This window comes from Lissotriton helveticus, chromosome 6, assembly GCF_964261635.1.
Source record: "Lissotriton helveticus chromosome 6, aLisHel1.1, whole genome shotgun sequence".
NCBI lineage: Eukaryota > Metazoa > Chordata > Amphibia > Caudata > Salamandridae > Lissotriton > Lissotriton helveticus.
The window spans coordinates 1651923329-1652067507 of NC_136067.1; the positions used below are offsets into that span (position 1 = coordinate 1651923329).

General features: G+C 45.0%; 1 protein-coding gene across 2 annotated transcripts; it reads left to right on the forward strand.

The window, feature by feature from the left end:
- The first annotated feature begins 1310 nt into the window (after positions 1–1310).
- Positions 1311–72032, forward strand: GZF1 (GDNF inducible zinc finger protein 1). Of its 2 annotated transcripts, none has more exons than XM_078649502.1 (6): positions 1311–1426; positions 6291–7656; positions 11602–11696; positions 27472–27639; positions 51544–51701; positions 71589–72032. In XM_078649502.1, the coding sequence occupies exons 2-6, from the start codon at positions 6314–6316 to the stop codon at positions 71934–71936; spliced, it is 2112 nt and encodes a 703-aa protein (XP_078505628.1). In that variant the 5' UTR covers positions 1311–1426; positions 6291–6313; the 3' UTR covers positions 71937–72032. The 2 variants fall into 2 exon arrangements, with proteins under 2 accessions (XP_078505628.1, XP_078505629.1); XM_078649503.1 differs by having other exon boundaries at positions 1332–1426; positions 6294–7656.
- Positions 72033–144179: the final 72147 nt, after the last annotated feature.

Genomic DNA, 144179 nt, shown 5'->3' on the forward strand with positions numbered 1-144179 from the left:
TCTAAAATTGTATCATTGGAGCCTTTAAATTAGAGGCGAACGCACTGACGATGTCGGGGCTTAATAGTATTTGGGGGTTAGACAAGATAGCAATATGTGCCACAGAATCCACCACAAGGTCATGTTAAATAGATCCAGTTACTTGAGGTACCAACTTCGTCAAATGAATCTTAAACTCTGTAATACATCTATAGATTTTATATTGGGACTATTTAAAAAAAGTTTTGCTAGCAATTCTATATTGGTCTTCTACCTATGGCAATAAACTGCATAAGGATCATTTTTGGCCTTCCCTAATGCACTCCAGTCTACCAGAAGGTTGAAATGTGGGCTCGCTAATTGTACTAAGATGGCCGATTTACTTTTTATAAAGTACTCTTATATGCTGAAAAATGTGGCACCGGGCACACTTACGAGTGTGCTCTGGAAAGAACTGTGCACTAACCAGGAAAGCCATCAATCCAATTGCATTAACAATCTTTCCAGAATATAGATGAGCTAAATGTAGATAAATGCGATAGGTAATAGCGTGCCAGAAGGCTAAAACTACCGGGGGCACTAGCGCTATGACCGAAAGCATTTTGTTTAATATCTGCTTTTAATCTGCTTGCGCTGTGACCGAAAGCGATTTGCAGCCCTGCCAAGTATTAAACATCAGGAGTGACACTAACGTATTTCAGTGTGGTGGTCCGCATCACCCCACTGAAATGCAAAGTCACGCATATTAGGCATAGCGCCTAGTTGGCTGTCAAGCGGTACTAGAGCTGCTAATCATTCATGAATGCTAAACTAAAGTTAGAGTGGCAGCCGTGGCAGCGCTTTGCTCATGCAGCCCTGAACGAACCTCTTGCCATCAGGCGAGGGTCTTCTACTCCTCGACCATCCGATTAGACAGCTGTTATAAGGGTTTAATATCAGTCACTCTCATAACGCGCCATCAGCCCTGCACTCAACTAGCACCCTGTCGCCCATCCCTTTTCGATCGTGCGTGGCATCAGTAGTGCTTGCCACTGTAAAACCAGCTGTCGCTTCCGGCTAGAGTTTCCCTTCTCGCCTAACTTTTACACTTATTTTCCAGCAAACTGGTGAACGACCGCCAACCAGCAGAGCAGCAAGCAAAACGGCTTGGTTTCAATTCTGATAATGTTTACATACCACAAAAGGCACGTGCTGACTCCACAGCCAATCGGCAGTTTTCGAATGCTTTTGAAGCGCACTAGAGGCTGCTGAGGTGCCGCCCGCTCTCCAATCCTAGGTCATTTTACATATTACGAGTCCTTCCCACTCTCAGACAGCTCCCAGGATATTCCCATTCTTGGGATTGGCTGACATGCGACCCGGAAGCACTGTCGTTATGGACAAATGTTGTCTGTTAAAATATCAATAACGGACAACGATCATAACACTGAATTCACCTTCGGTCCGTGTAAGTAGTTGACAAGTGCTCCGGACGCCTTGCGTGTTTGTTTAGTGAAACTTTAACAATATAGTTGTCGACATAACCCCTTTAATTAAACTTATCAGCATTGAACTATTGTCGGTTGTTCAACTCAGTAAAAGCAAATGCACTTCCCACTTCATTACATGGCATCTACAAGTGAAAGGTGGTGAATGTGATGGCAGGAAATATCATTGCAAATACTAGGGTCGGTGTCTACGGAAGGTTATGTGTGGTAACCTGGGCTGAGAGGAGCCCATTCAATCGTCCATTTTTGTTAGGTCTCGTCTCTTAGGATACACATTCATTTCATTTTATATGGCATTAGGGGTTTCATCGGTCGTCTTCTTTGCTGGTTTATTTATAAAGGGAAGCAAGTAAACGTGTATCTCAATCCTTGAGAATTTATTGCATATGGCTATTCTTTTTTTTTTTTGTGTGTGCGTCTCCTAGACACTACCAGCAGAGGTCATTAATTTACCTGCGAGGCTGCTTGTTTACACTAAGCCAAAGTTCACTGGCATGTCACAACTATTTTCTGTAAAGCTGTGACAAACTCAGTTGTATGCCTCTTCACTATAAATTGGTCTTAATTTCAAGATTGCCGCGCATCCTTCTGACTCCACTTGTGCAACTTAACTTGCGTCTCCTAATTTCCAGGTGCTTCTCAGGTTTGTTCTGGACTTCCCTGCCCTTTCGCTCTCAGTATCTAACTTCTCATCTAAATCAACTGCTCCTCAGTACATTCTTTGTCTGAATCTTCTGGGTCTTTTGAGTTGTGCATGCGCTCACACAGTGGCTTCTTTGCACCTTCATAGTCTTTGGGAGGATGTGTTGTTCGAGCTGTCACACAATCTTCGGGGATAAAGCGGAAGCGTTAAGTCTTTTGTTACGAGCATGCCAACGGTATGCAGGGGATTCAGAGGTGTCCTGCTTGGGTACGTTTCTGTCCCCTACAATAGCCTCTCAGATCAGTCAACCGCCTACGTCTCAATATATCAGAATTGTTACTGTTTCTGCCCATAGATCACACCCTGGCACAAGGCTCACGTTCATTGTATGGTATGACAGGTTTTTGCTAATGGATAGAATGGTACTTACATTGAAACACCAGACTCAATGACCAAGCCAGAACCTTACAGTGTCATACAGGAATAATGAATAACCTAGGATTTATTAACTCCTCCGACCTTGCCGAACATATTTGTTAGTTCCCTGTCTTGCACAAAGCGAAGGACTTATTGTTGGATTTAACCCATTTATTTGGCCATAAGAACCTTGCCAAATGTGCGGATGGGTAACTCCTTAATCTTACACAATAGAGAATTTTGCACTTCCTCCGCTCTCCTCAAACCATGGAGGATGATTGTTAATTTGTTATCCTCCCTGCCTTTCCACGAACAGGTATTTCAGAGGTGATATGTGCTCTTTAACAGAAAAAAGGTTGCTGGGTCAGCAGACCGCGACAGCGGTGCTGTATTTGCAATTTGGACCATGGCTGCCCTGCTGCTCCATTCTTCTCCCTCTTCATTTAGAGAGCGCAGAAGCCAGACAGGTTAACCAGCTGACTCTTGGAGTTCAGTTCTCAGTCCTTTGGTACAAGTGGGAGCAGGTCCAGCCCTTTAAGTGTCCACGCAGGTCAGAGACAGTAGGCCCAGTCCTCTCTGTTCATCTCAGGTTCAGATGTGTGCTGATGAGCTATGGGTGAAGTTGCACTGTTGTAGGTTTCTGTAGCGGTGGGTGAGGGTGTCTCCTAGAAAATACCTAACTATTGGGCAAAAAGTTCTCAAGGAAATCCTTCCTACTTTTGCAGCACACCCTGTGTGCCTCACTGTAAACTACCCCACAGTGTACCATTCCTAGGAAAACCCAACATCACATAACCTATCTGCCCCTAGAATAAGTTGTTGGCCCTTCCAGGGTTTTTTCAAGGGAAATTAACAGCCCCCCCTCATCAACCATACCCATCTGGTTCTGGAACCAGCTCCCCCTCCCACACTGTTCATGTTTCTTGCCCTGAATTGTGCCCTCACGGTATCTGTTGGTGTGGTAGACACTAGAAGATCAGAATTACTATTTTAACTCCAGTCCTAGAATATTTAGACAAAGAGCAACTTTCTCCAGAACATTCCAGGACGAACATTCCAAGACGCCTATTTAGTATTCCAACTTCAGCCCTGGAATATTTTGGGTACAGTTATTAATTTCCCAAGTATTTTTAGGAATAGTTGAAAAGCAGTAATTCTGAATGGCAGAAAGTGCTACCCTGAGGGTGCAGCTCAGGGCAAAAATCTAGGAATACCTCTCCCACTGGGATGGTGCAAGGATGCCTACCAACACTGCCCCGGGGCTTACAAGGCCTATTTTCCTCGGGTCTCTTTTTACACAAACTGTGTTAGGGCAGGCCTCATCTGGGACCATTTCGAGATCATGAACCTTCCTAACTGCTCTTCCTTAGTTGAGAAGAGCCATATATCTTCCATCTAGGTCTTCCTTAAAAAATGCCCAAGCCGTTCTCTCTGCTCCGAGAGCAGTTATCAAACCCCATTAAGAGAAAAGCACTGACTGGGCAGCTGCTGGCAGGCTAATGCTAATTAGCCCACTGAAGGTTTAGGCAGGCAGAGTCTAACTTTTGAAAAGTTACTTTTCCTATATGTTTATCAAAAATGCAGCTGCACTATTCAATTGGATGTTTAATGAATATTAAAAACAGTGCTTGAAACTTTTTGGTAGTTTATACCAAAGCAAAAATAGGAATTTATTTGTACTTTAGTCTTTCTTATTAGATAAGCTACAGCTTTTTACAGTTTAAATAGCCTTTGGGGGTTTGTCACGAAGGAACATGCCAACATGAAATTCTTGCATGTGCCACTTAAAATACTAGGCATGCTACCATGTGGACTACACACTTGTGATTTGCTTAATATTTAAAAGTAGGATTCCTTCCTATCAAAAAAGATTATTATGACCGGTTTGCTTGCATGTTCAAAAGCTGCAACAGGCTATATGTGTAAGTCTGAAGCCATTCTTTTCCTTGTCAGCATAGCAGATGGCACAATAGGTGCTGCAGGCCACAGGTGATATTTAACTTTCTGTTACATTGGTGTATTTCCGTGCACCATATCCTATGACCTTACTGGGAAGTTAACTATGCCAATTTCACCATGTTTTAAGGGTCAGAGCACACACACTGGGGACTAGGCAGCAGTACCCTAATGTGTGGAGTTCTAAAACCAGCAATACTGGTTAGCAAAAAATGGGGGATCCCAAAAAACAAGGGATTTTCTAACAGTGGGCTTTAGGTCAATCCCTTGCTCTTGATTGGACGGCTCCCCTTTCTATCTTATTTCCCTGCTTTTTATTCACAGCTCTCTTTTTTTCTTTGACTCCACCATTGGAGCATTATTTTGCCTATGCTGTACAACATTGACAAGCAAAAACATTTTCATTATCTTTTTGGCAGTGCTGAATAGTGTTGGCAAAAAGCAATAACAAAGCCAGTAGGTCTGAACTGGCAGTGAAAAGGCAAGACGTTTGGGCTCTGCCACTGATTGTTAATTTTTTCTTTACCTGCTGAAATTTCCTTTGTTCATTTCTAAATAGTTAAAAGCTCTACATTTAAACTCTTTCTTTTCCAAAGTTTGATTCAGTTTGTTCAAGGATAGGGTACAATTTATTAAGGATAAAAAAAACTGATTTGCTTATGTAGTGTTGTGTCAACCGTAAGTAAAGAGGCACACATGCCACCTTTTTAACATGTTACATAGGCACTCCCAGAGATAGCATTTAGTAAGCCAGCTGTTAGAAGAAGTAATCTTACTCCAAAACGTTTGAAAAGGGTCTCTCTCAGGTTGTCTTTTCAAAGCAATTGTGTTCTGTGTCGTCACATATAAAAGCACACTAGTGGTTTGCATTCACTCTTGATAGCGCCTGATCTGGACCCAGTAGTCTTTACCTTTATGTCAACTGGTCCTTACTGTTGGAGTGAGTTGTTTATGGTGTTTCCCTGTCTAGAATTTAAAAGCCTATGCAGAGCAAAATATATTGGATATTGAATGCCCACAATAACATCCATTCCATGTAATCTATGAGGGTAACATGTCTTTTAGTTTTAGTTTGGCAGTGTCTTGGGCCATGCTGCAAGTGAACCAGTTTTGTGAACTACAGGAGGGATGGGCATTGGTTTTCATAAAAAAAATAAACTATTGCAAAGTTATAATTTAATAGTTTGACTATTAAGAAATGTACAAACATGTAAACTTATTTGAACAGTTAAAGAGCAGACAGTCAGGTAGCTGCTTAATTCTTCTGATGCTTCTTCCTGGTCACACAGTATAAGCTCAAATACAGTTGCCTTGAACAATTATGTAACATCAGTATGTCTGATTATATTTCATAAACTAAAATACAGACAGTAATTCTTAAAACTACTATTGACTGCACATTTGAATTTCAGTCCAATTCTCTCAACCATCTGCAGAAATACAGAATTGTTAAGGTAGAATGTGCCTTTAAAATTGTTTTCTCTGTCCTATTTCCATCACTCTGAACACTGAGAACTTCACTCTTGGGTCCTCGCAGAGATGTATGGCATCTCCACAAGGCAGAAAATTGCACTCAGCACTGTGCACTACTTTTACAGCATGGCTCTAGTATTTTGAAGCTTGCCACTTTTGTACCTATAAGTGCATCAGCCCCACTGCAGGTCTTGCAATTTCCACGTAACAAACCCTGTGGTATTTTATTTTTACTGTGAAATTTAAATGTACTTTGTATTTACATGTATATGTTCTGTGTGGCGGGTGAGAAGAGCTTTTGTCCCATTTAATTAAGTATATTCTTATTTTTTCAGCAGATGACGTCTAAAAACTCAAAATGGAGTCTCGTGCTGTTTTATTGGAGTCAAAATCGTCCTCTTTTAACCTTCTGAAGGAAATGCATCAGTTGCGTCTTCTTGGCCACTTCTGCGATGTTACAGTGAGAGTGGAGCATCAGGGAGCCAGAGGAGAATTTCTTGCTCACAAGGTTGTTTTGGCTGCTACAAGCAAGTATTTTAAGGAAGTATTTCTAAGTGAGGACCCGATCATGCGTGGTTCCAAAGCTGATATACTCCTAAATGAAGTTCAAGTTGTTGACTTTGCTTCATTTCTTGAGTTTGTGTACACTGCCAAGGTTGAAGTGGAAGAACACAGAGTCCAGAGAATGTTTGAAACTGCAGAAAAGTTAAAATGCTTGGACTTAACTGAAACTTGCTTTCAGCTTAAAAAGCAGATGATTGAGACAGTGCTATTGGAATTGCAGCATTTTTCAGAGTCACAGGTGGAGTCCAGGGACGATGAAGGTGCGCATGATGGAAATGTGTTCTTGGATTTGGATGTACATATCGATGAGCCTGCAACTAGCGCAGAGATTCCATCAGAATCTGTAGTCTCCCCACCAGTAGGAAGTGGCAGTGGAGAGCGTTCCAACACATCCACTGAAAAATCACCAGTGGAAGAAGAGAAAAGAGAAGGCCTCAATCCCCCATTTGCAAAAATCAGAAGAGCTAGTGGGAGACTGGCAGGAAGGAAAGTGTTTGTGGAAATTCCTAAGAAGAAATATACTAGAAGATTGAGAGAACAGCAGAAGGACTCCGAAAATAATTCTATCAGGAACATGCTCATAAATAATCAAAATAGAACTTTGAGGCTGGAAGAACAATCAGAAAAAAATATGAAGTCCGAGGATGAAGAGACTGACAGCAACTGTGAATTCAGCGAAAGCTTAAAAAAAACGGATGACAAGAAGAGAAAGGGTGGCAATTTTAAGTGTACAACCTGCAGCAAGGAATTTCTATATGAAAAAAGTTTTTTGAAGCACAACAAACATACTCATGGTGTTTTTACCGAAGTTGTGTACCAGTGTGATACATGCAGTCAGACATTTGCCAACCGCTGTAACTTGAGGAGCCACCAGCGTCATGTTCATAGCAGTGAGCGGCGGTTTCCATGTGAGCTCTGTGGGAAAAAGTTCAAGCGGAAAAAAGACATAAAGAGGCATGTTCTTCAGGTGCACGAGGGTGGTGGTGAGCGCCACTTTTGCCAAATTTGTGCTAAAGGTTTGAGCTCCAAAACCGCATTGCGGCTTCATGAACGAACGCATACAGGAGACAAACCTTATGGGTGCACTCAATGTGAGGCAAGATTTTCTCAGCCTTCTGCACTTAAAACACACATGAGGTATGAAAAGACTCCATGACATTTTTGGATTCTTTTAGGAAAGGTAAAAGCCACTGACGGGAATCTAAATATAGAATTGAGTGCAAATCCCCTTTCGTGTCAGTTGCTCATGGGAATACTGCTGTAAACCCATTTAATTTCTTTGTTCTTACCGCTATTTAAACATATGGATATGATTTGTGCATTTCCAATGTATTTGCGGTGTACACATTGCTAATCTGTGAGCATAATTTTACAATTTGTTTTTTTGTTTTCTAGGATATTAGTATATTGTTTGAGTCCTACATCTTATATTAGTAGTATTTTAATATGATAATAAATTAACATAATTGGAGAGAATGTTATTATGCACCGTACGCAAGTTGCAGATGAATTAAGAATCAGGAAGTATATAGCAAATTAATATTCTTGTCAGTTGCATAAACCGTATATTTTTGTACTATCTTGCATGTTGTTTTCAGTAGATAAATTCAGGAACATCAGCGTATAAGACTGCTCTTTAGTGCGCAGTACATTATGGTTTGGCAGGTAAAACCAGAACATTCATACTGGAACTTCTCATTCACAAGTTTGCTAAAAAAAATAGATACTTTATGCCATCGTCTGCTTTATTGTCTGTTACAAAAATGTTTGCAATCCTTTATGATGAAGTGATAAAGCGTATTAACTAGGCCTGGGTGTAGTTTGTGGAGTTACTCTATGCGGAACTCTGCGAAGTGTCAAAAAAACTATACAGAGTTCCGCAAGGAGTGGAGTGCGGCATGAAGTGCCGTTCGCGCTGATCTTCCTGTCACTCGAGTAGAAATTCTCCCTGAGTAGCATCTGGCGCTCGCCAACGTACCGCTGGCAAACTCAAGCGAGGAAAAAACTCTGCTGCGCTATGCGGAGCAGTTTTCTGCACTCCGCGAGCTCCAAAGAGCGCAGAGTGCAGAAAACTCTGCAGATGTCACTGCCCTGGCCTAGTATTAACTGGGCACAGATCGCCTAGGCCGTGAATTGATGCTGTGACATGGGAGTGAAGCTTGTGAGCTTTCATTCCCTTATCCATAGTCTATTTGTGTTTTATGCAGTCATGGGTCCCTCCTCGAATTGGTGCCTGTGCCTTTCTAAATTGACTCTCGTTTTTCTACACTGTGGTTTTAACTGCGTAGAATATTTATGAAGAACCCTGCGCACTAACTTGCTGAGCCGAATACTGGAAAGCACCATGGGGTTGATTGTTGCAGATTGTGTTTTTGAGGCTTTAGAATAGAACTGGTTGAGAAATTAAAATATTTTTCTAAAACATCAAGTCTTGAATTGTAAGAGCTCAGTGCAATTTAACCAGTCTTCGAAATGTACTCACAAACAAGTCCGTGATTAGGATAAAATGTATATTTGTGGCTACAAGCAGTGTGATGATGTGAGGCCTTTTTTGTGATTGCATGGTGCAAATGTGATCATACATTCAGTAGTACTTTAATAGGAGGGACCACATTTTTCACTTGGTAAAAGCAAACTTTTATTCACTTTCCTTTGCAAATAATGTTTTGGTTTATGTGCCCTGTCTTTTTCACATCTCCAGTTCCATTAGAAGGCCTTTTTGTTAGATGATTTTTTTGAAAATTGCTTATGGGCTATTTGGTGATTTGTTCTTTTCTTATATGGGCATTTCTGAGGTTTTCACTTAATATAATGTGTCGTTTAGTGATGAGCTGCACAAATAGGCATTGCTGCATGATAAGTATCTTTTTTCCCTTTTCACATGGGTAGTGCTCTAATGTAATTTCTACATTTGGAGGGGCCATATATATATTTTATGCTCTCTGGTCATCTTGGTTGCTTAATGCTTTGCAATTGTAATTGTTGTTCAGACCCATCATAATGTCATCTTGGCTTGTTAGCCCAAGATATCTCACTAGCGCCCTTAAAGGCTAACCCACTTTCTTGGGAGAACCAGTCCAAACCTTGGTACTACCTTGGGAACAATATAACCTTGAAAACTTGAAAAACATCTTCCGTGCTTTGGGTAGGGGTGCATGATTGGCATTACTGCCAGGGAAGGAGAAACTGCTGTCATGTGAGAGCAGAACACTGCAGTTGGCATACCATACTTTGGAGGTTGGACTCCGAACGTACTTTTCGGACATAAAATGGTTCCCTAGTTGGCATCGATTTTTTGGGGGAATATATGCCTCTAGAATACATTGCTTCTTTGGAAGACTAGATTCACTTACTTGGCATTGCTTCCTTGGGAACATTTTAGTGTTTTGTTAGGAATATATAGACCCCATAGATGCCATTGATTTGTTGGACTGAAACAACTCCTAGTTCTTCGTGCTTTCTTGTGAGGCAGGATTGTTATTTGCCATTGCTTCTTTTGAATGCTACCCTGAAGGCTGTATTTCTGTCTTGATTGTATAGAACAGTAGTAATTTCTTTATTGCATGGTTCATTAAAACCATTACAGAATTAATCATATTTAAACTAAGAAGCTGTTCACGACTCTAGATCTTAAAAACTGTTAAAAGCAACACATTTGAAACAGCCGAATTTCTAAAACGCAAGCCATTAAATAATAAATCTTGAATACTAAATAAATTCTTTATATAAATTGCAGTACAATTGGCCAGAATGGCAATGGTACGCTCAGTCTTGTGCAGCTAACAGGCGTTGAAATGATCCATACATTTTTGCAAGTTTGCAATTTAGCTGCATATGGTGGCCATTTAGGCTATGTATCAAACTTGCCTGCAGATTCTTATTCTGAGAGTGTTTAAGCTTTAGCCTAAAAACGGCCTGTGAGCATTTATCAAGATTGGACACCCACACAGAATATGTAAAACTATGTCTTCTTCGTAACCATAGAGCCTGCAGTTTGGAGCGGACCACACCCTTTTCCATTGCAACCCTTTTTCCATTGGAAGATTAATTATGGGGAAATTGGCCCTTCTGTATGAGAGAAGTTTTAGTTTTAAATGTGTTGAGAAATTAGTCTTCAAGTATTGACGTTCAATTATTTGATCATATGAGTTTATCCTCATGCAGCATGTGTCTTGTTGGTGAATTGATTCTTGTCCTGCAAACGCAAAAGCATTTTTACAGGTTTATACTACATTCTAACTTTTTAAACACCATTGGGTTGGTTGGTGATTCCCACAAATCGTTAAGTTTCAAAGAGACCATTGTTGAGCACACAAATGTTTGTCATAGGTTCTAAGATCTAGGTCTCATAATTTCAGTCCAAATCTGGTTGCTTAATGTGTTTTTGGGGCATCCCACAATATTTTGCAAACTGTAAAGAAGCCTCCCTGTCTGGCTAAGTATTGACATGCAAGACCCAACTCCAAATGTACCTGAGCTTGTGACATATTTTGAATAGACCAATAGTTATCATAGCTGGGTTCATATGTTGATGTAATTTTGGCTGTGAAAAGTGCTGAGAAACATTTAGTTGGAAAATATATAGACTGGTTTCTTTTGGTAAATAAGGTTGATGTTATAGTAGTTTGGAATCTTGATAGCCAGGGGGTTCTTGAGCTGTGACTTTTTTTCTTTGGTTTGTCTAGTTGGCATGTTATGGGCCACTGATTCTTGTGCAATTAATATAAGTATTCTAGAGAAAATCAAATGGACCACCATGCTGCTGTTATTGAATTGAACAGGATTCCTGCACTTTGTAGTATTGGTTCTCTTAAAAGATTCTCAGAACGCTTTCAACACTTAAAGTCTTTTAGCTTGGTAGGTCTGTTTAAGAATGAATCCATAAAGTTTTCTGGTTTTGCTGTCTTTATCTATTCTACCCTTTGACTAATCCTCTGTTTTCGCAGGTACTTGCATGTTTATTTATCAGAAACCCAAAATGTATTCTTTTTTTCTAGGTATTGTTACTTCATTAGTTTAGAGAAGCACACAATGTACAGGGGATTCTCAAGTAACGATGCTACTAATATTTTGTAATTACAGAATTCACACTGGTGAAAAACCATTCTCTTGTGATGACTGTGGTGCAAGATTTACACAGAACCACATACTCATTTACCATAAAAGATGTCACACAGGTAAGATTACCATTGTGTTTCTTTTAATGTAAGGGAAATAGATTTTTTTTGTCCAATATGATTAGTGTACTTTCAGAAGTTGGTGTGAATAACCCTAGTTACATACTACTAAGTAGTTTTCTAAGGAATTGAAATTTTAAAACGCTGATGGCATGAATATTTAACCGGAGAAAAGAGGGTTGAAAAACTCAATGGTTCAGGACGTTGAGGTAATATCTTTAGCATCTAGTGGACTTTTTGAAAACACAGTAGGTACCGTGAAACATAACTTGTTCGCTTTAGGCCATGGGTACACACAAACATTTTCCCAGGGGCCAAAAAGTTTGGTTAGTGGTGTGACAGGGCCATACTGATGCCAGTAGCGGATGGTCGGGGTGGGGTATGGGGGAATAAGTTTAGTGTAGACAATGCAACACATGTGCATCTACTGTCTGAATTAAATTGCACAATGTATAACCAGAAAACCTCGGTCGATCCTGGCTTCCCCACTTGACCAAATTGTGTGATCTTGTGCAAATGTTTTATTTTACTTTCCGTTCATTGTCACATAAAGGAGGGCCTCGAAATATGACTTCATGATGTGTGCCTTACAAAACCTTCTCCTGTGTTTGAGTTAATAAACTATAATGTTGTTAATCTAAACTAGCAACTCTGGTCACCCTAAGAAAGGGTGCACATAACAACTGACTTCACTGTTGGCATTGTTGCCAGGATGAGGGGAAGCATGAATGTTTCTAAATTCATGTTTGAAAACCTATCACTTTAAAACAATACTTATGAATGGAATTGATGTAATCTGATATACTAAGGTGAGGCAGTTCTGCATGTTAACGAAATACGCTTTTGAATTTTGAAGAGCCTGCTGCAAGATGTCTTTATAAATTAAGGTGTTCCTAAAGTTAAGCAGTGCAAGACACCCTAGTTACTTCCTCACTTTAACAGCAATTAAAATGTAAATAAATGCTTCCACATTTATTTAACATATTTTTAATATTAGTGCTATGTCGAGTAAAAAAGCAGCCCAGTGCTGCTGCTGAGAGGGGCCCTCACATAAAGGTCAGGAGGGCCGCATGAGGTCCTAGGCCGTACTTTGAGTATCACTTGCTTTTGGCAGTATTTGCTCACCAAATACCGCTTCTCTGTCTTCATTGCCTTTGAAATCTGTCCATTGGCCAACTGTTTGAGACAATTTCTCTTGTTTCTTACACCCTTCTGGTTCTCAGATTAGTATTTCACATTAGGATCTCATTAGCTATAAGGGGACCAGAACCTGCGGAAGAATTCCTGCGTAGTTCTATGGGGCATGCAAGCTGTAGCAAACCATGATATTAAGCTATTGGAAGAGAGCCCCAGTTGTGTGAGATTGACTCATTTCTCACAAAGCCGAAACAGTCTAACTCCTCTTAGCTAAACTGGTTTGTGTGAGGACTACATGGTGTATTCTTATAAAGTTTGGCACAACAGGAAAATTCCATCTCCGAGGAAAAAATATTTGGTACATGTGCAACAATACCAAAATTCTATCTGAGTCGAGTGGCAGTTTTTGATTTTTGACAAAATTAGTTTGAGGAAAACCTGACGGTAAATTAAAATACCTTTTGTATTGAAACCATGGTGGCTGCACCTGGACTGCCAGACTGGTGGTGTGCCCACCGTATTGCGAATACAATAGTGGGACCCCCACAGAACCGCTGGAGATCAGGGATCCCATGGCAGTCAGAGGCCCTAATATGCTTGGCGGGGCCGCTGCGGCACCGGTTAACGTATTAGGAGTTTTCTGACCACCTCCCTTTCAGGGCCATGGGATGCATGTAGTGGGGCACATGGTGTGCCCACCTGTCTACATGCACCCCCTTTCCTGCATGGCATGGACTATCCAGTCCATGCCATGCAGGAACAGTCTTTGGCGTTCCCATTGCGGTGCCTTTTTAATAGACACTGCCTTGGAAACACCAAAGTACCACCCGCCAGACCAAAAGAAAACTCCTAATCTGGCGGGCGGTCTGACTATGGGTTTGTTGGTCCTGGAGCAGGGTGCTGGCAGGACCGCCAAACTTGTAATCATGCCCTAAGTGTTGGTCTTTGTGGTAGACCAGGATTTGCACACCCTTCATTGCTAACTGGTGATTGAGTGCATTCAGGTAAGAGCTGGTGGTTTACATACAGACTTTGTAAAATTCTAGAGGTTGAAAATCTTGAACGGAGCCAGTTATATAGGTCTCAACAAGGGTAAATACTCCTTTTTCTCTGCCTTTCAGTATAGCTGAACTCTGTAGAAAAACCATAGAACGGGACCCCTACTAAAATGTAGGCAGGGAGGTTGGAGGTTGTGTCTTTCAGAAATAGAAACATTTCTGTGTCCCAAACGTTACAAAAAGTTTTGTCATTTATTCCCTGGTTCTCTAAAAGTCTTGGACAGGTTGTGAAAAAGCTCCTCAGTTCTCCAGTACAGGTTCATGGCGAAGTGTCCAATTACATCCGGGTCCCAGAACTCCTTAGCAGTAGTTCAGAGTTACTTTCTCTACAGAGCCTTCTTTACACCGCAGACACGGGAGGAGATCTACGTGTGGAGGCTGAAGAAATGTCTAGTTGCAGCTGGTCTTCTTGTTCTCTTCCAGGTAGACACAAACTCCTTTGTCTGCACAGCTGCACTGGTTATCGAATTTCACTGATCGGGAACTGTACTTTATCCTTGCCACTGACCCTATAAAGTGCTCCGCTGCCTTTGGCAAGGTTTACACAATAAAAACGCGACATAAATAGATGCATGCATACATAGATTCAAATTCAAGCCTGGAGACTGTCTCTCCATTACTCTGGCACAATCCTTAACAGCAGCATGCAAAACGGTATTAGTTCATCTGAACATGGCAGTTCTTTTTCTGAAACTAGTTTTCTGGGTTTCCTTTAAGGGCTAAGAATGTACCTGAGAAGATCAAACTCTAGTTTTTGCACTTTACCTGCAGATAATTTTAACACTGTGTTTCAGTCCTACTCAAGTGGTTTGCGTTACTGCAAAAGTGACCTGGGAGTCCTTTTTACTACAGAAAAACATGACCGGAGTGTGACCCACTTGTGTTCATCTCTTCCTCTTCCCAGCTCCTCCCAAAACTGGTCAAGTTCCTGTTTTCATTAATAAAGTAAACGCTCCACCTCCCATCTGCTCTTTTCTTCCCTGCTGGGAATATCTCCAATGTTCTGAGGATAGACCATTTATACAATGTAAAATTCGTTTTGTGCCTTTCCTTTTAAAGATAAATGTGAGCAAGATCTCCCTCTCTTAAGGCATCAGTTTGTTTGAGTTGGTCTTGGAAGCCCAGCAGTTTGCCTCTGCTGATTTTGGCATGAAGGAAGACAATGAAGTTCGAATCAGTGTTTGTTCAGACACATACATTAGATTAGCCTTTTCCTAACACTATTGCTAAGTTTCAGCATGAAAGAATGTGGACAGAGTGCAGATAATCATAGTCTATTGTGTCAGTTGATCTTTGTCATTTGCCAGGAATGCTGCACCTTCGTTTTTAGATAAGCCCACCTATTCTGCTGTTCAGTTGTTTACCCTGCGTCCTTTGGTTACAGTTGCTTGTCCCCATTGGCTGATTTAGACCAGATGGTAGCAGTTAGAAAGTGCCCACATGGTTCATGACCTCTCCCCTGCACTCAAAACCTGTTCCCTCCCTAGGGAACCATTTGGATCACAGGAAGCCTGGCTTTGCTCAGAAATAACACGGTTTTAAGCTTTTCAGCTTAAATTGTCGCTCACCTGCAAAACATCACAGGGACATGTTTAACTTTCTTATAGACCATGACCCTGACTTAACAGAAACCTGGCATACTGAGGCCCCCGGGCCAGGGGTAATTTCAGTCTTGCCCCCTTCCTATAGGATACTGAGACAGAACGCAAACAAAAAAGGTGGAACTGCTAATATTTTTAAAGATTGGTTTTTATGTACAAAATAGATTCATTAGCTATTCGCGAATGCAAAGCTCTTCTTTTTTTCATTGTTTTTACTTTGTGTGGAGCCCTTATCTATTGCCGACCGGGCAATGTGGCCAATTGAAGCTCTAGTATCTCCGATGTTCTCACATTGCCCATTCCTAAAATTTCCAACTTTTGCATATTACGCGAGCTCAACATTAATTTTGATGAAGGAGACTGTAGCATGGCTTCGTCCGTTATAGAGGATCTTGCGGCTCTTAATGTTCATCTTATCTTGAACTTCTCAACTTACTTGGCCAGCCATATGTTGGATCCTATATTAACTAACTTTAGTGGTTTGCAAATCTATCAGCCTTTTCCTTTAACATGGACGGATCACTTTGCAGTTCCTTTCTCTTTGCTGGTTCAATCTGGACCACAGTTAAGAGAGGCCCCAGAAACATTCCATGGTAGGAGATGGTCTAAGCTTAATGTTTCAGCCTTCAATTCTTTACTTGAAGTTAATTGTCCCACTTTGAGTGAGTCAGTAATAGCGGACACTCCTACTCTAGATTCTTAGATGACATCCCCTCTTGATATACTAGTTCCCGCTTCTAGCAAAAAACTCCATTGAACTCTCCACCTTGCCTCATGGTTTAATGATTTATTGCACCAAACCAAAACAATTGTGCAATAGGTTAGAAATGGGATGGCAAAAAACCTAGAATCATGAGAACAGATTGAGATACAAAATAGCTCTAAAACAATATCAGAAAGAATGTTGCATTGCTAAAGCTAAATTGTACTCTGATAGGGCCATAGCGGCTAAAAACTGCCATAAATATTTATTTAGGGTAGTTAAAAATCTGTCAGATCAGGCTAGCACTGTCCTCGCTACTCCCCTCACGTAAGTACAATGTGATGATATTGCGGGCTTCTTTTAAAACAAAGTCGCAGGTATTCAGGCCTCTTTTGTGGCTAGCCCCTCTGAAGTGTCTTCTGATTCAACTTGCACGCCAAGTTTTTCCCAACCCCTAGATGTGATTTTATTTAGTTCTCTGCTTGCAGCTGTCAGATCAGTCTCTCCAGTTGACCACTGCGCGCACACACACGCACACACGCAACCACCACCACCACCACCACCACCACCTGTTATCAATTATGAAGCTTTTTATTAATTTTAAAATTCCTCCTTGTCATAAGGCATTGTTCCGCTAGCATGGAAGCTCGCTTTAGTTACACTTATACTAAATAAAAAAAACTTTGGACCCTCTGGTATGGTCAAACTATAGGCCTATATCACTCCTACCGACATTGGCTAAGCTGTTGGAGAAACAGCTCTCATCCTACATTGAACTAAATGGTCTATTACATTCTTTGCAGTCAGGCTTCAGGCCTGGTGACCGTATGGAATCAGCCCTCCTCGGCGTCACTGAATATCTTTGGTGCCAGCTAGATAAAGGGGGTGCAGCGGCACTGATCCTTTTTGATCTCAGTGCCGCATTTGACACTGTGAGCCATTTTACTTTAACCGCTACCGCGTTTTCCCGCTGTGCGCTGATTTTTTAAAATCGCGCTGTTTATGACAAAGCCAGCTCGTCATCCGCGTAGCGCAGGTAACGCCCATGACGAGCTGGCTTTGTTATCAGCGCGGAAGGGGTTAATGACCAGGCTAGGAGACATGGATGTGTGCGCCGCAACCCTGGTGTGGCTGAGCTCTTTCTTGCAAGGCCGCACCTTTCAGGTGCATTCAAATGATCATAGGTCTAACTCACACCACCTAGCTTCCGGAGTGTCCCTGAGTCCCCTACTTTTAAATTTGTATGTGAGACCTTCAGCGAAGATTGTAAAATTGCATGGGCTGACATTGTTTTCTGGTGCAGATGATACCCAATTTGTGTTGTCCTTATCATCTCAGGATATCCACAGGACAAAATCTCTTAGCGCTGTCTTGACCAAGGTTCATCTTGGATGAATGGAAAGTCATTAAAACTGAATGGGGACAAGACAGAGATTCTGCTGGTGGGGAACCAACACCATCTCTGGGGCACTCATCTGTGGCCATCTGCTATGGGTAATACTCCATCACCGGTCCAGTAAAAGAAATCTGAGAGTATGGCTCGATGACAAGCTGTCGATGAGCTGTCAGATCAACAAAACAGCAGTCTGCTGTGTTGGCATCCATAAATGCTTAAGGAAAACCTTGGTGTGCCTTCTGGCCCCTGCTAAAATAACAGTAGTCCAGTCCCTTGTAATGTCCAGACTGGACTACGGAAATGTTCTATACTTGGGTGCTGCTACTTCTCTGCTTAAACGGTTTCAGACTGTACGGAATGCAGCTGCATGGCTCCTTTTCCATCCACCCAGATTTACTTATTCAACCAGTATGTTATAAAGCCTTCACTGGTTGCCAGTTGAACGTCTGGCACAATTTAAAGCCTTATGCTGTATGGACAATTATATTTTCATAACAGGGCCTTTGTACTTGAGACCTTTGGTGTCCTGATACACACCTAAAACTCCTGCTCCGCTTTAGCCACCTGCTGCTGGCTGCAATTCCCAGAGTCAAGAAAATCCACCAAAGTGTCCGAGCATTTGCATATCTGGGAATAAAACTATGGAAAACCTTGCCACAATCATTGAAAACTTGTAAATCACTTATAGCTTTGTGTAAGCACCTCAAAACATGGTTGTTCCCATCTTTTCATTATTAACAGCCTCCCTTGGCTTCAGTAATTCTGGTGAGCTAGTGAGGATGTCCGTGCTGGGAAGCCATTTTTAGGTAGGCATGCGCTTTACAAATTACATAAATACATAAATGCATGATTGTCTTAACAGAAGGAAGCAAATTAAAAAAAATTAACATGTGACACTTTAAAAAGCAAACCAGCAGTATTAGCTCACAAGCCTGTTTTTAACCATGAGGCTTCGAAAATAAGATTCCTGGATAAAAAGTGTTGAACTGTCCACCATACTGGATAGGGCACTTGTCAGCATCTCCTAGATTGTACAATATGCTTGGATGTTGCTAGCATGCAATATGGCTTTAAACTATGAATTTATAATCTCTTGGAAATTTGTGATCATAGTTTTGTTACAATATCTTTCTTTGAAGGCAGTAGTCTGGTGGACAGCAGAGAACTCATGTGACTCTTCTTCATCAGAACTTCTTCTACAGCATAATTTGCATCCCTTGCTAGTTCTAGAGCGACAGTAGGTGGCAGGAAATGAGATTGCAAGCAAAAATCCTAAGCTGCATGAGACAGTTTAGGATTTATGTAGGATAAAAAGGTGACTAAATCGATTAAATCTAGAGTTTAATGAATGGCAATTTTCAGCTTTTTAATTGGTCAGAGCTCTGACCTATTCGTATCTGATTCTTAGTATCTTTTGTGGACCCAATGAAAATCCCACAATTCTTGCAGGTCTGTTAATTGGGCTATAGATTTCCAGAAAAACATGTGTTTGCTTTGATGCTATAATTTAACACTGTGTCCCATAGCCTACTTCTTGAACGGCTATACAACCATGAAATTGATGGAAAGGCTTTACAGTTGATAGCATCATTCCTACAAGATCGGTCTTTTCAGGTGACACAAAAACCATACCTCCCGAAGGTCTTTCCACTACAGCAGGGGATACCTCAGGGCTCTTCCATGAGTCCAACACTATTCAACCTGTATATGCGCTCTCTGACTGATGTCATCGAGCGCCACAACTTCTCCATTGTGTCGCACGCAGCTGATACTCACTCTGTCTCAAGAATCCTCTAATGCTGCGTGAAAGCTCCATTCTTGTCTATCAGAGTGGCCGAATGGATGAGCTGAGCTGCTTGAAGCTTAACGCGGGGAAGACCGATGTCCTTATCCCGGGAAAACATCCTACAATTTGGTCAATTGCTTGGTGGTGTGACTCTCTGGAAAAGCTACCTATGCCTAAATCGAAAGTGAAAAATCTGATTTGACTTGGAATTTTCCTCTGACACTCAAATCAGGAGTCTCGCAGGGCAATGCATTAGGATCTTAAAGACCTTCAAATAAATTCTTGTGTTTTTGCCTGAAGCTGCCAGAAAGACAGTGGTCCATGTCAAGACTGGATAACTGCAATGTTTCGTACCTCGGGGTGCCACAGGCCCGATTAGGAAGTCTACAGCTGATGCAGAATATGGCGGCTCGGCTGCTATTAAATCTGCCTAGACGTTCGCCATCGGCCCCAGCTCTAGCCATGTTGCACTTAACCTCTATTAAGGCACTGGGTGTCTTGTAGAGCCATGTGCTATTACTTTAAGATTCTTAACCTTAAATGCCCTAAATATATTCAATCTTTGATCACTCCCTGCCTTCCTAAAAGAAATCTGAGATCAGGTGACGCCTCTCTTGTATGGCTCCCCAGAATTAAGAGATCTCGTATTAGAGGGCGTTCCTTCAACTGCTTGACTGCCAAGATGTGGAACTCCTTACTCCTCGGGCTCAGGCAAGAAAAATCTGAAAGTCTTTCGTAAGAATTTAAAAACATGGCTTTTCAGATTAATTTAGATTAAGATTATCAAAGTCGCACTCTGGTTTATAGGAGTGGGACACATCAGCTGATGTAGCTAAGCGCTTTATAAACCTCATTATTATTATTATTAATCAGATACATTTTTCACGGCTATCGTGAAAAAACAGAACTACTCCAAATCAGCAAACATTTTGAGGCACTTTAGGCTGCACATCCATGCTATAAAAATTTATTCATTCCCCAAAAGCAATACTGCTGATGGAAGCTGTACATTTCGGGTTAACATTGCTGCAAATCTTATTGTGCTTGCATCCTAACCATAGTTTTACACAATGCTATCTCAACTCTAAGTTCGACTTATACAGAACACCTTCTCCTCTCTCTCAATTCAAGTTGTAAACAAAACGTGTTTTACCCACAAATACATTCCTTATCCACATGAAGACCCCTAAGCCTGCTTAAGTATAACGTTTAACCAGGTTTTTATAACCATATTACTCTTAAAGATCTGTCCCCGTCATTTATAGATTTTGGAAATTTGGTGTAGTGCACTAAATAAATTCAATCATGTTGTATTGGTAGCAGAATGGCAGCTGGGGAAACAAGCTGCGATTAAGTAATTTCAGAGAACAACACAGTGTGTCTGTCATGTTTGTGAATTCTTGCAACCGCGCTGCATTGCGTCACTTGGCTTAAATGCCCCGGATACTTACCGGTAATCTTCATTACTCCGAGTCCTAGTCTTCCTCGCCACAGTAATTACTAATGAGCATTCTGCTCCTACAGAAACTCCAAGCAAAAGTTAACATACTAGTCTCCCTATCCGTCCAATATGGCCCCCAGTGGCAACCACCAATCACATAAAAGGATACAAGATCCACACCACGACCTGTAAACCAAAGCCGTATACATGAAGCCACAACAAAGGGCCGGGAGGGAAGGGAAGCTTTACTGTGGCGAGGAAGACTAGGACTCGGAGTAATGAAGATTACCGGTAAGTAACCGGGGCATTACCTCCTCGTCCGTCTTTCTCGCCACAGTAATTACTAATGAGCAGATACCAAAGCAATATCAGCTTCATGTATAGGAAACACAGCCCACACGTAGAAGGCATCACAACAAATAACGTCAGTGACAACAACGGAGAGAGACACCCCCCCAAGAAATGACTGAGTACGGAACCAAAGAGGCAAAGGCAACAGAAGCACCAACCTCAAGCCGGCAATGAGAAAAGAAGGCAAGAGGTGAAGACCAAGAGGCCATCCCGCAAAACACCCATGGAAACAACCTGAAAGGCGGTCCAAGAAACAGCAACAAAACGAGTAGAACGCCCCCGAATCGGACGAGAGGGAACCACCTATTGAAACCGACACCAAAAAGAGAGCCGCCCAAATCCTCCAATTGAGAGCGGAAGAGATGGCAATAGTTCCCGACGGAGCAGCCAAAACGACAAACAATAGGAAACAGAAAAAGCAGCCGTGCGAGGCAAATAACACACCAAGGCACGCTCCCCAACCAAAAATGTTCAAAGGAGTCAACAGGAAGCACCACCTCCGCCAACCAACTAAGAAAGAGCACAAGCAGGCACAAAAGAAGGAAGAGCACGCAAGAGCACCCAAACCGTCATAACGCCAAACACAGCACGTCCCCCTGCATCAACTGACCAAAGGGAACCCTGTTCAACGCACTCAACACCACGGAAGGTCCCACAGGGAGGGGACAACACAGGACAAGGGCGTACAAGTGCCAGAGATGCGAAAAGATGAGTCTTCAAAGACCCCACAGACACAAAAGGGAGACCAAGAAGAAAAACTCCAAAGGCAGTCCCCCGAACATGGAGGGAAGAAACGGCCAAGCCCAACCAACACTGCCCCCCCCCCCTTTCCAAAAAAAACCAGGACCCGATCATGAGCCAAACCATAGCGCAGACACCAAATAGCAAAGGAGACCCAATGCATAGTGAAAGACAACAAAGCAGAGGGGCGCCCACACAGCAGGATAAGACCCGTAATCCCAAATGAACAACCATTCAGGAACAGGGAAGACCGCACAAGAGCCAACCCAGAAGGAACACAGACCGGAACACCGGAAGAGGAACCAGAGGGCCCCTGAAATGGATACAAAATGAACGGCAACTTCCAACCTGGACGCAATGCCGCCACCAACAACAGAGGAACCACAGCCCCATCACACCTAAACCCCAGCACAATTGCCGGAATCAGGGTAACCAGAGGAAGGCAGACAACAGGCTCCTCGGTCACTGGAAGGACATCGCATCCATCTCCAAGCCTATGGAAAAGGCATAAAAGAGTAGAAACAATGGAACGTGCCAAGGACCGAAGAAGCAAACAAGTCTACCACCGGACACTCAAAACACCACATCAATGGCTGGAATATCATCTGGAACAGATATAAAGACCCCAAGGAGGGAAAGATCCCACACAGACATTCCGCCAACACATTCCCCCGGTTCGGGAGAGAAACTGCAGACAGTGAGTCCAACCAAGACCCCGGCCTGGAACCATGGAGTCGACAGAGGAAACTGAGGGAACGAACATCGCAACCCTCCCAATAGAGAGAAGCAGAACATGACAACATGAGAGTCTGACCGGATACCAACACGGCAAACCACCAGCAAGGCCAGTAAACGCCAAGCGACCTAACTGAACAGCCTTCAGCTCCATGCAAACGGAGAACAAGAAAGCAGAGCCACCGACCCCCAGCTCGTATCAAAGATTCATCCAGATCAGCACCCCCAGGGTAACAGGCAGGCACTCGCAGTGACCATCTGAGAGGGAACAAACACAGAATTACCCTCACTAGGGCAGGCACAGAAACCCCCAATCAAAATCCAGACCATAGGGGTGTCAATGAGAAAAACAATATAGCTTACCGTAAGAGACAAAGGGAGAGGAGCCCAAGGCACCACCAACAAGCAGGCGGACAGTATACCCGGACCCCCAACCAAAGTCACACTGGAGGGCAAGTCCCCGACACCAGAGACCGAAAACAGATGTCAGAGGCAATGCCAGTGCATGATGTATGAACACCAAACCAACAGCGTCCCAAGTGAGCCCCAATGTACATCCGATCCAGAGAAGGAACCAGGAATCAAGAGAATCAGTGACCCACAAGGACTAGGCAACTCTCACGGACATGGAGCATTGCCCCAGAGAAAAAAGAAACAGACTCAACCAAACAACCGTGTTAGGAAGAGCACAAACCCTCTCCCATGGAAAAGCCCAACCAGAGGTGCCAGAACCACAGCAAAGACACGAGGGGAGGAACACTGGTCAAAAGGCAAATTCAAACGCGAGGTCAAAAGGACAGGGACATGGAGAGAAGCATCCTGCAAACCCAAGGACACCAACAGGAATTTGACGGGATCAAAACATCAATCCAACCAAGGCAGATCCTCCACCGGACACAGGCCCCGTGAGATACCCCACCCGGAAGAGAACAAAGAATACACCCAGCCCCTGCTGACCCACAGGCATCGGAACAAAGCGCCATATTCCACAAGGCAGCGTAAGCCCCCAACAGTGCCACCAAACATAGAGTGACCCGGGGGGCAAGGGGTGATCGGAAACCGTCTGGGGGAGACAGTAGGAAAAACAAGGGAAAAAACTGTCAACACCAACAGGAGAGCCCAGTGGACCGACACAGTCCGCATCAAGCCGACCACAAGAGAGACAGCCAACCACCCACAGGAACCACACCTGGAGCAACCGAGGCAGTAGAAGAGGAGGAAGAGGTGGCAGGGAACGGGGACCAGTCAGTGGAAGAAGTACCCCGGCCACGCCCAAGACCACGGAAAGGTCTTGGAGCCCGCCCACGACGAGCAGGAGCAAGTGCAGAATTACTCATCAGAACCACCAAGTGAGCACCAAAAGGCGAACACCAGAAAGAGAAATGCACAGAAGCAAAACTCCCAGCACAGCAACGGCCCCCAAGACCGGAACCACAACAGGCGTTAACCCACAGCACCTGGTACCACCAGGAGGCCGCCGGACCAGGCACTAACCCCGCGCGACCGGTAACTTCCGAGAGCAAACGAGATCAGGTGTGGAACAGGTCAGGACGGGCATAGGCCCAAGGAGTCAAAGGAAGTGAAAGAAAGAAAACGCCCCCATCATCTCATCAGGGCGAGAGTGGGAAAACTACCACGCCCAGGGAACATACCATCAACAACACCATTCCATTCAGCCTCCATCACACTTAAAACAGATGAGTAGAGAAGCAACAACACTGGCTCTGTACGTCGAAATTGCGCAAAGAAAGAGAGACCACCACAGCCACTACGGACTCGGGGAAACAACAGTGTGCAGAAGAATATCTCCAAAATCTGACCCCCCACAAAACGACCCATAAGAACCACATCCTCGCCCTTACAAGTCAAGGTAGGAACCAGGGTCACATCCGGCCGCAGTAGAGCGAGGAACCCAGGCCACATCATTCAAAGCGGGAGTCACCGCTGAAAGAAACAGTAGCCAGAGCAAGGCAAGTGAAGGGGCTTCATCCAGAGACCTAGAAGACCCTTGAGCGGCAGCAGAATACAACGCAGCACCAGCCACCATTAAAGCACACACAAAAATGACATGCAAAACACCCATGGTAAGCAAGAGCTCTGAAAAAGCGCTTACTAGCCAAGGAAACCCGGAAAAACAAATAAATAAATGCCGGAGGCCGACCATCGGCATGCCCATAGCAATGACGCCACATCCTTTAAAGAAGGTACAGACAGACTGGCATTCAAAGACTCAAACAAGATAACTCCGCAAAAATGTGTAACAGGACTACACATTCATCGGATCCTGAAATGAATACGCAAAAAGAGTACAATCCATAAACCTAGCTGCCTGAACAGGGACTCGAACCCTAGGACCTCAGATTAAAAGTCAGATGCTCTACCGACTGAGCAAACCAGGCTCCACCATGAACCCCCTCAATTGCGTAGCAACCTTGTGCCCATCTGTATCCAGACTTCACAAAGCAACGCCCCCTCCCAGTCGACCAACGCGACCCCAGAGAGAAACTGCTGGAGACGCGGAAGCCGACAACCACCGGGGAGGAGGGAGATCACGAGCGACCCAGCCCCACCAGGAGGCAGGAATCAAGTAAGACATGCCGAGTCCACGAACACAGGACTCAGCAATACATCGAACACACACGGAGGCAGGAAAATAACACATGCCGAGTCTGCTAAGCAGGACTAGGCAGCACAAACGAGGGAGAAACCACGAGTGAGGAAGAAGCCCACGTGCGTAGCCAGAACCCCCCCCCCCCGGATTAATGAGAACAAGGAAGATACGCCAAGTCCGTTAATCAGGACTCGTACCCAGACACGCATGTAAACTCCCAAACAAGAGGGGTGGGGGGAGGGACAATAACACACTCAGGTAGGAATACCAACCCCCCTCCCCCCCCCCACAATGAGCCCCCGCCCCCATGAGTCTGCAAAGCAAAACTGTTTAAAGTCGGAGAGGCACAGCAACACCCAAAAGTCCGCTAGAGCAGGACAAAAGAGAATGCACAAAAGTGCCCAATAAGGGGGTGGGGTGGGGGGACACTGTGAAACACACATGTAGATAACAACACCCCCCCCCCCCCCCCCCCCTCATGGAACGGGGCACAAGAGTCCGCTAAGGCAGGACCGCCGCCCCAACTTACCTGAACAAACAGGAACATGAACAGCACTTGGAGTAGTGCAGAAACAAAAAAACAGGTCGTGGTGTGGATCTTGTATCCTTTTATGTGATTGGTGGTTGCCACTGGGGGCATATTGGAGGGATAGGGAGACTAGTATGTTAACTTTTGCTTGGAGTTTCTGTAGGACCAGAATGCTAATTAGTAATTACTGTGGCGAGGAAGACGGACGAGGAGGTAATGTGCCTATATTAAGCATCAAGTTCAACTTGCTCTGGAAGTACTTTGACTTGCAACATGTATTTGTGCTTATTTTTGTAGTAGTGTATGCTATCCTAGGTCATGACAGATCCCCTAAATCAATTTCAACCACATGGATACATTAGACAATGCAACTTAACTATGCTGGAATGTGACAATTCAACACTTTAAAGAGTTGCAGTCAGGGTCCGTTAGAGAACAGTATAGCTGGAAGGAGGGTGTTGACTTGGTAGATTGCAGATCTGGTTGTACACTTAAAAAATGTATGTAGCACTATTACTACCCATAGTTGCCACCAGTGTATAGTTTGTAAAAGAAAGTGTGCCAGTAACTTTGCTCCGAAGTCCCCAGCTGGTCCAATTAAATGATGGCATGCTGAAGCCCCAGGCTGGTAGTCTTGAATCCACTCCAGGCCCATTTACCTCACTGCTGCAAGTTCCTTCTTTCTCCCTTAATGCCAATTTTATTTCTTCCTCTATCTTTTCGATGTGTGTGTTTTTCTCTTTCTTGCTGCTTTCAGTAAATATCTGATGCAGACAAATAAGTGCCAGTTCACAAAAGTAAGTGCTGGTCCCCACACTTATAGCTCACACAGAGTTGAATTGTCTCTAGGCACTTGAGCGTTAGCTCCAATGAAAGATTTCTGACTGAGGGTGCTGTAGGCTGTAGTCGATAGAGGCAGCACACGTACACTTATCCCCAATACCCCATGCATGCTGCAGTAGGATAAAAAATAGTGTCGCTGAACAACAAGAAAAGTCCATATTCTGCACATATGTTTGCTGAAAAGTACTTGGATGACTCTAAAACTGGGATGGACCTGCATCTCCAGCTATATTGCTCTTAATGTCTTTTGGGCTTTTGATCTTGACCTCATTGCTTTTTACTTTCTAATGGATTTTGAGTGATACTGAAAATACTAGGAAGATTGTTGCAGCATCCTATTTAGTACCTCTTGTGGGACAGAGTTGGGCTCCTCCTCTAATTTGCTATATAGCTCAGCTCCTTCACCCCCTTCCTATTTACCAGAGTCCATGGAGAGCTTGTGAAGTGCTCTAATCAAGGTTTGTTGACTGCTACATTGTGGGCAGTGAACAGAGGTATGATGCACTGTGAAATAACATGCCTGATAGCACCTCAGAAAAGCAGTTTTGGAGAATAAAAGGTGAAACATGACGTCCACTGTGAAGTTTAGCATTTTTTAGAGGGTTCGAAGAAAGGTGGTGAAACTAAGGAGGACGTGGTTGTAGTAGTAAACTTTGGTGTTGACTAAGGCATTACACTTAAATTTAGCAAAATAGAAGAAGTGCTTTGTGGAAACTGAGCAAGGATGAGTGGCTAGAGATCTGTTTATTTCTGCAGTACGAGATTTCAGCACTGATGACAGTTAGCATGGTATTCTACATGTTTTAAACATCTGAGTAAAAAAGGTAATACTTTATCATTCAGGTGAAAGGCCTTTCATGTGTGAGACCTGTGGCAAGAGTTTTGCTTCAAAAGAATACTTGAAACATCACGACCGAATACATACAGGATCAAAACCATTTAAATGTGGAATCTGCTTCCGAACATTTGCACAGAGAAATTCTCTTCACCAACATGTGAAAGTTCACACAGGTATGAATGCAAGAAATAATAATGGGTTACAAGCTATTTTGTTGATTAATGTCTATTGAATTGTTTTGGGTATGTTTGGCAGGACTGTTGCAACCATTTTGCTTTTGTTTCTTAGACATTGCTTTATAATGAGACCTTGGTCAGGTTCCTAACCTTTGTACTTTTACTCCACTCATACAGATCACAAACACTTGTTTATAGATAATTGCAATTGTTATAAGTATGTACAGAGTCCTCCCTGTGCACAAAGAAATTCCAGATTCAATTGTGGTTACACGGCATTAACTATAACGTGTTTTTCTTTCAGTCTTGGAATAATATGTCCAGACCAGTTCATTATTTATTCTTCGAGTTTTCAATCATTTGTAGACTAGATGAGGAATTGAAATGAATACATCACCCCGGCAATTGATAGAAACATAAGCAAGCCTGTAGCATGAGCCTACCCACCAGATAATTTGACTTTTCTCTTTGAACAAAAAGGTGCAGAATCAGAATTTATTATACAGTATAATAGTGCACTTTGTATGGCCTGTTAGGGTCTATTACAGTGGGCGAAGTGTCCCACCAAATTAGTAATGTGTCTTGCTAGGTCAAAATGCAATTCTAACGAGAAAACCTGGGCTTAACTCGGTAGCTGTGGCTTAAAGCAGAAATATTTTCCGCAGAGAAATTAGTATTACGTATTTTGACACCATCAAACAAAAGAGAATATAAATAATATGGCACAAAAGTGGTCACAATAAGTTAATGGTTGCTTTTGACCATAACTTAAATATAATTTTGGGCTAACTGCGATGGAGTTGTGGTCAGATAAACCTAGCAGGTGGCACCTGTCATAAGTTTTACCTTTGGACTTAGTAGTTTTCTTGTAAGTCCAACTTCTTTAGCAGGCAGGGTGCTGTAGCCAACAAGAGACCCCTAAAATCCAGTATGCAGAGTCTGGGTCCCACTGAAGCATTCAGTGTTTAAAGCTCCAAACAGAGCAAAAGTGGAAAGTGTAGCTGCTGAGGTTGCTTTGCTTCTGGGATGACGTTATTGCGTTGGCCTGTTTTACTTTTAAATTGTTACTTTCTAGCGCTCAAATCTTTTAGCAGGTCAACGCTGAAGACTGTAGATGGAAAAGGCTACATGAGGTCAGATGACCTCACTGCAAGATCCTGCTCTGAAGCCTTTTTTTTCTTGCCAGAAGTCTTGCGCACCATGTTTACCTCCTTTCTGTGAAGACACCTGAATGGAGGATGGAAGGGGAGCGTGGGGGAGGGGGTGCGAAGACAAACACAATGGCTGAGTCACAACTTTTAAAGATGCTGAGAAACTTCTTCCTGGTTTCTATAAAAACTCTCAAACCGCCTACTAGGTTGCTCCTAGGTTCCAGTCCACTGTTCAGCAGTGTAAGTCAGACTCAGTCCAATGCAGTTTCACCTGGTTCCCTTTTAAATCCCTGAAGCTCTAGGAGGCTGGCCAGCCAGACTGACCCTTGAGAGCACACTCAAAACCTAGAGTACAGGGAGAAGTAGGATTTTAGCAGACATTATCCAGGCAGTCCAGCAATCCTCTTCTGGTCTCTCCATGTTCTTTTCTGAGTTGCTTGTGATAGGAAACCATCTTTATAATGCACACTAGCTAGTGATTGTTGACAATTCCTATTTCAGTCCTAACCAAATTCCAACAGCTAAGCTGGCTCTCTTATGTAGTACTTCCTCTTTCCATACTCCAAATCAATCTCAGAAATCTCTGTTCAGGGTGCATCTACAATGCCAGAATCCCTCTGTCAATGTCCAGAGCTCCTAAACTCCTTACTCGGGCTGTCTTATTGAAATGAAGAAACCCTCCTTGTCCCACGAAAACCAGTCTTGGCTGGTTGTGCAGTCTCCTTGTACCAGAGAACTTGGAAATAGTGAGCCATCTTTATGTTGTCTTTAAGATTCACAATTCTTGCCCTCTCTCAAATTACAATCTCTTTATCCTAGAAAAGGTATGAGCCAATGGAGACTGTGCTCCATACTCAGTGCAATTGGACCCCATTTTCATTCCCCATTACTCGGCAGAGGCCAAAGAAAGGTAGCTGGCTTTTGACGTGAGAAGTTTGAACATTTCATACACAAAAAAGGTGATGGTAGGACTGCTTATCTTACCACTGGCATTCGCTCTGGTAGCATCCCAACCCATTCTTTTGCTCACCATGCCATTTCAGTTTAGACCCGGCTATATGCAAATAAGGCTTGACCATGTTACAGTTGGAACAGTTCAGCCTGAGCTGCCAGGCCAGGTCCTCATTGTACCTGTACACAAGCAACCCCAGACCGGTTTTGCACTGATTAGGGCTCATCAGTCAGGTATAGATTGGTTCCATGGCACACGGAGCACAGGACCCACGTCTGAGAATACCCTTGCCACTTAAGGCGTACCTTGTTGGAAATTGGGTTACTGGTTGAGGGGGGTAAAACCTTACTCAAGCGGCAGCCACAATTTCTGTCAGGGTGAAATCGCAATGAAATCCTAAACTAAACTGTGCTCAGCCCTCTGGTAGCTGCCACTAATGTTAGAAATTGGGGTCTCTAGTTGGCAAAGGTATACACTTTGTCCATGTAGGGACCGCCACTCTAGTCCGGATAAGCTAGATATACACTAAAATATAACCTGTGTTCACCTTCTGGTTGATTGGCACAGAGCAGTCAGGCTTATCTAAAGCTGCAATGTGTAAAGTATTTGTTCAACAAACACACAGTAACACTATGAAATCGCCACAAAAATACTCCATATAGTGTTAGAAAAAGAGATCATTTTATGAGTAAAGCAGGAACAAACCGAAACAAATCAAACAAGTAGAACCGGAGTTATGAATTTTTAAAGATTAAATCAAATTATAATGCTCAGAGTCATAAAGCACTGACCGGGGACATCTGGTCATGCTAGACTGGTGTAAATCCAAAATTCAAGCCGACTACAATGGAGCACAGGCCGGCTACAGGACTCATGCAGGTTCCTACTGAAAAAGTACCTTGAATGGAGGAAGCGTCAACATCGAAGACCTGAAGCGAGGATCAGCAGAGGAGATGCGTTGTTGTCGCTCCCGTTGATGGAGGCAATGTGTTGCTTCCGATCTGTGCAGTCCAAAAAATTTCGAAGTTGAACCCCTTTGCAATGAATGCGATAGGTCGTCATCGAGCCGTGCAGTCCCTCGTTGTCAAGTCGGGCAGTCCGTTGCAATTTCACTTCCAGTTTGGCCCATATAGAACGCCACAAAGTGTCATCCAAATGGTTTGGGCCAACTTCTCTATATTATGGGAGTTGATGCAGAAGGAGGGGTACACAGCAGACGTCTTAAGAAATTATTTTCCTTGACTTGCAGTGAGTTGCTAACCTTGTAACCCATACCCCTCCACTATAAGTTTCAGCGGATAAAGCCTTCGCTTTATAGATTATGACCATTTTTCGATGGTATAGCTGCCCAGGTTACTGGAGAATATGAAAATAGACTCTCTTCATCTGCAGCCTAGCACTGGATATATGGACTGCCCAGGAGGCCTTTGCAAAGAACAGCACAGCCAGTTAGCAAAAGGACTTAACCGTTGCGATCTGGGTCTCTTCAAGGTAAAAAGATCTTACAATCTTGGGGATTTTCCCACAGGGCATTATAAATGTTTTTCTAGAGGTCATAAAATCTGAAAAGTTGTCTATTAGTCTGTACAGTCCGAACGCGGTCCTTCATATTAGTACAGCGTCATCAGCATTGAGAAGCATAGGAATCGAGCGGCCAGCAGCAATCGCTGGATCAGACTGCAGGGACCGAAGTGTCATCTACCCCATTTATAAATAAACAGAATAAAAAGGTAGCCATTACACAACCCTGTTATACACTCCATCTTATTCTAAAAGAAGGAAGGCATCAATTCGCCATTCGGGCCAAACCGATCTTTTGCTGAAAGATTCTCGTATAACTGTGCAAGGAGACTAACAATCTACAAAGGGGCCCTATAGGAGAGCAATGTGTGCCATAATATTGTGTGGTCTACTGTAGTGTAGTTCCTATATTCCCAATAGGCTCTGCGCATTGGAATAATATATTCTATAGATTTGACTTAGGACTTGGTCGACTAGGTCTCTATCGAATATATTAGACTTAATTGTGAGTGCCAGCTAGCTCAGAGGTCACTAGAAACTTTCTCGAATAAACAAGAAGGGATTCGTTTCTGACAACCGCATAAACATGACAACTTTGTTTTCCCAAGAATAAACGTATCTTCAGAGTCGTGGAATCAATGGATAGATATTTTACTTAGTCAATTGTGCATGCTTCGTTTCATCAAAGGTGCAGAGAAAATAGAGAGACAGGCGTTTTCATTAAAAGGATTTATTGAACAGTCTTCTTTCTCATGCAAGTAAAGTGAACTGCTACAATCGTAATACAGGCTGCAAAGTATAATGCGTACAGCGTGAAGAGTATTATCAAATAATGCTGTAAAAGCATTGTATGGTTTCTAAACCATAGATACATACATAAATAACAACGGCTAAACATACTCAACTGGTGCTTCTAAAATACGCCTACCCCAATGTAAATAACTTAAGTCTAGTATGAGGGAAGAAGTAAGTGTGGTGTAGCATAGGTTTTAGTTTTCTTTGCCAAGAATCTATCCAAGATTTCTCTTAGGGTCTAATCAGCTCCTTACCTTGGTTTTAGAATGAAGGAGGTCTGGTATCTCTGTCTCGGGACTTGATTTCCCTACACCCCGCGAGGGGAGCTTGGAAACACTGGAGCTGGATTCTCGCTGAGAGAAATGCAGCCTCTCGATCAGTGCGTCAGCTGGAGGATCAGCTTCCTCCGGCACTTGCTGTAGCGAGCTGCATCGGGCAAGTAGATAGTCGAGCTGCTCCTAACCACCGTGCCTCTGCTATGGCAAGTGTAGGCATAATTTATACCTTGAAGGTGCCTAGTTTGACGTAAAGTTGGGCATAATAACGTCATCAAAGAACCCCAAGGGAATGGTAGTTCTTTGAAAACTCCATGAGTTCTTGGACAAATCAATATTCAAGCAAGGGGATGTCCCTGACTGCTGAAGCCGATTTTTCCAAGAAATTGTTGTGGCTTTTTGGAACGGGTGGAAGTAGCCATGCCTGTATTTAGACTGCATGGGCTATGTCTAAATAAGGTTATGATTTCTATGCCTATATAAGGGCAATGGGAATTGTACCTATATAAGGGCATAAATCTGTAAATTTCGCTCGGATCTTAAAACGCCATACAACACTACTAAGTCAAAAGCGCTAGTGAGTTCTGCAAAGCACAAGTGGAGCGATCCTGTCTTGACTGTTGTGTACTTCCCAATCAGGAGTTCTAGGTTTAAACATTGCTCCACGGTCCCAAGTCCCTTCCTGAATCTATACTGGGCCTTAGCCACAGGGTTGTTGAATTTAATAAAATATCTACTTGTCAGTGGGGCAAGTTGCTTCATAAATCTACTTGTCCTGTAGCAAAATCTTTTTGGTCCTTATGTGCCATTTAACGCGACAATCAATCAATCAATCACATAATTTGTAAAGCGCACTACTCAACCGCGAGGATCTCAAGGCGCTGGGGTGGGGAATGCAGCTACTGCTCGAAACGCCAGGTCTTGAGGAGTTTTCTGAAGGTCAGCAGGTCTTGGCTGACCTTGGCATCAATCTCATTATATAAGAGATCAGATATAGCCTCTCAGATTATGCCAGAGCTCATACCATAGTTGGGTTTGAATACTAGCAATTTCCTTATTTTGCCATGTGTCCGCAGGCCTACATACTAGGGCGGAAGGTAATGATGAGCAATAATTATAGGGTGGTTGAAATGGCCTTTTGAGTCTATGCAACCCTACTAGCTTGCATGTTTTAAGGGTTTTCACCAACTCTGCTCTAATCTTTTCCCATACTGAGAATTTCTGACAATGGCAAATTTAAAAAAATTTCCAGGGCTGGAATAAAAGTGGTTGGAGGGAAAGTAAGCTTGCAAACACTCAACAGATTATCTACACATGCATATTTGCTCATGCTTAAATGCAGTTGACAAATATTTTCTAGGAGTGCCATTTCTTGGCTTACTTCTGTTACTTCTTGTGAATTCATGAAAGCTGTAAATCTGGACTTTATGCAAGGGCATAAACCATGAGTGCACTTTTGAAACTTTCTTTAATAATTGGGCCCCTAATTAGTTCTAGCACTAACCATGACCTTTTCTGTTTATTAAAATAATATGGATTTTGGTAAGTACCAGGAACTACGGTGACAATGTGTGCTTTTAAAGACCAAACATTTTTTTTTGTTTTTGCTAATGTTTGTTATAAAAGTGAGGGCCCGGCAGCTCCCACACCAATAAGGTTTTACAAAAATTATGCCAAAACAAGGCACACATTGACAAAACCAAAAGACAGACCACCAATTACAGACCTTCTGGCTTTGCCAGTGCTTGTTTATTTTTATGTTTACCATAATCTTATTGAAACTGGTTACACTGATTTTCCATTATGAATATTTTTGTGAAATGCTATCAAAGAAACGGTACCTACAATTGTACAGTAGTTTAGCAAAATGTTATTTTTCTTATTTACATTTTATTTTGAAAGCATAGAATCGTTAATCTTGCTTTCAAGGTTTTGCAAATATTTGCATCTAATCAGAGAGAATTCTGGGAGCATTATACATAGCCTCATATTGCTAAACTTTGAAAACATGTGTACACATTTTTGTACTGGACACACTGTCAGTAGTGCAGTCCGAGGTTACAACATTTACTTACCCTAATAATAAAGGTTTTGCATTAATGGACCATACATACAAGTTTGAACAGAGTTAACACAGGGACACAAATATCTCCTTAACTGAAGATAATGCCCTTCCCTGATCCATAATGTGGTACTGTAAACTGGCAGCCAAAGGGTTTGTGCTGCAGGGGGCTGGGCCTACTTGTCCCAAGGACAAAATACATATGAAAACGTGTTGCCTTTGACCCCAAACAATATGTCCTGGAGTGTCGGGCTATAGGCTAAGTCAAAATGGAGTTGTCAATTGCCCAGTCCTCTATTCTCTTCAAAAAACCCTTCCCAGGAGTTTTGCTGAGGAGTCCATGAGGGGAATGGGACACAGTCAGTCAAGTATTCTTTATTCGGTTACTTAAACCTATAAAAGACACAAACCATATTCGAGATGCATAATTTCCCAAAAATGTTACGAAGTGCTTCCAGTGTATCAGTTTAAATTACACTAAAACATTGTTAAAAAGCAGATCCATGATTTAAAAGTCCCAATTTATATTCTCTACAGTTAGAAGTTAAAAAGCATGGCCAAGACCAGATAACATCAATTTTTCACTACTCCAGAAGCCAGTGGAAATTGTCTCTTTCTGGCTCTGCTAAAAAAACTAGCTACATTAAAACTTATTAAAGGGCTCAACAGCATTTGAAGGTATATGAGGGCATGTCTTGCCTGTAAAAATGATTTCCCTCTTAACAGAGGATGTGTATTGTGTTGCCTTAACAAAAAGTAATGATGACAAAACATAACAAAATGCATGGTATCTTGCGTTGAGAAATTGTCACAAATACAGTGGCCCAAATTTGCAACTTTATTCAGCCACTGCGGTTCCGCAAGCAGCCAGTGCAAAAGATTTAACTTAAATCTCGTTAAAAGGAAATGATGATAAGGAATTGTGACCACTGCTAAGTAAGGCTCTGTGGAGGGGCAAGACTTTAATAAAATATACACTCATACAGAGGGTTTACAGAGCTCACTTGCTTCTCTCTCAGACTGCACAGCGGAGAGCAAATGTTTCATGACCCAGCCTAAATCATTTCTTGTGATCCTTTCTGGGGACCTATATAACTCAGGACGTCCCAAATATCCAACTACAGATTTGATGTAATTGAGCCACAGGATACTGTTACCCTTCTGCAAGGATAAACAATCTTTTATGATTGTCTGGTTCAGCTCAAGATCAGGATTAAGCCAAATCCTAATCCAATTTAGTAATGGGCAAAGTTTCAAAAGATCTGAGATGTACCTAACATCTAGCTCTTTATTAACAAGAAAGGAGGCTGTGGATTGTGGGATTCATAACGGCCATCTAAAGAATTTATTTTCCACTATCTGTAAGTCTGTAGCCTCCTTGTATCTCCAGATATCACTCCCATAATTTCCTAAGGAAATACATTTGGCTTGGTAAACTCTACACGTATATGTTTGGCACCCAGTCTGATAGTGAAATCAAAAAACACCTATACAGCTCTGGTCATTGTAATCCTTTTTGCCCTCCATAGCGGGACCCATGTGCCCCTTTCTTTGAAGAGGATCACAGATAGGAAAATACTTTTACCCTAGTAATTCCATGCATTCTCCAAAATATTTTGTATAACATTTGTTTTTGAGGCCCACAACCATAACATTCGATTTAGTATAATTAGTGCTCAAATCTAGGGTGTTCATAAAGCCTATGAGTGAATTAAGAAGGTGCTGGAGCCACACTGCTGCTGTTGCTAGCAGCGTGGCATTCACCACGTATAAAATTGCTGGGATTAACTGAGTCTCACCCCAAAGAATGTCTCTAGAAGCAGTACATAATGTTGAACCCAAGTTATTGATATATAATGTAAACAAGAGTGGGGCTAAATGTCAGCCTTGTCTAACCCCCCTATGCACTCCTATAGGTGAGGAGAGCCTCCCAGGCTGATTGTACCTCACGGCTGCCATAAGATCTAAATGTAACTCATGTAAGAAATTGATGGTGTTTCAGTCCACCCTCATATCAAAAAGAAGAAGCAGAGTTTTGATCTATTGACTCTGTCGAAAGCTGATGTTAAATCCATAAAGGCTAGATGTAACATGCCCCCTTTGGCTACAATGTATTACTCGATGATCAATTGTACATTGAGGCATTGATCTAAAGTGCCTTTTACCTGCCTGAACCCTTACTGGATATTGGAAATTACATTATTTTAATTCAGTCAGGAAGTTAGCACTGGTCACCACTGGTAAAGTACTCAGAGTCTTAAGGCCAACAGAAAGATACAGTAAAAAGAGGAGGCGGAATGCAAAACTTTTGGGGTGACCCGTCAGAGAAGGCCATTTTCCAACAGCTTGGCACAGGGGAGTGTTGCGAGATCCTGTGTCGAGGATGTGTCATGCAGCCGAGGCAATACAAGGTGTGGAGATGCACTGGACAGCAACAGTTCTGGGAAGCTGTGATGCGAGGTCCTGCATTTGTCGATGAGGATGCCATCGACGAGTGGCTTGTGATGGGAGGTCCTACATTGCACACTGGCTGGTTCCGAAAAATTTGCGGGGCTTGCAATACGGAGTCCTGCCTCATCATCAAGGTTTCTGTTGACGGGTTTGAGATGCAAAGGTATCGATCAGCAGCAGTTCCAATGAGGCTGCAGGCTGGGATGTGGAGTCCTGCATCAGAGATGAGTCATGCAGTGGTTCCGATGCAGAGTTTTGTGTGGCTATCCATCCTGCTCCGTTGGGTTCTGCTGGGTCCACATCTGGTCTAGCAGAGCATCTTCAGGCTCACTTCCGAGGGTCCAAGACTGGGATAGCACCGCTTGGGAGGGTAGGATTCACAGCAGATAGTCCAGGTGCTGGGTCCAAGGAGCTTGGAGCGTTCTGTCCCTGTGCTCTTGTCAGGTGGCCAGCCAACTAACCCTTAGAGTCACTTTGGTGGGTCTGGATTCAAGATGTAGGTCCAGTCCTTCGCTCAGGCAGCAGGGCAACAAAGTGCAAGTCTCCTTCTGACAGAGAAGCGCAGCAGTCCTTCCCAGTCTTCCAAAGGTCCAGAGGTGTACTGAAGAGTTAGATCTGAGGGTCCGATAATTATACCTGGTGTCCACTTTGAAGCAGCAGACGGGTCTGGTCCTGAGAGCTATTTTGTCCCTAGCTCCAGCATTTTGGAGACTTTCATCTTGGTCATATAGCCTCTAGATCTTATTGTTCACAGGCACAATTTCCCTAGTGCCAGTATCCTAGGTACACCATGTAGTGAGCCATGGGATTAGGAAGAAGAAAGAGGCGAACTGTCCTGACACTTGTCTATAGTCCCTCTGTTGCTTAAGGGTATGAGTAAGGAAGAGGTTGACACCCTCCATTGATACCAGGAGAATGGTAACGTCAGACTTATCGAATTATTGTTTGAGGAAACTCTCATGCAGGACACGTAAAGGGTTCCTAGGGGTTTTGCTGTCCACTAAGTAGGTGACATCCTCCCTGCGCACCTCATAGGGCCCAAACCATCTATCTTGTAGGGCCTTGGTCTCCACAGGCTCCATCACCCACGCTTTCTGACCAGGCTGAAAGTAGGTCAGAGTGGACTTCTGGTCATACCACCATTTCATAACCTCCTGGCTGGCTTCTAGATTCTCCCTAGCCTTCTTCCAGAAACGCTTCATCTGGGTGTGAAGGGCCGCCATGTAGCTGACAACATCCAGAGGGGCTTTCTTGGAAGCTTGTTCCCATCCCTCCTTTATGATGCTAAGAGACCCTCTGACGGGGTGCCCATTCAGAAGTTCAATGGGGCTGAATCAAACACACTTCTGCAGTACCTCCCTCCATGTATGCAAACATGCATGGCAACAGGATGTCCCACTTCCGCCTTAAGGGCCCTGCCTTAAGGCGGACTTTGAAAGGATCTGCCTTTCAAAGTCTTGTTGATCCTCTGAGCAAGCACATTGGTTTGGGGATTTGGGGATGGGGTGTGAAAAACTTGTATGTTACCACACACTCATCCCACATGGACTAAATGTATGCTGATATGAAGTTGGCTTCATGGTCAGCTACTAGCTTCTTGATGAATCCCACATGGGTAAATATCCCCATCAGTGTTCTGGCCACTGCAGGCGGAGTCACCTTCCGTAGAGGTATAGCCTCTGGGTACCGGTTGGCATGTTCACCAAGACCAGGATGAGCCTGTTGTTCAGGACTGCCTTGGGGTCCAGAGGCCAACGATGTTGATTCCCACCCTTTCAAAGGAAGTGCCAATGATTAGAAGGGGAACTATAGGAGCCTTGCACTTCCTTACTTGACTTCTCACTAGCCTGGCATGTGGGACAACACCTGCAGAACATATCTGAGGCCATCTTCATCCAGGGCCAATAGTAGTGGGTGACAAGACTGCCAAAGGTCTTGTCCTGCCCCAGAGGACCTGCCAAGGAAACATCATGAGCCAGCTCTAGTAGGAGTCGGAAGGCCCTGTAGCATTGAGGAACCAGCAACACATGGGTTGCACCAGGCTCAGGAACCTAAGGCTCGCTATACAGGATTCCATTCTACCAGTAAATCAGGTTCTCACGAGGTGTTGCCAGCTGCTTTGGCCTAGACCTGCCGCCATAGGCCCCCCAAAGTAGGCCCCTCCTTCTGCACTCTGCAGAAATCCTCCCTGATGAGACCCTCTTCCCTCTGCCAATTGGTCTGTTCAGGTAGGTTTTCCAGGGCAGCAGTGTCTTCCCCTGTAGGTTCTGGGGCGTCGCCCTCAAGCTCAGCCTTCTCCTGGACCTTGGGAGTTTCTGGAGTGGGTTTTCTGTGCCCCTTGCCCTTTCTCGTTTTGGCAGGTACATCAGACATTCTTCAAGGATCTAGGGCTTCCTGACGTCCCTTTCCGAGGCCATGGACTGTGTGGTCTAGTACACACATTCAGGCAACCTAAACATCTCCAGGTCATTACGGAGCAGACAATCCGCAGTCATGGATGGACTCACAGCTACACTCAAAGAACCCAAGGTGCCCCTTCCCCTCCCCCAGACCCCCACCACCATTGAAAGGTAATCAGAGCAACTAGATAGTGGTTATCCAGTATTGGGGTATCTTTCATTGATTCACATGCCTGAATCATTCCCCGTCGCCGAGGCGGGAGTCCCACGGTAAACAAAAAAGCAGTACCAAAGGTAAATAACAGTAGTAGGCCCAAAAGAAAAGGCCTGAGGCCTAGATTCTAGTAGCCTATCTACATCATTATGCTAAAAGAACCAAGAATTTGGTCACAACCAATCAGCTATCAGCACCCTCTAGAACCTTCTCTACAGAGCCAGTTCTCCTCAGATTTTCACCACATGTCGTTTGTGAAGGGAGTCTCCCTGAGCTCTGCTCAGTTTTCTTCAGCTTTTGCTTCTTTTTGGACATCCAAGATCATACTTCATTTATCTGACCCTATTAAGGCAGTAATATGGCAGATTGGCAGAAAACAAGGTAATAGACTACGAAATATGTCTAACCTTTTCCTCAATAACTCTCACGTTCTGAGAGATGAGGCTATTATTGGGACTACAGACACTTTAATCTGCCACTTCTGATGAGGACAACGAGGATTCCTTCACCTCATAGGAGAGGTCAAAGGGAGAAGTCGCGCCAGGAGCCTCCAGAGGGCGCGCATAAAAGCCTTAAAGACTCACCTTCAGTCTTTATAAGGCACTTCTCACTGAGAGGCAATTGGGATAAACTTCCTCAGAGGCTGATCCTTCAACTCCCTTTTCATCCTTGACACTACATCAGGGAAATCCTCTTAACCTGACATTAGGAGTCTATAACAAAACTCCATGTCTACTATTACTGCCTCATCAATATGGACCTCATCTACGATGGTCTCCTCTACGAGGGTCTCATCTACGACGGTCGTCGACGACGGCCTCATCCACGACGGTCGTCGATGACGGCCTCATCTACGACGGTCGTCGACGACGGCCTCGTCTACGACGGTCGACGACGACGGCCTCATCTACTACGGTCGTCGACGACTGTCTCATCTACGACGGTCGACGACGACGGCCTCATCTACGACGGTCGTTGACGACTGTCTCATCTACGACGGTCGTCGACGACGGCCTCATCTACGACGATCGTCTATGACAGCCTTGTCTGTGATGGTCTCATCTACAATGACATTGCCTAGGACAGCCTCCGCTCGAAGACAACCTCATCTACGAAGGTCTTCTATGACAGCCTTATCAATGAAGCCTCATCTACGTATGGCCTCATCTATGAATGGCCTCATGCGCGGATGGCCATCATACGATTGCCTCATCTCTATGATTGCCTCATCTACGGATTACATCACCTATTTTAACCTCATCTATGATGGTATTGTCTATGACTGTCGTCTATGACAGTCTCATCCTCTATGTATGGCCTCATCTTTCAATGGCTTCATCTACCAATGGCCTCATCTACCAATGGCCTCATCTACCAATGGCCTCATCTACCAATGGCCTCATCTACCAATGGCCTCATCTACCAATGGCCTCATCTACCAATGGCCTCATCTACCAATGGCCTCACCCACGAATGGCCCCATCTACGAATGGCCCCATCTACGAATGGCCTCATCCGTGAATGGCCTGATAGCCTCATCTACGGATGCCATCACCTATGATTGCCTCATCTAAGAAGGCATTGTCTATGACTGTCATCTATGACAGCCTCATCTATGATGGTTGGTCATGACGGTTATCTATGAAGACGTTCTCGTCTGCAATACCCTCGCCTACATAACCATGTCTAAGTCAGTAAAGTCTATGATGAAATTGGCTATGATGGCCTCATCTATGACAGCATCCTGTACATTTTTTAATGCAGTGGGCAGCAGCTAGATTTCAACTGCCAGTTAGTCGAACAGACAGAATATTTCCTTCATGATTTCAAGGAAGAATCCAGGAAGATTACGAGAGTGGTACCTATAATAGACTAAGTCTATTCCACCAGTGTTTCCACGCATAGAAAAGAAATAATTTGCACCTGCTAAAGCCCATCCTGTCTGATAGGCCACCGTTCGGCCAGATTCAGTAATTTCACAGGCCGCCCAACAACAATCAAAAATCCCGCAACACCTATCACCACACCGCCGGACAAGGAAGGACGTCGTCTGGACCTTATAGACAAAAAATTCTCTACTTTGGCAGCGGCCTCTATTAGAGCTGGCAATCCTCTAGCCATAATTGGCTGTTATGACCGTCAAATGTGGTCAGACATGGCGAGTCTCATTGACCTCATTCCTGAGGACCGAAGGCAGGAAGCACGAAAGATTCTGTTGGAAGGAGAACTTGCCGCATCAGAAACTTTAGATGGCGCCTTGGACATCGTGAACACCAACCTCTGTCAGCTAGCGGGGGATGCAGTGCTTAGACGCCAGGAATGGCTTAAAGCCACTACTTTCAGACCTGAGGGGCAAATAAAGATTCTAGGCATGGCCTATGATGGAGAGTTTTTTGGGTTTGGTAAACATTTTGATGAAGCCCTCTTAGCTATAAAAACTGACACGGATACTGCATGATCATTGAGCACCCTTCAATACGGGCGCGAATCTTTCAGAGGAGCGAGATGACGTGGTTTTTCATCAAGTGGAGGATACCAAAACCAACCGAATAAGCAGTATCAATTCCAGTACAGCCTTACAGCCAGACATCATACCGTCGATAGTCTACGACTAATTTCTCCCATCACGGCGGTCGAAAGAGATCACAGTATCAAGGCCGAGACACTAACAGGGTGCCAACCATTTTACCCTCCTTACCCGTGGGCCCGAAGATTTCAGCTTTTGTTCACAAGTGACAGGGAATTACGTTAGACCAATGGGTTTTAGACCTAGTAACCGATGGCCACTCCCTGGAATTCATCAAACAGCCACCTACTACTCCGCCCAGGGGTCCCCCTCCCCCTCGTCTTCACAAGATTTGAGTTGTATAAACGAAGGATATTTTATGGCTTCTCTGGATAGAGAAGATGCGTATATCCACTTACCTATCCTCCCCAAACAGCACAAATATCTTCGCTTGCAAGTGGCTGGCGCCCAATATAAGTTCAAAGTGCTCCCGTTTGGGCTGAAATCGGCACCAAGAACCTTCACGAAGCTTTTGGTACCAGTGGCAGCAGCATTGAGATCTTGAGGAATACAAATATTCCCTTGTCTAGACGATTGGCTGCTGAAAAGGTCCTTCAGAGCACGAAACCAAGATTGCCACAGTAGAATGTACCCATCTCTTCTCTTCTCTGGGGCTGATTTTCAACGACAGCAAATCACAGTTATGTCCTCTACACGTAATGTCTTTTCTCGGAGCAAGGTTAGACACGGTCCAGAGCAACGCATTCTTGTCACACGACCGCCAGCTGCATCTTCAAAAATTGGCAAGGCTAATTTCTAAAAGGTCAGTTTCAGTTCGAATGTTTGCTCTGCTCCGGAGGATGTGCTCTTCAGCGATACATCTCATACCCTTGGTATGGCTCAAAATGAAACCTCTTCAGGAGGAACTGCAACTTCAATGGCAGCAAACAATGGGTTTGTACAACGATACCATCAAGGTTACGCGGTGCATGATAAATTCTATACATTGGTGGTCGCAGACAGAGAATCTAACCCAGGGTCTCATGTTCCTACAGACTATTCCAGATTTAGTTTTAACGACTGATGCCTCCATGGTAGGATGGGGAGGTCATCTGCAGGAATTGCAGAATTCAAGGAAGATGGTCTCAAAGACAACATCAGATCAACAGGCTTGAGCTCCACAACGTTTTTCTGTCTCTCCAAGCATTCCTCCCGAGGATTGCGGGTTCCTCTGTGCTAGTCCAGACCGACAATACCATCAGCATGTATTATATCAATATACAATCTCAAGAGGATCAGGAATTGTGGGAAGGCGTCACATTCAACTAGATGCCCTGAGAGCCGCACACGTCCGGGCTCTCCACAATACCCTGAGCATGTCTCAGTCGGACTGTCTCGAGTGGAAGCTGGAAAAGGAACAGGTGAACCCAGTGTTGCAAGTTTGGGTCAAACCGGCACTGGATCTATTTGCAATGAGAGAGAACAAGGAATGCCGATATTATGCCTTGTCCATGCATGTCCATGGATTTGTGCGTACGCTTTTTCCCCAATACCATTGGTTCCAAAGGTGCTCCCCAAGATGAAGCTGGAAGGTTGCCATCTTATTCTGATTGCACCCCGTTGGCCAAGACAATATTGGTTCCCGGAACTTCTACTATTTTCTCCAGACAAGCCCATTCGCCTATTGCCGACGCATACGATGTTGTCAAGGGACGGAGGCCAAGTGGTTCGTCCGGACCCACAGTCACTGCACTTGCACGCACAGCATGTCATTTCTTGGAGTTCAAGGACCTCAACATTTCAAAATACTGTTGTGAAATATTGGCCAAATCTCGTGCCCAAAGCACAGTCAAGACTTGTCGCCTCAAATGGAAGCGATTTTGCTGTTGGTGTGAGGTGAATAATATTCACTCAATTACAGCTCCTGCAGAACAAGTTCTCCATTATATGCTTTCTCTAGCCAAGTCTGGGCTTACTTTTTCATTGGTCAAAGTACATCTTGCTGCTCTTTCCAGATTCAGGAAATGTTCAAAATTTCCTTTTTTCTGCTCTTCTTCACTTGCCAAACAATTTATGAAAGGACTTTTCCAAGCTTTCCCTCCAGTGCGAGCACCCCTCCAGAGTGGGAACTCAACACTGCTAGCGCAGTTAATGAAGCGTCCATTTGAGCCGAGCCATAAACCTGATCTCAAATTCCTCACTTGGAAGGTTGCCCATTTACTGGCTCTTACCTCGGCAAAAAAGGGTTCGTGAAATCCAAGCTTTCACTATGTAACCCTTTGAACAAATCCCCAGGTTCATTCCTAGGGTACCAGCACAATTTCACTTGAACGAACCGGTAAGATTAAAAACATTCTTTCCCGATCCATCCACTCCAGCTGAAAGAGCAATGCACTCGCTGGATGTTGAACGCTGTTTAAAATTCTACCTACAGAAAACTAAGGATATCAGACGATCCAACCAGCTGTTCGTGGCTTATGGTCAAGCAACTCTTGGAAATGCTGTAACAAAGGCAAGAATAGCCAGATGACTGGCATCTGCTATTCATTTCTGCCATGACAAGGCTAACAAACCTTTGCAGAGGAAAGTCAAAGCTCATTCGACAAGAACAGAATCAACTTCGACAGCTTTGTTTGCTGGAGTAACTCCAGAAAATATGTTGTGCTGCGACATGGAAACATGTCCACACTTTCACGAGATATTACTGCCTTCAGTCTGCATGTTAAGAGGATTCGGCAGTTGGACAGGCTGTCCTACGCCACCTTTTTGTTTGACACCAGTTTTAGGTACCCTTTGGCTTTTTAAATATTATCTGATTGTCATTATTCATAAGGTTATGCGATTATAACACGTTCTTTATATTTATATGTACTTTTGTATATATAATATGTCTATAAGGCTTACATATCCATGTATGGACATTACTATGCATGTCTCTTTAGTTCTTATAACTCATGTTTTAACTTTGAAGGTTTGCATTTTCAAGCCTCTGTTAACAAATAATGGATGCAATTGGGAGTTTATCAGCACAAGTCTCCCACCATCCGCAACCGACTGTATACTTGGTATACTGCTTGCTACTCTGATTCAGGCATGTGAATCTATGAAAGATACCCCAATACTGGATAAGAAAACAAGTTACTTACCTGTAACTACGGTTATCCAGTATTGGTATCTTTCATAGATTCACATGCACCCACCCTCCTCCCCGGAGAGTCAGTTCTCTGTATTGGGATACTTATTTCCCACTTGTGCTAACGAAAATCTGAGGAGAACTGGCTCTGCAGAGCGAGTTCTAGAGGGTGCTGATAGCTGATTAGTTGTGACCAAATTCTTGGTTCTTTTAGCATAATGATGTAGATAGGCTACTAAAATCTAGGCCTCAGGCCTTTTCTTTTGGGCCTACTACTGTTATTTACCTTTGGTACTGCTTTTTTGTTTACCGTGGGACTCCCGCCTCGGCCATGGGGAATGATTCAGGCATGTGAATCTATGAAAGATACCAATACTGGATAACCGTAGTTACAGGTAAGTAACTTGTTTTTTTCTCATGGTTTTCAGCTAGTATGACCTGGTGGACTACATTAGGGACTACCTGCTATGAGAACACCAGAAGACACCTGATGGTTGTCATGCTGGCTCCTGGGTCTCTGAGAGTCTCCACTCTCTGCTCATTGATCATGACTCACTGCCTGTACTTAGTATTCCTAGACATATGGGCCTTTGGCCCCATCTCCCCTGGACACTAGGGTAACCTCTGCACAACCTTCCATACTACATGGGGCAATCTCCTCCCCAAGTGCCACACTTGTCAGCCCTGGTGTCTTCCCATCAGTGGGGGTTGTGCCTGCTTGGGACATTTGACATCCCTCTTGTGTAGTGCCTTACTCCTAGCACTTTGGGAGTGCCTTCCCTGAGGACTTGTTGTCAATGGTAACTATTTTAGGGATCTGAAGAGAACTCCTTGCTTTTATGTTTGTCTCGCCTCCTCCTCCTTCTGGTGGGTCCTTGCCCACCCTTGTAACTCCTGAGATACCTTCATGTGGACCATGTTAAGAGGTCCACCTCCTTGGCAAGCTCTCTGAATCAGTGAGATTGCTGTCGGTCAGATGATGATACAGATCTGCAAAACCAACACTGATCATGTGCCCTCTGACCACCAAATTGTGCCGCCTTCACTGTCCTTCATCCAACCATCCTGTGCCTTACAAAAGGAATCTACATAATGCACCCAGTACTGACGGGGAGGCTTCTGACTGTCCCTACACATATGCCTGAACGTCTCTGAGGTGAGGCCATACTTCCTGACAAAGGTGTCCTTTATGGGGGATACCTCATACTGCCCACTTCTCTAGGGCCAGTAGGGTGCCCCTCCCTTCACTAGGTATGTGCGTCCGTAGACTGCCCCCAACGCTTCTCAGCGACCCTAGTCAACCTCATAGACTTAAAATCGTTTGTCAATATCATCTCCCACAGCAAAGTTAGGCACCAGATCCTTTAGAATGTGTGCTGTCTAATCTCTACAAGGCACAGCAGGAATGCTGCCAGCAATATTGCTGGATTCTGCTGGCCTACCTTAGCTCCTCTCGTGAGCCGTTATTCGTTCCTCTGCCTCCATGGCCTCTTTCGCCAAGGCTCTCTCAGCTTTCCTCTCTTCTCCTTCCAATGCCAGTTTCTTTTCCTCCATCTTAAACTACGCCATCTGCAGCCTAAACTTCCTGACAGCTTTTCTGTTGCTAGCTCCTCTGAGGACAGACCTTGAGAAGACCTATTGCTCACCGCTCTGGCAGGGAGTATCCATTCAGTAGTCAAGTCCTCTCCCTCAGCTGAATGCTGCATCTCAGGACTGGTATCCAGAACCTCTCCTTGCCTTTCCACATCATCATCTTCTTCTGTCTCTTTAACCTGTGACTGTTGGACTTCTTCCCAGAACCTCAGTGTCTTTTGGAGTTCCAGCTTTCTGGAGTTGCTCTGGGCTGGAATTCCCTTCTTCTTGCAGAACACCTTGAGCTCAGCACATTGTAGGAATCCATGTTGGCAAGCACCTTGCAGGTGTGGTTTCAGGTACAACAGTCCAGTAGAATAAGAGGGAATTTGGAAAAAGCTAAAAGGCCAATCAAGGAGAATTTAAAAGAAACTCGAAATGGTATCAAATGATTTATTTAGTGTAACATAAAATCACTATATGGCACTGCAGAAGCACAAGTCCTAATCTCACGGCTGAAAATCAATGTTTGAAATTGATTGCTGGATGAGGGAGGTTAAACTTTCCTCAAGCAGCAGCCACAAGTACTGTCAGGATGAAGTCACAAGCACACCCCAAATTAAGCTGTGCTCAACCTTCTGGTAGCTTGGCACAGAGCAGTCAAGCTTATCTCCTAAAGTATTTATGCAGCACTTCAAGCCGTAATCAAGTGAAAATACAACCTAAGAAAAATCTCACACCAATTTAGCAAAGTAGAGGAAAATGTAATATATTGAGACCAAATAAAAAAATTCGTAAAACCGAAGATATGCAATTTTAACAATTTAAGTGAAAATAGTGCCTAGAAGCACAAACCTGGAACTGTTATCTGGTCGCGCCGGACCGGGACAGAGTCACAAAGTCAGGAAGACTGCAGTCGCATGTAGGCAGGATACATGGACCAAAGTAGGCCCACTGAACGAGACTACCTTAAATCCTGGTTGCAGAGCGTTGCGAGACCCCACTGCCCTGGTGTGGAGATGCATCTCACAGTAACGATTGTGGGAAGTTGCAAGGTTGTGATGGAAGGTCCTGCATTACCATTGAGGACGCTGTTTATGAGGGGCTTGCGATCCAAAGGCTTGTGCTAAAAATGAATCCCTCACCGGCAGTTCCGATAAGGCTGCAATGCAGAGTCCTGCATCAGAGATGCATTGCGCAGCAGTTGGGATGAGGAGTTTTGTCATTCGATGCATCACGCTAAGTTGGTTCTGCTGGGACCACAGCGGGGCTGGCAGAGCACCTTCAGGCCCACTTCCAAGGGTCCTGGACTGGGGTGGCACCGCTTGGGAGAGTAGGATTCATAGCAGAGTCCAGGTGCTGAGTTCAAGGTGGTTGGAGCCTTCTGTCCCTATGGCTATGCTCAGTAGGCCAACTAGCCCTTGGAGTCACTGTAGAGGTTGTGGGTTCAAGATGCAGGTCCAGTGCTACATTCAAGCAACAGGGCAACTGAGTGGTGGTCTCCTACTGGCAGAGCAGCACAGCAGTCCTTTTGAGTGCTCCATAGGTCCAGAGGTGTACTGAAGAGTGGGATCTGCGGTTCCAATATTTATACTTGGTGCCCATTTGAAGTAGGAGATGGTTCTGAGAGGTTTCACCACGAGAGGTTCTTGGAATTTTCTGCCTCCCAGCCCTGGCCGTAGGTTGTCTGGGTTCACAATAGACTAGAGTCAAACCCCTTGTGAGTGTGCTCAAGTAGAGTCTTTGTGATGTGCAAGTGTGGTAGGTGACCGGTCCTCCTCCTTTTATCAAGTCAGAGAATACCCATCCTCCCAACACCTATGGCCTGTTGTTTCACTCTCTGGGAGCAAAACACAAAAAACAACTTGCAGTTACGCTTAGTCATGTAACCCAGTAAACTGGTTGGGGCACCAAATGGTTGGGACAAGAACATGCCAACTTTCTAAAAGTGGAGTTTTTTAGAATTATGACGTAAACTTCACCATTAAAAAGGGCTTTCTATTACAGTTCTTTAGACACCAAACTTAATATTCCTATAAGCTCCCAATTGAAGGTTATCACTTATTATATGTAATATGTTAACACAATTTTATCATACCGGAGAGGTAGGCCTTGCAGTAGTTTCTTCACTACCAGGACATGTAAAAGTTAAAAGTACATGTCCAACTTTTTAAGCACACTGCACCCCGCCCTGACGCTGTTTAAGGCGTACCGTAGGGGTGACTTGTATGTATTAAAGAGGAAGGTTTAGGCATGGCAAGGCAAAATGTTTTTTTTGGGGGGGGGGGGCAGGTCAAAATGGCAGTTTAAACCTGTACACATTGACTGAAATGGTAGGCTTGAAGCATGTTTACAGGTCTACTCAAGTAGGTGGCACAATTAGTGCTGCAGGTCCACAGTAGCATTTAATTTCCAGGCCTTGGATACATGGGATACCACTTTATAGGGATTTACAAGTAAATTAAATGAACCAATTGGGCACAAGTCAATTCTACTTTGTTTAAAGGAGAGATCTAAAGCACTTTAGCAAAGGGTTGCAGCGGTAAAGTGAGCAGAGTCCTAAAAGCCAGCAAAAGCAGGAGTCTGGAAGGCAAAACGTTGGGGAAAAACCACACCAAATATGTCCGGTCCAACAATCATACACACAAAAGGTGATGTGATCTTGGTAGTGTATTGCGTGCATTCCTCTGACTGAAAGGTAGCGATCCTTAAAAAAAAAAATTGGTACAAGGGGCTGCTGATTAATTTTTCCTGAGCACTGGCATTTGTTTGATGGTACTTTCTGATGTGTAAGGTAATGAACATTCTAGGTCAGACCTGCCCCTTTGCCTATCCCTTATTACTGCTTCAATTAAGATGATGACAGCAATGTTCAGGAACCCACACTTCACTGTATCTGTGTTATAGGTGCTCCAGTTTGGAGACAGCCCTAGTGCTACCTGCTGTGAGTACCATCACTCTAAAGGATGCGTCTGTAAAGCAGTCTGAGAAGGTCCTATGAAGGGAGAGCCGCCCAAACCGGTTCTGAAGTTTGAAACAGTGGATCTACGTCCCCTTTCTAGGATATGTCTATTAAAGTGGGACCCAGACCTACACCACTTTTTTCCAGTTACTAGTCCTGCAAAATCAAAGCAGGGAAAGCTCCGCAGACTATTTGAAAGACTTTTGTGTAACCAGTGCTGGTGTCTGCCTTGCAGCCAGTCTCACAGAGGTGGGAACATCACCTGAAGCCTACACTCTCTTTTGGAGGTGCCTTGAAGCTTGCCTGCCTGCTGAGAGAAGGAAAGAGCCTTCCTGGCCCGCCCTGCAGGAGTAGAAGGAGAAGCCCTGCTGTGGGACATCCAGAGGAAGTAGACTGATGAGTCAGCTAGGAGTGACCTGTGTGGTATGGTTTGTCAGACCAGGTCCAAGTATAATTGCCTATTCGGCCTAATGGTGCCGTGTATGACGACTTCAGCCCAGTCGGGCTGCAGCTGCCTTATTGGCCCATTCAAGGCTGCAACTGCTGTATGACGACTTTCGTCTGATTGGAGCCCCAACTGCCAAATAGGCCTTTGCTGTGCTGAGACTGCCATACATCGTCATCACTCGAACCAGGGCTGCAACTTCCTAATTGTCCCTTTGGGGACTGCCATGCAACAACATCGACCTGACCAGGAGTACAGCTACCTACTTGGCCTTGGCAGGGATGCAGCTGCTGTGCTACAGCGTCTGACCACCCAAGACTGCCTCTGAACTCCATACCCTTGAGCTACTAAAATAATTGATGTCACTGCATCTTTTCTGAGGCAGAGGGAGGCCTGGAACATGAAGTGTTTGCCTCATGCCCCAGGTTCAGTATGTTGAGACTTCTGCTGTAGCTATTTAGAAAGTATCACCCAATAGGAGGGTTTTATATCCATTTCAATAAAGCAACCTTGCCTTCATGACCTCAGGATGGGAAGTCATGTATTAGTTGTGTCTGTCTAACATTTGCATTCTACATCTAGTAAATTGGAGGGCTTTTCCCTTGCTTTGACAGACAGCTACTATATAGTGAATGATTGACTCCCAATCCTAATGCCAGAGAGAGTCTACCTCCAAATGATAAGTCATGGACATGAATTAGTCGAGGCAGGAGGCCATGTTAACTTCAGCTGACATCCGAGAAACTTGTACTATCTCCTGACACCAGTGGTTACTGGGAATCCAGAAAGTGACATGGCTTAAAAGTGCTTTCTAGATGTCTGTGATTGTTATGCTAGTGTCTCGTGTAAAAACACAGATCTGGCAATGCATACCTTGATCGTACTAGAAAATGTAGCTTTGGCAATCCCTTGTTTTGCATAGCGGAAAGATATAATGTGTTGTTGAATCTGAATGGGTTTTTTCTACCGTCATATGTGAGGTTTATTGCTATGGTGTTCACCTCATTTTGAAAGAATAAAGTAAGCTCAGACCTCAGGCCTTTCAACTCATAAAAACACTGAAGGGATAGTGTTGTCATTTCACAGGTGTCATTGTTCTCTTTAGTCATTAATAGGTTTTGTTCCGCTGCCTTTTTCACCTAGGAAACTATAAACGCACAAATTGGTGGAATTTGTACATCGTGCCCCCTATTGCATTGTTGATTCCTTTGCTTCATGCTGTATCCGGAACGTTGTCGTTTCTGTAAATTTTTATTGCGATTGCCAAATGTGTTGGTATGAAGCCTAATTAGAAATTAATGCACAGTAAATGGCACAATTTCACATTGTCAACATTTGGAGTTGGCGTTCCTTTGAAAGGCTGTTCCATGAACATTTAACTCAGACTCCACATCAAAAGATGTTATATCATGAGAAAATTAATTGAGAATGTAAAATAATTAATGTTTTACTTTAATATTTAGGCGAGCGGCCGTATTGTTGTGATCAATGTGGAAAGCAATTCACCCAACTAAATGCTTTGCAACGTCATCATCGGATACATACAGGAGAGAAGCCTTTTATGTGCAGTGCATGTGGCAGAACATTTACTGATAAATCCACTCTCCGGAGACACACTTCAGTAAGCGCATTTAACTGTGTTTTCCTGACATTCTGAATGTATTTTTACTAAAATATGTCTTTTGTGAGTCTAACGTAAATCACCTGTAAGCAATGTAAAGGTTTCAGATGCCTCATGTGTATTGTTATTTATTTAAAGGGGATCATAAACTAAATTTTTGTACAATACAAACATTTCCTAAATTATAGGCATCAATTAGATTTTTGGTATCTATAAAGCTCTCTTGGCCTAGACACCAAGGCAAAATCTATATCAGTGAGCCTTAGACCACTAATGCAACACGAAAGATATGTTTTACATACGTTGGATAGTCCAGCAAGTTGGGAATCAGTCTAATTTGCAGTGGAAGAGCAGTGCACATAAGATTGCCAAAATTTCGAAAAGGGTCAACTACTTATTGATTTTGTTTTTATTTACTTTTATCAATAACTAGATGTTCACCAGATTTTTATGTCTGTTGACTGGACCCAATGTAAATGTATCTATGATTCTTGTCAAATAAGAATTTCTTCCTTAGATGATCCTGGAATGGTAAGACATTAAAAAAAGGCTTGTTGCAGGGATTCTGCACATACACAGAACTATGCGCAGGATTATGGCAGGATTAAGGCTAAGCCTTTCCACCACCTTCGCGCCCACAAGCCCAGGACCGACTAGCTATAGTGTCTCACTCGCTTTCCTACACACTCACGAAGAAGCAAATGATTAGACACCCCAGAACACAACACTGCCGGATCTCTCAGGAATCCCGGTAACAAGACACACCTTCACGCTCACACTCTCATACTTGTCGTCAATAAGAACTGACCGAGACACGAATATAGTTTCAAATGTTTATTTTAACTATTGTGCTCTAAAATGCAGTATACAGGCCACAACGAGCAGAAAAATGCATACCACTAATATAGTTAGCATTGCAGCTTGGCCATACATCATGAAGGGAGATGTCATTGTATAAAGACAATGGATAAAAGACTATAGTGTCCAACCTCCCTCCCCTTGGTAAGAAGAAGTATTATTATATAATAGAAGATATCTGGGCTTTGTCAGCAGACCCCGTACCTTAGACTATAGATGGTATTTCAACATCGTAGGTGTGTGTTGCTCTTCTCCCTGGAAATGTCCTTCTCCAAGTGTGTGTTACCTAAACGTGTATGACCATAATATCAAAGTACGAGTCTCCAACAGCAGCTGCATTAGCATGTTTTGTCTAGGTGCTAGGACCTGATCAAAACAGAATAACAAGGGCCATTGTTTATCGACCTTGCTCACAATGTTCAGGCTAAACTCCAGGAACAGGCAGAGAACGAACACAGCAGACAGTTCTCATGTGAAAGGCATAAACAGAGTATTGCAAAAATAAAGCCTAGTAGTAACGTGCGCAAAAGCTTCATCATGGCTGCAGGGCTCATGTTAACTGAGTTATGTCGACAATGTCCCTATCTGCCACGTAACAGGCTTGGAACATTACACACTATTGCACTGTTAGCCAGTGTAAGAAACAATAAGCTTGTGAGACATTACCAACATTGTCTCGTGCAATAAAACAAACTTATAGCAGAATTTTGTACAACTGCAGCGTTGGGTTCGAAAATGCTGCATTACTAGGCTGAAATAGCAAAATATACAACTTGTGCTTTTGAAATAGTGCACTTATGCTGCATATCTTTTTTAACTTAAAAAAATGTTTTATAAAGACTAAACCTCTGCATTGTCTGATTGTCCATAATCAAGTGGGAGTCAGTTTCTAAAATACACCGAAGGTTGAGGGGTTAATCCCAAGGAAGCTGGCCAGAAAATAAATCACCAACAGTTTTCTCACTTCCATGACCAAGATCCAAATGTTTGTTTTCAGTTATAAGAAATTGAGTGTCATTCAATTCCATGCTACTGTTTCTAGGCATTTCAAAAACTGTACACCTGTTATTGGTGCTGCAGTATGAGGACATACAATAATGTGTGCCTTCCGCTTATGTGTGAATAATTTGGACAACGGTCCTATATAAACATTGAATAAAGTAGATGAAAGGAATGATGCCTTTCAAACCGTATAGTCACAAAGTATGAAGCTGTATGATTAAGTAGAAAACCTGCTAAGAAAGAATGGAATTGGTACCAGGACAGAGCTGCTCCATCTGTATATATGTTACGTTAATTAATCATTGATGATCTCTATCTTTTTTAATGTTTGCTATTCCTATGAGGGCCTCTTTCGTCCCTTCCTGATCGCTTCCTGAGCCATAGCTCCGTCCCTCCTTATGCTCAGGTCTTCATTTGTCTTACTGTCATGCCTCTTAGAAACACAGAGAGTCTTTTTTTCTTCAATGGTTCTGCAACCCTAGACCTCGACGCAGGCATTTCCCACTGATACTTGATGGGCCTAGGAGGTTTTGGGCAGCAAAGTTGCTATTGCACTAAGTTTCCGTCCCATCACATTTTCTTCCTCCTTTGTTCTGTGTGCTCACTGGCCCTGAAAATTGCATTATAGTGCCATCTGCAGATCTAATATTCTCTGATTACGGTGCCTTGATTTGGTAATGTAGGTTTGCAAACTCTGTAGCACGCAGATTCTGTGCAATTAAAATGCTTTAAGGTGGCTTGTTCATCACTCCTCTACTAGGGACCTCAGCAAGTGCCCCCCGCATCTGGGACTTGCTCTCTTTGCTTCACTCTCCTCCCACCAGAACTACCCCCAAGCCCACTGTCACATGATATTGCTGCCGTTGCATTTTTTAACCTCTCCCCCAAGGTGTCCAGGTAAAGAGCAGTGAGGTTTAGGGCAGCATCCTGTGGCATTGTCTGTTTGTGGGCCTGAAAAGGCCTGTGAGCTAGAACCTCTGACATATTCACTTTCTCCTTAACCTTTCCTTTCACCTTGCCACAGCCTTTCTTGTTATTCATCCTAAATACATTCTTTCAACAGAATCATCACTGATTCATATTCATGTGATTCCTTAGCATCCCTCACAACCGTGGCTACGCTATCACTGCTCCTGAATGGCCTGTAGAGACCCTTGTGTATTAACTCTTGTGTTGCTCCTCTGCACATCCTGGCACTCCTGGGTGGACTCTTCAGAACATATGTCATGATCGCGTGTATAGCCCTCACTGCTATGGTGAACTCCCCGCCACATCACAGAGTACTTTGCAGCCCATGTAACATAGCTGATTGTAAAATATCCAATCCTATGTGTTGCTCCTTTTCCCCACCTGGCTAAACTCCTCAGAAAATTTACCATGGTTAATTGTCTTTCCCCACCTGGCTAAACTCCTCAGAGCATTTACAATGGTTAATTGTACATGCCCCATCCATGTGGGTGCTCCCTTGCACTCTTTGGTAGACTTTTCAGACTTATAAAGGAGCTGCTTGTATATTGGAGATTTCTCTGTTGTTCCACGGTGACCCACCAGAGCATATACTTTGGTGGTTGTCAAATTTGTTTATTCCGATGGGTTCCTCTTTACTGCTTCTTTGGGGACTCCTTTTAACCTTTACCATGGATGGTTGTGTAATGCTTATTTCTAAGGGACTCTACCTGCTGCTAAATTGTGAACTACTAAAAACATACAATACAGCTGATTGCATAAAGCCCATTCCTGTGGCTTGCTTCCAGCTGTCTTTAGCTGGACTCCTCAGTGCATATACAGTGACTGGATGCTTAATTTGGATTCCTCTAAGTAGCTCTTCTGCTTCTCCTGTAGGGACTCTCGAGAATATACTGCAGTTGATGCAAGTTTCAACCGCCACAAATAGCATCCTCATCTCTGGGCGCTTCTTATGCCCATTTTCAAGGTGGATTAAACTGTACAGTGCATATCAGTCCAAACTGGTAGGTATCCCTGTGCATGCACCAGTGTGTGCTTTATTATGCTTATCTCCTACACCCTTAGGTAGGTACAGCTGCTCGCTTGCTGCAGCATAGATAGAACAGTCTCTGGCATATAAGCACATAACAGCAAAACAGTTCCCAAATAAGCCACACTGCTCTGAAATGTTTGATCTGTATTGATGCACGGGCATCTGATGCTTAACAATCCTATCTCCCACTTATTTTCACTTCAAACTCATGCCTATGGTCAGCGACCAAACACTCAGATCTCGTCCTCCAGTACGCCATCGAAACACTACCCATATAGGCCAAATGACATACACATACTGATCCATCCACTGCACTACTACAAAATACTATGCTCCCGGTTGCAAATGTGTTTCATAAGGGATTTGAAGAGCTACATAAATAGAGCTGTAATATAATACAAATACATTATGTCAAAGGCCGTGGGTAGGTCCAGCAGGATCCTTTATAATTGCGGCTCTACCATAGGAAGTAAGACTATTTCTGTTCTACTGGCTGGATGAAAGCCTACTCCCCTGTCTCCAGGCATTTAGCAGGATCATATTGTTTCAGCTTCAACACTAGCCGACCAGAAGGTCATTGACCATGTGGCCCGGAAAATGCATACAGCTTTCAGGTTCTTCCCTAAATGCCACCACAAGTTTGTGCAGAAGGCTAGCCACTTGTCTGCAACTTGTCTGCCTAAGAACCGCACATCAGAGGGTTGCAGCACGTGTGCTGAGTTCCAACCGAAGACCTTCAAAGTAAGAGAAAAACAAAGGTAGGCACACTATGGCATGACACAGGCACAAAAACATACCCCAGGGAAGGCCTAAAACGATGCAGAAATAACACAATGACACTATTTCAATGACAAGACAATCAACACTGAGAAGGGGAAGGTTCTAAAAAGGCTGTTGCCTAAGAAAGAAGGGGAAATAAGGAATGGAGCTGAAAGGGCCGGACTCCAAACACCAAGAAGTCTACCTCGACTTTCAATTTTTTTTAGGGCAAACAAAAGCCCAAAGAGCCCCCTGGATTGAAACACAGCGATACCATAGGAGGTAAAGCCGCTAAGCCAGCCTTGACTCTGAAAAGCAGTCAAGAGCACAGGTGGGAGAAGTTCGCATACAAGGGGTAAACTTTGGTGCCAAAAAAGAATGCACTGATGGTCGATGTCGAAAAGAAAGCTTTCGAAGTTTAGAGGAAGAAAAGATGCATCGGGCCAAAATGGAGGCATTAATAAAGAGGAATAAGGAGTTTGATGACCTTAAAGGAATACAAGATCCCCGCCAGTCCTCCCCCTTGGAAGACTGGCAGGATGTCAACGCTGCCTCACCAGAGGAGGATAAAAACACATACCCCTTAGAGGCCCTCACCTCTGTGGTGTGTTTCACTCACCTTGGACGACTGGCGCTCGTAAAAGGAATCGCGCGCTTTCACCCACACAATATATACTTAACGACGCTTAATTAGTTAATTAGGGGTGTGTCCTATTTTGTAAATAAAACGGTCTTGGTGGGTCCGAGACATTGAACAGTCCATCCGGTGTCCTGTCGTTATTACTTCCTCCTACACAACAGCTTGGCGACGAAGGTGGGATCTCTGTGCTGTTCTCCCTTCTTTCCACCGGGTTTTGGTGTGCTCACGGTGTTCCTGCCGGCTGTATTATCTTAGCGTGCTATTCTCCTGCTGGTTTCCAGTTCTTCATTGTTGGGGAAGCGGCGCTTCCTCCCGGACTGGTGATCCTGCCCTCCATCTGCTTGTTCCTTGACGGACTTTTGGGGGCGTGGCTGGCATTCCGTGACGCGCTGCTGTGGTGGGCCGGATGGCTCACGGCAGTGACAGCACGTTGGCTGTCACTTGTTCTGGCCCTGTTTGTTGAGCTGAGGGGCCGCTTTTAGCACCATTCTGGACACTGAAAAGGCGTCTCGTGGCAGGAGCGCTTTCTGGTTCTTTGGAGAGGAGGTCATTATGGCACATTGGCTGCCAGCACTGATTTTGTGCGATATGTGCGTGATAATACTGGAACATTGCTGAAATACTACTGCCTTGGTATTATTGGCATTTATATTGACCCAGGCTGCCTTAGCACAAGATACATATGTTGATGGCCATATTAATTACGGGTTAATGACAGCTACAGTGATACGTTTCTTTGGGGTGCATCATGACGACTATACCCCCAGTGGAGAATTTCCTATTAGATGGTCAACCATCTGCCCAGGCTGCCCGCTGGAAGGAGTGGTTGGACCGTTTGGAGAATTATTTTGACGCCATTGACTTGGTGGAGGATCGAAGGCGTCCAATGTTGCTGTATCTTGGAGGGGCGGCAATTCATCGTTGGGGGCGGTCAGTAGTGGAAGGAACTCCACAAACATATAATACACTGAAGTAAGCCCTGACTGCCCATTTTGAGCCCCTGGCGAACCCTGATTACGAGAGGTTCCTGTTGCGCCAGGCTCGGCAGTTACCTGATGAGTCTGTGGACATATTCTTTGCACGTCTGCGCACTTTGGCTAGTACTTGTCGTTTGCCAGATGCTGCGGACGAGATCAGGGCCCAATTCATACAGGGATGTTACTCCAGTAAGCTTTGTGAAGCGATACTGGAAGTGCTCAATATGCCGATGGCTGACATGTTATTTATTTATTTATTTTTATTTTTGACATTTATACAGCGCTCTGTCACCCGTAGGTGTCCTGGCGCTAAGTAATACTCCTTAAGGAAAGTCAAAAGGGGAATATTAGTTAGTGAAGAGCAGGTCTTCAAGGCCTTTCTAAAGGCCATAAGGTCAGTCATCTTTCTAAGAGGGAGGGGCAGGGCATTCCAGGCCTTAGCTGCCCCAGCACAAAACTTCTGCCTCCCCAACGTGCCCTCCTAATGCGAGGCACTGCAATCAACCCTGCATCAGTTGATCTAAGATGTCTGGCCGGGCAATACCAATAAAAGTACTGCCTGAAGAATGAGGGCCCTAAGTCTTGCAAAGCCTTGAATACCAGGCACAGTGCCTTAAACAGGCACTGTGTTGACCCGTGGCAGGTCTAAAGAACTATCGAAGGTTAGGGCTGCTCATATGGATGCTGCCCTTCAAGCGGTAAAGATGGGACCGGTAAATGCGGTGTCAACCAGGGTGTCGAATAGACCCAGGATGATGTCTCGAGGCAAAATAGAGCGACCCCAGACTTGCTTTGGTTGTGGGGGTTTTAATCCTCATAAAGGGACTTGTCCAGCGGCAGGGAAGTGGTGTTCCAAGTGCAATAAAATGTATCATTTTGCAATAGTATGTCGTTCTGCCCCTGCCCGAGGGTCTGTTCCTTCATCCTCTGCTCAGGTGTATTCCTGCTGCTTCAAACATAATGGAAGGCGATATGGATGACGATGATGAACTTGTCCATGTTTTACATGTATTGCAGCCTGGAGGTGTCATGAGGAAAGGTTTGCCTAAATGCTGTGTGCTAGTGAATGGTCACTCTGTGCCCGCCTTAATTGCTACTGGTGCTAGCATTAATGTAATGGCTGAATCCCTGATGATGGGACTGCCGCTTATACCTGTTCTGAACGAAACACCAACCAAAGTGTTTGCTTTTAGAGCTCGTGAACCACTTCCATTGGCTGGTGTTTTTTCCGCAGAGATTTCACATAACTCTCTTGTTGACAACACGTTGGTGTATGTTACCAAGACTGGCCAGGGCATGCTGTTGAGTTGCCAGACAGCTGAGAACTTGCATCTGGTTGTCTTTGCACTGGCCATCCATCAGAGGACTGTTGATGACTTGCTGACCTGGTTCTCCCCATTGTTTGATGGTATTGGCTGCTTGAAAGGCCGGATGATTAAACTGCATATAGATGAGTCAATACAGCCTGTGGCGTTACGTCATCGAAGGGTAGCTTTCCATCTTCGGCCAAAAGTGGAGTCTGAGTTGGCTAAGTTGGAAGAGGCTGATATCATCGAGAAGGTGGAGGGCCCAACTCCATGGGTATCTCCTATTGTGGTTGCACGTAAGCCTAAACAGCCTGGGGAGGTCCGAATATGTGTGGACATGCGTTTGCCTAACCTGGCGATTAAACGCGAACGGCACCTTACCCCAACTATTGATGATATTGTGGTGGAGGTTAGGGTCTCGATGGTTTTCGAAGGTGGATCTGACAGCCGGTTACCACCAGTTGCTGCTCGACCCTGCCTCCAGAGCCATAACTACATTTTCTACACATGTAGGCTTACGTCGGTATAAATGCCTTAGTTTTGGCATTTCAAGCGCAGCGGAAGTGTTCCAGGGCACTATTCGTGGGGTTTTGTCTGGACTGGATGGTGTCATAAATGTCAGCGATGACATCTTGGTACATGCCCGACCCTGGGTGGGCATCTCAGCCGTCTTACCAAAGTATTTCAGAGGTTGTTGGACCATGGACTCACCCTGCATAAAGAAAAATTTGAATTTCTGAGGAGTGAGATATCTTTCTTTGGTTACCGTTTTCACAAAATGGTGTGTCTCCTGATCCATTGAAGGTGTGTGACATTCAATCCGCTCCTGCTCCTGTGAATCTGTCCGGTGTCAGAAGTTTTATGGGGATGGTTAATTACTGTGGACACTTTATTTGTGGTTTGTCAGGTTTGACGGCTCCCTTACGGGAACTCACCAAGAATGGCGTTGCCTGGGACTGGGGTCCGGAGCGGGAAGCTGCTTTTCAAGCAACTAAGCAGGCCCTCTCTGCTGATACCACGTTAGTGTTTTTCAATCCTTTGCTGGACTCTGAGCTTTCTGTGGATGCGAGTCCAGTAGGTTTGGGGGCTGTGCTTTCCCAGCGGCAGACGGATGGTGTGGCTTATGCTAGCCGTGCCTTGACTGCCACTGAACAGCGATATTCCCACATTGAAAAGGAAGCTATTGCGGTGCATTGGGGTTGTCGTCATTTTCATTTATATTTGTACTGACAGCCTTTTGTTGTTTACACTGATCATAAACCCCTTATTCCTTTGTTTACGGGTTCCTCTTCGAAGCCTCCCTCCCTCCCATTCCCCCCCCCGTATTGAAAAATGGATTTTGCAGTTACAGGACTATTGTTTTTCAGTGGTTGTCCATCATGGGGTTATGAATCCCGCTGATTACTTTTCCCAGCATTTTCGTCCTGCCACCTTTACTGAGAAGCAAGATGCTGATGAAATGAAGGAGTATGTGCGTTTGCTGGTGGAGCGCTCTCGGCCTCTACCTATTTCTATGGAGGAAATTGTGAGTTCCACAGCTTTGGATGGGTGCCTTCAACTTTGCCTGTCCATGATTGGCACTGGGAAATGGAATGAACTATTATCTTCCAGTAAAAGTCGTACGGTGGATGCCAGAACCACCTTGGCATCTCTGTTTCAGGTGCGTAATGAATTAGCTTGTTCCCCTGAGGGCTGTCTCATGAGGGGTCCTCGATTGGTGATTCCTGCATGTCTCCAACAGCGAGTGGTGGCTCTGGCTCATATGGTCCATCAAGGGGTTGTGAAGACCCGTTTAAGATCAAAGGTGTGGTTCCCTGAGATGGACGCTCTGGTGGAGGATGCTGTTTTGGGATGTGCTCTGTGTCAGGCTGCTGGGGGAGGCAATGCACCGGCTCTCATTGTCACGGAGGATATACCTTTATTCCCCTGGCAGACGGCCAGCGCTGACTTTGGGTGTTTACCTGATGGTCGGCATATGTTGGTGGTGATAGACGATTTCTCTAAATATCCGGAGGTTGAAATAGTGGATAATACCACTGCATGTCGCACAATCCAGCTGTTTGATAAAATCATGGCAACTCATGGTTTATTTTCCGAATTGAGAACTGATAATCGACCACCCTTCTCTAGTCATGGTTTTTCATCATATTTGCAGTCTAGAGGCATTGTCCATCGGAGGGTCACTCCTTTATGGCCTCAGGCTAATGGTGAAGTAGATTGTTTTATGCGCACAATCAATAAGGCCATTAGGATTGCTCTGACTGATCGCCAGGATTTGGATTGTGCGATATATTTGTTCTTGAAGGAATATCGGATGACCCCTCATTCCACCACAAAGGTCAGTCCGATGTCTCTTTGTATGAATCGTCCCATTAATGACTTTGTGCCCCGGATGGAGGCGATCCCAGAAAGCTATGAGGGTGCGGCTGCAGAACTGAAGAATCGGCAGGTGAAGAACGATAAGGTGGCATTCCGACGTGGGGCCAAACCCAGGACTTATGTGGTTGGTGATCTCGTATTGGTGAAAACACGGCATCGGAGAGGGAAATTTAGTTTGTACAACCCACGACTCGGGCTCAAATGGCAATCAGTTCATGGGACTAAAATCACTGCTATGAAGGGTGGCGTGGTTATTTCGCAGAATGTATCTTTCTTTAAATTGTATTGACCTCCCATGTCTATTCAGGATTATGGACGAGTATTACCATCTGATTAGGACTCTGTATGTTCAGAGGATAACTTTACTGATGTGAGATCATTACCCCCTGTTTCGGATAATGTGCCATCTGGTAATATGCCATCTAGCCAGAGTGATGAGAATGCTTCTGTGTCACCCTCTGATATGTTGTTTGAACCCCTTCCTGTGTCCTCCCCTACGGAAAGTTTGTTAACTGAGTCTGGTATCTAAAGACGGGGTGTGGGGAGATATCAGTTACGTCCATGTCCTACTCATTCTACCCGTTTGAAGGATTATGTTACATGATTATGATGTATATAGTTATTTTTTAAATTTTTTGGGGGTTATTGGAGGAATGTGGTGTGTTTCACTCACCTTGGACGGCTGGCGCTCGTAAAAGGAATCGGGCGCTTTCACCCACACAATATATACTTAACGACGCTTAATTAGTTAATTAGGGGGGTGTCCTATTTTGTAAATAAAACGGTCTTGGTGGGTCCGAGACGTTGAACAGTCCATCCGGTGTCCTGTGGTTATTACTTCCTCCTACACAACAACCTCCAGATGGTATCTCAGTGTGCAATGCAGTAGTCAAGCAGGCGGCAGACACATTCAGCATGGAGCTAGAGGAGGAACAAAGGGAATCATGTTTCCTCCTGGAGACTGCTGCCTTCGCAGAGAAAGAGAAACATCCAGACAATGCTTCCAAGTGTACTGGAGCAGGGAAGGGAAGCTTTCAAAGAACCAGCTATGGTGAAGGCTGTTACTCCTTTGCTGGAGAATAAGTACAGGCATTCCACACAATTCCCCGCATACATCAGGGGTTCATTGGATGCTGACTCCATCATCGTATCCACGGCTCGAAAACAATCAATTGTAACAGCAACACGGTGCCAACCCTTTGATAGAGAGAGAAAGAGGGTATTTATGTTGGGTAGGAAGATCGAAAGTTTGGCGGTGGTCCAATGGAAAATCATCAATTCCACGGCACCCCTGTATCTGTATGTGCACCACCAATGGAAGGAGATGGAGAGTTTCCTACAACACCTCCCAGAGCAATATCAAAAGAGGGATAATACATCATCCAGGAGGGGAAGGCAATCACCAACATTAGCCTGAAGTGAGCCATCGACACAGCAGACAGCTTTGCACCACAACCATGCTAAGGAGGCATGCCTGCAGGAGTTACAGACATGCCCTTAATAGGAGGGACGCTTTCAGAACAGCAGTGGATTCGATTTAGAGGTTAAAGAAGGGTAATGATGCAACAAAGTCCATGGATTCACTGCAGCTCAGAGTCCATTTCTGGGGAGTAACTGCTCCACATAGGAGAATAACCTCGTGGGGGCACTACCTGTACATATTTTGGTGGACAACAGGCTTTGCACAGCACACCGACACAGGTGCAGTTCACCGAACCACAAAGGCAGCCCTTTTGAGTCTTTGTACATGGAAGAGGTACCGTACCAAGACACACAGAAAAGTATCTTCTCAAAGCTCACCTCTTCCATATAGTATTCCTCAGGGTATGGCACATCAACTCTGACAAGTGGGTACTCACATAATGCAACACGGATATTGTATAGAACCACTGCCCAACATCAAACCAAGGACAAGACCCCAAAGCAGCATGGACACCATACACTTGAGACGGGAAGTCACCAACCTGTTGTGAAAAAAGGCTATAGCGCCGGGACGCCCCTTTGCTGGGGCAGCTGCGCGCGGTATAAATTATATTAACATAACATAACATAACATAGAAAGGGTACCATAACAGAAAGGGGGCAAGGAGTATATTGAGTCTTCTTCCTAATAACAAAAGCTGACATGTCCAAACGGCCCATCTTATACCTTGGGGCCCTCAACAGGTACACCAAGACACAAAAGTTCCACATGGGAGAGGGGATTCCAGAACAACAATAGACCCCAAGGAAGTATTACCTTCACCTGCCAATAAACAATGGACAAAAAAATTCTTAAGATGAGTTGTAGACATGGTGCACTACCAGTTAACGGTGCTGCCATTCGGGAAAAAGTTGGTAGAAGAAAGGGTATTCATGTCTAACTGTACCTGGACGATTGGTTGATAAACACAAAGTCATACCAACAATGCAAAACCAATAAATAGAAGGTCAAGGAATCACTGTACAGCCTTTGTTTCTTCCTTAAAAAGGAAAAAACATCCTCGGTATCAGAAAGGGAAAAGATTTTCCTAAGGGCCAGGCTAGACTCGAAACATGAACGAACCTTCCCCACCAAGAAGAGAATTCAAACAATAATAGGACATGTTCGCCTCTACTGAAAGGGGTAAGCTGACAGTGAGGACAGTGGAGAAACTCAAGGGCATGATGGCACCATGTATATCACTCATACCAAATACCAGGCTCCACTTGAGATTGACCCAGAAGTGGCGACAGATATTGGTCATAGGCAAAAGGGAGCTGAGAGGATCTAGTTGTTGTAACAAAGAGCACACTAGGAGATGCAATGGTGGAAAAACAGGAACATTACAGTAGGCAGACCATTCAGACGTCCATCTCCACTGTTCTCATAACAACTGGCACATCCCACACAGGTTGGGGAGCACACATAAACAAACTTAACATCGGGCTAGTGGAGGCCAGAGGATGCTGTGGAACACATAAAAATCTTGAAATTCAAGACAGTGTTTCTAGCCCTCAAGCTGTTCCAGTCGCAAGTCAGAAAAGGTAGTAAAAATACCACCGGGTTACATTGCCACCTTGTTCTACCTCAACAAGCGGGGGACAAGATCACGTGCTATCCAGCCGTGGACATGGTTGATAAAAAGGAACATAACGCTAGTGGCAATCCGGCTACCAGGAGTGGAGAACACAGAGGCAGATAGACTAAGCAAGCACATCAATGCTACCCAGAAGTGGGAGCTAAACATGTGGACCTGTTCTTAAAACAAGAAACCGAAAAATGCCAAGACTTTACTTCCTGGTACCAAAACCACCACTCGCTGGGGAATGTCCAATCAATATAATGGTAAAGGTAATTAGCTTACAATATTCCATATATTCCTCTGATTCCTCTGGTAATACAAAGTTCTAACAAGCAATCATGGCCCTCATCCTGATTCTACTGCATTGGGTCAGAAAGGCATAGTTCTCTGACCTGGTAGAACTAGCACATGGAAATGTTATGCCGCTACCAACATGGCAGGACTTCCCGGCCAGGTATTTCACCTGGAACTGAAAACACTCAATTTGGCAGCATGGTTCCTTGAGAATACAGAATTTCGACACAAAGGGCAATTTGGGCACATAAATTTCAACTTCAGAACAATATTAGACCTGCCTTAGCTTACCCCCTCACCCCTGTCCTTACTCCTACCCATGTGGGCTCCTCCATTTGGGGTTTTGAATATAGGGGATCGCTAAGAATTAACCAATAGACACCATGATTAAACTGTTTAGTGCAGATATAGGAAGTCTTGCGCCTTCCATAGGCACAGAATTTAAATAAGCAATCACAGGCCTTCTTTAGAATAGCGCAACTCCATTCTTCCCACTCCTTCACAGACCAATGTTGTGTGCCTTTGGGGATGGCCGGAGTGCAGGGAATCACCTTAGTATTAGATGGTAAGAAGTTTAGTCAAAGGCTATATCTACAAATATAGAAAGTTGTGGCATTCTTGTGGGCACAGAAATGTCAATGTCAGAATGGCCAATCATAACCTTAAGTTGGTGTGACATTCTTTCCCTCTTCTCACTCCTTCACCGACCTATTTTTGTGAAGGGTAGGCCTGTAGGGGATCGGACAAGGATGAACCTGGAAGTGCTGTGATCCAAGTGCTTTGTGTAAATCTAATACCGAAAGGGACCTTCTCCGCTGGAGAGAGACCCATACCGTTTCCAGGAACAACTATCTGGATTCTGATTCAAAGGCATACATGCAAATAGGTCCGGTCTCTCTGCAGATCATATCCTTTGGCTGTGAAAGCTCAAAGCAGTGCCTTATGTGGTGTTTAACAGATTGCTTATTAACGTCTAAGAGCTCACTTTATTTTACTACGGGCTTCTCTGCACATTCTTTCTTTCCTACTGTGGAAAAGGAGAAGTAAAAAGCATGCTAGGAATAGCCCATTTCTGGGGATTTTCTTCAATTCTTTTTAGCTTGTCCCAGGATGCTTGTTTCCGTTTCAGGGAAGACCTGGCTGGGCAGTTCGGATGGACTGTTCCCATGAGGCACAGGGTCAAGACTGATTTGCATATAGCTGGGTCTGAACTGAGGTGGCAAAGTGAGCTAAAGAATGATGATGGATTTAACCCAGATCTGTGACTGGGGGTGGGTGTCTGAAAAGTTTCAGAGCTCCGCCCATCATCTCCTTGTGTTTGCCTTGGGTATTTCCAGTCTGCCTATTTAAAAAGAAAGTTACATTTAGATATGCAGAGTCATTTCTCGATTTTGCCTCACGCACATGGATGTAGCATGGGTGGAGATAACCTACTGTTTGAGAATTTTATAAAGATTGTATTGTATTGGTATTTGTATAGTGCTTCCTGTATCATATGGATGCCACCCGTTTAGCCCACCAGGATTTTCCGCTCATGACTACCCAGTTTTTTTTACTTTTTACTGTGAATGAGTCTCACTCATGGTAAATTCATGGTAACTGAACTGAGTGCGGTAACTGTCGGTGTCCGCCTTTTAAAATAAGGTGGCTGTAACACAGCTAGGGTAAGAGGCTCTGGAATGGTTAAACGTGTGCACACATATGTCTGGCTGCTTGGGTTAGACTACTGTTGTGTACAGCCTGGTAATTGCGCTCAGGTAGCCTTTTAAGCTGAAGGTGGGAGGGAGCACACTGCCTCTCACTGCAGCTGACAGTCTGAGTTCTTTTAGTGAGAAAGGACCTCAGTAAAGCCAGCACAGTGCTCCTTACCCCCGCAAGGTGCATTCTTTACACCAAGCGGAAGGGGGACACTATATCAAATACTGCTGACAGGTCCAGCATGACATCCTGGAACACCTGACAACGGAGGTTATCAGACACAGCTACTGAAGCCAGTTCGGTGCTGTGACCTCTACGGAAAGCATTCTGTGAGGAGTCCAGCAGATTCTGTGTGAATATGAACTCGTCCAAATTCTGAATAATACATTTTTCAAAATGTTTTGCCATACTGGCAGAAGCAAAATCAGTCGACATTTTAAAAATCATCTGGCTCCCCGTTCGGCTTTTTTTAATAGGATTAACAATAGTCTCTTTTCAAATTTGTGGATGAACTCCAGAGCCAATTATCTGGTTATAGATTTTTCCCCAAAAAGTCAGGAACCAATCGAAGTACTCTGGGGAGACAAGGATCTTCTGGGGAGCCTGATTTAAAATGCATAAGTAGGGCTTTAATTTGCATGCAGGATATTGGAGAAAAGGTAGACGGAGTAGCCATGGGTTCCTAAGCCATGGGTTCCTTAGCCATGGGTTCCTTAGCCGTGGAATCATCTGTGTCTATTCCAGGGGGGAAAAGTGCCCTCATCTCACTGAAAATCATAGAAAATATTACATTATCGTCTTTAAAATAATCTTCGACCTTGTTCCAAAATCTTCACGAATTTTCTAAGAATTACCGAGCTGTTGGGATGGGGGGTGGGGGGGGGGTGATGTAGCTTCTTCACAGCTTAAAAAAAAGTTAATTGGGGTGTTGTTAGCAGTACTTAATTTTCTAGTGAAACAATCAGATTTACCATAAAAAATATAAAAAATTGCATGTTTGTATATATTACCATTAACTCTTTGTGCTTAAGTTTCACTTTGCACTGGGAGTCAGCGTCTACCTACATTCTTGCCTTCGGCATTGCCATCTAAGATCCTTTAAATCGTCTGAGAACCATGACACAGATGCCTTGGCTCTCGTTGCCACCTTGGATTTAAGTGGGGCGCTTGTTCTATAGTCGCACATACCCAAGTATTAAAGGCCTTTGGCAAGGTAGCATTAGCAGTGTTCTTTGTCATCATATTTCCAACTAAGGCCCCTTACAAATCTATGTGGGAGATTTTACCCCAGCTTCTAAAGGAAACATGCTTGCACTGTGTCCTAGCTTCTTCCATCTGCAATTTAAGGAGGGTGAAAGTGATAGCTTGGTGGTCTGACCAACTAAGTGGAAGGGCCTTCCCAATCTCCAAGGTCAAGTGATTCACAAAAATTCCATCGAGGCTGTGGCCAGCCTTGTAAGTGGTTAGGTGACCAATTGGGAGAACCCAAAATTATTAATTAGTTCTAAAAATGTACTGACCTATTTACTTTTCAGATCTTCCAAATGAAGATTAAAATCACCTAACATGGTAAAATTAGAGTTGGCAATAAAGAGTTCAAGAGTTTGATCCGAGAAATCAAAATACTGCTTGCCAGTGCCAAGAGGGTGAAAGAAGAGAAGCTTACTTTTGGCTTTAAATCTAAACTGCGCTATCTAGCAAATATCCTGTGTATCAGCTGTAGAGGGTTGCAAGGTACAGTTCAGACAAACTCTAGAGATGATTGCTAGTTCCCCCCCAACCCACCCCTCTGCGGGAGCACGATCTAGTCTGATAATAGAATATCATGTTGGGGTTGCTTCTACTAATTCTGGTCCTGAATCTTCCTTAGCCCAAGATTCGGTCACAAATGAGCAGTCTAATTCTAAGTTAACAATCAATTCATGTATTTCAGTGCTGTTTTAACCATCGACCATCCATTCAGCAGAGCGCAAAAAAGCTTTTCCTGAGTTAAGCCCCCTTTATCCTTATGTATTTCCATGTAGTAGTTGGAAGCCATTCCCGGGACCAACTTAGCTTTGGATGCTATTTGCAATGGGAACATTTATGCACCAGGGTATTAGTAGGGTTAAAGATATCTCAAACCACCTTACTCCCTTTAGGAAACCAGATCATTAAGGCCTCCTGGCAGTAGTGAAGTTACGTAACCTCGGGTGGGAAACTGACCAGGCAGTGAGTCATCCAAGGGTGGGGCAAAGCACTCAGAGGAGCTCTTTTATTTTATTTTACAGGAAGTCTGCCTTATACATTTTAATGTGGTAACCAGTTGATAACTGCCTTGTTTAAAATGACACCCACTTATATTAAGATGCTACATCTGGTACATGTGGAGGGATTGTGATTATGGGGTTCAGAACTCACAGGAGTGAAATGCGATATAAGTATGTCACCAGAGGTATTTCTATCTAATTGATGTAAATATTTGAAATTTAATACGTTGTGTTTAGTAGTGTGTGTGTGTGTGTGTTTGTGTTTGTGTGTGTGTGTGTGTAATAAATGTACTTTTCCTTTTTGAAAGAAAAAACACTGACTGGACAATTGTTTATTGGGTGTTGGCAAATTCGGATTGCTAGCTCACACCAGATTTTCTTTGTAGGCATTGGACTGCTCTGCTTCAGTACCCTACTAGAGTCAAGTGCTTCAATGGGGTACTTAGTTCCAAGTAAAAAGGCAATTGCAGATGCATTACTTGTAAAAGACTTATCTTTTGCAACTAACAACCCAATTTATAACACTTTCCGTACCCTTTGCAAGGTTTAGCATGCTTTCTTGTAAGTAGCTGTAATATCATTTATATAGCTTTCTACAGCTCTGAGAAGACACGCGAGTGCTGTAATTCTCACCAACTTCCTGTATGTTGTACAGGTGTAGTATGATCGAAATGGTGTTTGCTGTAGATCATCCCAGGCTGGAGAAAAACATTGGGTGCATGCAGGCTTAGAAGTATTGCCTGGGGCTTTATGCACATAAGCATGTTTTTCCCCCAGAGAATGTGAATGATGGGTGCAGCTGTGGATGCAGGGCCTTAGCAAATATACGTTAATTATGTTGTATATGAGATTGTGGTTGACAGGGCATAGTTAAGACCTCCGGTAATTTTCCCATACATCTAGTGACGCTGTGGCCATACCCCTGGCACATTTGATACTTTCCTACTGTCTTTGATCCATTCAAATTGGAAATGTGTCTACTCTTCTGGAGCTTGAGCCTGGCTTGGATAAAAGAATAGTTTTAATTGCTTTCATGAATTCTAGCTGTTTGATTGCCCATATTTTCTTGGGTAGCGTGTTCTCTGGCTTGCAGGTTTGTACCAGGAAAATTCCTCTGCCTCTACTGGGTTTTCTGAAAGAGGAAAGATCAGCAGAGGTGCCAGTTTCACTCTAAGTTTCAATGTTTGGGTGTAGAGTTTGGTGTGGATTGGAGAAAATCGGTTCAGTGCTGTTGAACACCCTATCATCAATATAGAGAGCTTTAAAGGATATTCTCCTTTCAAAAGGTAGTCAATTCATGACTTTGAGGCCAGGGTGTATTGTCCGTTGTCGTATTGCAGATGGTGACTGTACTAAGCTGGTTGAGGCTTCAATCCTATGAGCGTAGCTTAGCTATTGGAAAATCTATTTTAATGTCCAATATCATTGCAGGTGCTTTTTGGCACATTGATAACCTGTTTTTCAAGTAGGAGTTAGTAGTGCTTGATCACCCCCTATTCCCTTATACCTCTTGGTATGGTTGATCATGCCCAGAGTTTGGTCATAGGTTTCCCATCTTTTATGTGATACGATCTCAGTTTTAAAGGGATTCGTTTTATGAGATTGTGTAGTATTCAGTTGTTAACTGTTGGTAGGCACTTTGTAAGTTCAAATGTCTTTTGGTCTGATGGGCTTTCTAGTTTAAGAATAATCTGGGAGTCATAATTGTAACTTGTAAATTTAAAAGTTTATAAGTTCAGGAGGTGGAACCCTGTATAAAGTGAACCATATATCCGTTGAAAAGGAGCGGTGTCTTCCTTGACGTTGGATAAACGTTTCCCATCTCCAAGAATGGAGATGACCGGTATGGAGATAGACACAATTTGTGTTCTGTGTATCAGGCAGGACTGTATCCATTTTAGCACCGTACTCTGAATCTACCGTGTTCATGATATCATCCCAATTTGCACATAGTGTTGATTCAGTGTTTTTATTAGGCCTGAAACCTGATTGCTCATCAGAGAGGAGGTTGTCTGGTGGAGGAAATATGAGATCTGAGTGAATGCTGCTTTTTCAATTAAATTGTCTAAAATTTACTCATTCGATATTGGGCTATGATTAGTTTAGGTTTTAGTCCCTGCTTCTTCAGGATTCGTTTGATGTAACACATTTTTAGTTCCCTGAAGAATTTTCCAAATTATAGGGATTCATTAATTAACACACTTGTCAGTATTTGTCAACATAGCATCAAGGATGTTCTTGAAAATATTTTGAGGGGTTTGGGGGCTATAAGTATGCCGGTGATCCAGTAATGCTGCTTGTCATTTTTAGCTCAATTGCTTCTTTTATAGACAGAAGTTTAAAGGAACACAGTTTGGGTTGGATGTTGGTGTGATCGAAAAGTGGTCAAATAGAAAGTGGTATGGTTGGTCAGTGCTGTTGCTAGGAAATGAGTCTCAAGATCCCTGGCTTTTTTAAAACCGGTTTTCTGTAAAAGGGGTGCATGGTTTTTGGGAGTGAATAGCGTGATCTGCCATGCATTCCGTTTTTTTTTAAATAACTATTACAAGTAAGCCACTTTCATCAGATCTTTTACTTTTTCGTGTTCATAACCGCTCAGGCAAATGATCCTCGGCTTTTTTCATGGTGTATTGAAATTGTTCTACCCAATTATGCAATAAAAATGACTTTTTTTATTGTAGATCCATGACAAGAAGACACCATGGAAATCTTTCCTTGTGGTTTGCTCATCTAAGAGCGATGACGTTGACAAAAAAGAACATCGAACTGAGGATTATGATGGATCATCAACACTATCCGAACACTTGCCGCCTCTTTCTAAAGATTGTAATTTTCAAAATCTGGTGGTTGTTCCAACAGATGTGACTGAAATGCATCAAGAAAATTCAGCTACTATAAATAACAAACCAGATACTACACTACTTCATCAGGAAGTACTGATCGCTACCAGCTTGAGTGAACTTGCAGTGCTGCATGCACATACTGATTCTATTCAGCCACAGATTCAGGCCATCGTGAACATGGATTAGTGTACCCATTTATTGCCTATGAATCCAGCCTAAAATGAAAGCACCAAATATTCATAAGACTGGCAACAACTTAGAAGTAAATTATTTTTTAATGTATTCTGGATGCCTTTATTCCTGTGTGTTGGAGGTTTATCAAGCACAATGAGTATGTGGCTCAGGTCTCATCAGTAAAGGCATAAGTGCATACACACACACCCATCAAATCTAACAACCAGTCCCCGTATTCCCTTGCTTCTCTCACAACTCTTCTTACAACTGATTATTCCTTTTTCTTTGTCTCATGGAACAAATGCAGTTTACATTTTTGTTTTCTATAGTCCCAAAATGTTTTTGGTTTTTACTCTACAAGTTGCCTCTTGCCTTGCTCAGCCTTCTGGACCCCCACCTAATGCTGCAAAAGCCTGGTCTAAAGTGTAGAATTTAGGGGTTCAGATCCCCTTCAACTGACACTGTTTTCTGCGCATTGTTGATAGTCACCAGATCTGTAGAGGTGAATTCCTGCACCTTTCTCTCAGATTGAGCGCTCAGATTGTTTGTTTACCTCTGAAGGCAATCTTTGTTGGAAGTATTTCTTGGGGTTCTGCGACTCACTTAAGTAAATAGGCAGAAAAACCTTTAGCTTGTCTGTCTCTCACAGGCTCTCCCAGAAGCTTTCAGAAGCCTTATACCAAGAGCTTTGTAGAGGTGCCATGTGGGCCTGATAACGTGGAAAATCCACAAGTGTCCTGGGCTTAATACCAATAGCAAGATAGAGGTGTCCTCTGGGCTGAACACGGAGTGACAATGAGTTGCATGTTGCAATACCAAGAGTACAGTTATATGCTTTTTCCTCTTATTTAACCGGTCCTTGATGGATGGTGCACCAGACAAAAATAGCTCTCTTTGCTCTGCTCTATCGCTCTGGTACATCAGTTTAGACAGGTACTTACAATTGGGATACAAAGGAGAACAAAAGGACACCCCATTGGGCAGAAAGGTTTGTTGCAAGTGACCCACACCTTAAGTCGCCTAGTTTTCACTACCAGCAATCTCAAAACTGACATCTTTGGAGGACCAGCCCTTAATAACTCCAGGTTCTCTACCTCTGGAACCCTTAAAAATTTTCTTAATCCGCTTCTGCACCCATGGGCATGATCCAGAAATATGCATTTAAAAAAGAAACCTTTCTTTGATTAATGGCTGCGTTCTGCGATGCTACATTAACTGTAACAGAGTCAAATTCTGTAATTAGGATTTCACTCTGTTACACTTGGTGTAATATCCCATAAAGCACTTACAACAATGCATTAACAGAAGGCATTTTGTCTGCTCTTTGGATCAAGTATCCTGTAATTTGGATCTTTGATACAATTTTTCTATCAAATGATTGGTTGGAGCTATTTGTTGTTTTGTACGTCACACTGCATTCTTTGTCAAGTCAGACTTTTGTCCTGAATATATGGTATATGTATGTATGCATGCATTAGTCTTCAGCATTTTTAAAATAGCAAATCAATAACATGTTATTAACAAGCTTTCATCTGAAGTTGTGAGAAGGTAAGAGGGCAGTTTTGTTTTTTCCTGTTTCATTACACCAGTTCTAGGTTTTGTGTTTTTAAGAAACGTTGTGGTACATGAAGAATGAGTGCAAATGTTTAACTGACCTTTCTGAGGCCCCTTGTATACTTCTTTGTTCCTGCCACATAGAGCCACTGCAGTGAATAAACAATAGAGGAGGAAGTAGGGAACTGCCCCAAACTCTGTCCTTTCTGGACTGGGATTTTATTGTCAGTCCTGTTGATAGGCGAGGCCACTAGAGCCATTGTCAAACCAGGTTGAAGCTCTTGTCAAAACCTGGATGTTCTTTGTCATCATGGAGTGTCCTGAGCTCCTTCCATCTAAACTGCAAAGGGAGTATGAAGTCTTGGAATTTGAGAAAGTATGCTGCATGATCCCAAGCAGGGAGAGTATTGCAGGGCTCTAGGCGTGCACAGCTGACAGATGTCACGTTTCCCTGTCTTCTTCGCGTTTAACACCTCTGAAAGGCTGTGATCCCTCATATGTGTTGGCAGGAGGTAGTGGCTCTAAGTTGGAAACATTACAGTAGGCAAGTAAAAAAATGCCTAGAATCTCGAACACCTTCAGTTGGTTGGCTATCGCGTGGATGAGTTACATCCCCTTTATTCTGTAGAGTGCCCTCAGTCTTAAAGCTAACAATTCACCCAAAAAGTCTCACTGATTTTTTTAGATATATGTGTGGCTTGGATAGACTACCTGATGTAGCTAGTCTGTTGGTGTTCTAAAAGTATCCTCACAGACTTGAGTCTATCAGTATCCAAATGGGTTAAGCCTCTTTAAATAAGCTTGCTCTGGTGTGTCATGGCTCTGTATCTTTTTAATTGCTGGTGATGTACCACATGTCAGTTGTGTATTGGGCAAGCTAATCTAAACAAACCTTGCCACAAAATATTGCTAATATCTGAAGATTTGCCAGGAACAGTGTAAGTTTTCCAAGGTGATAGGCCTAAGTCAGATGCATAGAGCATTTGCTGTGTTTACTTTGGTCCCTTACAGAGATATGTTACATGTATGCAAGATACTGAAGCAGCAGGAATGTCTTTTCTCTTGCAGAAGATAGAATACGTTCTATATATACTGTGTATGTTCTGCTGTCTTTCAAAAGAAACTGATACCCTCAACATACACTTATACTCTAAGTAGATTAATGTTTCTTACTGTAATCTTTGAGGCTTTTGAGCATTGACAGGGTTGCTAAAAGGCCATGTTTCATCCCTTTGAACTTGACGAAGCTTGAACACCTTCTTTTTTGAGTTATCTCCCCCACGGGAACCTTATAAGTGCCACTTGACAGATCCATTATGGAGAACAGAGGCATCGTCAAGGCTGTTAAGCGCATTATAACCCAAGGCGTTATGTTCTGCCTAGTATGGTTCTGCTCTTTTAATTATGGCGATCTATTCACATTCACACCTTTTCCTAGAGGCCAACACTATTGGAAAGATGATGGACCGCAAGACTCCTTTTTGATCTTACAGCTTTTAGATCTGCATGTTCTATGTATGTCCTTGCCTGAACCATTCGCTGGAAAATATGGTGCTTTTTCAGAAGAAAACACGTCAGCCCACTGGGGTTTTCTATATTTTCTTCATGGCTGGCTCAGGCATGAAGAAGTCTACAAAGTTCAGATGTCAAGCTTCAAATGTTGGCACTTCACATCGGCAGACATCATCTGGGCTACTATGCCTGGCAGGCGAATCAGTACCAACTTGGTACTTCCAGACAGAGCGATGAAATACTTTGTGACATTGATGCCTGATGCACTGATGGATAAATGGTGCCTGCCCCCTGTGGACTTTGGGGCTTTTTAACCAGGACATATCCTGATTGGCTCTTTGGCCTGAAGCTTCCTACTGGCTGCTGTCCTGAAATAAACTTCAATCACAGAGACATTACATATCATCACCTGACACTCTGTGCAGGAATTGTAATCAAATGTCTTCTGGCTTTTATTCCTTTTTCTTTGCTATGTCTTATGGCATTTCCAATTTACAAAGGTTGTCTGGACTAGCCATTTTCCAGCACCGTTTGGCTAGTGCTAGTTCTAATGTGTTTACATCATGCTTGGTGTCTGTGATTTAGCTTGATGTTGTGATTCCCATACCCCACGTGTATACAAGAATTCTCCTGTGCCTTGGATGCCAAATCCTTCCATTGGTTCTATGGGAAATGACTCAGGTACTGCTTTTACATTGGCATATACATGGTGGTGACATGAGAGCTGGCTTTTAGGTTGGCCATGCATGGATGCCCTTTTAGCTCTGATGGGACATCAGCTTCCGCTGTCACTTGCCCCTTGAGTTGTGACCGGTGCCTTTATCAGTTGCTGGCTGGCATGGGGCAATAGCAGTCTTCTACTTCCATCCTCTACCTTCCTCATAGAGCTGTTCTTCAAATCCCAGGTTCTGCTTCTCATACTCTTTGTCATTCCCCAGCAGCACTGATGAATAGTGGAATTTGAATATCTGTATCACCTTTGTTGGATTTGCACGGATTGGGCACCAGTTTATGACATGACTTTCTTCTCCGGTTTTAGTTGAGTAAAGTGCCAGTTTGACAGGGTCTTCTTTCTGAAATCTCTGTAGCCCATTTAGTGTTTCTGGCCCGCCCAGGTGCGATCTTGTGGCAAGGGTGAGAGTGGGGTGTCCAGTGAGGTCTCATCCTGCGTTAAAGTTATCCTATTATCTTATATAGAGATTCATCACCATGCTGTAGCAGGTCAGGCACCATTCTGCTGATTGTTGACAGCTTATGTTTCTGGGAAATCGGGCAGCCCTCTTATTCTTTCAGTCTAGGGTAGGACATAAGTAAAAGTGTTTTGCCATTTCTCAAGCCAGATTTGGAGCATAACTTATTTAAAGGCACAGTAGAGAACTTGCTGCACAAAAATACTGACCACTTCAGATGTGGATCCATGCTGCCTGCTGGAGGCTATTTGCAGTAGCTCCTTGTTGTGGGTCATATCTGCAGATATATTCTCACTTAACCACTCAAGGTGGTCATATGACTTATTGGGATCTGATTCTATGCTTCTGTAGAGCCCATCTAGGATGATAAAACCTTTCCGCGCACATGATGTTTGGCTTTGGTCTAAGATTTGCAGTGAATGTGGCAGTAGGGCCTACTAGAAATGTATTGATCTATGACCTCTTCTCCCTTGTTGAGCAGGCATACACTCCTTTCAGCTCGCACTTCAAAATACAAAATTCGTCTCCTCTTTTCATAGGAAGTACCCTTTAAAGCCGTCATAACTTAATATACTTGATCCCATCTTCCTGGGAATGTGTAAGGTGACTGGTTGGCTGGGAACTGTAATGATGTTGCTGTTGTCAGTTGTAGAGGATCCCTTTTTGTGCGTGCCAAGTGGTATGGTTTCTATTTTGCACTCATTACCACCCACCCATGTCTTGGGTTTGTCCCGAATCCCATCAGCATTCACTGCCCACAGGGGTGTTCTATAGATTATTCATGGCCGGCTTTGGCATGAAGAAGTCTACAATGTTCAGATGCCACTCTTCAAATGTTGTCACTTCCCATCGGCAGACATCATCTGGGCTACTATGCCTGGCAGGCGAATCAGTACCAACTTGGTACTACCAGACAGAGTGATGAAATACTTTGTGACATTGATGCCTGGTGCATCAATGCAGCAGTCATGGTCAGGATGTTGTGAACTCACTGCAGATTCGGGTACTGGTTCAAATTATCTTTATGCCAGGAACTACTCAGCTTGGGATTCACTGCTGGCTAGCTGGTGCAGGCAATGTATAATCTTGAAACTTTTTGTCTATCTGAGTACAGGAATACATATATAACGGCTAGGATTTCTTCAGTCAGAATCTCTAGATCTTGCAGCACATAGGCCTTCGAAATAAATATTGGGATGCCTCCCACATCAATGCATTTTTAGGCTCTCCCACGTGCAACACAGCATTTGCCTACACATGAGTCTGAAATCTCAACAACACTTTCATAATATGTTGCAGGTTATTGAATGCTAACATGAAAGTGGATGAGCTGTAGGAGTTTGTACTTACTGCCAACTTGACCTGAGCCAAGAAATAGAAAGGAACAGGTGTTACAGTAAGTGCTTTCCGGAGCGGGGGAGCTCCCTCCCATGTTGGTGTGAGATATGGAGCGACCCTTGACCCTGTCACCAGGTAGGTCGCCCTGACTTGCTTATGCCTGTAACCTGTGAACTGCGACCAGCTTGTGCCTGTGACCAGCGGTGCTGTACTTATTTAGTTTTTTCCACCATTCCCCTTTGCCCTTGTGAATTCTTTCGTTTTTTCCACTGTAACCTTGTGCTGTTGTTTCTCCGTTGCCTTTTATAACTCTTTCGTTTCTTCCCCATTATACCCCTGTACTTGTGCCTGTAATTTCGTCATTCCCCGTTGCCTTTTGTGAATTCTTTCGTTTTTCCAGTGTAACCTTGTGCTGTTGTTTCTTCGTTGCCCTTTGTAATTCTTTAATTTTTTCCCCATTATATCTCTGTGCTTGTGCCTGTAATTTCGTCATTCCCCTTAGCCTTCTGTAAATTATCTCGTTTTTCCATTGTAAGCTTGTGCTCTCTTCGTTTTTCCCCTCATTCCCCTTGTCTTGTGTAACTCGATTGTTCACTCCGCCCCTCGTTCCCCCTTGCCTTCTGTGCCCTCCCGCCTCACCCTCTGCTTCCCGCTGCTGCACCCTGCGGCCCCGCCCCCCCCGCCGTTCCCATTCGCCACCCCGCCCCCGCCTCCCAGCTGCTCCTCCCTCCCTCAGCCCCTCATATAGAGGACGCACGGCGGACGCGCAGCGGACGAGCGCAGCGGGGGCGCCGATTGTGCGCCAAAGGCAAGCCTGGACCGCGCCCAGCGCCAGGACCCCTGGCCCTCGTCGACGCCAGACCACATGACGGACCTACGACGCCCCCACCCTCAACGCACTCAACGCCGGCCAAACCCCCGCCTGCTACGGAGCCACCCCGAAACGCACCCATGGACCCTTCACCTGCCAAGCCTGCAAGTTCACCTGCATCCAGACCTGCACCGCACCCGACAAGCCGAGCACCAGCAGCAACCACCTCAAGTGCATCCTGCTCAACACACGCTCCGTTCACAGACACGCCGTCGAACTCTGGAATCTGCTCGACACAACTTCACCAGACGTCGCCTTCCTTACAGAAACCTGGTTGAACACCTCCTCAGCGCCTGACATCGCCATAGCCATCCCGGACAGATACAAGATCACCCGGAAGGACCGCATCAACCAGACTGAAGGAGGCATCGCCATCGTACACAAAAACACCATCCACATCACGACCAACCCCGACGACACCTTCACCGCCGCCGAACACCTACACTTCCAGATACACACCGATCCCAAGACCACCCTCAGAGACACCCTCATCTACAGACCCCCGGGACCACGCACACAATTCAGCGAAGCCATCGCAGACTTCGTCAGCCCGCACGCCCTCACCTCCTCAGACTACATCCACCTAGGAGACCTCAACTTCCACCTGGAGAACAACAACAACAGCAACACCACCGCCCTGCTGGATAACCTTGCCAACCTCGGACTCAAGCAACTGGTGAACACCCCCACCCACTACGCCGGCCACACGCTTGACCCCGTCTTCTCCAGCAAGCACATCTCCTTCAGCCACTCCACCAGACTCCACTGGACTGACCACAGCTGCATCCACTTCAGCTTCAGAAGAACAACGACCCACCACCACCCGCAACAGATTCCTCGCAGAAACTGGAGCAAGATCACCACTGAGCTGCTCACCACCTCCCTCCGCCAGAACCCTCCCGCCAGCACAACGGACCCCAACGAAGCAGCCAGCAACCTCACACAGTGGCTCACCAACTGCGCAAATGACCTCGCACCACTGAAGAACCCCCCCAGCAGACCAGGCAGCAAGAAAGCCTCCTGGTTCACCGACGAACTCAAGAACTCCAAGAAGAACTGCCGCTCCCTCGAGAAAGCCTGGTGCCACGACCAGACCACAGACAACATGACTGCCCTCAAACATGCCACCCGCAAACACCACCAGCTGATCCGCACCACCAAGAAGACAGCATTCACAGAACGACTGGACAACAACGCCCACAACAGCAAGGAACTCTTCAGTATCGTCAAAGAGTTCTCCAACCCCAGCGCCGGAGACGACATCACCCCCTCGCAAGACCTCTGCGACTCACTCTCCTCGTTCTTCCAACGCAAGATCACCGATATACACAACAGCTTCGGCGCATCTACCACGCACCCAACCACCGAACCAATGCCCCCACCACCACCCTCTACGCCTGGACCCCGATCAGCACCGAAGACACCACCCGCACGATGAACACCATCCACTCCGGATCACCAACCGACCCCTGCCCCCACCACGTCTTCAACAAGGCCGACTCCATCATCGCACCCCAATTCCGGGACGTCATCAACACCTCCTTCAACACCGCCACCTTCCCGGAGACCTGGAAGCACGCCGAGCTCAGCGCCCTCCTGAAGAAACCAACTGCAGACCCCACCAACCTCAAGAACTACCGCCCTATCTCGCTCCTCCCTTTTCCTGCCAAAGTCATCGAGAAGACCGTCAACAGACAGCTTGCCGCATTCCTCGAGACGAACGGATCCCTCGACCCCTCGCAATCCGGTTTTCGAGCCAACCTCAGCACCGAGACCGCCCTCATTGCAGCCACTGACGACATCAGATCCCTGCTCGACAACGGGGAAACAGCGGCCCTCATCCTCCTAGACCTCTCTGCAGCATTCAACACTGTCTGCTACCGCACCCTAGTGCAGAGCCTCAGCAACACCGGAGTCCAAAAGAAAGCACTAGAGTGGATCATCTCGTTCCTCGCCGGAAGAACCCAGAGAGTCCGCCTCCCCCCGTTCAGATCCAAGGCCACCAAAGTCATCTGCGGTGTACCACAAGGATCATCACTCAGCCCAACCCTCTTCAACGTCTACATGAGCCCTCTCGCAGCCATGGCACGCAAACACAACCTCAACATCATCTCCTACGCCGACGACACCCAGCTGATCCTACCCCTCACCAACGACCCCGCCACCGCCAGAACCAGCCTACACGAAGGGATGAAAGACGTCGCCGAGTGGATGAAGAACAGCCGCCTGAAACTGAACTCCGACAAGACGGAAGTCCTCATCCGGGGATCATCGCCCTCCGCCAGGGACGACTCCTGGTGGCCCCCTGCCCTGGGCACCACTCCCAAGCCAACGGACCACGCACGCAACCTGTGCTTCACCTTGGACTCCTCCCTCTCGAGACCAGACAAGTCAACGCCGTATCATCATCATGCTTCAACACCCTGCGCATGCTTCGTAAGATCTTCTGATGGATCCCCACCGAAACCAGGAAGACGGTCACCCAGGCACTCGTCACCAGCCGACTGGACTACGGAAACACCCTCTACACCGGAACCACAGCTAGACTCCAGAAAAGACTCCAGCGCATCCAGAATGCCTCCGCACGACTCATCCTGGACGTCCCCCGACACAGCCACTTCTCCGGCCACCTGAGAGACCTGCACTGGCTCCCCGTCAGCAAGAGGATCACGTTCAGGCTTCTCACCCACGCACACAAGGCCCTCCACGACCTGGGCCCCAAGTACCTCAACAACCGCCTGACCTTCTACGCACCCACCCGCCAGCTACGATCGACCAGCCTCGCCCTCGCCGCCGTACCACGCATCCGCAGAGCCACCGCCGGGGGAAGATCCTTCTCCTACCTGGCGGCCAAGACATGGAACTCCCTCCCCATCCACCTTCGACTGACCTGGGATCACCTTTCATTCAGGAAGCTCCTCAAGACCTGGCTCTTCGAGCAGTAGCGGACCCCTCCCCCCCCCAGCGCTTTGAGACCCTACCGGGTGAGTATCGCGCTATACAAATGCCCATGATTGATTGATTGATTGATATGTGCCTCTCTTAGTGACTCAGAGCATCTGTGTTGTACGTATGATGGTGTAACAACAGTGGATGGCACATGCAGGATAGAGTTGGTAGCAACAATTGCACAAGTCAGTTCTGTAACCAATACTTCACAGCAAATGAGTGCACTAAATCGTCAACTAAAAATAACATAATTTATTTTCCTGCACCTATGCAAAGATTGGTTTAGTCAAGCCAACACGTCACTCTTTTCTTAATTACTACGGGTCCTGTTGTACTCCACTCTACCTTGGAATGCTCTATAAGCCCTTCTTTTGATATGCTTATCAGGCCATGGGACCTTAGCAACATGGTAGCGCTTAAGACTCTTCTGTGACAAAGGCTACACAGCGGTTGTTGGTGATGATGAGTCGGCCTGGGATCCCGCTGAATAGCAGGTTTGGGGTCCAGTGATAGTAAAAATGGAGCAGACTGGAATCAACAAATGCATATTAGGTTGCAGGTGGGATCACTGAAGCAGTAAGAAATCACACTGTGAAAGAAAATGTAGCATGAATGTATGGTGCTCCTACAAATAATGCTTGGTGCACAACTTACAGTACTCAAATTTTCAGAATGTTTTTCTCGTCATCAGCATGCGAATACAATGCAACCATATGGTTTGATCCGAACCTACTTTGATAACAGCCCTTGATGGCCTGTACCACACCCCTTCGGGCATTAGCCAATGGTATACACACTAGAACCAGTACTCTGTTTTCCACCTTACTGTGTGGATGTGAAATCTGCTTCTCTCAAATTATGCAACTCATTATTCCCTCTTTCCCATTCAAAGAGTTTTGCTATACTCTGACATCCATCCTCCTTTTTCACCTTAGGTATATTTTACTATGTGCGTTATTTCACTAACCATTTGCAGTAGCCGAGCATTATAACCTCTACATCTCTTATTGGGGAGCAGTCATCAGGTTCACATATGTGCTCTGTACAGTAGTATCAGAAGAACTGCATGGGGTTTCCAAAGAGTAAGGGTACATCTATTCTGCAGGAGATGTGAGATTTTAATACAAGGAATAGTGATTGGCTGTTGTGGTACAAGGTCTCTGAGCATTATAGTCATCTTAACTGTAAGGTAGCAGGGACCATCATTGGTCACTGGTAACTTGAGAAAAGGTGAAGGCAACATGTGGCATGACCATCCAGATCCTTCTCTTGGACCCCATCAGTCCTACACCCCATGGTAGACTCCTGTCTTGGCCTGATTGGGTTGGAAAGGTCCAATAAGAAGGCATTAGCCATCAGAAAATGAGTCCTTTTTGGGAACCAAACTTGCCCCACCTCTGGAGACTCTACTGCACCATCGGGTTGACTCGGATTCCCTGTAGGTCGTAAATGTCCCAAGCCATTTGCACTGTGAGATTTAACATGTGTCTCCTCTGGATTTTCTACTCCTGACTTTACCATCAAAACTTTGATCAGGTCTCCCAGTAAGTGTGCTAGCGGACCGAGTTTCAGTTCTCTCCAGTGATTCTGGAGAGGTGCACCAGGGAAAAGATTCAAGCCCAACTTTTGGGGACCTTTAGTTGCAGTCCCAGCCTGCCTAGGTCTTTATATACTCTTCATCCTTGTCTACAGAGGAGCTTTGTGCAAGGGGCATTTGATAAGGAAAAGGCAACAAAGTCACTAAGTGCCAGGATTCCTCTCAAAAAGGGGAAGAGGCCTCCCTCCCCTAGTGTAAGTCACTACCTATCCTGAAACGCTAGAGTTCTAGAAAGAAGCAAAGGCACTAGTCACCGCTGAGTAATCTGCTCAGGTCAACCACAAGCAGTAGTCTTTTTGAGAGGTTGCTCCAGTGGTTACTCAGATGTTCAAGACCCTGCCATCATCCCTGCAACTCCAGATCTTGGAGGAGAGTGCCATTATTCCACTCTCAACGGTTCAGCCCCCGACTGTGCACTTCAGTCAACCAATACCAGCAGCCTTCTCAGTACCCCACTGTTCGCTCTCTTTCCTTAAGGAAAGATGAACTCCAGAGTGGACAAGTCGAACATATGACATCCCAACTCCCCATCAACCAAGTACAGGCTTTGATTGTGCTACTTCCTGGATGGTTCCACTTCCTGGATGCTTTCAGTACAAAGCTGAAGACCAGGGGAGACCACCACAATGCATTCTTCCTCTGACTGGTCCCCACAGTGAAGTGGCCCTTGATCACAGTCCTACTCCCTGCACTTGAGAGCCAGCCCTAGGTACAAATCCACTCCTCCACTTTTGCAACCACCGTTTATGACCAAACTACCAGTGCCAGATACACTTCTAGATGCCCCAGCAGGCCTATTGGGGATTGCTAAGACTCTTATCAGTCAATATCAGGCTTCCTCCATGGAGAGAACTTTATATGAGTAAATGAGATATTGATCTTGATGTTGACTCTAGGCACCATGCGAACCTGAAACCAATGAACAAGCTCCTTAACTGTGGTAATGCTTGTGGTGTATACACCGTATTCCTCATCTTTAGAATAGCTCTTGGCCCAGACATCTGTTCTCATGCTTGCGGGTACGTGGCACCATAAGCTTCACAGTGATTCCATATTGTCTTGGAAGCGACAAAGTGGGGCCACAGATAGGTGCTAACCCTGTGGACTGACGTTAGTTTCTTGTGTCTTTATCCATCTGCGCCCTCAGATGTTGAGCATAGCTCAAATTTTCTGAGAAACTGTGCAAATGCCTAATGAGGAGTGTTTTTAGATGATAATTAAGCCCCTCCACAGAAAGGGGAAGTGGAAGGGAAGTATGGAATCTGCAGTTAAACAGATTATCCACTGGAAGGAGCATTACAGAAGGTAAGTAACTTGTGTTGGATACTTTTAACTGCAGAGTCCACTACCTTCAGATACATAGCAGTACCTCCCAAAGGTATAGAGTCTGGAGAATGGCCTCCGATAAGTAAGTCCTGGAGAATAGACTGGGCAAGCCATCTCTGTCGGTAGTTTGTACTCATTCACCTGCCAACACTCGATTTCCAGACATGGAGGTGAGGACTTGGATGTAAAACCCTGCCCTGCTGTCGCAACAGAAGGCTCTCCTGAAGGGGAAGCCTGATCGGAGGAGAGATAGTCAAGCTTAGGAGCTTCAGGTACCACACTCTCCAGGCCCATTCCAGGGAGTTGGAAATGGCCTGAGCCCAGTCTGTTTTTATCATCCTCAACAATGAGGTAGTAGTTGAAAGATACATGAGTCTGTCCCCTATTCCAGATTGAGTGTGTCTAGTAACAAGTGCCTTGGAGGAAATTCCATCACACACAATTGTAGACACTCCACATTATTGATGTTAGTAAGTAGCTGTACCCCAGGCATATCCCATTTAATAGATGACTCCCTGCACCACCTTGGGATGCTAACCGACATCTGTCCTCACTTTCAGGGACACTGCCAAGTGGTTGGCTATCTGGAAGATCTTCTGGTCCAATCCCCTCCAGAGGCATAGTTTCTCCTGGCACCAGATCCAAGAATCTAAATCTGTACTGTGTATTGCTGTACCAAAAATGGTGGTGGTTGTTGTCGATGAGGACCTACACCCATCTCCTTTTGATGTACGGCAGAATGGCTGTTAGGGCCTGACAGATCACCCGAAGCTCCAGAAGATAGATATTGAGCTGGCTGATGCCAGAGACCAAATGCCTCTGATCTCCACCTCTTCCAGATGTCCTCATCCTTCAAACCAAAATCAGGTGATTGTGAGATTTAAACACATCTTTACTTGTGCATGAGGTACATTTTACTCAATAATCATGACCTCAAATTTGTTTAGTAATGATTGAACACAAACATAAAAGAAAGGACAACCCACATTAAACTCGATGGATATACAGTGAAAAATATTTCAAAAACGTGTGAAATATGGAAAGATAAATCATATATACATTGTGATAACGCAAACATTTTACATGAACTAGGCTAAAATGACATCTTCACCAATCCAAGATTTTACAAGACCAGAGAATAACATTCACAGAAAGTGCTCTTAGTACAGGAACGTATAAAGGGTCCAGAGGTATCTAATATGGGCTTCCAATAGTTTCTTTAGACAAATGAATTTATACGTCCATTTTGATGCTGGTTGAACTAGGATCCCCTATTTATCCCAGTCTACTGTTTTTTTCAGTGTGCATATTCACAGAAAACAAGCATGAAAGACCAAGCCTTATGGTATTTAAAGGTACTGAAGAACAACTGGATATGTTTCACCCAAGAAATTTACGTGACAACTTGCCCTACAGGCAATTTCTCCACCTATGCAGGAATTGTACTAGAAAAGAAGACTTTTTCATGCACGCAGAAGTGTTGCAACAAAAACTCAAGCAAAGAGGATACCCATGGATTATTTTAAAGAACTCAATGAAAGGAGCCTGGTTCACCCCCGTGAGACATTGCTCGTTAAAAAAACAAAAGGAACCCAGTACTAAATTAGTATGTGTTACCACATTTTGCTCCCACACAACCCAGTTCAAGAGGATCATACGCAACAATTGGCACTTAATAAAGAGCTCTGAATGCAGCCTAAAAGTGCCAATGTTTGCAATGAGGAAGTGTCCGAGTGTGGGATCCTAAATAGTTTGCGCAGGTCCAATTAAGTCAAAAATGCAGAACGATTTATTTGCAGCATGGAATTTGAAGCCAATTCAAGGCCAGCACAAATGTAGTTCATGTAGTGTCTGCAAACAGACGCTAGAAGGAAGCTCCTTCTCAGATGGAAAGATCACCTGGACCCACAAGGAATTCTCAAACTGCAAAACCTAAAACATGGTGTACGCGATAGTCTGCCTTGTAAAAAACAAGGGTTCCCTGAAGGAATGGATAAGAACACAAACCCCTAGGTCAGGGAATAACACAGTGAAAGTATCAACCTAGGCAGTAGAAAGAAACTTGCCCACGTAATAGTGGTAGGACATAAGTAACCCACTTCCAGTTAAAGGCAATTTTTATTAAACATAAGTCAACAAGACATAGTTACAATTATGGAGTTAAAAGGCATGTGAACCATGCAAATGAAGTACAACAAATAACAATTTGGGGTCAGACAATTATGGAACAAATTACTTTAAAAATAAAATACATGAAGCAACAATAATTCATAAAAGACACATATGAACTCTATAAAAAACATATAATGAGTATTTTGTCGACGCGCGTTTCGGCGACCAGCGCCTTCTTCAAGACAGAAACTCAAATACCTAAAATTGAAATCACAGTTAGTGACACAAATTAAAAATAAAAAGTTTTTTTCTTTTTCAAAGAAACAACAGCAATCAATACATAATCCTCAAACAAAATATAAACAATCATGAATTCATAAATACAATACACTATAATAGGAAGTGGGGAGGGAGTAGTCCTATATACTAAACAAGCGAGTCCCAAGGTATGGGGAATCCAAAGGTAAACCTCAGTGCTCATGGTAAATAAAAATCACAACGTAAGGATAAATTACCCAAAGGCGCAGTCAATAATCATTTGTCCTTAGAATGATAAAGGCATGAAGGACAGAAATGAAAGAAAACAGGATAGGCACAGGGAAAGCCTCAACTAATATCTTATGTTTATATGTTAAGCTGACCTATCTCTTAAAGTGGATACTCCATCTTGCTTGCATGTCTAGAGAATTAGAGAACAGGCCATGAACCGTATTGAAAACAGAAATTATTTCTGGTCTATGTTTAGCTATGATGCCTGAAGAAATACAAAAAGGAATAAAAGAGGCTGTACTTACTTCCAAGCTACAAAATTCTGTAAATCTCACTTTCATTAAATGTCTGAGTTACAGCACTGTTATATCACTTCAGGTGAGTCTACTTTTGAGATAGAGGGGTAAGCTTATTGATAAAGTGAATTGATTGAAGAAGCTGTGGGGAACAAGAATATCGTGGTTTCAAAAAAACAGCTTGTTATTTTTAATTTTTCGGGTTAATCGACTGCTGTAAATAAAAGGCCTATGTAATCTGTCACTTTGAAACCATCAAAACTAAAGATGCATGGTGACCTAGTGTAGAACGTACTCTGGTTAAACGGTTACAATAACGGATTAAAGAGCTATAATTAACACAATGATAACAGGTTAAAGACCAAAGGGAAAACAACCAGTAATCCTCTTAAGGTCAATAATCATATGTATAATCTAATTTATATACCTTGTATAGATGGGCGTGTCCGCGAACCTTGATGGCGGTCGGGGAAAGTCACACTCAGGCCTAAATTCGGTAAAAGCAATCAGGGCAGCAATGCGTCCTAAAGAGACAGCCACAATGATATAGTCGAGTGCTAAATGATAAGTCTTAACAGGATAAAAATACGGTGCAAGGATCGGTTAAATAACACAACCCAGGCTATACCTGAATTAATACTTGATAGTGCCTACGCCTCCACCTGACAACTGGACAAAATATTCTGCAGTTCAGCTTGTAGTAAAATGGTGCTGAAAGAATAAACAAATAAGCACAATTTAATCCTTTATTCATGTGTGGCGGTGTAAAAAAAAAAAGCAATATTGCACAAGGTACATTGTATCTATGCTGATAAAAGCTTCACACAAACTCCATACCCAATAATAGCACGGATGTTCCTTTAAACTGGGTTCTGTGCCAGACGAATGTTCTAGCTTCACAATATCAGGATTTAGGTAATTACTGGAAAGTAAAGATGAAAAGACGTGTTTGTGATCTAACATTCTCAAACACAGGGACTTATCAAAAATCAACCCTCAATAAAAAAACGAACAGGCAAGGCATACCTTCTGGTGATTAATTAAGTCGTTCAGACGAGGTCTGGCCGAACTCGACTGGGATAAGATAAATAGATTTACGATCCAGTCCTAGGGTGGAGAAGAAAGAGTAGGGCCGCCAGGTTAGTACAAACGAGCAAAATGTTTGACGATGTCAAAAACGTGCTGTGCTCGAGAAGATTCTCAACATACCTGAGGCGCGCAGCGTCCTAGCGTGTGGAGGCGGGTCGGCAAGGTGCTCTCGAATAAGTTCAATACACCTAAACGGCCTGCACCCAGAGCCTACACCTATATATACACAGGTGTAATTGCTCAAAGGGGGTCACCTGACACTGATACGTGTTTTGGTAATGAAGCTAGAGAGTGGACTAGCAGATTCACGGTTACTGCTGTCATTTCAAAAGAGGTAAACATGATAATAAACATAAAAAAGGGGGACCTAACGATGACAAACGGAAATTACAATGGACATAAACTAAAATAACTAGTTGGTGAACATAATAAAAACCAAAAAGATTGATTTCGCTTTGTATTTAAAGAATTATCATTTGCACACGAGTTATATATGTCTTTTTAAAGAAGTTGTAACATAAGATGGACTTGGCAGTAATATGTTACATTATGTTTTTTCAGGAGGTCATCGTTAGATGCAAATTTCTTTTGTCCTGAAGAAACGTCGACTACAAAGTCCCATTCTATATCTGTTATCCACTACTGAAGTGACTTCCTTTTAGTGAAAATTAGAAGTCATTCTGATATTTGTTTTAGTTTGGACTTTTTATTCCGATATACTATAGGAGAAATTGTTTGATTCCTTTTTCATCTGAATGCATTTTGATCAATTGTAATGATTGCTATGTACCCTTAAAAATTTTGCACAAGATATACAAAAAGAAATAATATCTTTTTGATCAAAAGATTTCACGTGTTGCTTTTCTTTTCTTCTTTTTTTCATATGATTGCTCTCTCTCATATAGAGGTGAAAGGAATTATCATCAGATACCAATTGAGTTGGGCCGGATTCATTAACACAAATAATAACTAAATCCGACTTCTGTCAAACAATCAGTTTAAATAAATTCCCTTGCTGGCAATTTTTTTTAACTTAATGCATAAAGAAGCCTACTTGGTTATGACATTTAATTCGATGTGAAGAGGTGTGAATGAGATGTCTGAAACAGATTGTAGCCAACCCATTTGTGTAACCCTGCGTCCATACTCGGTCTCTTGTAGTTGTTTCAACAACAAAAGTGTTAAGTTTTTCCATTCTAAAAACAAGGTTGACACCGTTTTGGCCAGTGATCCATTTCAGGTTTTACATTCTCTTTTATATATTTCCTTTTTTGCAAAGAATCACTCATCTCATTTTTGCGTTGAATAATCGTAAACAATGTTGAATTGTTCAACAACCATCACCCTGAGGCTTCGCTTTAGTAAAAAGAATCATGAATTGTGCACCACTATACAAATTCAGTGACAATACACTACATCACCCAGAATCCTTGAGCAGGACCGGTTGCTATGGGACGCACCCAATTTATAAAAGAAAGGTCAGAGGAACACAACACCATTATCCATGTGGCAGGAGGACGATGTAATCCAGAGGGAACCCTAACAAGCTTTTGTGTAAGTGAAAACAAAGATCTGTTGCATCATGTTTTAAAAGAATTAAACATTTCGCACTCCCAGGCCACCCTGAAGTCTTGACAGCGGCGATAATATGCCATGTACCAAAAGCACAGACATAAGACTTGGTCTTTCACGCTTGTTTTCTGTGAATATTCACACTGAGAAAACAGTTTTTTCACATGGGGAAAGCAAATGTAATCTAATTACAATAGCAGCAAGAGTGGCCTTGATATAACAGCACACATGTTTTAGCAGCAAGATGCTTTTGTAGTTAAAAAAAAAAAAGCCAGAACAGCTAATCTTGATTGCACGCATTTTCCACAAGGATTGTCGAGTGTTTCCTGTGTTTTTGAAGCGCGCAGGCATAAGCAAAGAATGAAACAGGTCCGTTTTGTTTTTTACAGAAAGGAATCACACTGGGCTCCAGAATCCACTTACAAACAAATAAAATTACAGAGACTCACAGGTAATAAAAGCTTTGTAAATTACCATGAACTCTGCGCTTCACTACATTTTTTAAAAGACCTAATTTATTGAAGTTCATCCCTTCCTTTCAGAACAACATGAGCAAGCCAGAAAAGCCTGTCCTGCTCCTTTGATTTGGTGCACGAGTACAAATCCCTAATAACCTCGACAACTGATTCAAAACCTTTTGTCATGCCCCCTAAGGTAAATTCATAACCATAGCGCCATGTGAAAGTATATTGGAGTTTGTTGATCACCCAACTCAAAAGTCTTTTTTTCTTCACTATTGCAGAATTCACCAAACCCTTGTCCTGAAGACAAACCCCAAAGAAAGTGTGAGTTTGAAATGCGTAGACCGGGATCAATAAGGGATCCTCGATCAACCAGTATCAATATGGACGTATAAATTCATTTGTCTAAAGAAACTATTGGAAGCCCATATTAGATACCTCTGGGCCCTTTATACTTTCCAGAACTAAGAGCACTTTCTGTGCATGTAATGCTCTGGTCTTGTAAAAATCTTGGATTAGTGAACATGCCATTTTAGCCTTGTTCATGTAAAAAGTTTACGTTATCACAATGTATATTTGATTTATCTTTCCACACTTTCCACATTTTTCAAATATTTTTCACTATATCCATCGAGTTGAATGTGGATTGTCCTTTTTTTATCGCACCAAATGTGAAAGTTTAAAAAACTTTTGTGTTCAATCATTACTAAAACAAATTTGAGATCATGATTATTGAGTAAAAGTATCTCGTGCATAAGTAAAGATGTGTTTAAATCTCACAACCACCTTATTTTGTTTTGTGCAAACGATTGTCTAAGGCCCAAGGTGGTTGTAGGTAAGGATCAAACCCCCAATTCTCACCTCATCCTTCAACCAGCAGTGATGTACCTGTCACCACTGTGAACTCTGGGTGAGGGAGAGATATCAGCCTGCCACAGGTCAAGTTGGCATCTATCACTGCAGATCTTGCACACTCTCCTTTGGGATCTGAATAGAGTCAGAGAGGTATCCCTGATGCTATTTCTGTTGCGATGTGAGGGCCACTGGAGTGCCTGCATGTGCTACTTGGTATTCAGGATGAGAAGTATTGAGTAGACAGAGAAGTCTCAGAGAAAACCCAGGACTGGTCCCGAAACAGCTTGAATATTGCTGTCTTGGCAGAGGAAATGACACCATATCCAGAATCCCCCCAAGAAATGGAATCATCTGCTGGTTGGTGCTCAGGTGAGACTTTGGCTTGTTGATGTTAATCTCCAATGATGTTGAGCGTTAAGCCTTTTCCTGATGGTGGTCTGCATGTGGCTACAGTGAGCCCTCCTTCAGAAACCAGTAGCATGCTGCAGTACGCTTTCTTTGATCTCAAGAGGTGGGCAGCAACCACTGTCAACACTTTCATGAATGCCCGAGGGGCTGAAGTAAGGCCAAAAGGTAAATTGAAAGTGTTCTTGGCTAATGCCTGTGCTGCTAAAGGACATATATATGGAAATACATGTCCTGCAAGGCTAAGGATGCCATCAAGTCCCCTGCATCCAGAGCTGACAGAATCTCCGCCAGAGTGTGTATTTTGAACCAAATCTGTCTTTTCTTAGAAAGGTGTTCAGATGGTGGAGGCCCAAAATAGGCTGAGGTACCCATGAGGAAATTACACCAATAGCATCTTTACCCGAGTTGGTACTCTCTGTGGCATCCTTAAACAACAGAAGGTTAATGTTGTGCATCAGGATTGTGGACAGCTCTAGAGAATCACTCGATTGCAGAAGGAACAGGGTGGGGAAGAGACACTAGGGCATAGCTCCCTCGACAACCTGCAAGGCCCTTCTGCCGAATATGATGGGTCTCCAGCCAGTGAGGACATTTTGTATTCTGCCTCTAATTGACCAGGCATGAACCTGCAAGGGTAAATTAAAGCAGCTTGTCAGCTGCTGGGTCAGAGAAGGAACATTTGAAGAATGTTTCCCTTGCTGACTTCAGTGGTCCTGAAAGGACTGGGTCAGCTGTTGTAGAAGAAGTTGGGAGGGCTGGCTTTATTTGTAAGTCAGCTCCCTGGAACTGCCTCTGAATTTTCTGTTTTTGTGGGAGTATTGTTTATCTGGTGTCAACAGCTCCTGAGAATGTGCTATGGCGTGACTGTCCTTGATCCATTTGAGCACCACATCTTTTTTCTCTGTAGAGCCTAGAGCTAATAAAGGGCATGCCTTAGGGTTGCCTATGCAGCTCCAGAAACCTGGTTGATCTCATCTAGGCATACCTATGTACTACAACACTGGTGCCAGTAGCCCTGCTGAGGCAGTCCGTAGTGTCCAGGCTGATCTAGAGCAAATATTTGACTTCCCCCTGACCATCCTGTATCGTTGGAGTCAAGGAGACCCTGAGATCCTCTGAGACAGCCAGCAAGATGTTGCTGGCCCTATCCCATAAAACGTGGCTGTACCTACCCAAAATACCAACTATGTTGATTGATCTAGACTAGCTGAAGAAAACACTATTTTTCCAAGAGCATCAATTCTTGAGTCCCTATGTGGTGGATTGGTCTGAAAGGAAGTTTGATTGACCTCACAGACTGAAAATTGAAAAGTGTATATCTCTGGATTGGAACACTTAGTAAGCCTGAGTCAAGCCGGGCCGTGTAGCCTAAACCATAGAGCGACTGACAGATTAGCAAGTGCGTGCCTTGGACCATGTAGCCAGAACAGTATCTGGAAGGACTTAATTAAACCACAATAATGGCTCAGATGAAGCTGGCCCAGGCCTAATAACTTCAGTTAACACATTTATTTTCTGTCAGGAATGGGGAACTGCAATTATAGTGTCTCAGATTCCTGCCAAACCACCACAACCACAAACAATACACTTTCCTCCAAGATATTTATAGCCCTCTAGCATTTTGTACGCCAAGATAAAATGCATCATCAGTATAATGAGGGGGCAGCAATCTTTCCCCTTCCTCATCATCAGTGTCAATAGGGACAGTGGTCTCCGGCACTGGTATGAAACAGAGCAAAAAAGAGCATGAATTCTCTTCTGATGCTGACATCGAGGCAGAGGCCTTGGATTGGAATCTGGTTAAACAACCACTGCCTCTGGTGTGTGGATTGGATCATTGACAAGAGTCAGCATCCACAGAGAAGATGACCGTGTGGACCATGGTGCCGAAGTAGTAGTCTGTATGGGCCTGTTAGCGGTTTGAAAGGAGTCAGGTGGTGTCTGGAGCTGCCAAGCTGGTGGAAATCTGACCGGAGGCCCTGTGGCTCCGTGGAGCCAGAAGTTGCTCTAGATTGAGCCAAATTACATCAAATGTGTGCAGCATGGCCTCTTTGAAGGCTGCTTTTGGCTGTGAAGTTAATGGCAGCCTATGAAACTGGGAATGGTAGGACCAGTTAGGTTATTGGGCCAGATCCAGGAAACATCCAGGGAATGTGATCTTTATCATGGCGCCCTAACACTCACTAAACTTCGAGTGGCAGGATGGAATTAAGTTGTGATTGGCCTTCTTGTGCTTGTGCCCAGATTTTGAATTTGACTTACCAGAAAACTTTTAATGGGAAATGGAAGTTTCACTGGAGCTTCCTAATGATTGGGACTGCAATTTTGCCCTTGACCTTTAAGGGGAGCAGGACCAATGCTTCAACCACCACCGTATCTTATGCTTTGTGATATGGAATTTAACTTCACCATTACAAATAGCCTTAGGGTGCATTAGGGCACTTGTCGCATGTAGCCTGAACTCAAGAACCATGTACAGACCTTGTGTGAAACTGTGCCCGACATCTGCTTACTTCAGTCACAGCACTTCTTTAATCCTGTCATTTCTGGTTGCCACATCGTTCTCTAGCACACTATGAACATTGTTAAAAGGTTTTATGATTTGTCAGAATACCAACAGAGTTGGGAGCAGTTCTCCAGGTGTACGTTGAAAGGCATCGAAAGAAGGGAACTGACATCACTGTGCAGAGGTTGCGCTTATATGTGGTTCTGCTCTGTCTTTTCCAGGGAGATACAGAGGAAGCTCAGAGCAATACAGGAGCATTGCTCGAAGAAATCCTCTGGATTCAGTGTGGCACATAGGGATATTCTAAAGATGAGGAATCTGAGGTTAGAAGTGTACACCAGATTGATCAGATAGTTCTTGTTCCTTTTTAGGCTCTGCAGACTCTGATCCTTGACTGGAAAATGAGTGCATATATGTTCTGGTTGCAGCTTTGGCTCACCACCAAAACAGGTCCTACTGATGGTGCCCCAGGTCCTCCAGCTGTCTAAGGAAACTGGGGGAAATCACCCTCTCTGTTAGCCATCTTTGAGCCCTTGTTAAATGAATATTGAGCTCCCAAAGACAATCCAGTCCTGGTCTCGGGCAGCTACCCTCTTCATTTCATATTCCCTCCTTCCCAAGCTTCATTCGTTTGTGATGGCTGGTTCCCTATTGGACAGAGCTGGCCAGGTAGCTCATGAATTTAAACTCATATTTGTAACGTTAACTCCAAGATTTATCTCACATTTTTCTATTTCTCAGCTGCAGTCTTTCTGTTTTAATATGCTTTACATAAAAAAAAGAAACAGCATGTAATTGAGTGTCAAGATGAAACAGTTAAGAGACAGAATTGGAGGCTATCGTTTGTGGTCAAAGGCTCAGGAGAAAACAGTCAACCTCCCAACTGATGGAAAGAAACCATTTAAATCCTATACTGACAGTGTTCTTCAGTAGTACACAGTGTTCAGATAGCTGAGTAGTACTATGTAGAACACAACCCTCCTTTCAGCCAGGAAACACTTTTACAGTTGTCTGGTCCAGAGCTTCTTTTGCTGCAAGCCTACTCTTCCTCTGACGCTACTCCACAGTCCAAGAGAACTCCCTTTTGGGATAAGAACATACTTGGCTTACAGCCATCAAGCAAGAGGCCACGATGTTCCATTGACTTTCGTGTGGTCTCTTCACTTTCGTTTGTGTCATTTAAAGAGGCCTGTTAGATTTGGGGGTCTCTAGTTGGCAGAGGTAGGTACCTTTGAACAAATAGGGACCCTTGCGTCTAGTAAGGGTAAGGGGGTACACTCCTAAAATAACCCCTGCTCACCCCCTTGGTAGCTTGGCACGAGCATTTGTGAACACATACAGTAACCCAGTGACAACACTACAGATTGACACCACACAAGTTGTAGTATAAAAATAAGTATTTTTATATAGACTTAACACAAGACCACAAACGCCACAAATCCACAATACTTTACTTCAAAAATGGTAATATTAGCTTTGTTATCTTTAGATGTGAAATGCGACACTTTGAGTTCAATGTACCTTTGGATGCGTAACGCTATACAACGAAAGTGTTGCAGGGAGGTGATGCGTCGGGTCCCTACTGCTACGCAGGGGATGGTATCGGTTCATCTCCGCGTGGGAGGTGATGCGTCGGTTTCTTACTGCGCTTCCGTGGCGATAAGACCAGCAACGCTGTGATGCGATAAAGGTCTGGTGCAATGAAACAAAATGGCGTTGTCTTCTTGATGCAACAACGATGCGTGCACGCCCGACAGCCGTGCAGCGACTCGAGGAATCTTCTGAGCCGCGACAGGCCCTGCAACACTCTTCTCCGGTGATTCGGTGATGTCTGCTGCGCCGGTGACACTCTTCGGTGATGCGAGGTGCTTCGGGTGATGCGATGGCGGCAGCAGCAGCACGCTTCTCCAGAGTTGCTGCGGCGGCGACACTTATCTCCGGTGATGCAACGGCTGCGGCGGCGACACACTTCTTCGTCTTGAGTCGCACTTCCTGCTCCCAGCGACACACAGTCTCTCAGATGGCCCCGCTCAACAGCAGGCAGGCCCTTCAATTCCCACAAGGGAAGGCAGGGGAGCTGGTTGGTGAAGTCTGTTGATCCTGAGACTTCAGCAGGAGGCAAGCTCTATCTCAAGCCCTTAGAGATCCTTCACAAGTTGATTTGAAAGTAGCACAAAGTCCTTTCTCCTTTCTTTGGCAGTCAGGCAACCACTGCAGGCCAACCCCCTAAACTGCACTCAGCTTAGGAATAGTCTCCTCAGTTTCTATGGTTACTCTCCTCAGCAAAGGTTCTTCTTGTTTCCCAAAAGTGATCTAAAGTTCTCGGGTTCGGGTCCCCTCTTTTATACTAGAAATCCTTTGTCCTCTGAAGGCAGAGGGTCCTGTACCCAGTCCAAACCAGTTCTGTGCAGTCCTGGAGCACTTTGTTGGCAAGACTCCTTCTTTCCTTTAACAGCGTGGGCCAGGGACATCAGACGCACTACAGGAGGTGGAGCCAGCATTGTGGAAGGCAGGCACAGCCCTATTCAGCTCCCAGGTGCAACTCCTCCCACCCAGCTACATGCATATAGCTCTATTCAGCCCTGTGCTGACTCACCCTGTCTCCTGGAATCCCCCAGCCCCTGTCACTCAAACTCCAGACAAGGAAAACACAACCTAGCAGAGGCAGGCTTGGACAGTTAGGCAAGAAAATATCTACTTTCTAAGAGTGGTATTTTCAAACACAGAATGTTAAAACCATCTTCACTAAAAGATGCATTTTATCATTCTGAGTTCAGGCATACTAAACTGGAATTTCTACTTGGTTCCCTGAGTCAGTTAGGATTATAAGATGTTATAATCAAACTGCCCATTCTGGCCTTTGGGGAACAGGTAGCCTTGCAATAGTGAAAAACACAAATAGCTGTAATTCACTATTAGGACATGCCACACACATCAGGGCATGTCCTACCTTTTACCTACAATGCACCCTACCCTTGGGCCTACCATAGGGGTGACTAATATGCAGAAAATGGAAGGTTAGGGACTGGCAAGTGGGTGCACTTACCCAGTCAACATTGGAGTACCAGACTGCACTCAGGCTCTGCGATGGCAGACTTAAGACACATTTTTACAGGCTGCTTCTGTGGGTGGCACAACCAGTGCTGCAAGCCCACCAGCAGCATTCGGTTTCAAGCCCTGGGTACACAGTGCACTGTACTACGGTCTTACAAGTAAACCAAACCAGCCAATCATGGAATCACTAATCCATACATCAATTTACCATAGGGGGAGCATATGCACTTTAGCACTGATCAGCAGTGGTAAAGTGCCCAGAGTCATAAAATAGCCAACAACAGGTCAGATAAAATACAGGAGGAAGGCAAAAATTTCAGGGATGATCCTTCAAAAAGGGCCACGTCCAACAAGGCCCATTATACTCCATAGGTACACCGGTGCTGTAGCAACTGTCACCTGAGCCTTCGCAGAATTACTTACAAATCCTGAGTGAACTTTTTGTTCGGTGCCTCAAGTTGTGGAGCTTTAAGAACTCCCTATAATACATTGGGAACAGGCTCAGTCTTGTGTTGATTGCCCTGGGTCTAGCAAGATAAAGGTACTGTGCCATTTATATGTTGTGTGTTTAGTATAATTCAAATAGATGTAAGAGCAGAGAATAATAGAAGTCTTTTATTGTTTAGTATGAAAGAGCCGTCTCTTGTGAAAGACTACAAAACACCTGAGAGAACCTGTATTTCATGAGCCTAGCTGTATGATTACAACATGATGTTCTCTCCTTTGTGCCTTCTCTGATATCCCTATTCCCCTTCCCCACCTTCAACATTGAGATCTACAGTTTAGTGGTAACTCGAGTCTAATACTTAGGTCGTCTACAAGGTCATGTCCCTTGTAGTTGCCTTTCCGTAACTGCAGATGGTCTGCTGCTACCCTTCTCTAGACTGTCTAACCTGTCAAGGAAGGCTGCAAGGTCTGACATGGTCCTATTCAATCTTGGTTTCTCCAGGAACTCTCCAAATTCTGCTTGACTCAGTAAAGGGAAGTCAGTTCAGCAGGACAATTCTGTACTTGAGTCTTGCAAAGTTTTTCAATTTTATAGAGAAGGTAGTGACCAACAAACAGACCATGAAATCTTTGTGGGACTTGAGAAGTCTTGCATACGGATGGTTCTTCCTGTCAGACTCCACTTATGTTTGCTGCTACTCTACCATGCACAGACCTGGGATGAGTTATTTGACTACCCTCCAATAAGTGTTCATTACATCGTTCCCTGTTTCTGGTATTTCTTATATACAACTCTGATTCACAGTCAGCTATTCAGTGTACGAATGGAGACCGCACTATCGTGTGGTTAAACAAATCCGGTTTGTCTCTGCTCGTAAATGTGTTGGAGATGAAAGCTATATGCCTACTGTTGGAAATGGGGGTTGCCCACGTCTCAAAGGGGGTAGCATGGCATCAAGCGGGCAGGCCAAACTTCGAGGACATGTGAAGCATTCACGCAGTACCCACAAACGACACACCAGGCACACCACAAAAGAGACGCAACTCCACCTTTAGTTGGAAAAGAATAATTTTAGTATTATCTCCAACCTGCAAGGTAAAAAGGAAAAATACACTGGTAATCATAACATGGCGCCAACTGGCACCCCAGCCAAGTATTTCAGTGGGGGATTATTTACATGGGACAAAAAGGGTTTAGTCCATAGTCCATAGTGTCTAGCTGAAATATAAAAGGGTTAGCATTTGGCATGTAACATCAGTGACACCTATATAAGGGAAAAATGCACTTGGCGTATTTGCCCATTAAACATGCAATCAAACATTAGGGGTAAGAACCCAAAATAGCTGGCATTGGCGACTCCTGCAAAAAGAATAGGAATCACCTGGCATTAACATTAGGCAGGAACACCTGTAATAAAACATCAGGTTTCTTCCCCCCCTCCACCTAAGGAACTATGCGTCAGGCAGGGCCAACTCAGGCCTTCATCCTCGGTAGCGGCTGTAATTACAACAGGCAGCATCCTGCATAACCCCTGTAAGGAAAGACATCATGGCATACCAGCATCCACTAGCAGGTGGGCATAACCATAGGACTCTTAAGCCACTTTCGCAAGCTCTACAGGGCCTACAGAACCCCGGTGCTATAGCCTTAGGGAAAAGACCTGGGGAACATGACTCCTTAGCCCCCAACCTGCAACACAAACATCAGGTAGTGCATTGGCATTAATAACATTTGAACCAGGCTTGAATCCCACTGCACTTGGGCATCGATCCCCTAGCTTAGGCGTAACACTGGGCATTTCATCACAATGCAGCTTAGTCTACTAATCCTCCCACCGCAGGAGCAAAGGGGGGTAGTCAACCTCTCCCTACCTTCCCCTATTAAAACATTTCACAGGGGTGCAATTCTATGACCCTGGTAGCTTCACCATAAACATTCCACCAAGCCCGCCCCTGCAAGAAAGGCAATAAAAAGGAGCTCAATTAGCATTTCCTGGAACCAGCACCTGCACATCATTTCAATAGTCACGGATCAACCAACAGGCAGGAAACATCAGGTAAGTAGGCACCTTTCCTTAGGAATTTACAATCACCAGCACCCCCAGCGCGGGGTTAATCCTTAATAGGCACCCGGCCCAGTTCTGGTACCTTAAGGGGGCCAGTCTCTAGTCCTTCTGAGGGGAGGGGCAGTTCTGGGTCCCCCTACTTGCTTCAGGAAGGCCCCGTTTCTGTGCCGGTTCTCCGCCCTCCCCGGGGCTTTACCTGCTATCTTCGGGCCTTCAGGCCCCTTGCGTGGACTTCTGGCGCCTACCTACAGGCATGCGGTTCCCTCAGTCGCGGGGCTCCTCTCAGCTCACTGGGGGCCCCGTAGCCTTTCCGTTGCCTCCGCCCAGGCCTCTCCTTACTCCCGAGCCGGGCGGGGGACTCACCGGCAGTGTGGGCACCCGCTCCGGCTGGCCTCCTTCGCCGGCCTTCTCGGGGGCTCGGCCGCGCAGCCAATCCGTGCGCGGCGTGGCGGGGGCGTGGCCAATGACGCCACCAGGCGCCCCCGTCACATGACACGGGCCTGGACGGCTTCCAGGCCTAGCGCGGCCCTCACTCTACTTCGGCGGCCCCCTCCTGGCATCGGGGGCTGCCGCGACGATGCACACCCCAGCAGGGGGGTCTCCTCACGGCGGCGCCGGGCGGCAGCGGTGATTTTCGGCGCTGCCACACAGCGCGAGGACCGGACAAGGGGTAGGCTCCCTTTCTGGATATTAAGTCCCTTCACAGTCTCCTCAGCACCCGGGCTGCGACGGTGATCTCCGGCTGCGACAAGGGGTAGGCTCCCTTCTTAATTAATTAATAATGCGGCAGACAGCGCGCTGAAACGAGGGTAGGCTCCTCCAGCGTGATTCTCCTCAGGAGAATGGCGCCATTCACAGCGCACTACTCCCTCCTCTGCCCACACAGTCCTCAGGGCCAACAGCACTTCGGGGGCCACATCATTCACAGGGCACAGTCCCTTGGGGGCACAATCCTCCCCAGGCAGCTCCGCAGGCAGCAACAGTCTTTAGACATCCAGCGCTTATGGGGTGATACGGCAGTTTACGCCTGTCAGCTGTCCACAGCCCTTCACCATAGGCACCTCACAGCCCAGCGCTTCCAAATTATAGCGCTTCTCACGGAGGGGGGCGAACAGCTCCACAGCCAGTCCCAGGGGCACACTCCTCACCTCCTGGGGGGTTCAAGCCCACAGTATTCCTCCTCTTCTGGGCACCTTTTTTCCCTCAGCGCTGGCGTAGTTCAAGGTCCCACGGCGTCAGGGACCTATGAAGAGTCCTCCCTTGTCAGGGGCCCATGGGGACAGCAGTGGGGGGGGTTTATAGGGGTGCAGGGCCCAGCTCACAGGCCCATGTGGCGGTCGCACCTCACAGCAGGTCCCCCTCCCTTCCTTGTCCCAGCGCTGACTGACTCTCTGGTGACACTTCTCCCTATTTATACCCTCCTCCCAGGCAGTGCCAGGACCTTCTAGAATGTTGGCACATCTAGCCTAAACTGGTTCTAGGGGAGGGGGTGAGCACCCTGGGTGCCAGGCTTTCCCTCCAAAACTAGGGGTAGCTGGGTAATATTAACTAGACCGCCAACCTAACGCAGTCAGGTGGCACTACCCAGGGCCATGGCATCCATTTTAAAATCACAGTACATTTTAGTCAGGTACATTTTCAAAATGGGGGATATTTTCTGTACACCATTTAACAACATTACATTTTCAACAAGGGGTCTCACACCACTCATGGCCTATACAGGTTTAATCCCATGGGGGAGACATTCAAATTAGGGGGTCAAAAGCGAAAAATTTTGGGGGAAAAAGGCCAAGTCCAACACGACTCCCCCCCAGCCAAAAGCCAGGGTAGACATATCAATGCCTTGATGGGCTTCCCTGCTTGGGGCGGAAAAAGGTGGACGCAGGCCTGCAACTACAGGAGCACCTGCAGTCTCTCCTCCACTCTGGAACCCAATGGTTCTCTTTCGCATCCCTCCTTTCACCAACAAAACCACCCCACTGGTGTTCCCTAGTGGGATGTTTCTCCTTCCTAGAGTGGGAGGCTCTAGCCTCAGGCTTGTAATTCCCTTGGACCACTCTTCTCTCTCCAAATTGCCACTGGTCCACCCATCTGGGGTCTACACCCTCAGACTGACCAGCCCTTAGGGGCGAGGCTCTCCTCCCCCTACTTCTCCTCCTAGGGTTCCTCCATCTCCTACGCTGGGGGACACCCTCACACAACTCTCTCCCCAACCTGGAGCCAAAACCCACAGGCTGAACCGGTGACAGGGGCGAGTCCTCCCTCTCCCTGCACCCCCTCCCAGAGTCCCGCACCCTCCTAACTGGAGTAGTACCCCTGAGAGTCAACTTTGGGGGGACCCTGATTACAGAGGTCCCTCCCACCAGGGCAGGCAAACCCTGTCCCTGGCCACCCAACCCAGGATCTGCGCCCTGTGGCTGAGCCGGTGACAGAGAAGAGACCTTCCTCCCTCTGCACCCCCTCCCAGAGTTCCGCACCCTCCCACTGGGAGTAGTACCCCTAGGAGTCAAATTGGTAGGGACCTGAATTACAGGTACCCCACCCTCCAGGTCAGGCAACCCCTGAACCTGAAACCCCAGTCCAGGATCTAAACCCTGTGACTGGTCAGTCCCCCGAACCACTGGAGCTCTGATTAATGATGCTCCGGGTTCTCCTGACATAAGGGGATCCCTCCCCTCAGCCTTCCCAGACGCTCTGGCACTTACCCAGAGGTCTGCCTCCCGTGCAAGTTCCCTGGGGTCTGAGAACCCGCACTGCAACAGATGGTGACGCAGTCTTGGGAAACAACTCCTCAGCATGTGCTCCCGGATAACGGCATGGCACAGCCCTTCCCAATCCTCCACTGCTCTCCTCACCACCCAATCCTCCAGTACAGTCCAACACTCCTCCTCGAACTCTTCCCAGGACTGATGGGACAGCTTTCCCCTGCCCCTAAACACTAACCCGTCCTCCTCTTCCGGGGAATCAGGCACAGTCTCTTGGGCTTCGGGAGTGGGACTCCTTGCACTGGACCTACACTCGCTGCCACCACTGGATCCCACCCTCTCCGGTGAATCCAGACTCCTGAAACCACTCTCAGGGGACAACCTACCCACCTGAGCTGATCTCTCCCTGGCGAAGGCCCTCTCCGCCTCCGCCATCCTCTCCAGCGCTAGGACTTTTTCAGTCTCTAGTCGCTGCTCTTCTACCCTCAGCTGCGCTAAGCCCTCGGCATGCCTGAGCTTTGCCAGCGCCAGCTGATACTCCCTTTCCTCCCTCCTATCTACCCACTCTTCTGGGGACAGGGAAAGGGATGGGGCAGTGCCCCCGGGACTGGACCCAGTGCGAGACTCCCTATCTCCGGTGTCCTCCACAGCTACTGGCGTCTCTGCCCTGCTAGACTCTTCCTCCTCCTCGTCGGAGCAACTACCTCCCTGGGTTCTGGATGGGGAGCCCTCACTCTGGTCTCTAACCCACTGACCCTTCAACACTTCGGGGGGGTAGTCAGACAAGTCCCCATTAACCTCTAAGGCCTCTCCCCTCTTGAGGGCCTCATAGAGAAACAAATTCCTCCTAATGTTCCCTACTGGGGGTATCCCTCTCTCCAGGAGGAAGTCTATCACCTCCTGTTCGGTGTACTCCATCAGTTCCACTTCCTGGTAAATCAACCCCATCGTGGCGAGATACACCCGGGACACACCCTCCCAGTGGAACAAGGGGACACAATTGTCAAACACTTTCAGGAGGAAGCAACAATAATCCCCACAACAAGGCTCGGATTACCTCCAAAGCTCTATTTGCAGTGTAACCCGTGGCCGCTGTGGTACTGCGCAAACACAAGTCCTATCCCACCGCTCTGCCACCAAATGTTGGAAATGGGGGTTGCCCACGTCTCAAAGGGGGTAGCATGGCATCAAGCGGGCAGGCCAAACTTCGAGGACATGTGAAGCATTCACGCAGTACCCACAAACGACACACCAGGCACACCACAAAAGAGACGCAACTCCACCTTTAGTTGGAAAAGAATAATTTTAGTATTATCTCCAACCTGCAAGGTAAAAAGGAAAAATACACTGGTAATCATAACATGGCGCCAACTGGCACCCCAGCCAAGTATTTCAGTGGGGGATTATTTACATGGGACAAAAAGGGTTTAGTCCATAGTCCATAGTGTCTAGCTGAAATATAAAAGGGTTAGCATTTGGCATGTAACATCAGTGACACCTATATAAGGGAAAAATGCACTTGGCGTATTTGCCCATTAAACATGCAATCAAACATTAGGGGTAAGAACCCAAAATAGCTGGCATTGGCGACTCCTGCAAAAAGAATAGGAATCACCTGGCATTAACATTAGGCAGGAACACCTGTAATAAAACATCAGGTTTCTTCCCCCCCTCCACCTAAGGAACTATGCGTCAGGCAGGGCCAACTCAGGCCTTCATCCTCGGTAGCGGCTGTAATTACAACAGGCAGCATCCTGCATAACCCCTGTAAGGAAAGACATCATGGCATACCAGCATCCACTAGCAGGTGGGCATAACCATAGGACTCTTAAGCCACTTTCGCAAGCTCTACAGGGCCTACAGAACCCCGGTGCTATAGCCTTAGGGAAAAGACCTGGGGAACATGACTCCTTAGCCCCCAACCTGCAACACAAACATCAGGTAGTGCATTGGCATTAATAATATTTGAACCAGGCTTGAATCCCACTGCACTTGGGCATCGATCCCCTAGCTTAGGCGTAACACTGGGCATTTCATCACAATGCAGCTTAGTCTACTAATCCTCCCACCGCAGGAGCAAAGGGGGGTAGTCAACCTCTCCCTACCTTCCCCTATTAAAACATTTCACAGGGGTGCAATTCTATGACCCTGGTAGCTTCACCATAAACATTCCACCAAGCCCGCCCCTGCAAGAAAGGCAATAAAAAGGAGCTCAATTAGCATTTCCTGGAACCAGCACCTGCACATCATTTCAATAGTCACGGATCAACCAACAGGCAGGAAACATCAGGTAAGTAGGCACCTTTCCTTAGGAATTTACAATCACCAGCACCCCCAGCGCGGGGTTAATCCTTAATAGGCACCCGGCCCAGTTCTGGTACCTTAAGGGGGCCAGTCTCTAGTCCTTCTGAGGGGAGGGGCAGTTCTGGGTCCCCCTACTTGCTTCAGGAAGGCCCCGTTTCTGTGCCGGTTCTCCGCCCTCCCCGGGGCTTTACCTGCTATCTTCGGGCCTTCAGGCCCCTTGCGTGGACTTCTGGCGCCTACCTACAGGCATGCGGTTCCCTCAGTCGCGGGGCTCCTCTCAGCTCACTGGGGGCCCCGTAGCCTTTCCGTTGCCTCCGCCCAGGCCTCTCCTTACTCCCGAGCCGGGCGGGGGACTCACCGGCAGTGTGGGCACCCGCTCCGGCTGGCCTCCTTCGCCGGCCTTCTCGGGGGCTCGGCCGCGCAGCCAATCCGTGCGCGGCGTGGCGGGGGCGTGGCCAATGACGCCACCAGGCGCCCCCGTCACATGACACGGGCCTGGACGGCTTCCAGGCCTAGCGCGGCCCTCACTCTACTTCGGCGGCCCCCTCCTGGCATCGGGGGCTGCCGCGACGATGCACACCCCAGCAGGGGGGTCTCCTCACGGCGGCGCCGGGCGGCAGCGGTGATTTTCGGCGCTGCCACACAGCGCGAGGACCGGACAAGGGGTAGGCTCCCTTTCTGGATATTAAGTCCCTTCACAGTCTCCTCAGCACCCGGGCTGCGACGGTGATCTCCGGCTGCGACAAGGGGTAGGCTCCCTTCTTAATTAATTAATAATGCGGCAGACAGCGCGCTGAAACGAGGGTAGGCTCCTCCAGCGTGATTCTCCTCAGGAGAATGGCGCCATTCACAGCGCACTACTCCCTCCTCTGCCCACACAGTCCTCAGGGCCAACAGCACTTCGGGGGCCACATCATTCACAGGGCACAGTCCCTTGGGGGCACAATCCTCCCCAGGCAGCTCCGCAGGCAGCAACAGTCTTTAGACATCCAGCGCTTATGGGGTGATACGGCAGTTTACGCCTGTCAGCTGTCCACAGCCCTTCACCATAGGCACCTCACAGCCCAGCGCTTCCAAATTATAGCGCTTCTCACGGAGGGGGGCGAACAGCTCCACAGCCAGTCCCAGGGGCACACTCCTCACCTCCTGGGGGGTTCAAGCCCACAGTATTCCTCCTCTTCTGGGCACCTTTTTTCCCTCAGCGCTGGCGTAGTTCAAGGTCCCACGGCGTCAGGGACCTATGAAGAGTCCTCCCTTGTCAGGGGCCCATGGGGACAGCAGTGGGGGGGGTTTATAGGGGTGCAGGGCCCAGCTCACAGGCCCATGTGGCGGTCGCACCTCACAGCAGGTCCCCCTCCCTTCCTTGTCCCAGCGCTGACTGACTCTCTGGTGACACTTCTCCCTATTTATACCCTCCTCCCAGGCAGTGCCAGGACCTTCTAGAATGTTGGCACATCTAGCCTAAACTGGTTCTAGGGGAGGGGGTGAGCACCCTGGGTGCCAGGCTTTCCCTCCAAAACTAGGGGTAGCTGGGTAATATTAACTAGACCGCCAACCTAACGCAGTCAGGTGGCACTACCCAGGGCCATGGCATCCATTTTAAAATCACAGTACATTTTAGTCAGGTACATTTTCAAAATGGGGGATATTTTCTGTACACCATTTAACAACATTACATTTTCAACAAGGGGTCTCACACCACTCATGGCCTATACAGGTTTAATCCCATGGGGGAGACATTCAAATTAGGGGGTCAAAAGCGAAAAATTTTGGGGGAAAAAGGCCAAGTCCAACACCTACCATTCAAAGCTTTCCTTCCAGTGGTGAACTACCACCATCTTCTACATGTAGAACCAATGGATAACATGTACCCTGTAAATCTGTAAGTGGGTAGTGGATTTGTGGGAGAGGTCAAATGAGTATGACATATTCCTGATGCTCTCCCACACTTCAAAGTCAACAACCTACATTCTCCTTCTAAGTTAGTTTCACCATGGAGACTTTCGCTCCATCTTTGGAGTGAACAGTTGCAAAACCTACATAAGTTGACCGTGTTCTCTAAATAAAAAATGTTCAACATCAAATGGATAGTTCATAATAATGTGAGCAAAAAGACAATTTAATAGAGAGGCTAAATAATAGAAGCAATAAATGTTTATATCTTGAATGTCTTTTGAGGTGGTGGCAGCCTGCAAGAAAGGTGCAAAGTGTTTGAGAGCATGGGAAAAAAGAGAAAAGAAAGTGCATGATTTTTAAAAATAAAATACTAAATCCCATTTGTTTGAAAGAATCACAGCGTACAATTTGTTTTAATTGAGCTTCAAAAAATCTGTGATTCATTTCCTAATGTTCCAACCCCAAAGCAAAATCCGGGAAGGGGTGGTGAGGGTGAGACGGACTTCCTCGGGACAAGAGATCAAGTACACTTGACACCAGCAGAGCTTAGTGAGTGGAACCTCCTTACAGACAGAAAAAGCACATTTCTTACAGGTTTGTACCAGTATATTGAACGAACAGAAAGATGTGATCTAGAGAGACAAAAATCAGGCTACTCCACTGCGGCCTCCAAAGGGGCTGAGAATGGAGCCACCAACAGGTGCTGATTAAGATTGTAGTGATCTAGATTGTAGAGTCCTCCTTGTTTTTTTCTTACTGTGAGTTAGTGGGAGTAATATCCCTGTACACCATTCAGTGGTGAGACTGACACCATCACCTCTAAAAGTAGGAGTATTTTGACTTCTGCATTCACGTCTTTTTGTTCACTTTATTTCATTCAGTATACCGTTATCAAAATTCTCGAAGGATCTTTAGAATATCGCCATTAGAATATTTCCAGGGACCAAACTGGATCAAGAAGCTTTCACAGCAGTGCTCCTGTGTGCGGGTAGGTGGTGCTTTGCGGCTTCATGTTGACTTCATTTCTCCCAGGAGAGACAGACACGAGCCACATAAAAGTGTCACTCCTGCACACTGACGTCAGTTATTTTCTTTCCACACCTTGAAATGTGGATCCGGAGCTCTGCTCCCCTTCTTTTGTCCAAATTTTTTTTTCTCCAATAATTGAAAACTAGTGTGCAAAGAAACAATGTCCTCGTCCAAAACTACAGTGTTCAAACCATGTCAGAAACAAATGTTGATGATGGACCCACACTAGGTGTGTCTTTGGTGTTTGTGCTCGGGGACGACTTGTGAAGAATGCGCCCTCAGGAACCTAAAGTCAATCCTGGACAGCAAAGTGAAGCTACAAGTTGTGGAGCATCGGAAAAAGCCACGCAAGTCCCCTTCAAAGTCGAGGGTGGGGGTGGCTTCGGTTCTGCTATCAAGGCCATTCCCGCGATTCTTCCTTTTCGCTATCTAGGCCGTCTGGTATGTCGGATTCCAATTCAAAGGGAAAACACAAGAAAGCCAAGCAGGGCTTTGCCCACAACCTACTACTCTCTATCCTCCGAGAAGTTGCGAGGGCATAAGGGTACCGCTCAATCTTGCTGCGTTCTCTGATTGAGGAGCCAACTCCATAACTGATTCCAATGCACTTTGAGTTCCCTGGGTTATTGGAGAAAGATCAAGGCCTTTACGGCAGTGACGTGCAAATTTGGCAGTCTTCCAGTTCCCTCTGGTGTGCCTTTGGGCCCCAAGGATCTGCAGGGGCTTCCAGTCAGTTACCACAGGCAAATCTCTTCTCAGTGCCTTTTGAACCAGCTTCTGGTTCCACACTAACTCAGCTGCCAACTTCCACGCCGACTTAAACACCGGCCTCCATCCCTTTGATGTCAACAATGTTTCCCGAAACCTGTGACCCTGGAGAAGAACCCTTTGCTGAGTTGGAGTACGAGAGAACTCATCTTGGTCCTGACTGAATTTACATACCAACTTTCAGGGCACAAGTCCTAAAAAAGTGGGGGCACACTGTCACCGGAAGTGACGCCACAACAGGAAGTGATGTCACGAAAGGTGGCTTGCACCATCGGGCTCATTGCCTCCCCTCGCTCATCCCTTAGATGCGATTGCATCTGCGAAGCCAGCGCGTGTGCAGCGTCCTGTGAGCTCCGATCTCCTCCCAGAGAGGGCAAAGACTAAAGTCCAGCTGTTTGGCAGGGGGGACAGCGTCCGCCCGGTAAAATAAGTGGGGGGGACACCGTCCACCCACGTGGTACCCCGACTCGAGCCCTGCCAACTTCATTCCAATGCACACGGTTCCCATATAGTCAGATTTGGACAAAACACTGCCTCTATCATGGAGCTGCACTCAGTTATTCCACCAGCTTTTCTTTCCGACTCTTATCAGCTTCCAATCCACTTTAGTTTACACTTACGGGTGGCAGAATCAAGCATTTTCTCCCAGTGTGTAAAACTATCATGTCTGATAGATGGGTCCTAAAGATCGTACCGAGGCACTATGTCCTTTCATTCCTCACAAATCTACTGAATATTCTACCTGCTTTAGAACACTTTTCAGAGGAGCACCTGTCATTCTTGTTGCACAAGGTGTAGGCTGTACTCCCCAAAGGAGCCCTAGCGAGGATAAGGGATTCAGAAATAGGGACTGGCTGTTACTCTCACTACTTCCTCATGCAGGAGAAGGACGGAGGCTTTCATCCTAAATTAGGATGTAGCCCTCTCAATTCCATTTCTATGGAATGACTGTTTTATAATGCTCACTGGCCCATGTTCTTTCTGCCCAGATCCTGGCATGCAGCCCCACAGATGTTACCTGCAGTTCAGGGTCAGCCAGGAGCATTTTCAGTTTGCTCTGCACTACCCTTCGGCCTTACCAAAACCCCTCGGGTGTTCCAGAAAGTGATGGCGGAGATGCCCATCTTCAAAGGTTGAGTATACCAGTTTTTCCCTACCTGGACAACTGACTGTTGAAGGTGTACTTGCCACAGACAGTCGTAGACCAGCTCCAGACAACAGTGAACAACCTGGCTGTGTTGGGGTCTTTGATTAATGAGCCCAAGTTGCACCTGACTCCTTCGCAGATTCTTCCTTTCATATGAGGAGTTCTGGACACAGTGCAGTTCAGGGCCTTTCCTCCGTCATAACCAGTGTAGGACATTCAGGCTATGATCCTGATATTTAAGCCTCAGCCCTGGATCTCAGTGAGAGCGGCTGTTAGGCTTCAGGGTATCCTGGCCTTATGTATCCTGCTTGGCGTATGCTGGCTCTGCAGTTGGGTCCGAAGTCTTAGTGGACCCAGCATCAAGAAAACGGGTTGAATGTCATCCAGGTTTTGAAGGAAACTCCAAAAGAACTGCAGTGGTGGCTGCTCAACTGCAACGCTTCCACCTCCCCATTCCATAGGTGACGGCAGTGACCAATACATATGTTGGAGCTGTTAGCCATCTCCCATCACTTCTGGGGTGGAAACCAGTTAACGTGGAATCACAAGCCACTGATGTGAAAGCTTCTAGATCCAGTGTGGTCCATGGGGATATTCTAACCATGAGTTCTTTTGCTCTCCTCCTTCGCGCACTTAGACGCGACTGAGGTTCAATACGTTTCTATTTGAAAAGTTAACTGTGCACTTTAATAATTTCTTGAATTTGACAGGCCCTGTGAATTTAGAAAACATTTTACACACTGTAAGAGCCTTGATGCTCACCAAAACTCCTACCTTAACCACACAATCATGTTCAGCTTTCCTAATATCAAAATACTTTTCCACTCATCCTGGAGACTTAATGTCTCTCTCTCTCTCTCTCTCTCTCTCTCTCTCTCTCTCTCTCTCTCTCTCTACCCCTCTCTCTCTCTCTCCCCCTCTCTCTCTCTCTCCCCCTCTCTCTCTCTCTCCCCCTCTCTCTCTCTCTCTCTCTCTCTCTCCCCCTCTCCCCCTCTCTCCCTCTCTCCCTCTCTCCCCCTCTCTCTCCCTCTCTCCCAAATAGGTTATAGTGTCCTTTGGACAACACAGCACTCCATTGTCCATGAATATTGCCCTAGGAAACTCCTCAGTGCCAAACATATCTTGGAAGACGGATATAACACTTTTAAAACAGATCACTTACCCAATGTATCTTCGGCTACCTCAAGAACATGTCATCAGCAATAAATATGTATGGAGTATCAACCTCTCCAGCTAATGACCTCCAAATTCCACGGCAACACCCTCCCACGTTGACAATGAAAGTTTCCCCTAATGCCTAAGTGGTGGGAATGTTTTAAAAATGTTATCACTCATGCAATAACTAGGGCACTCTCTAATTCTTGTAAATCTAAACTAGGATACCAATAATTTAGCTGCAACATTTCATTAGTCTTCACAATCCTAAAACGGCCTTCGTATGCCAATTCACTTATTTTTTTCATTAACATTGTAGGAGGAATTAGTTTGGTACCCCTAAAGACTAAGGGGCATATCATCAAGGGCTGAAGACATAGTTATCGCCGCTTTAGCGTCCGTTTTCGGGTGAAAAGCGGCGATAATTATATCGCATTATTTGCAAGGACACGCTAGCAAATGTTTCCTTGATTCAGGTCCCATTTTGTTCACGCCTCGCTTTGCATCTCTAATGAGATGCAAAGGAGGCGTGACTAACAAAACACCATGGCAGCATATCGCTACCCCAGCTTCGTGATATCATCAACGAGGGGTAGCAATATTTTAAATCCCGTTAACTATGCCTTAACGCACAAATTTAACGTCTGTTAAATTCCTGACTAAGGCATAGCTAACATGGGAGGTGGATTATGGTGATACGACCACAGGGTCATATCACCAAGGCTATCTCCGATTTGGGTGCAACATCGCTGGTTTTCCAGCGATGTTGGCCCATTTCCCTGGAATATTATCGCCCTGGAGTAACAGCTTGAGAGAAAAGGCGTGAACCGCAGGTTTTAAGCACGACCACAGCAGTGACCCCCGAAGAAGGGCACCGAGTGGCCCGAAATGCATTGGGTTTTAAGATGAAATAAAGACTGCTTGTGAGGAACATCGCATCATTCATATTCTTTCAAGAGGCCAGGATCGGCACAGATAGAATAGCAGAAAACAGGAAATTGGCATTAAAATCGGTTTTGTGGATTTGGATAAATGTAAGACAAGAATGGTTTAAAAGAAGCTAAAAAAATGTGTGGAGAAAAATTTGGAATACTATGGATACATGGCTAAAGAATCTTCGAAAAAAACATGCACGCCAGGGGCGGCATGATGCTGTGCGATTGGTTTTATGGGGCTAGATGTAGTCCCATCCTAAATAGTTCAAATTCCTGACTAAGGCATAGCTAACATGGGAGGTGGATTATGGTGATAAGACCACAGGGTCATATCACCAAGGCTATCTCCGATTTGGGTGCAACATCGCTGGTTTTCCAGCGATGTTGGCCCATTTCCCTGGAATATTATCACCCTGGAGTAACGCGTTGTTAATGCGTTAGCAGGGCGATAGACAGCGATAAATAAACAAGCGCTAAGCGTGCTTTGCGTTTATTTATCTCTGTCCTAGTAAATATGCCCCTAACTTCTTATCTTCTGAACTACAATTCCACACAATCCAATAAGGTTTAACATCCACCAAAGTCTGGGATCACTTCTTACTGTCATAACCTCACCCATAAAAAAAAAAAAAAAAAATTCTGAACTTGTTAAGGGCCCAATGTACTGCCATAGCCTTCTTCCCCACAATGGAATAATTAATTTGACCCCTCTCAACGCCCTTGAAGCAAATGCAGTGGTTTGTTGACCACATTCATGTTTTTGGACCAGCCTAGCACCTAGACCTTTTGCACTTGCATCTGTGCTAACCGTCCACTCCCTTCCAGGAACAAACACTTTTCGAGATTGGTCCTTTTCACATCTTCCTTTCTGACTCTAAAGGTTTTTTTTTACATTTATCACTTCAAATAAATTCCACTCCCTTCGACAGAAGAGTATGCTTACCTGAGCTTTTTCAGCTATCATCTTAATGATTCTGCTATAAAATTGTCATGCAAACAAACGAGAGTAGAGGCCTTATTATGAGTTTTGCGTTCTGATGGACCGTCAAAAACCACGTGTTACAAGTAGGGCTGTCGAACCGCATGGGACCACTGCTGCTGCCAGGGATCTGCATCCCTGACGGTCTTGCAGCGTTCTGAGTCCCCTAATATGCTAGTGGTGCCACACCAGCACCGCCAAGCATATTAGGAGGTTCATATTAGGAGGTTTCATGGCGGTGAGACCGCCATAAAAAGTGTGGCAGTGAGGGAACAAAGGGGGCCCTACAGTGCCCTCGGTTGCTTCTACCCCATGGGATGCATGCAGGGGGGGCACATGAAGTGTCCCTTTGTATGCATGCACCCCCACCTCCTATTTAGAAAAACTGGACCGCACACACCGGGTTACGTGTACTTTTACTCTAGAGTAAGCAAGACGTTGTGATATGATACATTAAATTTCCCAGAGTAGCTTTGTTTGAGGTTATTATTTTTTTATTTATATTCAAAAATTATTTTTTCTATTTTTTCCTTTTTTCCTCAGTACAAAAAAAGTGCGTTGATATATTTTAAATTCGTTTTTGTATTTCAATCACACATTTATATCATAGATTATGATTATTATTTAAAAAAAGTTCCAGACAGGATATAACAACTGATATGACTATTTACAACAATTAACAAATCATGATTTCCATATATAAATACAGCATATATTCCCTTCCAACGCGTTTCGGCTAGTCGCCTTCCTCAGGAAATCTGTATTTTCAATTATTGCAAGAACTTCATGCTACAATAATGAGAAATAGTAGTTTAGTAATTCATCTGTAGAATTTCGATCTACTAACAACGTCTAACAATTACTTTTCCTTTTATTTATCTGCATCTTATCTATAGCATATATTCATTTCCTACTGTCCAGAGATCTTTACCTACTGGGCTAAATTACATTCCAAACATTTGTGTGTGTTGATCTATAAAACTATACATTTATATACAATTTATACAATTTTCTCATCTATGTTATATACCTATGTACAATATTTACAACAATTTCATAGTCTGACATACTTTTAATGCTTGCAGATGGGAGCCAAGGTCAGGTGAGAAGTATAGGCATAACTCCATGAACGGGTAGCGGGGAGGGGTTTTAATGTAGCATGTCATTAGAGAGACCTATATATTGGAGAGGCCAAGGGATGTGTTTTAGTTCAAAGGCAAGATGGCAAGAACATAACTTGAGGATATAAATCTTGTCGGTTTTGTGACGGTAGACATTATATTTAAGGTCTTGATTCAAAATTATTTTAAGCAAAATATGCTCTACCTGTGTTGCGTGAATGAATTCTCAGGTTGTCTCAACCCTCATGTGGCACATAATTCGGATTTTATTTAAAAAACTTCCATTAAGAGATATTCCTAGAGTGAAAACAATTGTCATTACTACATGGTTGCTCTATTTACGCTATAACTAGATACAGTTTAATTAGACTGCAGATTTCTACCTGAATGGAGGACTTGGATACTCTGACGTTCCAGTTCTGATTTGATCACACTTATGATGCTATTACTAGATCAATCCTGAAGGTCCTCTGAAAAAAGGGGTGGTGCACTTATCAATTATAGTGGTCCATTATCTTGTACTTAGATGCTATCGCTATTGTAAAAAAACAATACAGCGGTATACCTTAATGTTCGCTGTTTCTTATGGTCCACTTTCCTGTACGCCGGTTGTGTACCTCTATTGACGACCTCTATCAAATCCAGGGATACTATATATTAAATAGAAGGTGAAGGGATATTTAGCTAATAAACAGAGGGATTTGGCGATTATAACATTTTAAGGATTTTAAAGTTGTTGACTTATCCATTCGTGCCATTCCATACCTTAAAAAGTTAGATAACAAAGCTCCATGGGGAGTCCTTGCTTCTGTGCAGTTGCTTAGACGTGTCAGTTTTAGCTGGCCTCCTGATGGATTCCTCTTTTAATATAGTCGAATTTACTGTGAAGTATAAAAATATATTTACACTCCCATTATTGTCAATTCATTTAATTTATGACATTTTTTAACGCTCTAAGATGGCTATGCCAGGATTCCTATTTAGTCTTACCTTCTTTAATGACATAAACGATGTCAAAATGGATCCTTCTATCACGCAGTGTAGCTCCGCTAAAAGTTGCTTACACCGACTTCCTTTTTATAAATCAATTTTGGCGCCACTCCCAGCCACTAATTGAGTAGTCCTTAATTCTGTGCAGTGGCTTTAACGTGTCCGTACTAGTCAGCTTCCTAATATTTTCCTCTTCAGTTTTGTCGAAATTTCTGCGAAGTATAAAAACGTATTTACACTCCCATTATACTCAGCTCGATTAATTTATATGGCGGTTTTAAATGCTCTAAAGTTACTACGTCAGAGGTCCTGCACCCCCACCTCCTGCAGTCCATGCACTGCAGGAACTGCCTTTGACTCTCACATTGCAGGCACCGCTGTGGGACCGCCAAAGAACTGCCCGTCAGAGACAAAAAAAGTAATAATCGGGTTGACGGTTTCTTACGGCTTTGGCTGTCTCAGAACGGGGCGGCCCCACTCCAAATCTACCGATGTCCTAATAATACCCTAATTTTTGATTTTTTGGGAACTTTGTGTGAATCCCACCCCCCACCTTAGAAGCTGAGTACCAAGGTATGAGATCTCCTTAGCAAAACAGCACTACTCAGCTCTGAGAGTTCAAGCATGAATGTCTTATCTTTTGAGAGCTTCAACAACCATAGCATTTGTTTTGTTCTTCCTATGCTCTCCCAAAAATCAGTTCTTAGTCAAATCGAACTCCAATCATATCCCCTAACACAGATGCCATGGCTTCTGGAAAAACCAAGGCCCAACCGGCGTTCTAAAAGATGTGAATTCTTGCCAACCTCCCTCTAGCCTCATCTGATGATAAATGAAGGCTAGATCCAAGGTGGTAAAATAACTAGCTCTCTCCAATACAGACAGCAGTTCAGAAATTATCCAAAGTGCGAATTTTTTAACAGACACTTCTTGCGTTATAGTAAGGAGTTCGACACATCCCTATTTCACCAGAACGTTTTTTCACAACAATAGGCGTAGACCATTTCAATACCTCAGCGGAAACAATGACCCCTGCTTTTCAGAGTCCAATCTTCATAGCATCCTGCACACCTAAAGGTAATCTTAGCTGGCTAGAAATCAGTTAAACACCATCTTTGAGGTGTATGCGGTAAATGTCATTTTTAAGACACCCCTCTTTTGGGAATCTGTACTCAAATGCTGGACACATACTCTTCAGTTCAAAACACTTCTCTCACTTGAACCTGTGGTCCAGCATTAATATCCAAAAATATACTCATTTCCTTTTGATGAGGCCATACCAAATACAGACCCTTTTGATTGAAACCTACACTTTCACCACAGTGATTTTTCCATGAAACTCCATACATACCTGAAAATAACTGTCCTCTGATCGACTGTCCTCCATATGCTCAAGGACTTTTTATCAATCCTCTTAAGGTTAAACTTTCTTTTCAATTTGTGAGAGTATACGTGCACTGAAAAATTGACAATCCAGCAACATGGATCAAGCTTGATTATAAGTTCACAGTCTTCCACACTTATTTTGCCATAAAAATGTTCTGTATGTGTATCAGCATGTGCGCTACCCAGAAAATGAGATTCGTCATGGCAGCTGTAACTTTTATGGGCTCTAACTTGCACTGCAACACTTGCTTCTGTGCGTTCCAATCTGCCTCCAAGTTATTATTATTTTTTTTTTATTATTAACATTTGTTAGGTGCAAAACGAATCATCCCTAAGGGGGATCTCTCAGCGCCACAATATCAGAAGAGCAGAGGGGAGACTACTGATTAGTGACGGAACAGCCAGGTTTTATGACTTTTTTTTAAACTGCCCCAACGGAGGGCAAGCTCGAATGTCGTCTGGCAGCTTGTTCCAGTGGGAGGGAGCAAGATGCGAAAATGAACGGCCTCCCATTCTGATTTTATTGATCCTCCTAGGGCTGATCGCTCGATCTGAGTTGCCGGGAAGTGATATAAGGTACTAGCTTTTCACTGAGGTAGGCCAGACCATGCCCCTGTAGAGTTTTACATACCAGACACAGAAGCTTGAATACTGCTCCTTTCCTAATGAAATTTCAAAAAGGGGGGTGGTGATGGACAGAGTATCTGAGTTAATCAGAACACTCCTACCCAGTCAACAGATCAGGGCTTGATCCATCACCGTTTTTTAGCTCACTGCACCATCCCAGTTCAGAACCTGGCTATATGCAAATTAGTCTGTCCCTGGCCCAGTGCATCATGGGAACAGGGCAGACCAAACTACCAAGCCAATTCTTCACTGGAAAGGAAACAAGCTTCCGGGGACCGGTTTCTGGCATTACAGCCGTCTTCGGCCCGGCTTGCTTGAATCCTGATGGTGCAATGACCAAGGGACTCATGTCTGAGCATACCCTTCCACACTCATGGTGGCCAAAATAATTTCAAAAAGGGGGTGGTGATGGACAGAGTATCTGAGTTAATTAGAACACTCCTACCCAGTCAACAGATCAGGGCTTGATCCATCACCGTTTTTTAACTCACTGCACCATCCCAGTTCAGAACCTGGCTATATGCAAATTAGTCTGTCCCTGGCCCAGTGCATCATTGGAACAGGGCAGACCAAACTACCAAGCCAATTCTTCACTGGAAAGGAAACAAGCTTCCGGGGACCGGTTTCTGGCATTACAGCCGTCTTCGGCCCGGCTTGCTTGAATCCTGATGGTGCAATGAGCAAGGGACTCATGTCTGAGCATACCCTTCCACACTCATAGTGGCCAAAATAATTTCAAAAAGGGGGTGGTGATGGACAGAGTATCTGAGTTAATCAGAACACTCCTACCCAGTCAACAGATCAGGGCTTGATCCATCACCGTTTTTTAGCTCACTGCACCATCCCAGTTCAGAACCTGGCTATTTGCAAATTAGTCTGTCCCTGGCCCAGTGCATCATGGGAACAGGGCAGACCAAACTACCAAGCCAATTCTTCACTGGAAAGGAAACAAGCTTCCGGGGACCGGTTCCTGGCATTACAGCCGTCTTCGGCCCGGCTTGCTTGAATCCTGATGGTGCAATGAGCAAGGGACTCATGTCTGAGCATACCCTTCCACACTCATGGTGGCCAAAATTATTTCAAAAAGGGGGTGGTGATGGACAGAGTATCTGAGTTAATCAGAACACTCCTACCCAGTCAACAGATCAGGGCTTGATCCATCACCGTTTTTTAGCTCACTGCACCATCCCAGTTCAGAACCTGGCTATATGCAAATTAGTCTGTCCCTGGCCCAGTGCATCATGGGAACAGGGCAGACCAAACTATCAAGCCAATTCTTCACTGGAAAGGAAACAAGCTTCCGGGGACCGGTTTCTGGCATTACAGCCGTCTTCGGCCCGGCTTGCTTGAATCCTGATGGTGCAATGAGCAAGGGACTCATGTCTGAGCATACCCTTCCACACTCATAGTGGCCAAAATAATTTCAAAAAGGGGGTGGTGATGAACAGAGTATCTGAGTTAATCAGAACACTCCTACCCAGTCAACAGATCAGGGCTTGATCCATCACCGTTTTTTAGCTCACTGCACCATCCCAGTTCAGAACCTGGCTATTTGCAAATTAGTCTGTCCCTGGCCCAGTGCATCATGGGAAGAGGGCAGACCAAACTACCAAGCCAATTCTTCACTGGAAAGGAAACAAGCTTCCGGGGAACGGTTTCTGGCATTACAGCCGTCTTCGGCCCGGCTTGCTTGAATCCTGATGGTGCAATGAGCAAGGGACTCATGTCTGAGCATACCCTTCCACACTCATGGTGGCCAAAATAATTTCAAAAAGGGGGTGGTGATGGACAGAGTATCTGAGTTAATCAGAACACTCCTACCCAGTCAACAGATCAGGGCTTGATCCATCACCGTTTTTTAGCTCACTGCACCATCCCAGTTCAGAACCTGGCTATATGCAAATTAGTCTGTCCCTGGCCCAGTGCATCATGGGAACAGGGCAGACCAAACTACCAAGCCAATTCTTCACTGGAAAGGAAACAAGCTTCCGGGGACCGGTTTCTGGCATTACAGCCGTCTTCGGCCCGGCTTGCTTGAATCCTGATGGTGCAATGAGCAAGGGACTCATGTCTGAGCATACCCTTCCACACTCATGGTGGCCAAAATAATTTCAAAAACGGGGTGGTGATGGACAGAGTATCTGAGTTAATCAGAACACTCCTAACCAGTCAACAGATCAGGGCTTGATCCATCACCGTTTTTTAGCTCACTGCACCATCCCAGTTCAGAACCTGGCTATATGCAAATTAGTCTGTCCCTGGCCCAGTGCATCATGGGAACAGGGCAGACCAAACTACCAAGCCAATTCTTCACTGGAAAGGAAACAAGCTTCTGGGGACCGGTTTCTGGCATTACAGCCGTCTTCGGCCCGGCTTGCTTGAATCCTGATGGTGCAATGAGCAAGGGACTCATGTCTGAGCATACCCTTCCACACTCATAGTGGCCAAAATAATTTCAAAAAGGGGGTGGTGATGGACAGAGTATCTGAGTTAATCAGAACACTCCTACCCAGTCAACAGATCAGGGCTTGATCCATCACCGTTTTTTAGCTCACTGCACCATCCCAGTTCAGAACCTGGCTATTTGCAAATTAGTCTGTCCCTGGCCCAGTGCATCATGGGAACAGGGCAGACCAAACTACCAAGCCAATTCTTCACTGGAAAGGAAACAAGCTTCCGGGGACCGGTTCCTGGCATTACAGCCGTCTTCGGCCCGGCTTGCTTGAATCCTGATGGTGCAATGAGCAAGGGACTCATGTCTGAGCATACCCTTCCACACTCATGGTGGCCAAAATTATTTCAAAAAGGGGGTGGTGATGGACAGAGTATCTGAGTTAATCAGAACACTCCTACCCAGTCAACAGATCAGGGCTTGATCCATCACCGTTTTTTAGCTCACTGCACCATCCCAGTTCAGAACCTGGCTATATGCAAATTAGTCTGTCCGTGGCCCAGTGCATCATGGGAACAGGGCAGACCAAACTATCAAGCCAATTCTTCACTGGAAAGGAAACAAGCTTCCGGGGACCGGTTTCTGGCATTACAGCCGTCTTCGGCCCGGCTTGCTTGAATCCTGATGGTGCAATGAGCAAGGGACTCATGTCTGAGCATACCCTTCCACACTCATAGTGGCCAAAATAATTTCAAAAAGGGGGTGGTGATGAACAGAGTATCTGAGTTAATCAGAACACTCCTACCCAGTCAACAGATCAGGGCTTGATCCATCACCGTTTTTTAGCTCACTGCACCATCCCAGTTCAGAACCTGGCTATTTGCAAATTAGTCTGTCCCTGGCCCAGTGCATCATGGGAAGAGGGCAGACCAAACTACCAAGCCAATTCTTCACTGGAAAGGAAACAAGCTTCCGGGGAACGGTTTCTGGCATTACAGCCGTCTTCGGCCCGGCTTGCTTGAATCCTGATGGTGCAATGAGCAAGGGACTCATGTCTGAGCATACCCTTCCACACTCATGGTGGCCAAAATAATTTCAAAAAGGGGGTGGTGATGGACAGAGTATCTGAGTTAATCAGAACACTCCTACCCAGTCAACAGATCAGGGCTTGATCCATCACCGTTTTTTAGCTCACTGCACCATCCCAGTTCAGAACCTGGCTATATGCAAATTAGTCTGTCCCTGGCCCAGTGCATCATGGGAACAGGGCAGACCAAACTACCAAGCCAATTCTTCACTGGAAAGGAAACAAGCTTCCGGGGACCGGTTTCTGGCATTACAGCCGTCTTCGGCCCGGCTTGCTTGAATCCTGATGGTGCAATGAGCAAGGGACTCATGTCTGAGCATACCCTTCCACACTCATGGTGGCCAAAATAATTTCAAAAACGGGGTGGTGATGGACAGAGTATCTGAGTTAATCAGAACACTCCTAACCAGTCAACAGATCAGGGCTTGATCCATCACCGTTTTTTAGCTCACTGCACCATCCCAGTTCAGAACCTGGCTATATGCAAATTAGTCTGTCCCTGGCCCAGTGCATCATGGGAACAGGGCAGACCAAACTACCAAGCCAATTCTTCACTGGAAAGGAAACAAGCTTCTGGGGACCGGTTTCTGGCATTACAGCCGTCTTCGGCCCGGCTTGCTTGAATCCTGATGGTGCAATGAGCAAGGGACTCATGTCTGAGCATACCCTTCCACACTCATGGTGGCCAAAATAATTTCAAAAAGGGGGTGGTGATGGACAGAGTATCTGAGTTAATTAGAACACTCCTACCCAGTCAACAGATCAGGGCTTGATCCATCACCGTTTTTTAGCTCACTGCACCATCCCAGTTCAGAACCTGGCTATTTGCAAATTAGTCTGTCCCTGGCCCAGTGCATCATGGGAACAGGGCAGACCAAACTACCAAGCCAATTCTTCACTGGAAAGGAAACAAGCTTCCGGGGACCGGTTCCTGGCATTACAGCCGTCTTCGGCCCGGCTTGCTTGAATCCTGATGGTGCAATGAGCAAGGGACTCATGTCTGAGCATACCCTTCCACACTCATGGTGGCCAAAATTATTTCAAAAAGGGGGTGGTGATGGACAGAGTATCTGAGTTAATCAGAACACTCCTACCCAGTCAACAGATCAGGGCTTGATCCATCACCGTTTTTTAGCTCACTGCACCATCCCAGTTCAGAACCTGGCTATATGCAAATTAGTCTGTCCCTGGCCCAGTGCATCATGGGAACAGGGCAGACCAAACTATCAAGCCAATTCTTCACTGGAAAGGAAACAAGCTTCCGGGGACCGGTTTCTGGCATTACAGCCGTCTTCGGCCCGGCTTGCTTGAATCCTGATGGTGCAATGAGCAAGGGACTCATGTCTGAGCATACCCTTCCACACTCATAGTGGCCAAAATAATTTCAAAAAGGGGGTGGTGATGAACAGAGTATCTGAGTTAATCAGAACACTCCTACCCAGTCAACAGATCAGGGCTTGATCCATCACCGTTTTTTAGCTCACTGCACCATCCCAGTTCAGAACCTGGCTATTTGCAAATTAGTCTGTCCCTGGCCCAGTGCATCATGGGAAGAGGGCAGACCAAACTACCAAGCCAATTCTTCACTGGAAAGGAAACAAGCTTCCGGGGAACGGTTTCTGGCATTACAGCCGTCTTCGGCCCGGCTTGCTTGAATCCTGATGGTGCAATGAGCAAGGGACTCATGTCTGAGCATACCCTTCCACACTCATGGTGGCCAAAATAATTTCAAAAAGGGGGTGGTGATGGACAGAGTATCTGAGTTAATCAGAACACTCCTACCCAGTCAACAGATCAGGGCTTGATCCATCACCGTTTTTTAGCTCACTGCACCATCCCAGTTCAGAACCTGGCTATATGCAAATTAGTCTGTCCCTGGCCCAGTGCATCATGGGAACAGGGCAGACCAAACTACCAAGCCAATTCTTCACTGGAAAGGAAACAAGCTTCCGGGGACCGGTTTCTGGCATTACAGCCGTCTTCGGCCCGGCTTGCTTGAATCCTGATGGTGCAATGAGCAAGGGACTCATGTCTGAGCATACCCTTCCACACTCATGGTGGCCAAAATAATTTCAAAAACGGGGTGGTGATGGACAGAGTATCTGAGTTAATCAGAACACTCCTAACCAGTCAACAGATCAGGGCTTGATCCATCACCGTTTTTTAGCTCACTGCACCATCCCAGTTCAGAACCTGGCTATATGCAAATTAGTCTGTCCCTGGCCCAGTGCATCATGGGAACAGGGCAGACCAAACTACCAAGCCAATTCTTCACTGGAAAGGAAACAAGCTTCTGGGGACCGGTTTCTGGCATTACAGCCGTCTTCGGCCCGGCTTGCTTGAATCCTGATGGTGCAATGAGCAAGGGACTCATGTCTGAGCATACCCTTCCACACTCATGGTGGCCAAAATAATTTCAAAAAGGGGGTGGTGATGGAAAGAGTATCTGAGTTAATCAGAACACTCCTACCCAGTCAACAGATCAGGGCTTGATCCATCACCGTTTTTTAGCTCACTGCACCATCCCAGTTCAGAACCTGGCTATATGCAAATTAGTCTGTCCCTGGCCCAGTGCATCATGGGAACAGGGCAGACCTAACTACCAAGCCAATTCTTCACTGGAAAGGAAACAAGCTTCCCGGGACCGGTTTCTGGCATTACAGCCGTCTTCGGCCCGGCTTGCTTGAATCCTGATGGAGCAATGAGCAAGGGACTCATGTCTGAGCATACCCTTCCACACTCATGGTGGCCAAAATAATTTCAAAAAGGGGGTGGTGATGGACAGAGTATCTGAGTTAATCAGAACACTCCTACCCAGTCAACAGATCAGGGCTTGATCCATCACCGTTTTTTAGCTCACTGCACCATCCCAGTTCAGAACCTGGCTATATGCAAATTTTTTCCTAATGGGCAGCCATTGGAGTAGTCGCAGGAGAGGTTCCGAAGGTGATCGAAAGGGCCGATTGAGGGCCAGACGTGCAGCTGTGTACTGCACAACCTGCAGTCTAGAGAGCAGATCTTCCCTAATCCCTACCAATAGGGAATTACCATAATCTAGTCTATTTACTAGTAGTGCCTGTATGAACGACTTTCTTGCGGAAAGAGGAAGCCAAGGAAAAAAATTTCTGAGCATACGCATTAGGCCGCAACAGGTGCCCGAAATGCTTTTCACGTGTTCTTCCATGGAGAGTTTCTCGTTCACAATAATACCTAAGATTTTCACCCATTTTTTCGGGCTGGGGCGTTCACCCAGTTCAGGAGGCCACTAATCAGTAGACCAAAGCTCCTCCCCTTTCCCAAACAGCAAACTTCAGTTTTAGCGGTATTCAACTGCAAAAAATTAGCTGTCATCCAAGCCGCCCTCTTTAGCATGCACTTTTTAAATTTTTTTCTGGTTGACGCGGGATCTGTATCGATAGTAACTATCAGTTGTGTATTGTTGGCATACGAGACGGTGTCAAATCCACAAGATCTAATAATGGAAGCCAGAGAAGATACATAGATGTTGAATAAAGTGGGGCTTAAAATGGAACCCTGTGTGACCCCTTTATCTACAGCCGAGGTCTGAGAAGTAAACAACTCAAGTTGGACTCGCTGAGTTCTGTCCGCAAGGAAACTTTCAAACCATTTAAGTGCCAGGTGCACTATCCACCTGGCAGTGGTGCGGCAATGCAGGCCTTGTATTGCACACTTCTTATGTGTTCTAGCCTGGCTTAGCAATCCTTGGCCCGCCTCCAAACAATACCATCTCACTTCCAAATAGCACACTTTCCAATGAGAGTCTTGTCTTTGGTGAAGTACTCTTCCAATGAGCAGAATGTGAAATGAAAAGAAGCATCAGCTGGCCAGATGAACTCTCTTACTAGGTTAATTGCTACTCAAAAACAGAAAACTGCACACCCATGTTGGGGTGTATATGCTCCTCAATTTGATCACATCCTTGTCCACCAAAAGTGCAATGTTGAAGGATAATACAGCATAAAGTAGATAGGGAGCCGAGAGTTTTTATGCACACCTGCCACCATCAAGCATCCACAAAATCCTCATTTAGAATGTTCACATTCAAGCACTTAAAAAAGGTCCAAACTGACGAGAGACCTGTATGCCGGTGCAAAACATTACCTAGCATCTCACAGTCTATAGACCGCAGTGGGGAAAGCATTGTTCATCTTCACATTGATGGAGGTTTTACCCGGATATTATTGCACAATATTTTATGATGTGGTATTAACCACATGTACCTGTAATTGCAGCTCACTGTGCTTGCTCTAATTTTCCAGGAAGGGTGATCAGTGAGGTCTAGTTCTGAACCCCTGCACCTGTGATCTGATTTATGTGGTCCCACCCTTTCAAGTCATTTAAAAGATTTTGAATACAGCTACTATAACAAGGTTGACAGCCTTTCAATCACAGAAACATGGTACTACCCAACATATTCGCACATTCTAGACGTCCGTCTTCCCACTGGCTACACCATCCATTGTGTGGATCTCGCACATGAAAAGAGAGGCAGCCTCGCTGTCATACATAAGCCCTGCTCCCTAGGCAAGCAAGAAACACTCATCTACATTGCTCTCCTGACATGCCCTTTCCTTCACTCTGCATCTCAGACCACCACCTTTCCTCTCATCTAAAAGCAACCGGGCAGAACAAGGACTACACTGAAAAATTATCAGAACTCCTCACCAGGTCGTCCATCCGACATATTCATCCCACGGAAATTGGTGACTTCAACCTCTCAAACAGCACAAGCTCAGAAAACAAAACAATAGGCACCCTCTTCAACCTTGTTGATACACTCAAAATGGTGTTGAACGTCTCACAGCCAACACTACAAAGGCCACATTCTCAACCTCATTTTCTCAACATCACCAACAATCCAATGCAAACCACCCATACCCTTGGACTAGACTGACCACTGTGCCATCACTGTGTCCCTGCTCAGCGTGCCACCAACAAACCATGGTCAACTCAAAAGAGAAGATAAAACCTTCAGCTCCGTCAAAGACTTCTCTATTGACAACCTAATACTTGAACTTATCTCTCATTCCATCAACTCCACGTCCCACATCCACATACTTCTAAACAACTTGAAATTTGTTTTAGAAAACAATGTCAACAGCCATTCCCCAATCATAACATTCAAGACAAAGTCTTCAGCATCCTAGCAATCTAAAGACTTTGCTGATAACAAGCGATCCGTCCAAAGATAGGAAAGAAAATGGAATAAAAACAGAACTCCAGAGTACGTCTTGATGCAGAAGTCCGTCTGTGCAACAAACAGACAGTTCATCACTTCAACCAAAGCATAGGATACTATAACTATCAATGAAACCACCAACAGAACAGAACACTGGACAAGACAATAAAGCCTAGCCACACTCACCTATTTCTCACTCCACAGAAAAGTGTAAAGCCATCAACCTCTTTTCAGCAAAATAGTACAGATGATGAGATAGCACATTGACAAGACCAAGCCTGCTTAATCTCTTACACCCACACCGCCATAGAATCCTGCAGTGATCAGCTTTCAAAGTCCTATTCCTCCCAGATCTGGCCGACATACTCCACTCTCTCAAAGCAACTTCTTATGAAGATGATGTCTTACCATTAGCCTTCATTAAATATCTCTCTGAGCATGCCATCTTCTTTCTACTTACCATTGTCAATGCCTCACTCAAGACATCTTCCCAGAAGCTCCCAAAAACTGGCCAGATCCTCAGATTCCTAAAGAATTCTTCAATAGACCTTGATGGCCTACCAGCCCATCACTCATACTCACCTACCATTCATCTACAAGATTACTGAAAAAGCTGTCTGTGTTCAATTCCAAGATCGCATCAGTGCTAAACATCTCCTGCATGACTACCAATGTGACTTGAGATCACACTAAAGCATGGAGACCACCACCTTATACATCATAGATGATGCCCCCTTGATCGCATAACCCCTGCCTCCGCATATTGCCTGACCTCTCCTCTGCCTTCCACACTGTAGACAATCTGATTCTCACGTGCATCCACAATTCATGAATGGATTCACTACCAATGTCCTTCACTGGTTCTCCTCCTACCTTTCCAACTTATACCAGTTTGTTCACATTGGCACTTTCAGGTCACAAAAGATCATTATTCTGTTTGCTGTCCTCAGGGTTCATACAGTATCCTGTCATCTTTAGCTTTTGCATGGAGAAGCTTAGTGCTCTACCTATAGATGACAGCATCATGTTTCACCAATCTACTGATGACATACAGCTCTACTTGAAAGTCTGCTCTGCTTCAGGTCTCCAATACCTCAAACACTGCTTTGTACTTTAACCAACCTGGATGTCCAGCTCATTCCTGAAGCTGAACCCAACCAAGATACAATTCCTGTTATTTGCCAAACGCAGTGAACTGGATACAGGACAAATCTGACTCATTGACATCAACCATGATGCCTTCAAATTCCAACTCTCACCTAATGGCAAAGCACTTGGACAGCAACCTCACCATAGAGGAACACATTGCTGAAAACAAAGACTGCCTGATACCAGCTCTCTCGTCTAAAGAAAATCATGTTCCAGCCATCTTAGGTGATGGTAATGCCCTACTCCAAGGCCTCACAAATTCCACACTGGCACTCCTTAGGGGCACCCTACACTCTGCAGCACGTCTCATCCAGATCTTGAAGAAATATGATCATGTCAACCCCCATCTTGATGAAACTCCATTGGCTCGTATTGCTGGCCTGCTCCATCTTGAAAACCAGATGTTTAATTTATAAAATCATTACAAATAACAGTACTGCTTCTCTTGCAGACAAGTTCACCATCTCTGGTGGTTCGCAGCACACCCACAGCCAGGACACCATCAGACTGCAGACTAAGAAGTGCAAAAAAGAAAAATAAGACAGCCGCCTTTTCAATCTGTGCACCCAGGATCAGGAAGAACATATCCTTATCCATCAAGTCTGCACCATTGCTGCTATATTTTAGCAAAGCGTTGAAGACCTCTTTAAAGAACACTGCATCACAATGCATTAACCGTCCACAACCCAGCTTTCTCTCCTATTACTTGTTGGCTTTAAACTACACCACTGTGCTGCCTTTTCACTTGGTTCACACTTTTGAAATACCGTATACATGCAAGTTTGTAATTGAAATACCATTCCAGGGCCTCGGCTCCTACTCAATGATGGAGGGTACCTCAGACTCTGCTTTCTCATTCTGCACTTGCACCTCACCTAGGACGTGATTTTGCTCACCAGAGACCACCATAATTCACTTGAAAGTGTAATGTCACTCTCTAAATTTCTCAAAGAGTGGTTAAATTGTGGCGTTTGTAGATGCCTGCACCCCTAATAATTTTTCCTGATTTAGCATGCAGGGTAGACAGTGTCCCAACTCCGTACGTGGTCCCTGGCTGCCTACCGCTCAGTGCCCACCCTGCCCTTCCTACTGCCGGCTTTCCGAAAATCACTCCGATCTCAGGTGCACTCCCTGCCCTTCATGACCACTGATATTCGCTGTCCTAATATAGAGAATAGAAGAACAGACGCTTTTCTTACTTCACAACTTCCAAGTAAGTGCTTATATGAGGCATTTCCATGTTTTCAGTATGTGATATTTCAATGCTTTAGTTGTTACAGCCATCTTCAGTGGCCCTTTATTTAGAGAGGAGCAAAGTAGTCACGCACCTGTAAAGGACAGGGGCTGACTTGCAGTTTGGGAGAAGACATACCAGAGTACCATCAAATATAGTAATAGCAACCCAAGTTATATACATCGCTTAAAATCACAGAGCAGTATAAAGCACTATTTCCATTTTTTTAAATTAGACCTCGGTCCTGAGAGATTGCTTTTTATCATTTGGTGTAAGGCTGTTCAGTAGTTTTTGAGAAAAATAAGGTTCAAAATGTATGTATATTTCGTGCCATGGAGGATCCACGTATCTGACAGATCAAAAAAATTATCTGATTGGCTGCCACCACATCAACAAAGATGTGATGGCAGCCATTTTAGGACATGGGGATTCATTCCCCTGTTCTGCAAAAAATATATAAAAAACATAAAGGGGCAGTTTAGGGATACTGCGCCGGAGCCAAAAATGGTAATTATTTTCACAGCTTCGCAAATCCACTACACAGAGGGAAAAAAATGGAGACTCCCGCCCTTTTTGAAAATGAGCGCCCCTAGGTGGGCCACAGCCCAAGGGGTCAGAGCATTCATATTTTTCAGGGCGGGGTCTGCGCTCCTTCCCAAGCCATTTTTATGCCCCGGGCACACCATCCCCCAGGGCCTGTTTTTATTATTTTGGGAGGTGGCTCACAGTCCTCCAATCCCTGATCATTTTTAGACTCCGGAGATCCCATCTTCCAGCACTGCTTTTAATCATATAAGCAGAGGGGCACGCAGCCCCCTCCCAGGGCCTGTTTTAGCCCCTGGTAACCCCATCCCCCAGGGCCAATTTGTTTTGTGGGGAAGATGGGCAGTGCCCCATCCCAGAGACTCTGATGTTCCCTGCATGGGAGCGTGCGAGCAGGGAATATCAACTTTATTGCAACACAAAAAGATGATGGACGGAATTTTGAACATTGTCAAACATTCAGCCCCAGTCACAGATCTGGGTTTAATCCATCGTTATTTTGTTCACCACGCCACCCCAGTTCAGACATAGCCGTATGCAAATCAGTCTTGACCCTGTGCCTCATGGGAACCGTCCAGATCGAACTGCCAGGCCATGTCTTCTCTGGACAGAAATCAAGCATCCTAGGACCGGTTTCAGGCTTCCAGCCCTCATCAGCCAGGATAGCTTGACTCCAGTGGCGTAGTGAGCACGGGACCCACGTCTGGGCATACCATTCCCACTTAGGGTGAAAATGCAACACAAAAAGATGATGGACGGAATGTTGAACATTGTCAAACATTCACCCCCAGTCACAGATCTGGGTTTGTCCCGTGCTCACTTTGCCACTGGACTGTTCCCATGAGGCACAGGGTCAAGACTGATTTTCATATGGCTATGTCTTTTTGTGTTGCATGATCTTATTGTGTTGCAATATCAACTTTATTCTTTGCCCGCACTATTCCGGGCAGGGAACACAACTTTGCTCAAGCCCGGGCGGGAGCAGAGATAAAAACTGCTCCTGTCTGAATGGGAGTAAAGAGATGAAGCCAGCTTCTGGCAGCACCATGCTGGGTGCTAGTTGGAGAGCATGTAGGCTCTGTGGAGGCCTTGGGGCTCCCCCACAGTCCCCAACGAATGGGGGGCACCAGGGTATTCACTTTAAAAAAAAAAATGTAATGGCCGTGTCCTGCATGAGTGATTGCTTGGGCCGCAGGGGCATTGTGGCTCCACCCCACGGCCCACAACGAGTTGGCATGCTGTGGGTGACCTGGATGGACACCCACTTTAAAAACAAAAAGTTGCCTGCTCCTGGGTGCTGGTTGGGGAGCTGACAGCGACTGCAGGGAATTTTTTAAATAGTGTGAGTAAACGAGTGGGCACCGGGGCACCCAAACAATTTTTTAAAAGCAAAACAGTTAGTAATAAATTAGAGATAGGAGCTACTCATTTATTATTTACGCTCTGGCAAGGAGTAACCCATAATGCCCCAGCCTTTTTGAAATTATATTATTATCATCCATGTGCTGCCCCTAGAAGAAACAGGCACCATCAACCAGTTTTTTTAATGGTGTGGAGGGCAGATGGGAAAGCAGCAGCTCCCAAGCAACAATAATAAAAATACAGTAGGTCTCTTGGGTCATTTATTCCATGGCCCCAGAAAAGCTGACACCTTGAAAAAGCCAGTTGGCCTGTCACTTCTTGTTGTTCTGACACTCTAACAAAGGTATTAGATCTGCCTTACTTAAAATGACACATTTTGGGGTCGATTCCGATTCGGGAAAAAAAACCGTCCGGCGATTCGTATTCGGAGCCGTTTCTGTACGATTCGTAAAAAAACGCCCGAATTGCGTAGTACGATCCGTTTTCAAAGATTCCGTACGAATGTGTACGAACCGTACGAAAAACAAGCTAAAAAACATACGACACGGACTCGGCTAGTGAACCGTACGATTTGTAAACATGCCGTACGACCCGCCAAGTACGACCCGGAGCTGGGACCTTTAACGCTATTCATACGGGAAAACGCATTCGTGTATGAACTGCGATTTGTACGCAAAACATCACGTATTTGAGCGAGCCACACAATCAAATAAAAAGCGAAACCCCCCTCAACGAAGCGCACGCGTACCCTGTAAATATGTCGCGTATAAGAGAGACTCAGAATAAAGTAAGAAAACGAACCCCCCCTCAACGAACCCCATGCGTACCCCCGAAATACGTCGCATATGAGAGAGACACACAATAAAGTACGAAAGCGAACCCCCCTCAACGAACCCCACGCATACCCCCGAAATACGCTGCGTATGAGAGACACACAATAAAAGTATGAAAATGAACCCCACCTCAACGAACCCCACGCGTACCCCCAAAATACGTCGCGTATGAGAGAGACACACAATAAAGTACGAAAATTAACCCCCCTCAACGAACCCCACCCGTACCCCCGAAATACATCGCGTATGAGAGAGACACACAATAAAGTATGAAAACAAACCCCCCTCAACGAACCCCACGCATACCCCCGAAATACGTCACTTATGAGATAGCCACAAAATAAAGTACGAAAACGAACCACCCTCAACGAACCCCACGCATACTCCCGAAATACGTCGCGTATGAGTGAGCTACACACTAAAGTACGCAACAAATCCCCCCACAAAAAAACTAACGCGTACTCCTAAAACAGCACAAGGAGTGTGCAAACGAGTCGCACAACACCACAAAACACTTCTCCTGGGTACAAACCATAGCTAAACGATGTCCTGGCCACAACCAAACTGACAAACAGAGGGCCAAACTCAGACCCACCCTTCATAACACATCCACTAAAAATTCAAACTAAGCCACACCCACAAATGGACCAATAAAAAGGGCCCACACACACAAACCATCATCCTTTGCAACATACCCATTTACCTAGAGACTGACAACACACCAACAACTGCACGCATCCACCTTCACACATACCACCAATCACATTCAGATCCACACCCCCTCTTCACATTCAGACCCACACCCCCCCATCCATACACACGTTCACCCCCCCAAACACATTCACCCCACAACATGTCAGGACCAAAGAATCCAAAGTTCACAAACCAGGAGATGGAGATCCTTGTAGATGAGGTCATCAGAGTCGAGCCACAGCTGTTTGGCGCATTGGTCAGACAGACCAGCATAGCTGAGAAAACACACATGTAGGAGAGGATCGTCAATAAGGTCAATGCTTTTGCACCCATCAGGCGCACCAGGACGGGTGGCACCTTTCAGGTATAAATATACCAACGTTGCCTTAAGCAAACACACGGTGGTGATGAATCTGGAGCAGCTACTACTTGCCCGAGAGCCCAGCTGATGCGAGAGCCCACGGGCGCTGCCCCTCCCTTTTGACGCGCTGAGAAAGACGCTGTCTTTTCTCTTGCCGAGAAATCCAGCCTCCAGCGTTTCCAGCTTACCCTTGCGGGTGACTGGGATACCGAGTCCTGAGAGAGAGATACCAGCCCTCCTGCCTTCTAATACCCAGGTACTGAACTGACTAAACCCTTACAGAGAATTCTTGAGTCAGATTCTTGGCAAACCAAACTTAACTTAAACTGCTACTTACTTACTCCTTCCCACGTATTAGGCTTAGGTCAGGTACACCGGGGTAGGCATAGTTAGAAGCACCAGTTGAGTACGATTAGTCAATGTATATATGTATGTATCTATTTTATCCATTTTAAAGTATCATATGGCTAAGAAACCATATCAATGCTTTTACAGTATTATTTCATAATCCTGCTTTTACTGTATGCACTTTACTTAACTATAGTATTGCAATTGTAGCAATTAATTTCTCTTGTATGAGGAAAGAGACTGCTCAATAAATAACACCTTTTATTGAAAACGCCCGTCTCTCTTTTTCTCTGCAATCTGGTGAAACTAAGTACGCACTTACTGACTGAGTGAAATAGCTGACTTTTGTTTTCACACGACTCTAGAGATATACTCTTATTCAGGGAGAGCAAAGTTGTCATGTTTTATGGTTGTCAGAAACTAAATCCCTTCTTGTCTATCCAGGGAGGTTAAACTCCTCCTCGCTTATTCGAGAAAGTTTCTAGTGAACTCTGAGCTAGCTGGCAAAAAACTTAAGTCTAATATAGTCAGTAGAGACCTAGTTCACCTCAGTCCTACGTCTACACTACTGAAGATATTATTCCAATGCGCAGAGCCTTTTGGGACTATAGGAACTACACTACATGGTGCCCAACGTTTGGTAAGGCGATAAATCTAACGCAAGACGTTAGAGTAACTCAGTCGTGCTTTTTCACACAGACCCTTTTTCCCGTAAATACTCCAAAAGACGTCTGGAGTGGGTAAAAGGTTAAAATCCGCCGGAACTTAGTAGGAAGAGATTTCTATGTATAGTTTTTGGTTTACTTAAGTAATCAAAGGGATAGGGAGGAGGAATGAGTGTCCATTTGCTTCCCCTGGGTACGTATTGAGGTTATCAAAAAGCAAAAACAGGATTTTCGCAAGAATTTCTGCAAAAAAAGAATTTTCTCAAAAAATGGACACTTGTAACAGAACTAAACCATTGGATAGATAAATTATGGTATTCTCAAAAACGCAATGTGTAAGATGTATTGCGGTGTATATTTTTCATCCGCCCCTACATTGCAGTTGTGGCAGTTATCATCGAATACCATAAAGTGCAAGGTGCCTGCCTCATCCAGAGGCTCCTCTGGTCTAGAATCGCAGTGTCCAGAGATCCGTAAGTGAGGTAAAAAAAAAAATTGAAAAAGTGGTGACCCCAAGAAAATGTTTTATTCAATTAAAAATAGATCAACACCCAAGACTTTAATGGTGGTGAGGATCTACAAAATGTAAAAAAGAGTGGTACTTTTGCTAGATCGAGTAACTGGATCTAGAAGTATAGTATTATAATTTATCTATCCAATGGTTTAGTTCTGTTACAATTGTCCATTTTTTGCGAAAATTCTTTTTTTGCAGAAATTCTTGCGAAAATCCTGTTTTAGTTTTTGGTTTATTCAACGTTGAAGGATACAGTGTTCCAAATTATTGTGCACCTAATCTTTGTTTCCTTGAAACTTGATCTGCAACAAAAACCTTCCTGTCAGTAAAATGTCAGACGGTGAAGAAGAAAGGGAGACAGCTAGAATAGCAGCTCGACTCCTAGAGGAAGACAATAGTCTCCTGCAGACTGACCCGGATGCAATACTCATTCCGGTCAACATAAGAAAAACTATAACTCTTAAACTTATAGAAAATGGACTGACATCGAGAGGTGGTACAGTCATATTCGTAATTGAGGCACATGAATATCGGCAGACAGAGGTATTCTATTCATGGATAAACTTTCCAGCAGCAAACGCTGTCACACGTGAGTTCCACTATTACAAAATAGAGAAACCTCCGGATGAGTACACACCGTTCGAGGAGGTGGAAATCCCATTAAAATACCAAGAGCACCTGCTCTGGTTTAAAGGCGCCCTAAAACATAATAATCACATCACCAGGCTCGGTCCACTAGGTAGACCAGGAGCAACGTGGCCGGTTCAAGCCAGCTACACACCACATCCTGACATTACTAAAATGTCAAGCTAAGAACTCTTAGTTAAAATAAAAGAATTAACACAGGCATATAGAGACTTAGTTCAATTGGCAACTGAGAATATAACTTTCCTTCAGAAATTGAAGGAAACAGATATAGCAGAACAACCATTTGAACTTGCCAGAATCATAGAAAAATCCTATTAAGAACTAGGAAGAGATAGTTTGGGTGGGAAACCAGTAAAACCCCAACTAACTGAAAATCCTGAAAAGATATTTATTAAAAATAATCTAAACACTCCAAAAAAGAGCTGGGATGGAAATAAACAATCCACTCCCAAAGAAAAAAGATTCCAGTCCAGAGGAAGGTCTCCTCGGCGGAGAGAAAGATCTCCAGACCAAGGACACAAGTCTCCCCAGAGGGAGCCCTCTGAGAAAAGATACAACCTTAGAAATAGGGATAATTTAAAGAAACCTGATAGATATCAAGATATTGATACACGTCCCTCTCGATCTTTTCAGACTTCCTCGCAGAAATCGGAAAGAAGAGGACGGTCAGAACACAGGGAAGAGCACGTCAAGTCCAAAGACAAGGAACCTGCTCATCAAAGTAAAAAATTACAATTTCCAAAAAAGAAGGTAGCCAGTATTAAAATAATCAAACATGCCGAGGATCCTGAGGACACAGCTGAAAAACGGAGAGTGGGCTCAGACAATGCTAGACAGCGCAGCAGAAGTGAGCATAGCTCGCAAGATGCTGATGAATCATCTGGAGACAGTGGACACGAATGAATACATTCAGGTGGAAACTGCAGACACCAGAGTTAGCAAACCTCATAAAATATACGAAATAACATTACGTATAGAGGGAGATAAGACTAGGAAAATAAGGGGTCTATTTTGGGATAACCTCTCAAAAGGCTATGACATCCTTTTAGCTGAAAAAGACTGGCCACCGGAGTTTGTGAGGGAGTGCCCTCATGGGGAAGAAATGATTATGCCTGCCTTCTCAAATCACATTCCAATTCATAAAAAATATACACTTGCAAGAAAGTGGGCAGTAGCCCGAGCTCCTGCATTATATAAAAACCATGTTGGGTGGGATGAGGACTTTCCTCCTCACAAAATCCAGTTAAAAAGTCAACCAACTGCACAGAGGCAGTACCCAATTAAGCAAGAAGCTAAAAAACAGGTCAGGGAGATCTTAGATCAACTTGTATACCAGGGGGTGATTGAAACTTGCACCTCACAAATGAACAATCCTTTGTTTCCTGTCTCCAAGCCAGACGATTCATATCGTCTAGTTTTGGACTACAGACATCTAAACTCATGTTGCAAAACTTTTGCAGTAAAAAACTCACATAGTGCAGCACTAATGAATAACATCGTGCGCAAAAAATACAAAACAACATTAGACATCTCTAATGGATTCTTTTGTCAAAACATAGCACCTGAAAGCAGGTATTTGATCGCTTTCTCAATAATGGGCTCGCAGAAAAATTCTGTCGACTCCCACAGGGGTTCAAGAACAGCCCAGGACTATTCTCAGCAAGAGTAACAGAGTTACTACAAATGTATGATGATGAGGCATTATCTTATGTCGATGACATCTATCTAACAGATGATGACTTGGATACTCACTTGAAAGGAGTGAACACCATAATACTTGGGTTCGCAGCAGAGGGTTACAAATTCAACTTTAAAAAGTCACGAATTGCCCATCTAACTGTCCTGTTTTTAGGATATGAATTATCAAGTGAAGGCAAAAGCCTGGCAGACAATTTCTTAGAGAAATGTGCTGTGATCCAAGCACCAAGAACGCTGAAAAACTTACAATCAATTCTAGGTTTCCTGAATTTTGGAAGAACTTACATTCTAAATTATGCAGAGAGGGTTAAACCTCTCTATGAACTAATCAAACCAGATTTTAAAACAATCAATTGGACTCAAAAACACACAGAGATTTTGAGATCATTGCAAACAGACATGTTAAACACAAAGCAATGCAACAAAAGGAAACTGGTGGTAGTGTTCCCTAAAAAGGGAAACGTTCGCACATACTCTACACACACTTGTAATATCTCCAAAATTACGTACACAATGTATATATTTATCACACAAATAATCCAAATAGGGTGCTCGGATATCTCAAAGCACCTACCACCTAGAGGTGCCACTAGCGTACACAAAAGGTACACATAAAATTTAGACAAAATTTTGAGAAATCATATCAGCACTCCTGTGAACAAATAATCATGACAATTAGGGCATAAATAAAAGGCCCTGCCAATCTCAAAGGAATTTTTCTGAGCCAAACTCTATTGGTTCTAGAGCTGTTTAGAGATATCAACATGTGTCTTATTCAAGACAGGGATTCCAAAAATGTATAGTCCCCTTATTTGTTATCTTTCTTTTCAATCTTTATTCTTTCAAACAAATAGGTATTTCCAGCAACAAGTAGAGATCATCAGAGATCATCTCTGATGATCTCTACTTGTTGCTGGAAATACCTATTTGTTTGAAAGAATAAAGATTGAAAAGAAAGATAACAAATAAGTGGACTATACATTTTTGGAATCCCTGTCTTGAATAAGACACATGTTGATATCTCTAAACAGCTCTAGAACCAATAGAGTTTGGCTCAGAAAAATTCCTTTGAGATTGGCAGGGCCTTTTATTTATGCCCTAATTGTCATGATTATTTGTTCACAGGAGTGCTGATATGATTTCTCAAAATTTTGTCCAAACAGACATGTTAGCTAAAACAAAATTGCAAACACGCGATAACACACGCAACCTTGTGATCCGGGTCATCCCAGGAAGATGCGGATTCACATACCTAACCTCTAATGAGGGAGAAACGGTACCAATAGCATACAAATCACATTTGTACACAGAAGCTGAAAAAACATTCAGTATTAAGGAAAACATTGTAAATGCGGTTCAAACAGCTGTAGCAAAAGAAAGAGACCAAGCCGAAGGCAGACGGATTACTGTTATAACAGCAGAATCAGCCTTTGAGGCATTAACAAGCCCATGTAATTTAACTACCGTGGCATTAAATCCAAAATGGATACAATGGGAAAATTCTCTTGCTACAGACAAAGTGAAATACTATTTTGGCCCAAACATGAAAAGATTAAAAAATCTAGAATATGAAAGAGAATATCCTCTACCAATCGACATTCTGCCCATACAACAGTACGCCTGTGTAATATATACAGACGGATATGCACAACCCTCAGTTTGGGGAAAACAAGCCTATAACGCCACATGCGAGATTGTTAAATACGCGTGGCGCGGAGGTAAATTGAGACCTCTGGTAACAATATCACACTCTGTAGAGAACAATTCAGAACAACAAACTGAAGTAATAGCTTTAAAAATGGCGCTAGATAATGCCGATCGCGAATTCCCAACACTAATAGTGTGCGATTCATATTACTGCGTCAAATCATACAATAACGACTTGCAGAAATGGGTTCAAAACGGTTACAAAGATGACACAGGTGCCACAATAAAGCAAAAATCGCTTTGGGAACAAGTAGTTCTTTTACAGAAAGAACTACCAAAGAATCACGTGATACATTCACTGAGTCATCAACGTGATGGCGTTCACGTTTCAGGGAATCCATTGGCTGAGACAGCCACAGCGGAAGCAACTAAGCCGGCTTCCGTAGCTACAAAAAAGCGTTCAGGAAAATACGGAGACGGTGAAACGATGCTGGCAGTAAAAACGTCATCAAAAGGCAACTGTGCAGCGCTACCCGTCAACTATCCACTCAATTATACATACATAATCGATGCAAACTCCGTTCCTTTTGCTCAAATCCCTGGAGTGGGGGATAGGGTAATTCCAAACACGAACAGGAGAGTATTGTTAATAGCAGACGCACATATGGGTGAGGGTCCAAGACACCTTAAGATTAAGGAATCTCTGAAAGAATTACAATCAATATACTGGTGGCCAGGAATGAGCCTGCAACATCACAAATTCGCAATAAACTGCCCAGACTGCAACAGAGATTGCAGTGGCGAACCGGCCGGTGTATTGCCATGGCCCTTCGCTTAGATAGGACAATGCTATCTATATGCAAAACCCAGTAGGAATCATGCGTCAAATTAACATAAAGAGACTAGTTTCACTTAAAATGTAGACCCCAGCTCTCGGCTGACGTCTGAACTGTTATAAAAGATTTGCGAGTCTATAGCGGCATAGACGCAATTGACATGCTACATTCTGACCAGGGTCCTGCTTTTAGCTCTCGAGCTCATAAGGAGGCCATGACCAGCATGGGCATTGCATTGCGGTAATCTTATCACTTCCTTCCTGAGGGAAATGGGATGGTGGAAAGAAAAAACCGAGACATAAAGCAATCTATAACGGCAAAGGTATTAGGTTCGGGGGTTGGGTGGGTCAAACATTTAATAAGTGTCCAACGTAGTCTTAACAATCTGCCAAGAAATTCTCTAAAAGGTTTCAGTCCGTACGAACTATTGTTCGGGACTAGAAAGCATATCCAGGACCTCGATAGTCAGACTTCAGTGGTAGAAAGAAAATGCTTTGATATCAAAGATCGTTTGGCTATTTTACAGGACTTAAATGAAACAAGAAAAGACCTGAGCAACATAAAGTTGAAACAACAGCCGAAAGCCACTGGAGAGAAACCACCTGTCCCAGCAAGGCCTGTCTGGATTCCAAAGATTGGGGATCTGGTCAGAGTGAAAATCGTGGTGAAGAAGGAATTTGGGCCTTCTTACAGAAAAGCAGTACCTGTCTTAACAGTCAACGGAACAAGATCAGTTGTACTACCGCCCCTTGCTGGTAAAAAGGAGAACCGAGTTGTATCCATCGACCTGGTTAAACCACAATCATGTGGCCAATAATAAGTAGTAGGTCAAGTGGACTCCCAAGAAATAGCAGAACACCAAAGTTTGCTACAAATCAAGAGGTTCAAACTGAGAAACTAATCACATTTGATAAACCTACAGTGAATCAACAAGGACTATGCAACAAAGCCATGGAACTTATGCCTCTTAAACCCAAATTGCAACAATTCGTCAAGAAACACCTGTCTACAACGATGTAGCCACAGACTATGCTAATGAAACAAAGAAAAATCCAGAAGCAATTCCAACAATTGACAGAACTGCATCAGGCTACTTCATCAATTTCGATGACTTTTCTGAGGATCCAAGCGAACCTGAGGAACATCCAAAAACAACAAAAACTTTTAAAGACAAAACTAAATAACTCTTTCATCAACTACAAGAAACCTATCTGATTTCCCCATGGATTGAATTTTGGGTGGTGCTAGGTGTACTTTTCCTCCTGCTTTGGCTCATCATGGTGCTATGCTTAGGACACTTCATTGAGGGAAAATATATTACAATGGACACAGCAAGCCAGAATATCAACCTGGTCCTAAAGCCACACAAGTCTTCACACATCGAGAAAAGAGAACTTTCTTCAGTAAACTTCACAGCCAATCCGATACCCGGTGGGGTAGCATGGGACAAAACAGATTACGAAATATATGGCCCGGTCGAGCTCTTGAAGTATCCTCATCAATTTAAGGTTTCATTAAGTGACTTTGTAAAACCGAGCACATTCTCTGATGATTGGGACTTTGAAAGTATTAATGATATGATGTCAGATTTAGTTATGTCAGCAAAATTTACAGAACATGATTATTTACAAGGTTCATCAAATTATGAACAGATGTACTGCTACAATCACTATGCTAACCATTATTTGCATAAATCTGCTCAACCTAGAAATGTTTTGAATTATAATCAATGGGAACATTGTGCAACTCCACCAAAAGGTAGTTCAAAAACATTTTATGAGAAATTCCTATACTTCTCAGGGTTTAACACAAGTGAAGCAGTAACGTTTTATTTCAAACTGTTAAATAAGACAGGAATGAAAACCATGCTGACAAATACAAAATTAATCTATTCAGAATTTTTTTGGGAAAAAATGAATACATTTGGTTTTGATTTTTGGAAAAATAACATTGAGACAAAAACGATCTGGGGTACCAAAGATTGGCAAGTCCAAGGTATAGAATCATTATTCAGAGCCTGCATGATCCCAGAACAAATTATATTATTGAATGACACAATTCAACAAACAACCTGTCTTGGCCTAGCCAAAATTAAAGACTTAAACAAACCGTCTATTCCAAACCCAACACCTGACAGTAATAGCACTACAGATGTTGAGATAGACGTAACCCATATTTTAAACCAAAACAGAACACATCCTGATTGGAAAAAATGGTTGATCTGGCCCACAGACACAAATAACTGTCAAGATAGATTCCTGAACAAAATACAGGGGTTCAAATTGACCAGGCCAGACCCTAGATACTCCCAGAGACAACATCCAGGGATAGTAACAACATACAGTGTAGGAAAACTCTGCCTTGAATGGCTACAGACATCCACACTGGCAGAAATTAAGCAACACTTAACTTTACTTAAAGAAGGTGCTGGAGGAGCTTAGCGCGCACCCAAGATGGTCGCGTGAGCTCAGAGCTCCCGGACCTTCGCCACCTCCACCGATTATCCTGCATCTTATCCTGATTTAGACGACGGGCTTTTGTGGTCGTGACCTTGCTGATCATTTATCCGTTTTCGGACTGCGAATTGGCCCACGGGAGCCGAAGATAAGGACTTTTGAACATTTCTGGCCTGCTCCAGGGTACTGCCCCGGGCTTGCTTTCTCTGCCAGCCCAGTGGTAATCGAACAACAACGGCCCTGGCGAGGCTCCCATGCCCGGTCTTCTACTTTCAGTTTCGATTCCTGTGGTCTGGCCTCACTGACTTTGCCTTGGTCGCCCTGGTTACTTGTCTCTTTCAATGTCGCGGCATCGCTTGGTAATCTAGACTTTCGCCGCACTTTGATCAGTGGCCGGCCCTCCACTTATTTTCAGAATTGATCCGGGCGCATCGAGTGTAGCCATTTTTACTAGGTCTCAAAATACCCTCCGGGGCGCACGACCTAAAATGGCCGCTAAGCCCGAGGCGGAGAGACGCAAGACCAGACCGGCAATTCGGGGAGGTCCTGTGCAGTCCAACGTTATGGATCGCTATACCCTCACTAAGGGATCTCCGAGCGGCATGACTAAGCCTCCGGCCACCTTTGGGGATGACTCCCTGTTGGGTGAAGAACCGTCGTTGAAAGACGTCATGGGCGCCATTGCTGGGATGAAGGCCGTGTTGGGACAACAGTATGAGGCCCTGACCCACAAGCTTGACACGGTTGCTATAGATGTTACTCTGATCAGGGCAGACCTCGCAAAGACTAACGAGAAGGTCAAATCCCTTGACTTGAAGACATCCAGTCTTGTCGCCGACGTCTCTGAATTACAGACGGAGGTCGGTAATTTGAGATCCGCCCGTGACTACCTCTCCCGACGCTTGGACGATTTTGAAGGCCGCGCACGGCGGAACAACGTCCGGTTGGTTGGTGTCCCGGAGACGACGGACTCGTCGGCGGTGGACCTACTGGTGGAGGACCTTGTCTTGAATCACCTAGCGCCCAAGGGCCTAAGCAAGTTTTTTGCAGTGGAACGGGCCCACCGAATCCCAAGTGGCCCGCCCAAATTGGGAGCTTCTCCGCGCCCCATCATTGCACGGATCTTTAACTTTCGAGACAGAGATGCGATCCTGCAGGCATCCCGCACATCGGGCCCTACGAAATATGAAAACGCCGCGGTCAGCTTCTACCCGGACTTCACCCAACAGGTTCAAAAGCAGCGACTGGGATTTCAAGGAGTGAAGAAGAGACTGAGAGAGAGAGCCATGAAATATGCCATGCTTTTCCTGGCTCGTCTGCGTGTGGTTCACAATGACAGAACATTTTTCTTTGACCATCCTGGAGCTGCTAGTGACTGGTTGGACTCGTTGCCCCCTGGACAGGAGCAATTTGATCATTCGGAACACTCCGGTGGAGCAGAGGGCGGCCTGATGGAGCAGGAATAGGGAGTGAATCGGCTCCGGGACCAACGTATTGACTTTCGGCAGTGGTTTGATGCTATGCTACGATTGTCCGCTATTGTGTTGTCTTAATGGGGTGTGGGAGGGGGTCGGGTGTGTCTTCCTCCTCTGGGGTTCTTTTCGTAGATTAGTTGTATGTTAGGGCAACAGGCACACTGCAAGTTGGGGTGGCTTTCGAGTCTTACGCAGGGGTGCGGGGTGGGGGGTATGATGTTGTTCGGGGGGGTTGGGGGGTTCAACTTTAAGTTTTTTTGTTTTATTCAAGGCATAGTACTGATGATCTCCTATGTTGCAGTGTCGCGGCTGGTGTGGGGGGAGACCTGGGGTGGATTTTGGGATGGGGGATAGGGGACTACGCATTCTGTGTTGGAACGTAAATGGGTTGGGAGACAGGATTAAACGGGGGGTGGTATTACAGTTGCTAAAACGCTTGTCTCCAGATGTGGTTCTGCTTCAAGAAACGCACTTGCTTGGTAATACGTGCCACGCCATGAATAGGCGTGGATACCGTCTCATAGCCCACTCGGGTTTCACTTCCGGCTCCTGAGGGGTGGGCATTCTGGTTCGGACCTCCCTCCCTCTTGCTGTTGATGACGTTCTGCTTGATGATAGGGGACATTATGCCGCTATTGTAGGGCGTTGGGAAGGGAGGGTGATTACTTTGCTCTCGGTTTACATACCCCCAGGCCTCCAAACTACGACCTATGCTGATCTGGGGAAAGTTATCCTGGGAGTACCTGAGGGTGTGCTTGTAGTAGGGGGAGATTTCAATTCAGTAGTGTCCGGCATGTATGATCGTCACCCTCCCCGAGTCCTCGTTAAATCTCAATCCTGGCTGGGGGACTTCTTGGAGGCACTGGGGCTAACTGATTGCTGGCGTTTACATCATCCTGGGCAACGGCAGTACACTTTTCACTCCGGGGCCCATGGTAGCCTTTCAAGATTGGATTATGTTTTGATGCCCTCCTCCCAGGCTTCCCTCATAGGGGAGGTGAAACATCTTGCCAGGGGTATTTCGGATCACTCCCCGCTGTGGTTAGTTGTGAACGCTCGTCTGGGGTCAGGAGGTCGGGTTGCCCCGATTAACCCATGGTACCTCCGTGATCCTAAGATTAGAGTAGAATTATTTAAAGTGATCGATTGCTACTTTGCCGAAAATGTGGGTTCAGTGTCTTCTTCTGTCTCCTTGTGGGAGGCGTATAAAACTGTCATTCGGGGACAAGCCCTCTCATCGATTAGCAATGTTAAGAGATGTAAGCGGGAGGAGGTTGTCCGTCTTGAAACTGAACTTTCCATTCTTGAGGGAGGGTTGGATCCTGGAGCCTCCCCTGAGAAGCTGCACTTGTTAGACCTAAAACAGCACGAATATAGAGCACTTGTGACTGACGCTGCGAAAGAGATGGGTCGTGAACAGCAGGGGCGTCTGTATGATGTGGGGGATAAAGCTGGGAAATTGCTTGCTTGGTTGGATAGGAGAGAATGCGCGAGTCGAGTTATCCCTGTCATAATTGGTGTGAATGGTGAAAGTATCACTGACCCTGCTGGGATTGTTGCCCGGTTCGCCGATCATTTTCGAGTAGTGTACTCCCCTGTGTCCGATAGACCAGAGCAGGACTCCCGTTTGCTTCTACGTGATATCTCACTACCATGCTTGTCTGGCCCGGAACGGGACCTGCTGGAAGCTCCGCTCTCGGTTGATGAAATTGCGACCGCTATCCGATCCATCTGCTCCGGGAAGGCCTCGGGCCCTAATGGACACCCCATTGAGCTTTACAAGCTCCGTCCGGACGTACTGGCGCCGTATTTGCGATCGATGTTTTTGGAATCCCTGGAGAGAGGGTCTCTTCCTCCTGATCAACGGTTAGCCTCCATAGTGGTTATCCATGTTAAAAGTTAGGCTGAAAACCGTCAACATTATCGGCGCCCTCTTGCTCTCCTTAAACCTTTTGTGCGCGTAAAACAGCCGCCATTTTGGACACCATGGCTTCCCTGCTCTCGCCGAGAGCCAGCGCGTCTCTCTCTCTCCTAACTTCGCTGGCAACCCCCCTGCTTGCACCTGCCTTGAGTCATAAACCCCTCTTCGGCGCTGCTCTGCCCCAGGCCCTCATCCTGTTCCCAGCGCGACACCTCCCTGCTTCCCCGTCATGACCTCCGGCCCTTTTGATGCAAACCCCTTTTCCCCGTGTGCCCGTTTGTCTTCCCCGTTCCCAGGCCGACACCTAGCTCTGCCGATACCAATCTCTTGCCCCTCCCCATACAATAGGAAGCTTCCCTCCTCAAAGGACCCCCGAGATGATCAAAGCCCCCCCCATCCCACGAGATCCGATCGAAACCCGCACACTCCGTGAATCGGCGGAATACCCAGCTGCGCGAT

Bases quoted from the DNA above. Each gene is read 5' to 3' on its own strand.
- GZF1 (XM_078649502.1), top strand. From the start codon at position 6,314: ATGGAGTCTCGTGCTGTTTTATTGGAGTCAAAATCGTCCTCTTTTAAC. The intron at 11,697-27,471 runs GTAAGATTACCA...TTTATCATTCAG, and splicing joins CCATAAAAGATGTCACACAG to GTGAAAGGCCTTTCATGTGT. The intron at 51,702-71,588 runs GTAAGCGCATTT...TTTTTATTGTAG, and splicing joins CTCTCCGGAGACACACTTCA to ATCCATGACAAGAAGACACC.